The sequence below is a fragment of the Trifolium pratense genome, linkage group LG7 (assembly GCF_020283565.1).
Source record: "Trifolium pratense cultivar HEN17-A07 linkage group LG7, ARS_RC_1.1, whole genome shotgun sequence".
NCBI lineage: Eukaryota > Viridiplantae > Streptophyta > Magnoliopsida > Fabales > Fabaceae > Trifolium > Trifolium pratense.
The window spans coordinates 50,699,936-50,806,374 of NC_060065.1; the positions used below are offsets into that span (position 1 = coordinate 50,699,936).

The 106,439-nt window shown below is 32.6% G+C and overlaps 12 protein-coding genes and 1 pseudogene across 17 annotated transcripts; 4 read left to right on the forward strand and 9 right to left on the reverse strand.

The window, feature by feature from the left end:
* Positions 1 to 29,576: 29,576 nt before the first annotated feature.
* LOC123900157 (F-box protein At3g07870-like) lies at positions 29,577 to 31,288 on the reverse strand. The gene has a single exon (XM_045951484.1). The coding sequence runs from the start codon at positions 31,247 to 31,249 to the stop codon at positions 29,819 to 29,821; it is 1,431 nt and encodes a 476-aa protein (XP_045807440.1). The 5' UTR covers positions 31,250 to 31,288; the 3' UTR covers positions 29,577 to 29,818.
* A 12,057-nt stretch (positions 31,289 to 43,345) lies between these two features.
* On the reverse strand, positions 43,346 to 48,731 carry LOC123897499 (histone-lysine N-methyltransferase ATXR2-like). Its single transcript, XM_045948167.1, has 14 exons — positions 48,443 to 48,731; positions 48,287 to 48,362; positions 47,617 to 47,702; positions 47,181 to 47,524; positions 46,174 to 46,286; positions 46,034 to 46,065; positions 45,232 to 45,383; positions 45,036 to 45,123; positions 44,905 to 44,953; positions 44,741 to 44,795; positions 44,478 to 44,547; positions 44,246 to 44,392; positions 43,882 to 43,938; positions 43,346 to 43,731 (listed from the first exon to the last, which is right to left on the reverse strand). The coding sequence occupies exons 1-14, from the start codon at positions 48,524 to 48,526 to the stop codon at positions 43,621 to 43,623; spliced, it is 1,464 nt and encodes a 487-aa protein (XP_045804123.1). The 5' UTR covers positions 48,527 to 48,731; the 3' UTR covers positions 43,346 to 43,620.
* A 1,262-nt stretch (positions 48,732 to 49,993) lies between these two features.
* Positions 49,994 to 54,281, reverse strand: LOC123898982 (peroxisome biogenesis protein 22-like). Its single transcript, XM_045950036.1, has 8 exons — positions 53,915 to 54,281; positions 52,930 to 53,166; positions 52,737 to 52,784; positions 51,463 to 51,519; positions 51,272 to 51,373; positions 50,725 to 50,790; positions 50,465 to 50,566; positions 49,994 to 50,321 (listed from the first exon to the last, which is right to left on the reverse strand). Exons 1-8 carry the CDS (start codon positions 54,047 to 54,049, stop codon positions 50,217 to 50,219), a joined length of 852 nt encoding a protein of 283 aa, XP_045805992.1. The 5' UTR covers positions 54,050 to 54,281; the 3' UTR covers positions 49,994 to 50,216.
* A 1,950-nt stretch (positions 54,282 to 56,231) lies between these two features.
* On the reverse strand, positions 56,232 to 57,525 carry LOC123897892 (cyclin-U1-1-like). Its single transcript, XM_045948708.1, has 2 exons — positions 56,961 to 57,525; positions 56,232 to 56,703 (listed from the first exon to the last, which is right to left on the reverse strand). Exons 1-2 carry the CDS (start codon positions 57,380 to 57,382, stop codon positions 56,424 to 56,426), a joined length of 702 nt encoding a protein of 233 aa, XP_045804664.1. The 5' UTR covers positions 57,383 to 57,525; the 3' UTR covers positions 56,232 to 56,423.
* Positions 57,526 to 58,019: 494 nt separating this feature from the next.
* Positions 58,020 to 65,668, reverse strand: LOC123897891 (SPX and EXS domain-containing protein 1-like). Of its 3 annotated transcripts, none has more exons than XM_045948706.1 (14): positions 65,388 to 65,668; positions 65,139 to 65,275; positions 64,888 to 64,967; positions 64,467 to 64,505; positions 64,247 to 64,339; positions 64,051 to 64,167; positions 62,482 to 62,577; positions 61,467 to 61,580; positions 60,716 to 60,769; positions 60,369 to 60,416; positions 59,869 to 60,019; positions 59,332 to 59,497; positions 59,038 to 59,107; positions 58,020 to 58,412 (listed from the first exon to the last, which is right to left on the reverse strand). In XM_045948706.1, exons 2-14 carry the CDS (start codon positions 65,215 to 65,217, stop codon positions 58,161 to 58,163), a joined length of 1,359 nt encoding a protein of 452 aa, XP_045804662.1. In that variant the 5' UTR covers positions 65,218 to 65,275; positions 65,388 to 65,668; the 3' UTR covers positions 58,020 to 58,160. The 3 variants fall into 3 exon arrangements, with proteins under 3 accessions (XP_045804662.1, XP_045804660.1, XP_045804661.1); XM_045948704.1 differs by having other exon boundaries at positions 64,888 to 65,021; XM_045948705.1 differs by having other exon boundaries at positions 64,888 to 65,021; positions 65,512 to 65,645.
* Positions 65,669 to 68,107: 2,439 nt separating this feature from the next.
* On the forward strand, positions 68,108 to 72,446 carry LOC123899957 (putative zinc finger protein CONSTANS-LIKE 11). 3 transcript variants are annotated; one of them, XM_045951231.1, is made up of 6 exons: positions 68,108 to 68,635; positions 69,163 to 69,895; positions 70,598 to 70,828; positions 71,091 to 71,437; positions 71,554 to 71,725; positions 71,911 to 72,446. In XM_045951231.1, exons 2-5 carry the CDS (start codon positions 69,299 to 69,301, stop codon positions 71,675 to 71,677), a joined length of 1,299 nt encoding a protein of 432 aa, XP_045807187.1. In that variant the 5' UTR covers positions 68,108 to 68,635; positions 69,163 to 69,298; the 3' UTR covers positions 71,678 to 71,725; positions 71,911 to 72,446. The 3 variants fall into 3 exon arrangements, with proteins under 3 accessions (XP_045807187.1, XP_045807186.1, XP_045807188.1); XM_045951230.1 differs by having other exon boundaries at positions 68,108 to 69,895; XM_045951232.1 differs by having other exon boundaries at positions 68,108 to 69,895; positions 71,937 to 72,446.
* Positions 72,447 to 81,653: 9,207 nt separating this feature from the next.
* Positions 81,654 to 82,385, reverse strand: LOC123899671 (cysteine-rich repeat secretory protein 38-like). The gene has a single exon (XM_045950879.1). The coding sequence runs from the start codon at positions 82,383 to 82,385 to the stop codon at positions 81,660 to 81,662; it is 726 nt and encodes a 241-aa protein (XP_045806835.1). The 3' UTR covers positions 81,654 to 81,659.
* A 932-nt stretch (positions 82,386 to 83,317) lies between these two features.
* On the reverse strand, positions 83,318 to 84,078 carry LOC123896582 (annotated as a pseudogene).
* A 2,497-nt stretch (positions 84,079 to 86,575) lies between these two features.
* LOC123899157 (cysteine-rich repeat secretory protein 38-like) lies at positions 86,576 to 87,333 on the forward strand. The gene has a single exon (XM_045950222.1). It carries the CDS (start codon positions 86,602 to 86,604, stop codon positions 87,331 to 87,333), a length of 732 nt encoding a protein of 243 aa, XP_045806178.1. The 5' UTR covers positions 86,576 to 86,601.
* A 56-nt stretch (positions 87,334 to 87,389) lies between these two features.
* Positions 87,390 to 90,047, reverse strand: LOC123898061. 2 transcript variants are annotated; one of them, XM_045948911.1, is made up of 3 exons: positions 89,274 to 90,047; positions 88,073 to 88,603; positions 87,390 to 87,758 (listed from the first exon to the last, which is right to left on the reverse strand). In XM_045948911.1, exons 1-3 carry the CDS (start codon positions 90,027 to 90,029, stop codon positions 87,654 to 87,656), a joined length of 1,392 nt encoding a protein of 463 aa, XP_045804867.1. In that variant the 5' UTR covers positions 90,030 to 90,047; the 3' UTR covers positions 87,390 to 87,653. The 2 variants fall into 2 exon arrangements, with proteins under 2 accessions (XP_045804867.1, XP_045804866.1); XM_045948910.1 differs by having other exon boundaries at positions 87,392 to 87,764.
* A 1,539-nt stretch (positions 90,048 to 91,586) lies between these two features.
* On the forward strand, positions 91,587 to 92,492 carry LOC123898054 (cysteine-rich repeat secretory protein 38-like). Its single transcript, XM_045948901.1, has 2 exons — positions 91,587 to 92,376; positions 92,422 to 92,492. Exons 1-2 carry the CDS (start codon positions 91,640 to 91,642, stop codon positions 92,423 to 92,425), a joined length of 741 nt encoding a protein of 246 aa, XP_045804857.1. The 5' UTR covers positions 91,587 to 91,639; the 3' UTR covers positions 92,426 to 92,492.
* A 2,633-nt stretch (positions 92,493 to 95,125) lies between these two features.
* Positions 95,126 to 96,702, forward strand: LOC123899324 (uclacyanin 1-like). Its single transcript, XM_045950431.1, has 2 exons — positions 95,126 to 95,449; positions 96,033 to 96,702. The coding sequence occupies exons 1-2, from the start codon at positions 95,284 to 95,286 to the stop codon at positions 96,560 to 96,562; spliced, it is 696 nt and encodes a 231-aa protein (XP_045806387.1). The 5' UTR covers positions 95,126 to 95,283; the 3' UTR covers positions 96,563 to 96,702.
* Positions 96,703 to 96,746: 44 nt separating this feature from the next.
* On the reverse strand, positions 96,747 to 99,341 carry LOC123899323 (transcription factor bHLH115-like). The gene is made up of 6 exons (XM_045950430.1): positions 99,078 to 99,341; positions 98,470 to 98,529; positions 98,188 to 98,244; positions 97,903 to 97,977; positions 97,654 to 97,816; positions 96,747 to 97,430 (listed from the first exon to the last, which is right to left on the reverse strand). The coding sequence occupies exons 1-6, from the start codon at positions 99,263 to 99,265 to the stop codon at positions 97,176 to 97,178; spliced, it is 798 nt and encodes a 265-aa protein (XP_045806386.1). The 5' UTR covers positions 99,266 to 99,341; the 3' UTR covers positions 96,747 to 97,175.
* Between the last annotated feature and the right edge of the window lie 7,098 nt (positions 99,342 to 106,439).

The following is a 106,439-nucleotide window of genomic DNA, read 5'->3' on the forward strand; positions in this document are numbered from 1 at the left end:
ATACGATATTAACTTTCAATCCAATAGTGATTTCGTAAAATTCATATTCGGTAGATCATTTGTCCACGGTGGACCACTTATGAAGGTGGTCCACCGTAGCATTAGCCGTTCAATCAATTGTAATTTTTATTTACCGGTTTGGTGGTACATTATGTGCTTGCTGTAACTAGTAATAAATGTAGAATAGAGAGAAAATTACTAGTGTGATCAAAAGCAGAGTACTCATTTTTAAGATTTTTTTGTATCAACTCTTTGGTTTTCATTGGTTCCGGTAATACAGAAAAGGGAGTTGATGTTCCCTTGTTGAAGGATGGAAAACAATATTCTGCAAAACATGTAGCGCTCATCGTCAGTAAAGAAAGCACCGAACCACCGGGGGAAAAGTCAAGGAATAAGGGCATAGTTGATCCAAGCGCGGAGAAGGAAAGGAGTGCTCCTTTGGAAGGAGTGCAGGTGGGGGGCATTTTAGTCAAGTTAGGAGCCTAGAATGTGAAGTTAGCTCATCAGAAGACCCAAAAAGAGGGGGACATGACGAGTTCTAATTTGGCTGAGAAGTCGGTTGATAGTGTAAAGGACTGTAGAGTCTCAATGCGAAGCTACCGAACAAAGTCTGATGATGCAGAGTGGGTTCGCAATGGCGTCGTGGCTATTGTTTTTAATTGTGAGGCGATTCCTGTGGTGCAAAACAGAATTTTGGGTGCGGGTTTTAATGACCTGATCCTTATACCTATGGGCGTTGATAAGGTTTTCGTGCGCAACCTGGAGGGTGTCGATGCTTTGTCAACTATAATTGACGCCAAGGAGTTCTTTCAACTTGTTTTTTCGAATTGGATGCGATGGGAGAAGGATACGCAACCGTGTACAGGAGAGGGACGTGGGTCCGTTTGTACGGTGTTCCTATTCATGCTTGGAATGAACACTTTTTCTAGCTCTGTGTGCTTGAATGTGGGAGTTTCCTTCGAACAGATAGTTGTTCTGTTGAAAATGACAGACTTGACTTTGCTAGGGTTCTAATCGCGACGCCTAATTAGGAAATAATCAAAAGGGTTGAGACTATTCTGGTGGATGGTATTCGAGTGGAAGTTAAGATAGTGGAGGAATGAGGGTACGCTGTGGGAGAGGATTCTTGCCTTTTTGAGGAGTAGAGCGAGACGGAGACGGCTCAATCCGACTGCGGTGAGGGCCACATAGATCGAGAAGTGTGTCGCAACAGGATGCGCTACAGGATGAGGAGTGCGAAGATCTTCAAGGAAAGAGTGAGGAAGTGCATTTAGATAAGCCAGATGGTATCCTGTTCTTTGAAGGGGAACCCAAGGAGGAGGTTGAGTGGAGACCTGATACCTGTAGCCAAGTTAATAACAGTGTTGAGATTTCCTCTAATGTGATGCCGGGTTCTCAAGGAGGATATGGATCTCATGAAGTTAGGACAGTGGTGTTTTCCCAGATACCAGATGCTCAGGACCGTTCCACTCCTCGGTTGCTTCGTGGTAAACGTACTAATTCTTGCCCCCCGGAAGCGAGACGCTCTATCATCTCGCAGTAATATTCAATCATGACAATTGAGATTTTTCTTTTTGAAGACAATGGAATTTATTCGTATTCAATTAAGATTTCTAACAACTTATAAAATATTTCGTGGTATTCAAAAATATTTGTATTTTGATGAATTCTTTAGTTGATTGGATTTCGTAAAACTTTTTAATAAAAAATATAAATACTTTATTTATCCAACAATCTCACTAAAATCCTAGAGATAGTTTTTGCCGTCCGTGTATCACAGTCAAAGTATCAACTTTTGGTGTATGTTAATTTTTTGGCCTCTAGTTTTTTAGTTTTGGTAGTATCCTCCCTCTGGTTCTCATATTGGCAGTTTGGCTTGGTTTTTTTTGGTTACAAGGCTAATCAAAACAAAACAAAAAATAAAACAGAAAAAAGAAAAGGGAACTATTCTCTAAGGAAGAAAGTTCCAGTCGCGTCGCTTCGAAGAATGTCAAAGAAACCTTCTGGGGGGGACGCATGAATCGTGAGATCAGAATCTGAAGAGGCTCCAAGCTTGGCTAAGAAATCCGCACAATTGTTTCCCTCTCTGAGAGTGTGGCAAAGGGTAATGTTCCTTTGAGATATCAACTCTTTGATGTCTTGAATCAACACAGCATAAACATGATATTTGATATTGGGACCTTTAAGGAGGTTGATGCAGTGGAGAGAATCGGAGTAGCAAACTAACTCATCAATAGCCATATTTTTCGCCAAAGTGAGGCCCTGATAGATGGCAAATAACTCTGCGAGTAGAATGTCTGAGGATCCCTGAATGAAACCCGAGAAGCCTGACAAATAGTAGCCTGAGTCATTTCTGATAACTCCTCCATAGCCGGCTCTAACAGGTGATCCGAGGCAACTTCCGTCAACATTGAGGATAACACCGGAGTAGTTACTGTTGTTCCATTTAACATGGATCTCTTCCGAAGTGGTTGTTGAGCGGGATGAGAAACAAGAGGTGAGGTTGGCAATCATACTATGAATATTAAAAGAGAGACGATTGATAGACCATGTCTCGTTTTGTAAACACATCAAATTTCGATGTCTCCAGGCCCACCAAACGCCAGCAGAGAAAGCGAAAGCTTGAGAACCAGTGGAACCAAATTTGAGCCACTCGTGAGCATCCATAGGGATGAAGAAATCGGGGGTGATAAATCCAAGGTGGTGCCAAATGGGTCTAGAGAAATCACAATCCCAAACACAATGGAGAAAAGTTTCTTCATGAGTACCACATCGAGGACAAGTAGAGGATGGGTTCATCTTACGATGGTGGATTAACGAGAGGGTGGGGACCGAGTTGTGGCAGGCTAGCCAATAAAGGAATTTGATCTTCTCGGGTAAGTGAAGCTTCCAAATCCAAGTCCAAGAAAAAGGGAGGGAGGAGGTGTTAGCTGAATCTCTTTGGGACAGGAGCCAACTATAACCGCTTTTGGCTGTATAAGATCCATTCTTGTTATTGGACCAAATAAAAGCGTCTTCAATAGAGTCATTGAATCTGATCTGTAAATTATTGATGAGATCGAAGGCTGGCGGAGGAAGCTGGGTGTAGAGGATCTGGGAATGAGGGCTGTCAGAGGTGAGTACGTCTCTGACAGTGAGGTGCAAATCATGGATGTCAACATACGGGACAATGGTCCCAAGGTAACCTAAGGAGCTCCAGGGGCTGAACCAGAAGGAGGAAGATCCTGAACCTGCTCGCCAAGAGAAACCGTCTTTTAAGATATTTTTAGCACGGATTATAGAAGACCAAGTGGGGGAGGCATTGGAAAGACTATTGGTGTGAAGAATGGCTGAACCTATGGTGTATTTTTTAGAGAGAAGGTTGACCCATAACTTATTTGAAGACTGCACCATATCCCAAACGAGCTTTCCAAGGAGACAAATGTTGGCCTCCCTTGCTGGTCGGATTCCCAATCCACCTTGAATCTTTGGTCGGGCAATTTTGTCCCACCCCACCAAATGAATTCCCTTATTATTGGAGTCTCGCCAGATGAAGTTTCTTGTCGTTTGGTCGATGCTATCACATATACTTTGAGGAAGCCAAGAAACCTGCATGTAATAATTGGGGATGGAGGAAAGAACCGAAGAGGCGAGAGCCAATCTACCAGGCTTGTTTAAAAGACGATTCTTCCAAGAAGCGAGCCGAGATTGCATCTTATTGATGATGAAATGGAAGTCGCTACGCTTGGCTCTCCCTTTGAGGATAGGGAAGCCAAGATACTTGTCAAGAGAAGTAGTGCTCCTTATGCCAGAGATTGAAGTAAGCTTATTAATTTTAGCTGGAGGAGTACCTGTAGAGTAGAAAGCCCTGGATTTAGATAGATTAATCTTCAACCCTGAGGCATTGCTGAAACGCTCAAACAAATCGGTGATGAAGCGAATTTGAGAATTCTTGGCCTTAGTGAAAAGGAGGACGTCATCTGCAAAGAGGAGGTGAGACAAGCGAGGGCCGTTGTCGGAAATATGAATAGGGTGCCAAGCTCTTTGTTGAACGGCATCGTTGATGGCGACTGAGAGCTTTTCCATACAGAGGATAAAAAGATAAGGTGATAGAGGGTCGCCTTGTCTGAGACCATGAGCTGGCTTAAAAGGAGGCATTTTGTTACCATTCCAAAGGATAGAGTAAGTTGAGGAAGTAACACAATGCATGATAAGCCGAGTAGTGATATCCGGAAAGCCGAAATCTTCAAGGCAAGATTGAAGAAATTTCCAGTTAACATTATCAAAGGCTTTCTCAAGGTCAAGCTTGAAAGCAACATAACCTTTCTTCTTCTTTGATCGCCGCATGAAGTGAATGATTTCCTGTAAAACAATAGCATTATCAGCAGTACCTCTACCTGGTAGAAAACTGCTTTGGTAAGGGCCAATAATAGAATCAAGAAGAGGCCTAAGACGATGTACAAGAACTTTGGTGATGATCTTGTAGACAATGTTACACAAGCTTATCGGTCTGAAGTCTTTGAAAGTATTTGGGGGGTCAATTTTAGGAATGAGGGAGATCAAGGTTTCAGAAATGGCTGGATCGAAGTATCCTGATTGGAATGTGTGGTTTTTGTGTAATTGTTAATTACCTATTTTTGCTTTATTTCATTGTGTTTTCGGAATCTCCCTATATATATATATGAGTCAGGATCCGTTGACACCAACTAGTTTGACACCAAATGTTACACCTCTCAATAACGTTTTAACCGATATAAATTTTATAAAATCCACCGTTGGATTGAAAGTTTACATCATATAGATCATTTGTGTAAAATTTCAGACAAATCCAAAATCATTTGATATGCTATTGAGACACATAAAGATTAACGGCATTTAAAAAAATACAAAAACCGTTAATTTTGATGTATCTCAATAACATATCAAATGATTTTGGATTTATTTGAAATTTTACACAAATGATCTATATGATGTAAACTTTCAATCCAACGGTGGATTTTATAAAATTTATATCGGTTAAAACGTTATTGAGAGGTGTAACATTTGGTGTCAAACTAGTTGGTGTCAACGGATCCTGACTCTATATATATATAATATCTTTTCTTTTTTATGACAGAACATGTGTCGCAATGATCCATTGAATTATTGGTTTTACGTATTTAATTTTATTGATTATTGTTTTCTTTTGACTTAATTAGTCTATTGTTCCATTAAAGATATTTTAGGTTTCACAGTGGTCCCTTAAAAAAATTACGGTTCGGATTGATAGACAAATTAAGCTTTTTCTTTTTTATTAATATTGTTTCATTTGGAATTACAATAAGAAAATGTTGTGGCATGTGTGAAGTGAGTTAAGTCTCACATTGTTTACAAAAGTTGAGGCTAAACACTTTATAAATGTAAGGACCTATATGTTGGAATATTTTATATTGGGGTTTTCTAACTTAGACCCTAGTTAGGTCTAAGTTAGCAAGGTGCACCTTTTCAATTGGACCAAAATACCCATTCTTTTAATTTTTGAAAGAATAGAGCAACAGGGGCATTTCTGTAATTTTACATAAAAAAAAAATACTGACACGCGCCCCCACCTTCTTAAAAATTAATAGACGTGGATCCAGTGTCGCGCGCGTACGGAAGGACCATGGTTACAGACCGTTGATTTCCATCAGACAGCCAAGATGTGATCTCATTAAGGCTGTCTGATTGATCAGACAGCCCAGATCATCCTACCATCTTGTCTGCGCCACACTAGATTATAAGCTGGAGAGAGAAAATTTTACTTTTGAAAAAGGCAGCCACGTGTCAGCATATGAATGGGTCTGCGTGATTTTTTCCATTTTATGCTTTAAACTCGATTATTTCATCGTAAATTAATTTTTTATTTTTTAATTTTTATACCAAAATTCATAATTTTTTTTTCTCTACAAATAGAGACTTGGTTTGTTTGATTTGGACACCGAAAAAAAAAACGCAATTTTTCACTACTTTAAACTCGATTATTTCGTCGTAAATTAATTTTTTATTTTTTATTTTTTATACCAAAATTCATAATTTTTTTTTCCCTACAAATAGAGATTTGGTTCGTTCGATTTGGACACCGAAAAAAAAACGCAATTTTTCACTACCTTAAATGAGATAAAACGATAATTAAAAACTAATGTTTGCTTCTGAAACCATTTATCTGGTACAATGGTTTCAGAGAGTTGTAATCTGAAACCATTTTGCTGGTAGAATGGTTTCAGTAAGTTGATTATTAGTTATTTGCTTCTGAAACCATTTAGCTTGTAGAATGGTTGCACATAGTTGTATTCTGAAACCATTTTACTGGTAGAATGGTTTCAGTGAGTAATTTATTAATTGTGTTTGCTTTTGAAACCATTTATCTGGTACAATGGTTTCAGAGAGTTGTAATCTGAAACCATTTTGCTGGTAGAATGGTTTCAGTAAGTAGATTATTAGTTATTTGCTTCTGAAACCATTTACCTTGTAGAATGGTTGCACATAGTTGTATTCTGAAACCATTTTACTGGTAGAATGGTTTCAGTGAGTAATTTATTAATTGTGTTTGCTTCTGAAACCATTTATCTGGTAGAATGGTTTCAGAGAGTTGTAAACTGAAACCATTTTGCTGGTAAAATGGTTTCAGTAAGTTGATTATTAGTTATTTGATGAGATTAAGGTAGTGAAAAATTGAGTTTTTTTTTCTGTGTCCAAATCAAACGAACCAAGTCTCTATTTGTAGAGAAAAAAAAATTATGAATTTTGGTATAAAAAATAAAAAATAAAAAATTAATTTACGACGAAATAATCGAGTTTAAAGTAGTGAAAAATTGCGTTTTTTTTTCGGTGTCCAAATCAAACAAACCAAGTCTCTATTTGTAGAGAAAAAAAAATTATGAATTTTGGTATAAAAATTAAAAAATATAAAATTAATTTACGACGAAATAATCGAGTTTAAAGTATAAAATGAAAAAAAATTAACGCAGCCAATTAAAATGTGACACGTGGCCTTTCCTTTTTAAAAGCTTTCTCTCTCCGCGTGTGGCCTTCACCCACGCGCGCCTGTCGGCGCGTGTGATGCACGCGCTTGGCTTTTGTCAAATAACGCGCTGCCACGTGTCCTGGGGGGGAAAAAAGAAGTGGGGGGTGCGTGTACTGTTGCGTAAAATTACAGAAATGCCCCTGTTGCTCTATTCTTCCAAAAAAATAAAAAATGGGTATTTTTGTCCAACTCAAAAGGTGCACCTTGCTAATTTAGACCCAACTGGGTCTAAATTAGCAGCCCCCTTTTATATTATTCAATTATTATATTCCAATAATTATTATGTGGGCATATATATTTATATTAATTATATTAGCTATTTATCAATTAAGAGCCTAAATTGATTAAGTGGTCAAATAAAGTTAAAAGGCTATTAGATTTCTATTTGGAATTAATTAATTAATTAATTAATTAGATATGGGCTCAAATGAGTGGATGTCAGGATGACCCATTTCGGGATAATGGGAACCCTAATGGGTCATCACCCTATATAAGGCTATGGTCCCCAATACACCGTACGTAAGCAAACACTCTCTTCTCCCCATCTAAAGAGAATCAAGGCATCAGGGTACTGGTTGAGGAAAAGCCAATCTAGCCACCATTTCTTTGTGTTTCAGGATCACTGCTTAAAAGACTCATCTCCATGGATCCAGGTATTCCTAAAGATCAACTTGTCGATCCTATGATTTTATACATGCTTCTATGACTATTTTGTTTCCGCACTAAAGTATATGTCATAATATTGTTAAGCATGTATATTTGTTTAATCTTAATTTAAATTTAATGCTAACACTATAAACCTAACACGCCTTAAGATTTTTGGTAAGGATGTGATGTCTAACTCATTTGTAAAATTGTTTTAAAGCTCAATGTGGATGATCCTTTGACTCCTCCTCCTGACTCAACAATGGTAACAAAACCGATGGTTCGACGAAATCCAATGTGAACGATCCCCTGACTTTTCCTTAAACCCAAAAGAAAATAATAAAGGGAAAAGTAAAGAAAAAAACAACTATGAATTTTGAGCATATTCTAATGAGATGTTACGCACATGCATCTCTACCAAAATTCAATCCAATCCTTTGAGATCTTATAAATTCGTAAATTACTTTAAAATCTTAAAAATCTGGATTACAAATCTATTAAAATTCAAATAGAAAAGTTCTAATTGTAAAAAATCTTAAAAGCCAATACATTTCTACAAAATCATTTAAAATTTGTGAGAATTTTTTGTCAAAATAATCTTATGAAATTTTAATCCAATACACCCCTTAAATCTAATGGCTTAAAATTATTCACTTTAAAGGGTAATAAGTTAGAATACCAAAATGTAGGCCATATAATATTGTTATTTTTTATTCATGTTGTAATATTAAAAAAAGCTTAAATGCAGTTTTACCCCCTGTTTTGAAAAAATCGGAATTTTACCCCTATTTTAAAATCTGGAATTTTACCCCTCCAATATTATTATTTTTTGGATTTTGCACCCCCAAATTTTGCACAAAATCTGCTTTCGAGTCTCAACATAAAAGCTTTGCACATAACTCAATTTGAATCAATAATTCACAAAATTGATACCGAAATGACCGTAATCGAGTTAGCTTTCCACATAATCAAACCCCACTAAATTTGGAGTTACAGAGTTAGATTAATTACTGTTTTAGTGAAGATCTGTCCAATTACTAATTCTGCAGAAATCTACTTGTGACCTTCAAATTCAACATTGTCTACCGAACGCATCGTAACTCCAAATTCGACGAAATTGAAATGCAAACAAGGGTAATTTCGTTAGCTTTCCATACATGTAAATACTATTAAAAAATGAGCTACAGGATGAGAGGCATGACGAAAATACCAGTAGTAGTTTCATACGATAATTAATTTGGACCGACCTTCACTAAAACGGCAATTAATCTCTCTCTGTAACTCCACATTTAGTGGAGTTTGATTTTGTGAAAACTAACTCGATTGTGATCGTTTCGGTACCAGTTTGGTGAATTATTGATCCAAATCGAGTTCTGTGCGAATCTTTGAACTTGAGACTCAGAAGCAGATTTTTTGCAGAATTTTGGTGGGAGGGCAAAATCCAACAAATTATAAAATAGGGGGGTAAAACTGCATTTAAGCCTTAAAAAAACTAAAGGAAAAACCTTCACATTTCCGCCATATGGTTGAGGAAATTTTATAAAGCCGGGGTTCCGCCATTTGATTTGGAGTAATTGAGTAGGAAAGTAAAAAATTGGATAGTTTGGTATATTAGTTTCAAAATTTGGATAGTTTGACTTTAAATTTTCAAATAGGGAAAGATGGAAAGAAAAAAACGACTTGTGTAAAAAAAAAAATATCTATACCTATATATAAAGGGGTTATAAAATTTTTTGGTGTGGACTTAATTTTAATAATACCAACAATACCCTTAACTTTTTTTTTTAGCAGTAATTTTTTTTTTATTAACAAACTTACCATAACATAATTTTTTTATATAAATTTACATAATAAACATAGACTGCCGCGAAACGCGTCAGTCTGACCGCTAGTCATATATCATATATATTTAAGAAAGGAAGATTCCTATGAATTTACCTATCTACCCCTTTCTCTATTTATTCTATTTTTTGACACTTAATTAAATAAAAAGGCATAATTGTCAATTTACAACATTCCAAGTTAATAAAATATTTTTACCGGGACCTATATTTTTTTTGGGTACATAGACGAAATGACAAAGCGATCATAAACTCACACACACAAAGTAGAGTGACCAGGGTTTGAACCCCAGTATGAACGTACAACCTAGCAATTTCTACGCGTACCTAATTTTTTATAATTATATTTCTATGTAGACTAATATTTCTACTCATATATTGATACAAATCTCTAGAGTGGATTGTCTCCCGTGAGAAGTGTCTCATGTGATATCATGGCTTTCCATATTTTTTTTTAAAAAGTATAAAAAGAATAGAATGGACAATCTATTGGTCAAAGTTAAAACCGGAGAAAATCAAATGTAAAGTACACCGGAGGGAATTCTTTCCAATAAATCTCTACCTTTTTTTTTTAAATTTCTACGGTGACCTATAGTTCTACTCATATATTAATATGCATACATAATTTTTAAAATTTCTACGTGCCTACTTTTTTATAATTATCATACACATGTCCGACCTATTATAATTTACTCTATTAATATAATTTTTGAATAATCTTAATAGAAAAATTATACTCATATATTGATACAATTTTTTTTTTTAATTTTACGGGGACATATAGTTCTACATATGCATGCATAATTTTTAAAATTTCTACGTGTCTACTTTTTTTTATAATTATCATACACATGCCAACAATCTTGCACCGACGAATAATTTTTTGACGGACTAATTTCACATTATACAATGTTCGACCTATTATAATTTACTCAGTTAATATATTTTTTGAATTATCTTAATAGAAAAATTATAAATTGAAATTAAATTAGGTAACATAACATTAATCGTTATTTCTACTTATGGCAATATTGTTCTATCGTACAAAAATTGCGACAACGCCACGACTCCGTATGTACGGGTATTATACTAGTTCTTAAATAAAGTAATTGTTGTACAATTTGGACATGCATCGGGTTGTTTACAAATACTTGGCACTTCTATACCAACGCAATTTACGGAAAGATAAAATTGGACTTCAATTGATAAAATAAAATTGGCACTTCAATAACGTATACTACAAGTAGTGGATAAAATAAATATTGCTTATAAAAAAGATAGTGGATAAATATTATTTTTTAATTGAAAAAACAAAAACCTGATTGATTTGATTTAAGTTTAGCATTTTATATCTTAAAAAAAAGTTTGTTATTTTATTTTATCTTTTGTTGAGATCCGCAAACAACTCCTTTCTTTGTTGAGCTGTCATGTCTTCCGGAATGATCTCACTTGCCTTGAGATTTGCTATATCACCAAACCAAGGGAACTCAGAAATTGCCAACAATCTTCCAAGACTGTATTGAATATGTGAAAGCTTGTGATGAATGTCAACGAACAGGGGATCTCCAAGAGGGATGAGATGCCCCAACAAGCGATGATGGAGGTTGAGCCCTTCGATGTATGGGGTATTGACTTTATGGGTCCATTCCCACGATCCCACTCTAATCTTCACATTCTAGTTTGTGTTGACTATGTGACGAAGTGGGTGGAGGCATTGGCTTGTCAAGCAAATGATGCAGCTACAGTTGTGAAATTCCTCAAGAAGAATATTTTCACAAGGTTTGGTGTTCCAAGGATTCTCATTAGTGATGGTGGGAAACACTTCATCAACAAACACCTTGAAAATCTTCTCTCTAAGTACAATGTGAAGCACAAGGTAGCGACACCTTCCCATCCCCAAACATCGGGGCAAGTCGAGGTGTCTAACCGCCAACTCAAACAGATTTTAGAAAAAACTGTTTCATCAAGAGGTTTTTTATTTAAATAATATTAGAATTAAATTTGATATTTTTTCTGTTGAGTTTCTTGGGGCGGAAGCATCTTAAACTTTATAAATTCAATTCAACAAAACATACCTAGGTTTATTCTACATCAACACTGTTTCACAAGAATTTCTCAAATACGAAATGAAGTGTTTCTTTTGTATTCTCGCAACAACGTGGTAGTAGCAATCAGTATTCCAGTGAATCACAACCCCCCACACATCACAGATCGTCGAATTAGAAACCATCATTATCAACTATAATGGAGGAAGGAGAATTGTGCGGAAAAGTTTGAAGATCACAACAACAATGTGAACAAGTTTATTCTCATAATCATATTACACACTATTATTATTAATATTATTATTATTATTATTATTATTATTATTATATTACAAGTTTATTCTCTAATCATATTTTATTCATGTTTTTCAAAATTATTTTCAGTAACCGCAGAAAGAGCAGGCGCGTGGAAATGCCCAATCCGGTCATGTCTCTTTAGACATTCGGCATATTTTAAGTTTTGCACAAGTAATTTGTTTGTTGTTTTGTAAAAAATATTGTATACATTATGGTTTCTAATTATTTAGTAAGATTTATGACTTGAAGTGAAACCCAATGATGATTTTATATACTCTATGGAATATTTGAACTTTTAGTTGATTGAGATATCCACTTTTTTCGACACAATGCCCTATTTTTTGTGAAGTAATATAGGTAAGTTTAGTTTACGAGTAAAGTGAAACATAACATTAAACCACGTAAGTTATATTTCAAAATAGTGTAGAAGCAAAATAGTATAATACCACCGAGAAAAACGGAAAAATAATAGAATATGACTCGTTATTAATAAAAATAATTTTATGTTGAATATTCCCGTATTTTTATCAAAATTGTTGTTATTCACACCATTAAGCGGTGAGATAATATAAAAAACTAAAAAATGAGTCACATGAGTAATAACACATGCTTTCCCAATTTTCGGTAGCATTGTGATCTTGCGATAGTATAAATTTGAGATGAAATATATACTTTGTCAAAAAGTAATTGAATTTTTTTTTTTGCGATTATTCATTAAAATTCTATTATTTGATATACATCATATTTAAATGTATTAGGAGTTATAAATCCACGATCATTTTATATTTCAAAAATATATATAATTTTTATTCACACATGAGATGTATGACCAATGCGTCATATTTAGCAGATGAAAAATGAGAGAGAATAAATTCTCTTACAAATATATTGGTTGTGTCATGCATATTTTTTGTGCCATTCTTGGTGGTTGACATTCATTTTTTTTGTTACCATAATAGTGGTATGAAGGGTTCCACCACACAATGTGGGTTTACCGAATTTTCTCCGTACGCATGAGCCAGGAATCAAACCCCCGAATACATGCATAAGGGAACCAAGACCCTTACCTCTTGGACCAATTCATTGTTGGTGGTTGACAATCAATTGCCAATGATTTATATAATATTAAAAATTATTTTTGTTTAATTTAATTTTAATGATATATTAACTGTGTTTTTATTCTTTACTAAATTTATAATTTGTCATTAATTAAATTTCGCAAGACTTAATTTATAAATTAAGTTCGAAAAAGTAAATTTGTGAAGTATTTGTGTTCTTTGTTAAATTTTGTTTGTCTTCTGTTTCATTCCTTGGATTTTCTTGTCCTTAATTGCAGGCGCTGCCAGTTCAGGTGCTGTTTTTTTAAGCAAACCTCTAAAGCTCAGCGAATTCAGGTCGGAAGCGTTCCTGCTTCTCTTTGCCTGAACTTATTTTGTGGCGGAACGCGAAAACCTAAGAGACTATGTTCTTGGAGGTCCTGCTTTTTAATCTAAAGACAAGAGGAGTGTTAGCAACACACTCTTTAACAAACACACTCTAACACACTCTCTTCTATTGGTTAAAATTTATATGGGTCCCATAAAAGTTATATGGGTCCACATTTTTTTATGGGACCCATGTGAATTTCAACCAATAAAAGAGAGTGTGTTGGAGTGTGTTTGTTAAAGAGTGTGTTGCTAGCATTATTAGAGAGTAGAGACCCACCGTTGTTTATAAGCGGTTCTGTTTTTTATGTGTGAAGGTGTCATAGCTATAGTAATAAAGCAGAAAACTTTGACTCATCACATTAGGTTTAACTCCTCTAAAATTGGCTCATGACTCCCATGAAGCACAAATTAGAACAGACAAACAAACAATACTTTTTTTTAAAAAAAATTAAGAAAATAAAATATACACAAAAATTGAGTGGACATAAACCTAACACAGTGCGTCCACGCCAAAGCGCATAGGACAATAAAATATATCAACTTCTTATTAATCCTAAAAGACAAAATAGAAGTTCTAGAAAATCGAAGCGAATGAACCGATCGTCAACACGAAAACAGTCCATGTACCCACTACTCCCTGCAGCAAGTGATACATATATTAAAATATCAACCTCTGACGAAACAAATCTTGTTGAACATCCAAACAAACCCAGACCATTTGAAAGCCAGATTGAGGGATGGTTTGAAAGCAAGATTCAGCGTTCTTATTAATTGTCCTTTTGATGTTTTAAGGGTACGATTTGTCACTTATTCCATTTGTCAATTATTCATATCTTTTTAAAGAAAACTAATTAATGCTATATATTTGGAAAACTAAAGTTTGTCTTTTTTTTTTGTTGGTAACATACAATATTAAATTTTTGTTTATTTACATAATATATTAAATTTATTGGAAAGAGAAAGTGTGTGAAAAAATAAAAAATTTATTGATGAATTAAAACGAGGATATATATAATAGTAAGATAAAGTGTAAAAATACATTTTGTTAATTTAATCTTACTATTCTAAAAAGACACTTATTTGATGGGTGGATTCTAGGGTGAGGGAGCAATTAAGTCCCTCACCGATGTACCACACTATTTCACCGTTAGATTAAATGGTCCATTTTTTATTACCACACCAGATCTTATATAACCTTCTTCCAAAAAAATAAACAAAAATAAAATGTTGTATCTCCTCTTTGCAAAACTGCTGCAACCATCCATTTTTCTCAGAATTTTCCATCACGGTATAAATTGCTCCTCTTTGAAATAGTAAACATTATTGTATTTCTCTTTAAATGAAAAATGAACACAAATGAGAAAAGTAATTGGACTTTTTCAACCATGGAGATTGGACATCGATTATTAAAAAGGGAATGGTTGAATAATACCTTGGTGTTAGGGGTGGCAGTTAGATGTTTTTGAGGGTGAGATGGTGGTCTGGAGAACCACCGTGACAAGAAAATAATTGGGTTCGGTGTTTTAGAAGAAGCTGATGAACATGGAGGTTGGATGGCTAATAATTATGTGTGATACTAAAAAATGTTATCATGTAACCTAATTTAATCTAATGGTTAATTTTAATTGTACACTGGTGAGGGACTTAATTGCTCCCTCATCCTAGAATCCACCTATTTGATGTTATCAGATTTGGTTCATATTTTTAGGTGTAGATTTTTTCCGCAAACAATTAAGTAAAATTACATGTAAGGGTTAAGTTTGTCAATTTGCATCCGGTGGAGCGGATCCCTGCGGGGATTGCCCCAATCGGAGCCCCCACATGCACTTAGGGGCGGGGATCGGGGACGAAGCATCCGTCCCCGCGGATTCCCCGAATCCGTCCATATATACACTATATTATTATTATTATTATTATTATTATTATTATTATTATTATTATTATTATTATTATTATTATTATTATATATGAAATGTTATTTAAAAAATAAAAAAAGGTAACTGAGGAGTCATCATCCAATTTGGTTGAATATTTACCAATTACCAACAATTTTGAGATATTTTGGTTATGAACTTTTGTATGATTATGCATACTTTGCTATGGAATATTTTGGTTGTTAGGTTTTGTATGATTATTAGTAGCCAAATGTTTTTGCAATGTTTTAGGGTTATGAATGCGTTACGTGTTGTTTTTATTTTTTAAAAAAAGAAAGACGTAAAATATTTTTTTTTAAATAAGACAAAAAAAAATAATGTCATATTACTGTCATAATTTGACCGAAAATATAGAAATTTTGTTAATATTTGATATACGTGGATCTCCGCGGGAACCGTGGGGATCTGTGGGATGGAGACAAATATTCCCCCGTGGGGACGGGGATGGAGGCAAAATCTCCCCCGCATTCACTTTGGAGCGGGGAACAGGGAAGCTTCCCCGCACATTCCATGCCCCGTTGACATCCCTAGTAAGCAGGGGAGGCTTGCACATATGTGCAAGGTGTGCGACGACATCGGGCCTCAAAATTTTGAGGGTCTCAGCTCAAAATTTTGAGGTCCTATAATATTACTTATATATTATTTATACCTATAAAATATCAGATATTTATTAATAGATTAATTTTTAGGCCATAAACTAATAGTTATATATTGTTAATGTTCATATAATATCAAATGAGTATCAATAGATTAATTATCTATACTCGTAAATATAGTTTTAGTCCATTTTAATCTTTCCATAAAATTTAAACTTAGATTATGTGGTTCCTTTTTGACGTTATATACAAAGATAATTATTTTGTATTTCTTATCACATTTGATTTGATGCAATTGGTTTAAATCGTCAGGTTTTTTTTTAAAAAAATTAAATTTTTTATGTTAAGGGGCCACTTTTATATTTTGCACAGGACCTCCTAAAACTCAGAGACGCCCCTGGATCACCACCACATTGATATAAAAAAGGCCTTCATTTAGGGAGAAGATATATTTTATTATGGTTAAATCTCTATATATGCTATACTAAAACCTTGTCGTGATCAGCTTAACTTGGTAGGTAAGAAATATATATTTTATACGTAGGTTACTTGCTTAATAAGTAGTTAGTTAGTTTGTAGATTTGTTTATAGTTATGTAGATTACTTGTTTAATAAGTAATTAGTTTAGTGATGACTTGTTAGGAAATTTTTTTGACTAAACTTGTTAGGAGATTTAATTTGTTATTGTTGGGAGTTTGTCTTAAAACTATTTTGTAACAAACTTGTATATATTCATTGGCCTACATATATGTTGAGAATAATATGTCTAACTAATTTTTGAAGATTTTAGATTGAGATATTTTTTAGATTTATAATTAAAATAAAGATAATTTAAGAATTTATCATTTAAGATTTGTTTAGAATATTTAGAATATATATCTTTAGAATTTTTAGGATTAGTTTGTTATTTTCTTTTTTGAATCAAGATTAGTTTGTTATTTTTAAGAATATGATTTTTAAGTTTGTTATTTGTGTAGCTATAAATAAGTCATATAATAAAACAACAATATATATTATCATCAGAAGAGTTTCTTCACGAAGTTCCTCAATCCATCCATACTGTGATTGATATGATGAAGTTTTTTCATGGTTGTTTTCACTCCTGAGTGAAGCCAATAACAAACCGTTCTTCGTCGAATAATGGTCGTCACCAACAAATGGCTCGCCATAATCGCCACACGACTCAACGCTGGAAGCCGTCACTTTCACCTATTGAAGAGGATCCTGTCCACATGATCGAGGAACACAGCAACAATATTGATAGAAAATCACATTCGGTCAAAAATGTATCTGATCAGTCACCAACCAAGAAATCATCATCTTTTGGTTGTCTCTCACACCAATCACGGTAAGTGTGTGTGTGTGTTTTTTTTAACTTACTAATATTATTATTTCTACTAAGTTTATTCATTAAGTTTTTCTTTTGTTTGCTTTTCAGCAACAACATGAGAAGGGAAAAGCCCGGGTTGATCATATCATTTTCGGCATTCGGCATGTTTTGAGTTTTGCTCAAATTGTTTCTTTTGTATATTGTATGAACCGTACTTATCTAGTTGTTTAATAATATTTTTGACTGAAGTGAAACCCAATGATGATTTTATATACTCCATGTCTTGGGAACATTTGAATTTTTGGTTGATTGAGATATCCACTTTTTTCGACACAATGTCCTATTTTTTGTGAAGTAATGTAGGTAAGTTTAGTTTAGGAGTAAAGTGAAACTTAACATTAAACCAGGTAAGTTATATTTCAAAATAGTGTAGAAGCAAAATAATATAATACAACTGAGAAAAATGGAAAAATAATAGAATACGACTCGTTATCAATAAAAATAATTTTATGTTGAATATTCCAATATTTTTATCAAAATTGTTGTTATTCACACCATTAAGCGGTGAGATAATATAAAAAACTAAAAAATGAGTCACATGTGTAATAACACATGCTTTCCCAATTTTCGGTAGCATTGTGATCTTGCGATAGTATAAATTTCAGATGAAATATATACTTTGTCAAAAAATAATTGAATTTTTTTTTTTTGCGATTATTCATTAAAATTCTATTATTTGATATACATCATATTTAAATGTATTAGGAGTTATAAATCCACGATCATTTAATATTTCAAAAATATATATATAATTTTTATTCACACATGAGATGTATGACCAAGGAGTCATATTTAGCAGATGAAAAATGAGAGAGAATAAATTCTTTTACAAATATATTGGTTGTGTCATGCATATTTTTTTGTGCCGATTTTGGTGGTTGACAGTCATTTTTTTTTGTTACCATGATAGTCGTATGAAGGTTCCACCACACAATGTGCGTTCACCGAATTTTCTCCGTACACATGAGTCAGGAATCGAACCCCTGAATACATGCATAAGGGAATCAAGACCCTTACCTCTTGGACCAATTCATTGTTGGTGGTTGACAATCAATTGCCAATGATTTATATAATATTAAAAATTATTTTTATTTAATTTAAGTTTAATGATATATTGACTGTGTTTTTATTCTTTCCTTTTTTTGCTAATATAAATTTTGGGGGTGGAGGGTGCCTTAGTTCAAGCATGGAGGATCTTAGGGTTCAAAAAGAACTTGAAGATATTTATATTTATCTCTCTTGAAAGCCATCCTTGAAATCAAGACTTATCTTTTTACCACTTAACCTAAATTTATAATTTGTCATTAATTAAATTTCGTAAGACTTAAATTTATAAATTAAGTTCGAAAAAGTAAATTTGTGAAGTATTTGTGTTCTTTGTTAAATTTTGTTTCTCTTCTGTTTCATTCCTTGGATTTTCTTGTCCTTAATTGCAGGCGCTGCCAGTTCAGGTGCTGTTTTTTTTAGCAAACCTCTGAAGCTCATAGCTTTTGGTTGCATCTCATAAGGTCCTTGCTCAGCGAATTCAGGTCGGAAGCGTTCTTGTTTCTGTTTGCCTGAACTTATTTTGTGGCGGAACGCGAAAACCTAAGAGACTATGTTCTTGGAGGTCCTGCTTTTTAATCTAAAGACTAGAGGAGTGCTAGCAACACACTCTTTAACAAACACACTCTAACACACTCTCTTCTATTGGTTAAAATTTATATGGGTCCCATAAAAGTTATATGGGTCCACATTTTTTTATGGGACCCATGTGAATTTCAACCAATAAAAGAGAGTGTGTTGGAATGTGTTTGTTAAAGAGTGTGTTGCTAGCATTATTAGAGAGTAGAGACCCACCGTTGTTTATAAGCGGTTCTGTTTTTTATGTGTGAAGGTGTCATAGCTAGTAATAAAGTAGAAAACTTTGACTCATCACATTAGGTTTAACTCCTCTAAAATTGGCTCATGACTCCCATGAAGCACAAATTAGAACAGACAAACAAACAATACTTTTTTAAAAAAAAAAAATTAAGAAAATAAAATATACATAAAAATTGAGGGACATAAACCTAACACAGTGCGTCCACACCAAAGCGCGTAGGACAATAAAATATATCAACTTCTTATTAATCCTAAAAGACAAAATAGAAGTCCTAGAAAATCGAAGCGAGTGAACCGATTGTCAACACGAAAACAGTTCATGTACCTGCAGCAAGTGATACATATATTAAAATATCAACCTTTGACGAAACAAATCTTGTTGAACAACCAGAAGAAACATCCTCAACTTGAACATGTCTCTGTCTTCACAAACCCCAGGTGAAGTATATTTGTGTTTTTATTTCATAAACACACACATAAGTTCATTGTTCATTGTTCTGTTAATAACTACCTTTGACGAAACAAATCTTGTTGAACATCCAAACAAACCCATAACCATTTGAAAGCCAGATCGAGGGGTGGTTTGAAAGCAAGATTCAGCATTCTTATTAATTGTCCTTTTGATGTTTTAAGGGTACGATTTGTCACTTATTCCATTTGTCAATTATTCATATCTTTTTAAAGAAAACTAATTAATGCTATATATTTGGAAAACTAAGGTTTGTCTTTTTTTTGTTGGTAACATACAATATTAAATTTTTGTTTTTTTTACATAATATATTAAATTTATTTGAAAGAGAAAGTGTGTGAAAAAAAAGGAATTTATTGATGGATTAAAACGAGGGTATATATAATAGTAAGATAAGGTGTAAAAATACACTTTGTTAATTTAGTCTTACTATTCTAAAAAGACACTTATTTGATGTTATCAGATTTGGTTCATATTTTTAGGTGTAGATTTTTTCTGCAAAAAATTAAGTAAAATTACATGTAAGGGTTAGGGTTGTCAATTTGCATCCGGTGGAGCGGATCCCCGCGGGGATTGCCCCGTTCGAAGCTCCGAAAACAAAGATTTTATCCCTGTGGGGATGGGGATGGAGGCAAACCCCCCCCCCCCCCCCCCCCCCCCCCCCCCCCCCCCCCGCATGCACTTAGGGGCGGGGATCGGGGACGAATCATCCGTCCCCGCGAATTCCCCGAATCCGTCCATATATACACTATATTATTATTATTATTATTATTATTATTATTATTATTATTATTATTATTACTATTATTATTACTAGCGGGCCAGACAGGCACGCCTGTGTCAAACTTATGTCCAAAAAAAACAAAAGTCTTTTGTTACGGTGAGTTTGATAATAAAATACTTTTGCTGCAAATCTCATGTATTCTGTTTATAGAAGAAAGACAATAAAACCACCAAACACTTTATGCACCGAAGTTAGTTTTAATTTTGATATTTGAGAGCAGTTTTTTTTTTTTTTGGATTATTGATCAATGGAAGTTCTTGAAGGGTAAAATTGGCAATAAGAAAAGTCCAGCCCAAACTCATCTATCATTTTTATATATTAGTTGTCCGGTGTATGATAAAATGATCGAAAACTATTTTTCTATTATTTCGAAACAGATGGAGTAGTAATATTAGTTAGGACAAAACTATATGCATTTTTTTAGATGCAGTTTTTTCTGTTCCTCTCACAAAGAGGTAGTTATTTATATTTTTTAATTAAAAAAAGAAAAAGAAATTTTTTTTTAAATAAAAATAACTTCCCCCATGTATCTAGCACAGTAAGAACTGTGTATATGGAACTGTACATAAGTTTGATCCTATTAGTTATTCATAAAAATTCAAATTTAATTCATCCTTTAGTAAAAAAAATTAACCTTTTGCAAGAGAGATTTCTATAATGTATTAAAGATGACCGTTGAAAAAATTAAAAACATTTTAGCGCAAAAATAATAAAAATTCATATTTAATTCATCCATTTTTTAAAATAATTTATGTTTTATGTATCAACTAGTGGGCCAGGCGCGTTCCGCGCCTGCCTGTGTCTAACTTATGTCCAAAAAAAAATATGTCTTATGTTACGGTGAGTTTGATAATAAAATATTTTTGCTGAAAATCTCATGTATTCTCTTTATAGAATAAAGGAAATAAAACCACCAAACACTTTATGCACCGAAGTTAGTTTTAATTTTGATATTTAAGAGCAGTTTTTTTTTTTTTGGATTATTGATAAATGGAAGTTTTTGAAGGGTAAAATTGGTAATAAGAAAAGTCCAGCCCAAACTCATCTATCATTTTTATATATTAGTATAGATAAAGGAAATAAAACCACCAAACACTTTATGCACCGAAGTTAGTTTTAATTTTGATATTTGAGAGCAGTTTTTTTTTTTTGGATTATTGATCAATGAAAGTTTTTGAAGGGTAAAATTGGTAATAAGAAAAGTCCAGCCCAAACTCATCTATCATTTTTATATATTAGTATAGATTATTATTATTATTATTATTATTATTATTATTATTATTATTATTACTATTATTATTACTAGCGGGCCAGACATGCACGCCTGTGTCTAACTTATGTCCAAAAAAACAAAAGTCTTTTGTTACGGTGAGTTTGATAATAAAATATTTTTGCTGCAAATCTCATGTATTCTGTTTATAGAAGAAAGGCAATAAAACCACCAAACACTTTATGCACCGAAGTTAGTTTTAATTTTGATATTTGAGGGCAGTTTTTTTTTTTTTTGGATTATTGATCAATGGAAGTTCTTGAAGGGTAAAATTGGCAATAAGAAAAGTCCAGCCCAAACTCATCTATCATTTTTATATATTAGTTGTCCGGTGTATGATAAAATGATCGAAAACTATTTTTCTATTATTTTGAAACAGATGGAGTAGTAATATTAGTTAGGACAAAACTATATGCATTTTTTTAGATGCAGTTTTTTCTGTTCCTCTCACAAAGAGGTAGTTATTTATATTTTTTAATTAAAAAAAGAAAAAGAAATTTTTTTTAAATAAAAATAACTTCCCCCATGTATCTAGCACAGTAAGAACTGTGTATATGGAACTGTACATAAGTTTGATCCTATTAGTTATTCATAAAAATTCAAATTTAATTCATCCTTTAGTAAAAAAAATTAACCTTTTGCAAGAGAGATTTCTATAATGTATTAAAGATGACCGTTGAAAAAATTAAAAACATTTCAGCGCAAAAATAATAAAAATTCATATTTAATTCATCCATTTTTTAAAATAATTTATGTTTTATGTATCAACTAGTGGGCCAGGCGCGTTCCGCGCCTGCCTGTGTCTAACTTATGTCCAAAAAAAAATATGTCTTATGTTACGGTGAGTTTGATAATAAAATATTTTTGCTGCAAATCTCATGTATTCTCTTTATAGAATAAAGGAAATAAAACCACCAAACACTTTATGCACCGAAGTTAGTTTTAATTTTGATATTTAAGAGCAGTTTTTTTTTTTGGATTATTGATCAATGAAAGTTTTTGAAGGGTAAAATTGGTAATAAGAAAAGTCCAGCCCAAACTCATCTATCATTTTTATATATTAGTATAGATAAAGGAAATAAAACCACCAAACACTTTATGCACCGAAGTTAGTTTTAATTTTGATATTTGAGAGCAGTTTTTTTTTTTTTGGATTATTGATCAATGAAAGTTTTTGAAGGGTAAAATTGGTAATAAGAAAAGTCCAGCCCAAACTCATCTATCATTTTTATATATTAGTATAGATTATTATTATTATTATTATTATTATTATTATTATTATTATTATTATTATTATTATTATTACTAGCGGGCCAGACAGGCACGCCTGTGTCTAACTTATGTCCAAAAAAACAAAAGTCTTTTATTACGGTGAGTTTGATAATAAAATATTTTTGCTGCAAATCTCATGTATTCTGTTTATAGAAGAAAGGCAATAAAACCACCAAACACTTTATGCACCGAAGTTAGTTTTAATTTTGATAGTTTTAATTTTGATATTTGAGAGCAGTTTTTTTTTTTTTTTTTTGGATTATTGATCAATGGAAGTTCTTGAAGGGTAAAATTGGCAATAAGAAAAGTCCAGCCCAAACTCATCTATCATTTTTATATATTAGTTGTCCGGTGTATGATAAAATGATCGAAAACTATTTTTCTATTATTTTGAAACAGATGGAGTAGTAATATTAGTTAGGACAAAACTATATGCATTTTTTTAGATGCAGTTTTTTCTGTTCCTCTCACAAAGAGGTAGTTATTTATATTTTTTAATTAAAAAAAGAAAAAGAAAATTTTTTTTAAATAAAAATAACTTCCCCCATGTATCTAGCACAGTAAGAACTGTGTATATGGAACTGTACATAAGTTTGATCCTATTAGTTATTCATAAAAATTCAAATTTAATTCATCCTTTAGTAAAAAAAATTAACCTTTTGCAAGAGAGATTTCTATAATGTATTAAAGATGACCGTTGAAAAAATTAAAAACATTTCAGCGCAAAAATAATAAAAATTCATATTTAATTCATCCATTTTTTAAAATAATTTATGTTTTATGTATCAACTAGTGGGCCAGGCGCGTTCCGCGCCTGCCTGTGTCTAACTTATGTCCAAAAAAAAATATGTCTTATGTTACGGTGAGTTTGATAATAAAATATTTTTGCTGCAAATCTCATGTATTCTCTTTATAGAATAAAGGAAATAAAACCACCAAACACTTTATGCACCGAAGTTAGTTTTAATTTTGATATTTAAGAGCAGTTTTTTTTTTTGGATTATTGATCAATGGAAGTTTTTGAAGGGTAAAATTGGTAATAAGAAAAGTCCAGCCCAAACTCATCTATCATTTTTATATATTAGTATAGATAAAGGAAATAAAACCACCAAACACTTTATGCACCGAAGTTAGTTTTAATTTTGATATTTGAGAGCAGTTTTTTTTTTTTTTGGATTATTGATCAATGGATGTTTTTGAAGGGTAAAATTGGCAATAAGAAAAGTTCAGCCCAAACTCATCTATCATTTTTATATATTAGTATAGATTATTATTATTATATGTTAAATGTTATTTAAAAAAAAAAGTAACTGAGGAGTCATCATCCAATTTGGTTGAATATTTACCGATTACCAACAGTTTTGAGATATTTTGGTTATGAACTTTTGTATGATTATATATACTTTGCTATGAAATATTTTGGTTGTTAGGTTTTGTATGATTATTGGTAGCCAAATATTTTTGCAATGTTTTTGGGTTATGAATGCGTTATGTGTTGTTTTTATTTTTTAAAAAAGAAAGACGTAATTTTTTTTTAATAAGACAGAAAAAATAACGTCATAATACTGGAGACAAATATTCCCTTGTGAGGACGGGGATGGAGGCAAAATCTCCCCCGCATTCACTTTGGGGGCGGGGAACAGGGAAGCTTCCTCCGCACATTCCATGCCCCGTTGACATCCCAAGTAAGGGTAGAATATTTGAAATATTATTAAAAGTGATGAGGACAAATTAAGTAAGTTGGTAATAATTACCTTTAATATTAATTGTAGATTAGTAGTATTATTCTTTTTTTGAAGAAGCTAAATTAGCCCACTCAAATTGGCACCAGATAGAATCGAACCTCAGACCTCAAGAGTAGCACACTCCCAGGTCCCAAGCCAATACCAATGCACCAACCCAAGTGGGTTTAGTAGTATTATTCTTAAAATTGATGAAAGCCACTAGGTTTGGGTAATATGCTAGAGCCTAGCTTGAGATACTTTGTTTGATCATCGGCTCTATTGTAAACAAAAATAAAAATAAAAATTTGATGAGGACAATTACGTTACTTGGTACTAATTAATTTTAGAAGATTTGATTCATACATTTTTTTTACAAAATAACTTATTGAACGTTATTAGATTGAGTTTCTATTTTTATGTGTGGATATGTTCTTATTCTTCTTTTTTTTTTTTTTTATGTTATTAAATTTGGTTCCTATTTTCATGTGTAATATATTTTTTTTTTATGTTATTGAATTTGGTTCCTATTTTTATGTGTCGATAACTTATTTAATGTTATTAGATTTGGTTTTTATTTTTATGTGTAGATTGTTTTTAGCACAAAAAATTAGATCATTTAAGGATAAAAGATTTAAAATATTATTAATATGCAGGAGGTTTTAGGTTCGATCCTCTCTGCCTTCATTTAAAAAAACAATAGATAATTTAGTAGTATATATATTGTTAGTAAATTAGTCAAACAAAAAAATAATAGTCAAAACATTTAGGGAAATACTCACTCCGTTCCTTTTTACTTGTCGTTTTAGAAAAAAATATTTGTTTCAAATTACTTGTCATTTTAATAATTTAAAGTTATATTTTGTCTATTATACCCACACGTAAATTCCAAATATTTAGGAATAGTTGTTGAAACGGTAAAAGGTTTAATATATATTTGTAAAACAATTTTTTTTTTCTGTTCAATTTTTTTTTTCCTATTTAAATTTTTTTTTGGAACATTATATTAAATTTATTGGACAGAGAAAGTGTGTGCAAAAAAAAAAATTATTGATGAATTAAAATAAGGGTATAATAGGAAGATAATGTGCAAATATACACTTTCTTAATTTTTTTTTTTTTTTTTTTCTAAAACGACAAGTAAAAAGGAACGGAGGGAATAGTAACTAACTCTTACTCTTGTTAGTAGATTAGTCAAAAAATTTAGGGAAATAGTAACTAACTCCTATATTTTTAAAATTGATAATTTTTTTATACCAAACTTACATTTCTCTTGTTATTAAATAATCAAGTTAATTAACTCAACATATCTTTGATATCTTGTTACACAAGTTAACCCTATAGAGTCGTATACTATATAATAATAGCTATAATACACCAGTTTCTCTTCCACATCAATTCACAATCCTCGCAACAACAAAAAATCTCTTGAAGAGAATCACTCCCTACAGTATGAAGTGCTTCTCCCGCCGTCGTTCTCGTAAAGTGACAACATCAACTAATAACATTTCTTCTTCCGCTCAACTTCGTTTCAAAGTTGAATCAAAGCCTCAAATCCACCGCAAATCCAATTGGAAGCCTTCGTTACCTACAATAATGGAGGAGGAGGATTGGGTGGACAATTATGACGATCGAAAGAAAGATGCAGACAAGAAACCGATGAAATCTTTCGATTATTTCTCTCATCAATTGCAGTAAGTGTTTTTTTTTTAAAATTTTTCTTTTGTTTTAACTTATTAATGTTATTATTATTGTTACTTTTTAACAAACATTGAAATATGAGTAGTCGATATTTGTTTAATATAAAAAATAGTATTATTTTCAATAAAAGAATTATCTTTTTTGCATCTTTAGATTACTAACTAAATTTTTCTTTTATCTTTTTTCTGGAAATTCTTTTCAGTGACAGTAGCAAGAGCACAAACAAAGAAACGCCAAAGATGATAATTTCTTTTTCGGCATTCGGCATATTTTGAATTTTTCCCAAGTTGTATATTGTATATTGTATGAACCGTACTTATCTAGTTGTTTAATAATATTTTTGACTGAAGTGAAACCCAATGATGATTTTATATACTTGATGTCTTGGGAACATTTGAATTTTTGGTTGATTGAGATATCCACTTTTTTCGACACAATGTCCTATTTTTTGTGAAGTATATGTAGGTAAGTTTAGTTTAGGAGTAAGGGTGAAACTTAACATTAAACTTGGAAGGAACCAAACCGATCTCTAGAGTTATTATATCAAAAGAGTGTAGAAGCAAAAATAATATATTACCACTAGGGAAAATTGAAAAAAAAAAAATAAAAATAAAATACGGCTCATTATCAATAAAAGTATCTTTATGTTGAAGGGTCGGGTAACTTCATCACAAATGTTGTTATTCGCATCACTAAGCAGCGAGATAACATGAAAAAATAATTGAGTTGCGTATGTAATAACATATGTTATGTTTTCCCCATTATGTTCGGTAGCATTGCGCTCTTGCGATAGATAATGGAAGAGTTTTGGTAAGGGGAATTTCAGAATGAAAAGTTGAGCTAAACTTCTATTCTGTTCTACATTTCCAAACAAAATATAGGACATCACACACACACTTAGAATTAGTGGGTTGATCATGATTCTAAAGGTGAAAAATGTTATTACTTGACTAGAGTATTTCTGAGTGTTGATGATCTTCATGTCTAAATAAGTTTTATGAGTGAATTATGTTTTATTGTTTATGGAGTCAGTTTGTTCATAAATTTTAATGTGCATTTGTGTTCTTGTTTAATTTTATTTCTCTTTTTTTTTCATTCTTGGAGATAATTAATGGTTTAAATTTTGAGTTGTGATAACTACTACAAATTAGATTTATTTAACCTTTTAAAATATAAATAATTTTTTGAAATCAAGTTTGTAAAAATATTTTTGAATTCTTTTGTTGTGATATCTTTTTCTTTTCTTTTCATAATTTTTTTTTTTTTGGATACATAATTTATTTGTTTTTGAAAATTATGCATGTATAAAGTATGCATTAATGAAGTAGCAAAAGTTGGATTGGATGCTCTAGGGTTATGGTATCTTTTGAGCAAATGAAAGTCCAAGAGGAATATATTACTTTTAATGTTCTCAATGTTTTGCCAATTTATTTCAAGTTTTATGAATAGATTAGATGATTTACTCGATATGGATTTGTTGAATTATTTTTTATTACAATTATTATATAATCATATCTCCTCATAAGAAAAGATTGATACATAATCACTCGAGTCCAAAAATAGTCTTCCAGATGATGAAACACAGGTAATATCCGTACACATACGTACTTCTCTTTAATCTTTCTTAAAAGAAATTATTTGTGTTTTCTTTTTATTTAAAAGTCTTTCAACTATTCGTTGACTTTTTTATTTAAAAGTCTTCTAATATGAACACATTAGATGATTTTTGTTTTTGTTATTCACAATTTGAATGATGTTATTGGCAGTTTAAATTCACTTAAGAGAATTGAAGACTATAAATATGTGAAGCCTCAGACCTATTCACTCATGTAATCTAAACCGTGTTTACTAAAAGTGTGTGTTTTAGGGTTTAGAGTTTTGTGTTAATTGTGAGTCTTTCTTGTGTCACTTTGATGCAAGTTTAGGACTGTGTCTTGGTTGTTGATTGTAAACTACTCCTAAGCTTTGAAGCACAGAGTTAGTGTGTGTGTTTCACTTGAGAGCTTTTAAGCGAGAGTAAAATTTAGTTTCTTAGGAGTGTGTCTCCATCTTGATCGTTATAAAGTTGAGAACAATACAATACGTGTTGTTAGAGGGAATTTGGGACGGTGTCTCATTATCTAAGAGGTTCCTAAGTAGGATTGCACGGGTAGTGTCTAGGCGAGAAGTCAAGTACCGGGTGTTGGTCGAGGGCTTTGAACTAGAGCTATTATAGTTGATTCATTCCTGGATTGGTATCCCCCAGAATAGGTGACGTTGCACTGAACTGGGTTAACAAACGATCTGTGTTATTTATTATTCTGCTATTTATCGCTTTATTATATTCAACGTCTATCTTGCTACAACACATATTGTTATTGAAAATTAGAATTAGTGGGTTGATCATGATTCCAAAGGTATAATCCTTATTGATTGACACAAAATATAGGACAGCACACACACACTTAGAATTAGTGGGTTGATCATGATTCTAAAGGTGAAAAATGTTATTAATTGACTAGAGAATTTCTGAGTGTTGATGATCTTCATGTCTAAATAAGTTTTATGAGTGAATTATGTTTTATTGTTTATGGAGTCAGTTTGTTCATAAATTTTAATGTGTATTTGTGTTCTTGTTAAATTTTGTTTCTCTTCTTTTTCATTCTTGGAGATAATTAATGGTTGAAATTTTGAATTGTGATAACTACTACAAAATAGATTTATTTAACCTTTTAAAATATAAATAATTTTTTTAAATTAAAGTTTGTGAAAATATTTTTGAATTCTTTTGTTGTGATCTTTTTCTTTTCTTTTCATAATTTATTTGTTTTTGAAAATTATGCATGTATAAAGTATAAGTATGCATTAATGAGGTAGCAAAAGTTGGATTGGATGCTCTAGTGTTATGGTATCTTTTGAGCAAATGAAACTCCAAACGGAATATATTATTTTTAATGTTCTCAATGTTTTGCCAATTTATTGCAAGTTTTATGAATTATTTTTTATTGCTCTAGTGTTATGGTATCTTGTTGAATTATATTTTATTGCAATTATTATATAATCATATATCTCCTCATAAGAAAAGATTGATACATAATCACTCGAGTCCAAAAATAGTCTTCCATAACTCTAGACTGCATTTGGGAGGATACTAGAACTACTTGATGTCATAACTCGTCCCGAACTCTGGACTACTTTTTTTTTTTTTTTTTGTAACCAGAACCAATATATATGAGTAGTTTAAATAAATGAAGAGTGAATTGGTATATAAACCAAGGCAATAATATAATATATTAATCTCACATAAGTTATAACCATAGATTATAATCATCAATGAACATCTAATTTAAAAGTTTACAATATATATGATTTGTATCCCAAAACAAGGTCTCAAATTTTCCAAAAACACAACGATCCAAACTATAATTTGTGATTTAGCATAACCTCCTAGCTGGTATGGAAATTACTTCTTACTCTTCACCAAAAGCTTCACTATTAGAGGAGGAGAAGGAGGCTTCAAGATCTTTATTCTCTTCGCACAATTTTAACTTTGTGCACGCTTCTTAGGAGGCATGCTCATCACCGAATTCTTTACCGTAAGATGATAAAGAACATGTACTTGCCAAATCACAAACAAACTCTTGCACCAAGGACACAACTTCATTTTCTTCGCACAATTCTAACTTTGCACACCTTGAGTGGATATTTAGCACCTCAACATTGTCTCCTTTCACGACATCCTTCAATGAGATTAGACTTGGAATATGAGGAATTAGTTGAAAATACTTTGATTGATGAATCCCATGGATTCGAAAAACTTTGAATCCATACTTCCCAGGTTCATAAAATATAAAACAGTTAGATGAATGATAAGACAATAAGGCAGCACCCTCCTCAAAGTGTTTTACCGGCCAATATGAACCAATATGTGAAGAAAGATCATTGCTGAGAAAAGTATCAATGTTGTAAACCTTAGTCCATGATTCTCCAATACCATAATTTTTCATAATCCACATTGTAATACCATGTGGAGAAGAAGCATCACATATGTAAAGAAATCCCCTTAATTCTCCCATGCTTATACGACCTTTATCAAGAATTTCATTCTTTTCAAAAACGTGTGCAGAAGGGAATGATTGCAACCTTTCACTTTCAAAGTTGAAACACAATATTGATACTTGCCAACGACCAAACCTGATCCAATGAAGTGTGCCATTCACACTGGTGGCATGCGTAAGGCTTGAAATAAAAATTGGATGATCCACCTCAACATTTCTCCATGAAGGTGTTCCAAGAGTGTGTATCTGAAGGGTCAATCGCTGAAATGACGGGTTCATGTGACGTCTAACATTAATGACGCACAATTTTATAACCTTATATTCATTAGTTTTAGGTTGGAAACCAAAAGCAACTATTGGCTCGATTCTTAAACTAGATGGGGATAAACGGAATAAGTCGATACCCTTATATGAACTTGGCGGGGTTACAGTAGTAGGTTTAGGAAGTCTTATGAACTCCCCAGTGATTGGATTGCAAATGACTGAAGGGTTTCCCTTATATGGGTGACACAAACAAAGCAAGCCGTTGCAAGAATTTGCAATAAGAAACTTATAGTGAAGAGGGTTGTTGTCTCTCTTCTTGTTTTTAAATTTGGTATCACGAAGAGGAAGCTTGAATATAGGCGCAAGCTTGACATGATTGTTGCATCCAATCTGAAACTTCTGAGGGTCACACTCAAGAAGGTACATGGTTCTTGATACTAGACTATCATTAACATCACAGGGCCGAATCATGAAACAAGTTGGTGATTGTTGAAAGTGCAATTTAGCAAAACGTGGTTCTGAAATAAGCATTTTCCAATTTGTGCAGACACATCTACAAATGAGAAGAGTGTTGATGGGAAGTTGAAGCAGAATCTGGGTGGTGAGTGGTTCAGGAAGATTATCAAAATAAGGATAAATTGAATCGTCCTTTTCTCTTTTCATGGGTAACATCCTATTCTTGTGTGCTCTGTTCGTTCCTTTGTTGAAGATCTGCGAAAATGGCGACTGAGATATATCTATCAACACAACACACGAGTTCTGTCGGCAGAGTGGTCTTGCTGCCACGATACACTGAGATTCAACCTTTATCCTTTAGATAAAAGCTCTGGAATCCACCAGATTTCCGGAATTCACCAGAAAAAGTAACTAATCTAGAATCCACTAGACTTTCGGAATCCACCAGAAGGAATAATTTGGAATCCACCAAACTTGAGAAAAATCTCTGTATTTTTATTGAATCAAAAGTTTGCCTTTCAAGGCTACAATAGTTTAGTTTAAATAGTAGTGAAAAATAAAAATAACAAATCTTCTAAAAGATTGTAAAAATAAAAATAACAAACTTAGCTAAATAAAAAAAATAAATCTTGCTAAAATATAAAAAAAAAAAAAAAAAATTAGCTAAAATATAAAATTAAATCTTCACTAAATCTTTCTAGAATATAGTAAAATTAAATCTTCACTATTTTCCAAGTGAACCTTTCTTGCGCATCACTTGATCTTCAATTTGGCGCGGCCAACCTTCCTACATCAGTCTCCTCTACCTCAAAAGAACTCGACCCCGAGTTCTCATCTTGATAAAGGACCTCATCGACATGGTATTCATATATATTTGCTACATTGAAAACTTTAACACTTCTACATTTTTCAGCAACTGCTTTATTCTTCTGCCCAGTATCTTCTAACTTAGCCTTGACAGCTTCTTTAACATCCTTAGTAAGCTCCTCTTCACCTTGCGTCATCAACAAGAAGCTAGACTTCTTTTCCCTTTGGTTCTTTTCAAAGTGTAAAACAGGAGCCATAGCAATCTTATGTGTGCCCCATGTAAACATCATCACATTATCTCGTCCTCGATAAGTGATATCATTATCAAACTGCCAAGGTCTACCAAGTAAAACATGACAAACATCCATATCAAGAACATCACAAAGTACCTTTTCTCTGTAATGCTTTCCGATGGAGATAGGAACTTTGCAAGCTAGTGTAACTCGAACTTGCGGACCCTTGCTTACCCAACCGAGGGTGTATGGCTTCTGATGAGGTTCAGTGGATAACTTCAAATAGTATACTAGTTTCTGCGACACTAGATTTTCCGTGCTGCCAGTATCCACAATCAGATTACACACTTTGTTCTTGATAGAACAATGTGTTTTAAATAAATTTTTGCGCTGCCCTTCATCTTTGGATGCTAGTAAAGTTCTTTGCAACACAAAACTTACCCTCTCATCAGATTCTTCTTCAGCAAATTCAGCTTTTGCGTATTCATCTTTGTCAGCAAGATGCTCATCATCATCATCATCCCTTTCCTCTACTACTCCAGCAACCCTCCTTGATGGACACAGATTGAACCTGTGACCCTTCCCACCGCAACGATAACAAGTATCATCGGTAGGCTTCACGTAAGGGTTGTGTTGTTTTTGGACGAGGGTCTTGCCTTGTGGTGCATTGCCAGAATTGCCTGCTTTGTTAACAGGGTTTGAATCTTTGGTTGTTGCACTTTTCTCTTTGTCATCAACATTATTCTCTAGAGAATACCTTCTGAAATTTGAGGAATTTAAGGGGGATTTCTCTAATAATTCCGCCTTTAAAGCTAGGTTGGACGCTTAGCAACGGTCCAAACAGTTTGTAATCCCATCTTCTCTTGCAACGAACTTTTCAAACCACTAATATAACGAGCCACTTTCTGATTCTCGGACTCACCTAATTCATTACGTTCAGAAAAACGTAAGAATTCAGCCGTGTACTCGTTCACTGATCGCGTGCTCTGAACACATTCAATATACATCTTATACAGAATTTGTTCATAATCTTCAGGTAAAAATATCTCAAGCATCAACCGTTTCATCTTTCTCCAAGTTCGAATAGGGCGTTTCTTTTGCCTCTTCCTCTGAACAACAAGTTTATCCCACCAAACAGCCGCGGTACTTTTCAGCCTGATCGCCACCATCTTAACCTGCTTATTTTTCGGGACGTCCATGACGTCGAAAAACCTGTCAACATCAATCTACCAGTCCATAAATTCTTCCACCCCCATTGTTCCGTGAAATAAGGGAATATCAGCCTTCACACGATCATCATGGTGATTCCCACGTTCACCTCCCTCTTCGGGCACAACTTCCTCATCCTCAGAACTCGAGTCATCAGTAGTAGGGTTGTTGTTGTTGCGGTTGTTGTCGCTGTTTCTGTTGTTATTGTTTTTATTGTTGTTGTTGTTAGCGACGTCGACCCCCTTAGTCGTCAATGCCGTGAACTTATCTGACAGAATTTTGACCATTGTAGCTAACTCGTCAAAGTCTGCACTCGTTACCGGTTGATCTCCAATGGCTGATCAATTCACGAAAGAACAGGGGAAACCTGCTCTGATGCCAACTGACGCACTTGATCTTCAATCTGGCGCGACCAACCTTCTTACATCATGCTGCCACGATACACTGAGATTCAACCCTTATCGTTTCGATCCGTAATTTGTAGCCAACGATTAAGATGGATGTCCTATTTGAAAATCGGGAGGCAGTTCAATCCTTTTTTCTTTTCATGGTTAACCTAGGTTGTAAATCTCTATATATATATAGTACACGAGATTCTCATGGAGTTTTTTTTTTTATAATTTATTTAGAAAAGGGTTTTTTTTTATATTTATAATCTATTCAAACTCTGGACTACTAGGATCCCCTTCCCCTAAAAACCAGATGGTGAAATAAAAATAGTCTTCCAGACAGGTAATATCCGTACACATACTACTTCTGTTTAATCTTTCTTAAAAGAAATTATTTGTGTTTCACCCAATTCATTAACACTTTTCTTAAGTAAATACTAACTTGAGCGTTGGAGAGCTAACATTTTCGCTGGTATCTTCCCCTCCGTGTATGACGCTCTTCACCACCACAAGCAACGCCTCCAAAGGAGTTGTTTTGTTCTACCCGTTCAGAACAGGTACACGTTTACTATTATGGTTAAACTTATAGACCGGCTCTTCTAAAACCCTCATTAACTTGAGATTTTGGAGTTCTTGCATGTATTGTGGCCCCTATACGAGCTGTCCTCCACGCATCGAGCAATTTCTGTCATCTTCTTTAGCTCCACTTCGAAGTTATTGTTTTCAATTAGAATCTTACAGGTATAATTAACAACATAATAAAACTGTTTCAATTTTATTTGATAACACACTATAGTAGAATTGTTTTGTTGACCATTGTTATTGTTTCAGACAGACTGGGCCAATGTCCAATTTACGTGGCTCAAACGCTCTGGATCCAACTCAATACAATTCTCTCACAGAAGCTTCTCTCATATGCCAATCATAACGGGCGCGAAAGTTACTATACATCACCTGCAGCGGATGCACTCCTTATATATATATATATATATATATATATATATATATATATATATATATATATATATATATATATATATATATTTTATATTATAAGCTTGTATACACAAGCAAACTCTAAACCCTAATTTGTTTTCCCTGTTTTCCCTCCATTTTATCTTGCAATTTTTATTAAAAAATAATATAATTTTGTTTTGACTATGATTTGAACCCGCAACCCTTCAATGCAAGGCAATATTTCTAACCATTATGGCAAGTATATGAATTGTGATTAAAATTACGTGCAATAATTGATAAGCACCATCAATTTTAAAAGTATATCATATCAAAATTATTGTTGACTATATTATTCATCACGAAATATTTTTATGTCTTTCCTGATCAATATTTTTTTTCTACCGGATCATAAATTTAGAGAATAATTATCATGTGAGATTTGGAAAGTTATTATCACGTGTAATTTAGAAAGTTATTATCAAACTCAATTCTGCTAAATCATTTTTTTTTGCAATACAACCAAACACAACCATAGTCATGTCACTAATCACATTCATTATTTTGATTTTAACATTGTAGATTTAATATTAACTGATGATCAATTGATACAATATGCACTAGCAGACCAATTGTGATTTAAATTATGTCCACAAAGTGTTAAGCTCCATCAACTTTCATAGGAAAGATTTCATACGACAATTAAGCACCATCAATTTTCATTGCACAATTTAAACAATTAAAAACCGATAATCTCTTATATTATAAGCTTGCTGCTTGCCAACATAAGCTAACCCTAAACCAAATTTTTCCCCTCTCATTTTCTCTTTCTTTTTATTGCAGCTTTATATTAAAAAAATACAGATTGTCATCGAACCGGCATCCCTTACTTACAATAAAATCTTTCAACCGCTAAAACATGTGCTTCAATTATGAAAAAATTTAGGAATCCTAATATGTTAACCCTGTTTTCAATAAATTTGAACGGCGGAATTAATCACATTTTTTATTTATTTATGGACGTCTACTTAAGTTTATGTTCTTGATTATGTCTTTAATTTTTTTTTTAACCTTTAATTATCATCAATTTTTTAACCTTTAGTTATTAGCAATTTTTTTTTAATAAGTAAACAAAACGATGGGGTTCCAAAATTATTTAAAAAATATATAAAATATAAAATAAGCACATAAACAAATATAGAATAATTAGTCCATGAAATTCCCTATACTACTCTTATTGAAAATGCTCTTAGAATTTTTGTATTTTATTTTTTATTGTTACATATTACACCTAATTAGACTCATGCACCGCATGGGTCAAAGTTCTAGTATATATATATGCTCACGGAACAATTGGATTAATCTCAGCGGTCCTCATCATCCCAAATGCCAGCTATTGCCAGCTATCACAGACGGTTATAATTGTCTCCCCCTATATAAGGCAAGTTTTGGCACCATGGTATACAACTTCGATCAATTTTAACTTCACTCTCTCGATCACATACTGACTTGAGCATTGGAATGCCAACGCATTTTGCATGTGCATTCTCCACAATAATCCATTGTACTTGAACTTTATCACTACCGTAACTACCTCAAATCTCACCATCAAAATCTACTAGTTCTGTTTGCGGCAAAACAACTACCTATATAATGAATAAAACAAAGGTCATTTTTTCATCCATGTCTGCGTACATCGGATAAAAGATTTATAGATCACCAACATAATTTATGAGTCATTCTAGAGTTGCCCAAATTTTATTTATTTTTATTTATAGAAACTAGCGGGCCAGGCAGGCACGTTCCGCGCCTGCCTGTTTCTAACTTATGTCAAAAAAAAAAAAAATATGTCTTTTGTTAAGGTGAGTTTGATAATAGAATATTTTTGCTGCAAATCTCATGTATTCTGTTTATAGAAGAAAGGAAATAAAACCACCAAACACTTTATGCACCGAAGTTAGTTTTAATTTTGATATTTGAAAGCAAATTTTTTTTTTTTTGGATTATTGATCAATGGAAGTTTTTGAAGGGTAAAATTGACAATAAGAAAAGTTCAGCTCAAACTCATCTATCATTTTTATATAGTAGTTGTCCGGTGTATGATAATATGATCGAAAACTATTTTTCTATTATTTTGAAACAGATGGAGTAGTAATATTAGTTATTCATAAAAATTCAAATTTAATTCATCCTTCAATAAAAAAATTAATCTTTTGCAAGAGAGATTTCTATAATGTATTAAAGATGACCGTTGAAAAATTTAAAACATTTCAGCGCAAAAATAATAAAAATTCATAATTAATTCATCCATTTTTTAAAATAAGGCTTAAATGCAGTTTTGCCCCCCCTATTTTGATTAAATCGGAATTTTACCCCCCCTGTTTTAAAACGCGGACTTTTACCTCCCCTGTTTTATAATTTGTTGGATTTTGCCCCCCTAAAATTCTGCTTTCGAGTCACAACTTTAAAGCTTCGCACACAACTCAATTTTGATCAATAATTTACCAAAAGGATACCGAAATGACCGTAATCGAGTTATATTTCCACATAATCAAACCCCACTGAATTTGGAGTTACAAAGAGAGATTAATTACCGTTTTAGTGAAGGTATGTCCCCCAAAATTATGCAAAAAATCTGCTTTCGAGTCACAACTTCAAAGCTTCGCATACAACTCAATTTGGATCCATAATTCACCAAACGGCTACCGAAATGACCGTAATCGATTTATCTTTCCACATAATCAAACCCCACTGAATTTGGAGTTACAAAGAGAGATTAATTACCGTTTTAGTGAAGGTATGTCCCCAAAATTCTGCAAAAAATCTGCTTTCGAGTCACAACTTCAAAGCTTCGCATACAACTCAATTTGGATCCATAATTCACCAAATGGCTACCGAAATGACCGTAATCGAGTTAGCTTTCCACAGAATCAAACCCCACTAAATTTGGAGTTACAGAGAGAGATTAATTACCGTTTTAGTGAAGGTCTGTCCAATTACTAATTCTGCAGAAATCTACTTGTGATCTTCAAATTCAACATCGTCTACCGAACACATCGTAACTCCAAACTCGACGAAATTGAAATGCCAACAAGGGTAATTTCGTTAGATTTCCATACATGTAAATAGTATTAAAAAATGAGCTACAGGGTGAGAGGAATGACGAGAATACCAGTAGTTGTTTCATACGATAATTAATTTGAACAGACCTTCACTAAAACAGTAATTAATCTCTCTCTGTAACTCCAAATTTAGTGGAGTTTGATTCTGTGGAAAACTAACTCGATTGCGGTCGTTTCGGTACCAGTTTGGTGAATTATTGATCCAAATTGAGTTCTGTGCGTAGCTTTGAACTTGAGGCTCAAAAGCAGATTTTGTGCAAAATTTTGGTGGGGGGCAAAATCCAACAAATTATAAAACAGGGGGGGTAAAATTCCGCATTTTAAAATAGGGGGGGTAAAATTCCGCATTTTTCAAAATAGGGGGGGTAAAACTGCATTTAAGCCTTAAAATAATTTATCTTTTATGTATCAACTAGCGGGTCTGCCTGTGTCTAACTTATGTCAAAAAAAAATGTCTTATGTTACGTTGAGTATGATAATAAATTTTTTTTGCTGCAAATCTCATGTATTCTCTTTATAGAAGAAATGAAATAAAACCACCAAACACTTTAAGCATCGAAGTTAGTTTTAATTTTGATATTTGAGAGCAGTTTTTTTTTTTTGGATTATTGATCAATGCAAGTTTTTGAAGGGTAAAATTGGCAATAAGAAAAGTTCAGCCCAAACTCATCTATCATTTTTATATATTAGTATAGATTAAATGAGAGCTTAAAAGGCAAGACAAATAAATTACATGAAAATTAAACGAGAAATTGTAATCTTTAAAGTATTAGTTAACATCAACTTTTGAATATATATGAACCCAGACATGATCCAAAAGTAAACATGGTCCTTCTTAACCATGGTATTGGTCAATTGAATATATCTTGGCTCTGGTTGGTTACTTGGTACTAATTAATTTTAGAAGATTTGATTCATACATTTTTTTTTACAAAATAACTTATTGAACGTTATTAGATTGAGTTTCTATTTTTATGTGTGGATATGTTCTTATTCTTCTTTTTTTTTATGTTATTAAATTTGGTTCCTATTTTCATGTGTAATATATTTTTTTTTTATGTTATTGAATTTGGTTCCTATTTTTATGTGTCGATAACTTATTTAATGTTATTAGATTTGCTTTTTATTTTTATGTGTAGATTGTTTTTAGCACAAAAAATTAGATCATTTAAGGATAAAAGATTTAAAATATTATTAATATGCAGGAGGTTTTAGGTTCGATCCTCTCTGCCTTCGTTTAAAAAAACAATAGATAATTTAGTAGTATATATATTGTTAGTAAATTAGTCAAACAAAAAAATAATAGTCAAAACATTTAGGGAAATACTCACTCCGTTCCTTTTTACTTGTCGTTTTAGAAAAAAATATTTGTTTCAAATTACTTGTCATTTTAATAATTTAAGGTTATATTTTGTCTATTATACCCACACGTAAATTCCAAATATTTAGGAATAGTTGTTGAAACGGTAAAAGGTTTAATATATATTTGTAAAACAATTTTTTTTTTCTGTTCAATTTTTTTTTTCCTATTTAAATTTTTTTTTGGAACATTATATTAAATTTATTGGACAGAGAAAGTGTGTGCAAAAAAAAAAAATATTGATGAATTAAAATAGAGTCAGGATCCGTTGACACCAACTAGTTTGACACCAAATGTTACACCGCTCAATAACGTTTTAACCGATATAAATTTTATAAAATCCACCGTTGGATTGAAAGTTTAAATCATATAGATCATTTGTGTAAAATTTCAAATAAATCCAAAATCATTTGATATGTTATTGAGATACATCAAAATTAACGGTTTTTGTATTTTTTTAAATGCCGTTAATCTTTATGTGTCTCAATAGCATATCAAATGATTTTGGATTTGTCTGAAATTTTACACAAATGATCTATATGATGTAAACTTTCAATCCAACGGTGGATTTTATAAAATTTATATCGGTTAAAACGTTATTGAGAGGTGTAACATTTGGTGTCAAACTAGTTGGTGTCAACGGATCCTGACTCATTAAAATAAGGGTATAATAGGAAGATAAGGTGCAAATATACACTTTCTTAATTTTTTTTTTTTTTTTCTAAAACGACAAGTAAAAAGGAACGGAGGGAATAGTAACTAACTCTTACTCTTGTTAGTAGATTAGTCAAAAAAATTAGGGAAATAGTAACTAACTCCTATATTTTTAAAATTGATAATTTTTTTATACCAAACTTACATTTCTCTTGTTAAATAATCAAGTTAATTAACTCAACATATCTTTGATATCTTGTTACACAAGTTAACCCTATAGAGTCGTATACTATATAATAATAGCTATAATACACCAGTTTCTCACATCAATTCACAATCCTCGCAACAACAAAAAATCTCTTGAAGAGAATCACTCCCTACAGTATGAAGTGCTTCTCCCGCCGTCGTTCTCGTAAAGTGACAACATCAACTAATAACATTTCTTCTTCCGCTCAACTTCGTTTCAAAGTTGAATCAAAGCCTCAAATCCACCGCAAATCCAATTGGAAGCCTTCGTTACCTACAATAATGGAGGAGGAGGATTGGGTGGACAATTATGACGATCGAAAGAAAGATGCAGACAAGAAACCGATGAAATCTTTCGATTATTTCTCTCATCAATTGCAGTAAGTGTTTTTTTTTTAATTTTTCTTTTGTTTTAACTTATTAATGTTATTATTATTGTTACTTTTTAACAAACATTGAAATATGTGTAGTCGATATTTGTTTAATATAAAAAATAGTATTATTTTCAATAAAAGAATTATCTTTTTTGCATCTTTAGATTACTAACTAAATTTTTCTTTTATCTTTTTTCTGGAAATTCTTTTCAGTGACAGTAGCAAGAGCACAAACAAAGAAACGCCAAAGATGATAATTTCTTTTTCGGCATTCGGCATATTTTGAATTTTTCCCAAATTGTATATTGTATATTGTATGAACCGTACTTATCTAGTTGTTTAATAATATTTTTGACTGAAGTGAAACCCAATGATGATTTTATATACTTGATGTCTTGGGAACATTTGAATTTTTGGTTGATTGAGATATCCACTTTTTTCGACACAATGTCCTATTTTTTGTGAAGTAATGTAGGTAAGTTTAGTTTAGGAGTAAGGGTGAAACTTAACATTAAACTAGGAAGGAACCAAACCGATCTCTAGAGTTATTATATCAAAAGAGTGTAGAAGCAAAAATAATATATTACCACTAGGGAAAATTGAAAAAAAAAATAAAAATAAAATACGGCTCATTATCAATAAAAGTATCTTTATGTTGAAGGGTCGGGTAACTTCATCACAAATGTTGTTATTCGCATCACTAAGCAGCGAGATAACATGAAAAAATAATTGAGTTGCGTATGTAATAACATATGTTATGTTTTCCCATTATGTTCGGTAGCATTGCGCTCTTGCGATAGATAATGGAAGAGTTTTGGTAAGGGGAATTTCAGAATGAAAAGTTGAGCTAAACTTCTATTCTGTTCTACATTTCCAAACAAAATATAGGACATCACACACACACTTTGAATTAGTGGGTTGATCATGATTCTAAAGGTGAAAAATGTTATTACTTGACTAGAGTATTTCTGAGTGTTGATGATCTTCATGTCTAAATAAGTTTTATGAGTGAATTATGTTTTATTGTTGATGGAGTCAGTTTGTTGATAAATTTTAATGTGCATTTGTGTTCTTGTTTAATTTTATTTCTCTTCTTTTTCATTCTTGGAGATAATTAATGGTTTAAATTTTGAGTTGTGATAACTACTACAAATTAGATTTATTTAACCTTTTAAAATATAAATAATTTTTTGAAATCAAGTTTGTAAAAATATTTTTGAATTCTTTTGTTGTGATATCTTTTTCTTTTCTTTTCATAATTTATTTTTTTTGGATACATAATTTATTTGTTTTTGAAAATTATGCATGTATAAAGTATGCATTAATGAAGTAGCAAAAGTTGGATTGGATGCTCTAGGGTTATGGTATCTTTTGAGCAAATGAAAGTCCAAGAGGAATATATTACTTTTAATGTTCTCAATGTTTTGCCAATATATTACTTGTTGAATTATTTTTTATTACAATTATTATATAATCATATCTCCTCATAAGAAAAGATTGATACATAATCACTCGAGTCCAAAAATAGTCTTCCAGATGATGAAACACAGGTAATATCCGTACACATACGTACTTCTCTTTAATCTTTCTTAAAAGAAATTATTTGTGTTTTCTTTTTATTTAAAAGTCTTTCAACTATTCGTTGACTTTTTTATTTAAAAGTCTTCTAATATGAACACATTAGATGATTTTTCTTTTTGTTATTCACAATTTGAATGATGTTATTGGCAGTTTAAATTCACTCAAGAGAATTGAAGACTATAAATATGTGAAGCCTCAGACCTATTCACTCATGTAATCTAAACCGTGTTTACTAAAAGTGTGTGTTTTAGGGTTTAGAGTTTTGTGTTAATTGTGAGTCCTTCTTGTGTCACTTTGATGCAAGTTTAGGACTGTGTCTTGGTTGTTGATTGTAAACTACTCCTAAGCTTTGAAGCACAGAGTTAGTGTGTGTGTTTCACTTGAGAGCTTTTAAGCGAGAGTAAAATTTAGTTTCTTAGGAGTGTGTCTCCATCTTGATCGTTATAAAGTTGACAACAATACAATACGTGTTGTTAAAGGGAATTTGGGACAGTGTCTCATTATCTAAGAGGTTCCTAGGTAGGATTGCACGGGTAGTGTCTAGGCGAGAAGTCAAGTACCGGGTGTTGGTCGAGGGCTTTGAACTAGAGCTATTATAGTTGATTCATTCCTGGATTGGTATCCCCCAGAGTAGGTGACGTTGCACTGAACTGGGTTAACAAACGATCTGTGTTATTTATTATTCTGCTATTTATCGCTTTATTATATTCAGCACCTATCTTACTACAACACATGTTATAGCATCTCGTGTAGCATTGTGTCCACTGCGTGCCAGATTTTACTATTAATAAATTCGACACCAATAGTCCTTCGAACTCATTTATGATGGCTAACTCCTTTTAATAAAATATTGCAAAGGATGTAGAAATTCCAAATGGGTATAAATTTTGTTTGAAGGGCGAATTTACTCAAATTGTTTAACTTAATTTTGCAGCTCAGTTACTTTTTAACTTTGCTTCCATTTTTTTTCACTCTTTTTTGAGTTTTATTGTGTTGTACTAGTACGTGGGATTAAGTTGTTTATGTTGTTATTTTGTCTAAAAAAGAAGTTGTTTATGTTATTGACGAAATGATTTTGACACTAAAAAAAAATAATTGTTCCTTGCTTAATAAGTAATTTTTTTTTTTGAAAACTTGGTATCCAGCCTTAGGACCGACTAATCCAAAGGGACCAATCCCACCGCCCACTTGCGGAGGCCCCATTTAAAGTCAGAGTTTTTTTTTGCTCTGTATGGACTTAGCCCACCGAAATTGGCACCAGTGAGAATCGAACCTGAGACCTTGAGAGGAGCATACTCCAAGGGCCCAAGCAAACACCACTCGACCAACCCAAGTGGGTTTGCTTAATAAGTAGTTAGTTTGTTTAGTAGATTTGTTTAGATCTATTAAATGAATAGTCACAAACTATAGCTTTTCCATTTAACAAAAATACGCGTAAAGATGCTACAAAAACCAATGCTTGATTCCCTATTTTCATGCAAGGAAACAAAAAATTGGCGAAACCACATGGTAAAATTCACTGTTGAACCTTGCATTCCTCCTCTTTCCCTTGCATTTTAACTAAGTGATAGTTAAGAATTAAGAAATGCATCGCACTATCTTGTAAAACCGTTGGATTCTGTTATATATGAATGTTTGCATAGGGTCATAGCATAGCATTATGGTTCTTCTTCAATGCATTTTGGACACCTGCATCTAAAACCATAATCTGCAAGGGATGCTTGTCTCTCCTCAAATGAAAGGTCTTCATCAACATATGAAATTGTTATCTGAAAATTCCTTCTAAATGTTAATTACTTGAAACATTGCAATATAATCGTCGAATATATTAGTATTTCACTAAACATTTAAATCTCGGTATAAAAATTTCTCATTAGAATAAGAAAATGTTGGCTTATAAGATACTGGCATAAACAAACCTCTTCTCCCTTACAGATGGGCCTCAGTGCAATTATTGTTGCTTGACCATCTCTATCCTGCATGAAAAGAGATTGTAAAATCGTTATATTCATTGTTACGTTGCATACAAAAGAGATAAAGAGAAGCATAATTGGTTTTGATTTCTTTCTTTTTTTTCTCGTGTAAACACACATGTGGCAATATGGGAAGGAAAAAGAAACATTTTATCCGTTTCAAGTTAAACAAAAACGTGAATAAGAATATCAACCGCCAAAGAAAATAATCTAGTTAAACTTTTTTGCACATCAAATGAAGTCAAATAAGCGATCGACTCAAACTAAACCGAAATAGAAGCTAAAATAAAGATAGTTTTGGTCCACATACCTCGTCTCTTTTGAAAGCTTTGGCATTAGGACAACATGAATGATTCATACAGCTTTGCAAAGGAAAAAATGCAGTTCCTTCGCAACTAGTAGAATAATCTTCACCTAGAGCATCTAGAATTGGTTGTGTAATTTTCTCAGCTTCTTCCTGCAATTGATGTAAACAGAAAAGGTAAAAGAACTTATTCATTTGGGATAAAATGTTAAAAAAGCAAGGCGAACCGAATTCTAACCTTGTCAGGATTCTTCATATCATCGATGTATAAAAAGTAATCCTCCAAGGGAGAAGCAACAACCAAATCACTGACAAATATAATTAAGGGATTAATATACATTTCAAAATCCAAATAACCTATTATTCACATATTCAGTTTACTTCAATTGCTACAAGGCCTATATCAGTATATTTAACCATTATGCAAACGGAAGCAAACACAACAAAATATAGCGGTGGACGGAATAGAAGAAAAGAGAGTAACACAAAGTTGGATCTTACAGATTATTCAGCTCAAACATGCCAATGATATGTCCATAGATTTCAAGGGAGAATACTGGAATGAGTCAAGGGCTTGGAGCTAAACTTCCGACAAAAGTGATAACACAAAATCACTGAGCATACACACAATGAATACATCACTAAAATAACATATGTAAGGATACACGGCTCACATTCCTTGTCAAATATTGCTGTCTGAAGAAGTTGGAGAGACTGAAACATCAAATTGATAAGAAGGAAATTAGATGCAACATATTAAATCGGTAAATAAACATGTGAAGAAAATTAATCATACCTCGAATGCCAACTCTTTTATTTGCATCCTGAATGACGCTTCATCGGAAGAATCAATATCATCTGGTAATGCAATGCAGTCCCACCACCTACAGACACTTTGAGGTCACTACTCTGACATAGTTTAAATAAAATCGTATACGAATGCTCAACATCATATATAGTGTTACAAAAAAGTTAGTCAGTATAGCAAAAACCTTTTTTTGTATCCCATTGTTATAGGCCTCCAAGCTTCCAAAAGAAGGGAGAAATTAGGGTGGTCTGGAACACAGGATGCCACATTTTTCCCTTTCTCTGCAAGACAATTTGCTTTTAACTTGCGGTACCTTAATATGGTAGAAGAAATGACCTGGTGATAAAATACAACCAGGTTTCTAGTCAGATAAACCTAGTAGAGATAATATAGCAAGACCGATGAAAATAGCTTGTTACATTCTATATGTTAAATTAAAGGCAGCTTAGACAATGAAAAATGAATATGTTGGATAATTAAAGACAAAAGAACAATAGGATACTGAGGAAGAACTGAAATCTTATCAGTATTGTCAATCACGGAAAATAGTGGTTTGTTCAAATTTTGCTATGCTTGCTATAGCTCTGCTATAACCGCTATTTGACAACACTTGAGTATTATGAAAGTGAATATTTCTTCAGGATTGATTTATATGTTTAATTTACCGTGCCAGACTACAAGCATTTACGGGACAATAATTCTTATTGAACTCTGATGATAATAATGCCAGGTAAGGTTATCAGATATACTACTCCGGTTTTGAATATAAACAAATAAATAACAACTTTTTAGGTTCATTGAATAAAGTATGTATCCGGATCATTTTATGATCCAAATACATATTTTATTCAATGAACCTATAAAAATTATTTTTTTTGCTTATATTCAAAACCGGAGGGAGTACATGTATAAACAGTATGTGTAGCACATGATCATTTTCACACAGCATTACAGAAAATACATTCAGAGCAAAATGAAAACCTTACCTTTGCAGCAAGGAGAAATATATCATTTGTTTCTGCCAGAAAAATAAAAGACAAAATAAATAAGCAAGACATGAAACAAAATGTCCACGAAATTTTTTAAATTGTCGAAAATATCGATATCCGTAAAGAAGGAGACTTACCATTAGCGTGTTTCACGAATTTAAGTAGTGCCTCCCTACGTCTTGGATCACAACTCTCACCAGTACAGAGTAAAGAATGGGAGGATTCCCAATCAGCCTCTGCACATGACATGCTACATGTATTCATAACATTATCAGACAAGATTATTTCATAAAGTTTACACCCAAAATAATGAAGTGCAAGAACAAGTATCCTATTAACCACAGGAAACTGCAGTTAATATCAGCATTCATCTAGAAATTCTTTTGAAGTTTCCCTACCTACAATACAACAGGAATGAAGCTACCTTGAGTCTATTTTGTTATAATCTCATGCATGTGATAGAGACTGAGTCTATTTTGTTCTTATCAAAACAAAAAAACAAAAAAATCAAATGCTTTATGTATCATTCTCGTATATTCTTGTCTTTGAATAGACAAAGTGTCAAATTGCCAAGACCCAATAATCAGTTTCCGATTTGAATTAACTTCTCAAGAAGCATTTGCAGGAAAATAAATATAAAAACTCAAAAGAGTCATGAAATAACTGAGTTTTTCAAACAATAACATTTTGTGAGTTAAAGTTAGCTTATGCATCTCGAGTTTTTCAGAAGGATTCCGTTTAATTTCTTTATAAACATAAATAAGCTTATGAGGACTTTTTCATGAGTGAAGAACCATAAACATATGTCAACTGAACAACTGCGATAACTTAGATGCTAATATAGATTGTTTCATAAGTGAAGAACCATAAACATATTTCTTCAACCAACCTTAGATCTTGCTTGGATAAACAACTTAATTAAGCGCATTTAGCATAAGTGTCTATCATATAAGTGCTTATGTATAAGCTATTTCTAAAACAATAGATAGATAAAATAAAGTTAAGCTGTTCTCATATAAGCTATAAGTTGAGCTTATGGACATCTCATAAGCTATTTCCATAAGCTCGCGTAAACAATCTACACAAGTTCTTATGTCAGTAAATAAATTCACACAAGTCAGTCCAAACAGAACCTTAGACTTACCTGCAGTAGTAAGCTTCTCCACATCCACCATGGCACGGAACAGCTGGAGGCAAGGAGAACTTCTCAGAGTAAGGCAATTTCAATTGGCCATTCATCAATGATTCGACAACACCTTCAGGGAGAGGAACTTTAGTTTTGGAACTACCAGAACTGCATTGCCAAGTGCTCTCCTCTTCATCAGATGAATCCATTTGATGATAGTTTTTCGAAGACTTTGAAGAGCTGCCTTCATCACAATCATGACTCTCATTGGCCCTTAATTGTGTCAAGTAAAGCCTCCTACCAATTTGAGTTTCTATGGAACCGATAAAACGAAAGCAGAAGCTACAGACAAAACAATCAATCTGCAAAGTAAAGTAGAAAATAAGACAAAGAAACAAGTTCTAAAATGGCCGTCACACATAAGAACAAAAATTATGAAGACAAAAACAAAAACCTTGTTGAAAGAGTGTTGAGCCCCAACAAGCATTTGGTCCTTGAGAACAAGTTCATCCTCTTTGAAGTCCGTTGCAGCATAGAGACCTACAGTTCTCCAAATCAGAAAAGAAACATATACAGTTCTCCATTTGGATAAACAGTCTGGGAATTGGGAGTTAGGTCTAATTCAACTCTACAAAACCGGCTTGCAAAATGAGGATTGACTCTACTTATAAATTCATGTTTAGGACGTCTCACATCTGATGTGGAACTCTTAACAAAAAACTTAACAAAAGCACTTATCAAATAAATGTTGATGTATAAGTTATTTCTATAACAAAAGATAAAGCCTATGTTTGGTATCACGGTGGATGTATCAGAATCACGGTGACCCATGGTGATTTTGCAGAAGTTACGCTCTGTAGCTTTTGAAAAATCACCGTAGATGACTGTGATTCTGGCATACCCATCATGATACCAAACATACATTTTGTCATTTTCATATAAGCTATAAATCATTTTCACAAGCTATCCTAAGAGAGCTTATGGGCATGTCATAAGCTGTTTTCGTAAACTCTTCCTAACAAGCTCACAATTGTTTATCTGAGATAAGCTCAAATAACTTAATCCAAACATAATCATAGTACAAAATACAAAGTGAGAGAATGAATAAAATAAAAAAGAAGAACCTTTTCCAAAGTTGTCATCTTGTTTGACAGTGATGCTATTGCAGTGCGTTGAAGAGAAAATGTTGTGATAATATTCCTGGATGAAAAAGAAAGTGGAAAATGAATAGAAGAGATAAAAGGGTAGGTAGTGATTGATAAATGAAGAAAATATTATACCTGAATTTGGTTAGGTGAGGGAGGAGAAAGAAGTGCAGAGATTTGAGTGGCACAAGCCGATGTAATAGAGCAAATTGGTTCCATTGAAGAGTGAGTGTGTCAACGACACAACACTGGCAGAGCAGAGACACAAACGTGACGGCGCCAACACTAGTATTGAAATAAAGCCTCTGTTTCGACTTCACTGTATTTTTTTTTGGAAAGGTTTCTCTCCAGTGAAAATATCATTGCAGGGACTCAAGTGTGTATCCTTACCTTTCAATCCACCATTTTTTGTTTTTCCTCTCTCTCTCCTACCTAAATCAAAGGGTGAGATTTAACAGGATGGTAATGTCACATGAGACAATCTCCACCCATTTTTTTTGTTTTCTCACTGTGTTTGGATTTTATTTTATTTTTTCAATCATTTTTTTTACAGCACCAATCATAAAAAAAAAAATATTATTCAGAATAATTAGAACTTTGTGAAGTGATTTTTTTCTTTTTTTATATAGTTTTTAATTATTTTTTATAGTTTAATGGATCAATAATACAGTATAAAATAATTTTCTATTGATATTTAGTACCTAATCACAAACATTTTATGTCATTCTATTAATTTTAAAATAGTCTGGATCCGCGAAGGCAATCGCTCGGATGTTCCCCTAACCCAACCGGGGAACGGACCGGAGGGAACCGCAGCATGGGGATGTCCGCGTTTCGTCTTATAAAAGTAGGATCATGTGGATAAATTTTTATTTGATGTTAGTATAAAATTATATTTTCAATGTGTCTTCTTTAAATCTTATTCATAATTTCGATGCGCAGAATGAAAGAATTTTATTTTTTTTAATATTTCTTCTATTTCAATGAAAGACTTATTTGTTCACTTCACACAAAAAAAAAATTATTGTGTTTGGATCATTCAGCTCTTGGTATATATGATGAGGGTTGTGTTTGCGTGACCATTCTAGATTTGGAACATTTTAGCATGTATTGAGTATTAAAATGTATAATCCACTAATCAACAATAGGTTCACTCGTAAAAAAATGGTTGCAAGGTCAGGGATGCAGATTCGCTGCAGTCACCTCTCTATCTCAATCCGATGGTTGATGGAGCTTCGAATGCACTGAATCCATGCTATTATGAGTGCAGTCAGTGCACTCATGATAATTTTGACTGGTATTTTCAAGACATTTTTTTTATAGAATCTTTAACCAGTGCCCTTGAAACATTTGTTACCATGACAATTTTACATATATGTACCCTCCCTAACTAGGTAAAGACGCATTCACCTGGGATTGCACGAAAACATATCGTCATTGTCCTTCATGATGAATCATTGGATATCACTTTAATTCAATGGGAGTTTCTTGATCATATTCATTCCTTGATTATTGCACAAGAAAATAACTTTTACATTGGCAAGGACTCGTTGAATGATGATTATTAATATTGTCCATGATGATCTATTATGATGTGTAAAAGGATAAAATACAAACATCTAATATAAGTTGCTACCTTGTCAGTTCAAAATGTCTGAATCAAATGCACAAATTGCAAACAAATGGTAAACAAAGAAAACAATATTAACTTCTTTCATAAAGCCTCATACACATGCACAGAAACAGGTCTTTCACCAACTGAGGGTGAGTGAGAACCTTAAGAAAATCTAACCTAGTTTTCTCAACCATCTAGAAAAAACATATGGTGAAGGTTAAATCCAAGATGCAGACAGAAACCAAACTAGTAAACATTTATGAATAACAAGTGATTAGTGGTGTATTTTGGTTTTCATACGGATCCAAAGAAGAGTTCCAAGGATGGAGCACTGAACACATTAGCAGCAGTTCGTTCTGTTTTATACGGCGATATGTGGAGCTGATACTTGATAAACCTCTGCAACATGATTTTTTGTAAATTATTAGAAATAATATAGGGGGATATTGTAGCCTCGGAAAAGAAATAATGATATGTAACTAGTATTATATGAGAGCATAAATCTGACTAGATGAATGAAATCGAGATATATAGTAACATACAGCTAACTGAGAAACGATTTCATGATTCGTGTCAATGTGCCAATCTGGTTCCAACTGCCGAACAAATGACGAGCGTCCATTCTCAGTGCTGCTGAAGAGAACCTGCATATCGGACCAGAAATCAAAATAGACGACAAAGAGGTTTTTTCAAAGCACAAGTAAGCAGGAAGCGAGTATTTGCTACGAATCACAGTTTTTTGAGTATTTGCTGCAAAAAAATCTTGCGACATCTTGTTTGATGTGTGTTCACATTCACATACCTTGTCCTTGACCAAACCACCTGAAGTGAATACTCCCGCCTCTTCTAACGCTACAAGAACTCTTTTCTGCAGAAACAACACATAAAGTGTAAACAATTTAACAAAATCCATGACTAACAGGGTAACAAGAGGGATATTAGGCCTGCAATCTATTTTAGTTAAAATCCATGACTAACAGCTGTAAGAAATATATGATCTCTCTCAACTAGCTCAAATTAGCAATTGCGTAAATTAATAACTTAACAATATTTGTGTCCAAAGCTAGGAAAATATCATAAAATAATAATGAAATTCATATATCTAATGTTTCATTGACAATGATGACCAAAAAAGTTCCAAATTCTTAATCATAGGTTAAAATTTTTTGCTTAAAGCAACTACACCATACCTCAGTTCATTTTTACAGAATCATTTGGTCAAGAAAAAAAATTATAACACTGGAAAATAGTTAATTTGCAGCATATAACAAGAAGTAATGTGCTTCAATTCCACTAAGTTCATTCATTAGATAAGACACGGTGAGTGAATGATTTATGCTGGCACAGACCTCGCTTTCGTCATCCAGAACCCGTTCCATGAGATATAAATCACAGAACTTTGTAACTTCCAACAACACTTCAAGCACAGAGGATCTCACAGTTGCTTGATTCTGCCAAGAACAGAATGAACAGCATTGATATCTTTCTGTGTTGATGTCATAAAATAAAACAAAAGTATAAGAAAGGACAATTTCACCACCTGAAGCTCCTCTGGAGTACTTTCCTCAAGGATTACTCCAAGAAGACGACAGGTTACCTACATACAAACAACACATTGTCATAGAAGTCAAGAAACATAGGTCAAACCAACGTTTAACAACTAACAACACAAACTTGTAATGACAAAGGTTCCTCATGTCATCAAGTATTCCAATCCAGTGTATATAATACTATACATAACTGTTTTGCACAAAGATAAGCATATAACATATCTTATGACTTATTCAGTTTATCAAGGGAAAAATAATAGTATCAGTACCACCTATCAAGATGGACAAAATAAATTATATAAAAAATTAAAGCAATAAACGTTAACCTGAAAGAAACATAAAAATAGTTTGTATTTTGAAGCTGGCTTTATTAAAACCTTAACTTTTTAAGCTGCCTTTAAAGTGGTGGGGGCTATGGTTCAGCAATTGAGAGGTCGGGTGCAGGAGATCAAAGGCAAAAGACAATATATATTCAAAAAATAGGCACACATCAAAGTATAAGGCATACTTTGAGAGTACAAGCAGGAGAGTACAAAGGAGCTATGAATTTTGAATCTATGGCATCTAAAGAGAGTACAAGCAATCACCATGAGCTGGCTTGGTCCCCACCTATGGATCCTCGTGTTCAATTTAATTGTGATGGAGCTGTGACAAATTGTGGCCTAAATGCTGCCTGCAGTGGTGTTCTGCGGAGTTATGAGCTATTTTCATCAAGGTATTCAGTTGGCTGTGGCTTCACCAATGTTTGGATTGAGTCGGATTTGTTGACTGCTATCAACCTTATTCAACAAGGTTGCCTGACTACTCATTCGTGCCATGGACTGGTTTATGATATCAAGAAGAATGCATCTCAAATAGCTCTAATCGAATTCCCTCATGTCCTTAGAGAATCAAATCAAGTTGCAGACGTTTTGGCAAAGATGGGTTTAAATCAACCTTATCATCTGAGGGTGTACGATAGTTCTCCTGATTGTATTAGCCTAGCTTTACTAGCAGATTGATCAACCTTTTGTAGTTCTGTTGTCAGGTTCTTAACCCCTTTTATTCATCAAAAAAGATTTTAAAAGTGTCACCCAACATATGCCACACAATTCTAATCTATAAAGCCACAAACAAGTAATTTGAATTTTGATATGACATATTAATTTAACCTATAGTAGATTAAGAATTTAAACTCTAAGGTGATGGTGGACACCGGCTTATATTTCTTCCTAAACACAGATCACTAGCACATAAGAGTACAGGAGAGAATATGTTTAATTACCTTTCTTCCTTCACTCAACTTCTGCCTCACTATCTGCCCCAAGCTTGGCTGAAAAAGTTGTGGAAAAAGCAAACTTAGAATTGCCAATCACGCTAAAGCTATAAAAAAATAGAGCAGAAATTATTCGAAAAAGACTGAATTATGAATCATTAAACAAAGGAAAGTGGGAAACAAAAAAAGCATTATAGTATACCTTGACTGGCTGAAAGAACTCATCTACAACATTTTGTGCCCTTGATTCATCTGAAGGTAAACAAGCATCAGAAGGAACAACCGATGCATTTGAATGTGTGCCGGCTCCAGGATTACTAGATGTAGCACCTTGCCGTTTTCGTTGCCTCCCTTGAGAATCATTAGGAGATCTCAACAGCCTCCAAGTGAAAACAATTGCAACAGCAAGACCAGCAACCGCCCCAATAGTTCGTATATCCTAAAACCAATTACAGTATCAAAATGTTTGTATTATTTACACGAACAACATTTTGATACAATGTCTGTTTAAAAAGCTGTATATTGTCGACAAATCACAATCAATCATATATATGACTTAAGAAATAGTTACGATTGAAGTCAAACATTTTTTTCAAAGATCTAACAAGCATTATTGATTGACAGTGTAAAAATCCTTATTTACACATGCTCCAAAAAAAGACAAAACATTACCTTGATATATACCATCAAACTTAAACCATACCTATTATTTATAAATTTATAATGCAAATTAGGTCACTATTTTCCCCCATTTTTGACAATAACCCTGATACATAAAAACTCATTCTTTCTAGTTTCTATCCACACCCAAAATTAAATTAAGTACATTGGGAACTCTAGATTACCGGGGTCCCCTTCGCCTCGAACCAGAGGGTTAATACCAACCAAAAAAAAAAAAACCCAGTTCAATTTTCTCATTAAAAAACAAACTTTCATTCTTTGAATTAAGAATTATCCAACCCTTATTCCTAATCATTCAATAAACAATAAAGGGACAATAAAAATTTATCAAAAATATCAAAATTTCATACAGAACAGTGAAAATGGAACGAGAAACAGGAACAAATGATTACAAATTTGACAAACAAACAAACAATAATTAATAATCATATATTTATATCATATATCAGATCCAATTGAATGATGAATTATTGAAAAAGAAAAGGTAGAGAGAGAGAGGGGAATACGAGGTTGTTGAAGGAGAGAGAGAAGAGATCTCCGATCTTGAAAGTAACATAAGCTCCAAAGCGTTTGATAAGGTAAAAAAGGTCTAGTTTTGAGGCATCATCGTCACCACCACCACTACCACCAGAAGATGACATGTTACACCGTTGGAATCACAAGAATTTGAATTGAAATGAAATTAAAGAATTTTTGTTCAAAGATTCGAAGACAAAGAAAAGAAGAAAGATGATGTTTTGTTGTTTGTGTTGGTGTCTCCGTTTGCCGTCAACCACTGCTATGAGCTGTCGTTTGAGCTTCGAATGTTTTTTGTTCCAAATAACATGAATCAATTTACCACTATCGGATTATAAAATCTTATCTTATGTAGTATTTCCGAGGTTAAAAGACACAAAAGTAATTAAGTAACCATTTTTTTAACTTTAAAATATTCGTAAAAAAAAAGTTTTTTACTTTAATTAAAATTCCGTCAAAAAAAATTAATTAAAATAAACATATAGTATTTTTTAACCTAACTTTAACATAAACAGTTTTTATCAATAAAAAATTTAAAATAATCATCAATACGAAAGTGTGGAATTATTTTTTATTTTTTAATTTGAATTCAAGTGAAAAAGTTCAATCTAATAAAATGATATTTTTTATAAATTCATTTTGGTTAAAAAAAAAGGTTTGAAGTTGCGTACAATTAAAAAATAATGACTTCAGTTGGTCATATATAAATCGTCTAATCTTAATCGAATGGTTTAGATTTATTGAATTAATGCGGTTATACTACATAGAAGTCTTATAAATTCATTTTCCTTTTCTTTTAGTTCCTCTAATCCATTTTATAACAAGAAATATGTATCTATATAATTTTGTCTTACTTATTAAAAAAGTTCTAATTTTCAAAATATTCATTTTATACCTTTAACCGTGTTAAAGAAATTCATATGTCAAGATGATGTGGTTGATCTCATGTAAGGAAACATATGCATATAATTTGAGGGGTAAGAGATCGAAACACTTTAAGGATGTGGTCACAAATTCAATTTATCTTTTGTATGTAAAAAAATTAGTTGAAAAGAGAATACAGGAATTCATAAGGGAAATTATATCCGTACAAAAAAAACAAAATTTATTGTCAAGCATAATTTGTGTGTATTTTTGAAATATGTGTAAAATGTTGAAGATAAAAAGTATGAGAGATATAGACAAACATATACAAAATCACATATGTTGTCAATATTTTGATGTTTAAATAGCATAACTCAATTCATAATAGTTTCGGATAAGTAGTGAGTGAATTAAATAATATAGGGTCTTGTTAACAAGTGTTGTTGGACACTCTTTAAGGATTCCAATTAAAGAAACTATTTATTTAAAAAGTAAAACATTTTAATTTTCAATGCATTAACTTTATACATTTTCATAAAATTTTCTTAAAGACTTACTATTTAAAGTCTTAAAGAGTACCCTGAGAGAACACTCATTAGCATTTTCCATTACTCCCTCTATCCTGATTTATAAACAAAATTCTACTTTTGAGATTTATTCAATAATGGATGTATCTGGTCTATAATATAGGCCAAATACATTAGTTTTTCAATGAATTTGAAAAATTGACTTTTGCTTATAATTAAGGATGGAGTATGATGACTTGACCTCTACCATTCACTACTATATCACCCAAATTAGACTGTTTGCTTGAGCTCTAATGACATCTCTATATGCTATCAACATCTCTATATAAACAAAGAGTTCTATATGCTATCAACATCTCTATATAAACAAAGAGTTGGACATGCAGCCGTGTTAAAATTCTTAGGGGGAGTTTGCCATCCATTTGGGTCCCACAATGCTCGAGGGATTAGTATCCACAGTTGTGCATAAAGGATATCCGGTTTACACAAAAACAAAAAAAGAGAGTTGTGCTTACAACCTTTCTTCCTTTTGAGCATTTTCTTAAATATTTACTTTCTAATTAGGTAAAATACATGTAGGACTCATCATTTTATGTAAAATATTTTCTTACCAAGAGGAGTGTTAGGAACAATCTATTTTCAACACTCTCTATCACTCATTTTTTAATTGGTTGAAAGAGTAGTGCTAAGTGCTAACACTTTATTTTGAAGTTTGAGCATTCTCTCTAAACTCTCTAATTGGGTGAAACACATATAGATCTCTCTACTACTTTATGTTTGACATATTTTCAAAGTGATGGACCGACATTGATTTCAATCAATTAAAAAGTGAGCGTTGGAGAGTGTTGAAAATAGTAACTCGAGTATAAACGAATCAAAATTTAAAAATCGGTTTTGTAAAACACATGCAAAAATGTAAAGAAAAGAGAAGAATACAGTGGTGTTTTGTTACAACTTTATAGCCAAATTTGACAAAGTTTGTATGAGTCATATTCATATAAATAAGAAATTGGCCAATGAATAATTCAATAATTGCTTCGCCATGAAGTGAAAAAGGACTAAAGAGAACAAGGGACCCAAAAATTGACAACAGAAAGAAAAAAGGGGTTTATGTCAGTCCATAATCCACAATTGGAGGTGGGGAAGAGCTTTGCTTATCTTCAACTAATATTTCAGTCTCAATAGATTTAGGTGACAATGTCCTTTCAATCTTCAAGCCTGTGCCATTTACAAGCATCTCTTTTTCTAAGTGTAAACAGTAACTCTCGAAAACCCGAGTGCTTACCATAACTTTAAAATCCAACAGAAAGAGTAACTCTAATTCAAGTTTGTTCAGTTCAGCATTGCTTACTCCTCCTACTCGAGCATATACCGCATTGTTATAATGTCTACAGCTCGGAAAACCAAAGAAAATAATGCACAGAATCAGAACAAAGACAATAAAACAATAGCTACAAGAGAAGTAAAACTCAGGTTTCAAAAAAGTTGCAGCCACAACCTAGACCGCAACATCATTATATTTTTATATCTACACGGCTGTTACTGCGACCGTGATTTAAAACCATGAGTAAAACCAACCAAACTAAAACCAACTTCACTTCAATAAAAAGTAAGATATAGAAGTAAAATAGAGTTAGGGACTCACTCATCATCTAGCATCTTGGAAGCAACCATGACACTGGTAACTAGCAACCTGTGCACATTCAAGGATAAGACTAGAGAATCAGGGTGCTTGTGATTCAGCATGTCTATATACACATAGCCAACCACAAAACATGAAGGGCTACAATTAGTGTACTTGTATATCCTCTCCAAGTACTTAGGTATGCTTATGCCTGGCGCTCTTACGCCATGGAATGCATTCAAGCTCTTCCCTAATCTTACTGAGTCACAGCTCAGTTTATCTAGTTGCTGGTTCAGGTCATCCACAAGCTTTTCATTGCGAGCTACCAGCTTCTCTAAGGTGGAAGACAGGATCCATAGCACTCTTGGCAAGTTCAGCTCGGCAGGCCCTGTTATTGGCTGATTCTGCCGGCTGTGGTTGCTGTATTCACTTGCTGTTAACATTTAGGTCATCTTGGTGATTGTGGTTTCACCCAGGGGAGTTCAACTTGCAGATGCTCATATTTGCTACAATTTGAGTGGTTAAAGAGCTAATTCCATCTTTGCATGTTATCTGATTTGTGTGTGTGGCTCTGTTAGTAGCAAAGATTTTTCTTCTTCTTACAAATCTCAAGCCACTAAATATTCTTTAAAGGGACCCCACATATTTGTGGATTGTCTTGGAAAAATCCAAGCCATGCCTTAAAATACACAGTCTGGCAAGTGGCAACAAGCCAACAGCAACTTGTCTTGGTTGATTCGTATGCAAAACAAAATTGGAGCCCGGAGGTTTGTCTACTTACCTTGCAAATACTAGGCCCCTACAGGTCAAAAAGCAGGGGCAAAATCAATGTAATGCTGGTGTTGATTGGTTGGTGAAGGATGGGCCATGCAGGCACTGTTTCAACCATGAAACTATAAATACTACTATAACTAAGGTTTGTTTCAGATTAATATCAGATTATTTTTCATAATGAACATCTGAGGATTGGGATACTGTAGATGCAACTCGTTCATTCATAAACAATGTTATGAACCCTAAGGCCTACAAGGGATACATGCATAATATATTACAATTGTTATGGAATGGAACAAAATGTCGCTGAAAAGCTCTGTAATAATTGAATATAAGCCGTTCTGTTTGTGAATAAAGAATGACATTTTTATATGCAAGGGGAAGCAAATGGGACAAAGCTCCCCTATCGTCAAAATATTTGAAAAATGCATCATACTGTTCTCTAGCCTATACATTGTAGTTCATGGAATGAAGTAATTTCTCTTCCTCATTTGACATTTCACTCATTTGCATGTGTGATTTGTTATTCATCTTGTTCCACTCATTTTCAACACGAAAGAAGATCCACTGGAAGCGGCGGAAAATCTCCAAAGCAGCTATTGTGAACACTGTGAGGTAATTGTGGCGAAGATGGGCAGAAAGCTTGTATGTCCACGTGCAACGCAAAACCAAATTGCTTCCAATCACCCAAATGTAAACCTGCAATCACATTTATATGAAAACTGCTTCAGAACACTGATGAAACCAATCTGATTTTTTGTTTCAGTTCTCTACTGTTCTTTTTTCTTCTTTTGCCATGTTGGTTTTCACATATTCATCAAATCAGATAGAAACTGAGAATCTAATAAATAATATTTAGCAAGTGAACAGTTACAAATTGCTGATTTCACCATTGATTACACTATGGGATATGGCATCATGGACTATTTTGAAGGAAACTTAGATTGAATATAAATCCTACATTCACAGATGGTTTGTTGGGTCCTCGTCGTTTAACAAAGAACCCATGGCCTATTTAGAGTTTTAAAATTGGAATATTTTTCTTAACCTTGCTAATTTTTCTTTTATACTTAATATACTTGTCCCCCACACACCCAAAAAAAGCTTAAAAGCATGAAATCTCAAACGTGTTTGTATTTTGGCCTCTTAAATGCCATTTTTCAAACTCCCTACTTACCGTTCTATAAACTGTACAAGACACATTCATTAACAAAGTTAAAGTAGGAAGTCTTGCAAAATGTTTACCTTGAAATCAAAATAAATGACAAATTATAAGGGAAAAGGAACTGGTGAACTCTAGCTATTCTCATACAACTATACTTACCCATCTCCTTCCATGCAACATATAAGAGAACAGATTTGGTTTGCTGAACTTGAATATTCGAGTGAAGCCACTGGCAGAAGATGAAAGCAATATTTATCACACTAAGTCAAATGACAGTCATCAGATTGAAAAAAATTAAATACCAGCAAGAGACTCGATACTGGGAATGAAAGCAACTTCTTCAATTTTTACAAGTGTTTGGCTAAGATATAATCATATAAAATCATTCCCGACATTAGAAGCTTAGCTTAGTTTGAAATACCACTAAAGGTGTAAGGTAAACATTCCTCATACCTTAGGTCCCAATCTCGAGTCAAATCCCAGTAGAAAGAGTATGATGAGTTCACAACACTTGACAGAAGCCAAAGAGGCCTATAGAAGTTTGTCCACCTTTCAGGGAAAACATGATATTTAAGAGCAGAAAGAAAAATCACTGGCACTGCGGTTGAATATTTTAATGCTGAAACCATAACCAAAAAGAGCTTGTTAGAAATATATAATATAAAAACCATTCATGTGTCTTTCTCTGACAGCTTAAGCTTTTGGGTAATTGGTTTATTACATAAAGCCGTGTCCTTTAGACCAAACGGTCAATCCTTGTTCAATTCTTGTAATAAAAAAGTTGAATTAAAGCCAAACAGGGGGAAAAAGTTATATTAAACTACTGATGGTTGCTGCGTAACAGAAATTTGGTGAAAAATGGATTTGACTGTTGTTAATGTATAACATCAATTTCACAAACTTGCAAAATTTAGATGATGACTGATGCAATACAAGTTCTAAAAAGGAGACAGAAAAGGGGTATTAATTAGAGTAACAAAGAGCTCTTACCATTCAGAAGACTTGTTTTCTCTCCAGTATCTTTGTACTGCCGGAGACATTGGTTTAAGCGAAAAAGGTATGGCAAAACAAGAACTAAAGGAATTGCGACAGAGTGACTGCCACAAACAGAATCAGCTTCCAACCAAGCAATTGTAGCAACCTACAAAAAATTGAAGAAACAACTTTAGGGAAAATCTATGTATATAGATCCAAAAGTCTAATCATTATAAATAAGTTATAAAAGAACGAAGAACAATAAGCGCAATCAAAATTGTAGTTGAACTTGAATTACAAATCTCAACATTATAGAATCAACAGCTGATTTAGCTCTAGAAAACAATTTGCACGGGAACAAGGAAATTTGTTCAATGATTCCAATGAATGTTATATATTTGAAGTTGACCAAATTCATGGGATGATCAGAATAGGAAACTCAAAAGTTACACTAAAACATGCAAATATAAACTCCCTAACTGACAATAGAAGACATGGATTTATAAGAACCAAACCTGTCGGTGGACCATTCTACATACTGAGCGCTCCAAATCAGAAAAGACCTGCATAAAATTATAATAATAATCAAAATAAATATTGGTCTGCCTTAGTAGGAACTAAAATTTGGATTAGATCAACAAATCATGTCAAATCATGTCAATTCTAAATATTGGTATGCCAGTGTTGGACCTCTGTGTCAGTAATAAAGGTAACTAAATACGTGCAAAAGTATACCTATAGATCTATAAATAAACCTAATACTTAGGCTCAAAACCTAGTAAATAAAAGTATTAATGAAGATTAACATGGCAGAGGAAAAAGATTTTTTCAAGAGAAAGATAATATTGGAAAGAAAGCATACCTTAACCATGGAAGTTAAAATATCAGCCAAGAAAAAATCAGCAAATGATATTGCCTGTTTTTATGAAAATAGAAAAATGTCAGATCATATGCAAGCCTGGTTCCAACAAGATACCAAAAGAATAAGTTGATAAGGGATAGAAAAAAGCAAGAGTAAGGTTTCAAGTCTTAAGAATCCGAATAAGTAAAGAACAACAATAATTCCCTACTAAGTTTTAACACTGCAATAGTTCTGGGCGTCTTCAAAAAAAGCTCATAGAAAGGTCAACCTAATGCCTCTAAGTGTTTTACTTGTGCATGTAGTAAGTGTAGTTTACACAAACAATGTCATTGATTGATGGGACCTATCTTAAAAATGGCAGTGATAATAGGTCATTATTTTATGAATAATTTACTATTTATGATAAATAGTGAATAGTCTCGGCAGCTTCTCTCCTCCCTTCATTAGCATCTAAATTGAAATCATGAATCATCTCATCTAATGTGCTAACAACTGTTGCATACTTTTTAATGGATGCCAAATAAGAGAGGGAGTTGAATGGGTATTTCTGTTATCATTATGAAAATAAACATGGAGAAAACGCAAGTGAATATGATACACATGAATCAAGCATTCTATTTTCATGCTTATATATTTTCCTATCATGCATAGCCTAAATATAATTCAGACGTCAACAACAATTGACAGCTATTTCAAGAGAGTCACAGCAAAAACTAGAGAACACATTACATCCAAATAGAAGCAAGCTTGCCTGTAATGGAAAAACTATTCGCCAGAGTGTCCTTAAGAAGAAATATCTAGATGAAAAATAGAAGATATCAAAGGGGAATATCAAAACCATCACAATAGCAGCATACAAGAGCACCTGCAGCACATAATGCTTCCAATATAAGATATAGTAAAAGGCAGCACAAAATGAAATTAAAGAATCATTGATCATATATAAAGAAATGAACAAAAGTATTGCATTACATATTTATATTCTGCATTAAGATTAACCTGAAAGTTATACTGACTATAATTTCCATTTAAGACAAATAAATATAACCGGTGCTATGGCAACTGTAAATTTACATTTCGAAACCAAGCAGTTGGAATGATACAGACAACCTATCACTGCCTGGCAACCTATCACTGCCTATTTACCAATAGTGAATAATAAAGACTTTTTAAAGTAAAAATTGGGAGAACATTTAAATTAAAGTATCCAATCCGATGCTCAGTAAGACAAAAAAAAACAGTAAAAAGTTTTAGCCCTTCCTAACCCCACCATATAAGAAGAGATTCAATAGAATTAAAAATACCATGATTAGCAATAAATCCTATCCGCGGAAGTAGATATTTTCTGGTGCAACATAACCTAGGCACGTCTTAATTCCTTTGGTTCTTTTTTTCTTTACTCAACCTTCACCCCTCCCAGTCTAATGCAATAGCTTATTGATAAATAAATGCTCCAACTAACAATATACAGATCATAAATGATATGATCAGTGTTCATTGCTGGATATTTTTTGCAACCAATATGCAGGGGGTCCCTGAGATTTATAAAAGTGATTGTTGTTGGCTTGTTGCAATATTGTTTATCATTATCTAATTGTTAGTTTTTAATCAATATTATTAATAAAAACATTGCAATCAAATTGCAGTCAAATAACTACATCGCAAGCAATCATAAATACTGTTAAGAAATGACAATACTACGATACTAAATTGATAAAGTGATAACCAAGCAAACAAAACAGTAATTGTGGATGCATCTATTACACTGGTTGTGATGCAGCATATGCGACTTCCCCGTGAGAATAAAGATAAATGTATGCTGTCATACTGGTTGGAACAATAATTGTCATCCACATGGCGCACTGCAATAATCAACAACAACAATTAGGGGAAAAAAAACTAGTCAATCACTGGAGACGAATTATTAGAAAGTGGCGAACAAGGTGTAAAAAGAGAAAAGAATTAGAGAAATGGCTTGGAACTGAGAAGAAAGCCAGGAAAATTTGCCGGTTTAGCGATATAATAATAGTGAAGGCCTTTTGGCACAGCGGTTGGATTTTTTAACCTTATGCCTATTGACTAGGATATCATAGATTTGAGTAATAGAATCAGCCAATGGAAAATGTAAGGTAAGGCTGCATACAATAATAACCACAACAGTTGGACCCTTCCCTAGACTCTATTATGCTGGGAGCTTTATAGCCCCATACCGAAAAGCACAAAGACTTCTAAACAGTAGAGGTGTCATGTTGTGCCCATGTGGGGCACTTTCAATTGTACTTCACATTTGTTTTCCTTAATTTTTTTTTGAACCTTCATACCACTACATCTAAGGAAAGGCGGCATACAATATAACCACAACAGTTTGACCCTTCCCTAGACTCTATTATGCTGGGAGCTTTATAGCACTATACAAAAAAGCACAAAGACTTCTAAGCAGTAGAGGTGTCATGCTGTGCCCAAGGGGGGCACTTTCAATTGTACTTTACATTTGTTTTCCTTAAAAAAAAATTAACCGTCATACCACTACATAGAAAAATACCACAATAGTTATATAAATGATAGAATTTTAATATATTTAAAATGTCATAAGCTAATTTTTAAAATATTTGTTCCTTTTTCTATTTAAGATTTTTGTTCGAATATTAACTGTATACAAATTTTGAGGGTTGAATTATATCCATGTTATATCCTATAATTTTTAAATTTACCATATAGCATGTCCATGTGTCATATCATATATGTCTGGCATTAGTGCCTTCTAAGCATCACGCTGCCATTCAACAATATCTTAATAGTAATTGAAACCAAAGCACCCAAAACTAACAAAAAGATTATAGTGTAATAAATAAAAGCAAGATTACTTAGACCACATTTATTTAGTACATGGATTGATCCTTCCATTCCAACATAACATACTCCAGAAGAATCAGTGTTCCTTAGTTTGTGTTTTTATATAAAAAGAACTGGTATGATGCTTATGTTCTACACCATGATCATTTAAGGAAACCCTATTCCCTCCTAAGAGGCATGGGGATGTTCATTCCTTGCAAACAGGAATAAATCCATGTTTGTTTTGTTCTTTATTGGCCAGTACTAGTTTTAATTAAAATTTCATTCAATGCTTATTTGATGTGCTAAGCATTTCTTTAAAACTAAAATTTCTTTATTTTTTAATTAAAATTTCTTTATTGAGAAACCATAATATTGGAACAAAAATGGATGCTAACTTCCTATTTCCAGGCAATAACACTCCCTTTTTAATTTCTCTTATGGTTCTAAAGAAAACGATTTTATGTGCCAAATATGACATGAATTAAGGTGCTGAGTTGTACCTTCCATATTTCTCTGTGAGTCAGATGATTTTGATCAAGATCAAATATTTTTGCATAATTAGCTCCACCCTGAGCAAAAACCCATAAGTTGATTCCCCAAAGCCAAACCATCAAAGCCTGAAATATAAAAATGAGATGAAACACGATGATACATTAAAGAATGTAAAGAAACTAAAATAGTAGGGAGAAAACTAACCGCAAGAAGAAGAGGATTGAAATACAAAAATGCTTCATATAAAAACAAATCTCGCTTGTCAGCACTCATTCTCATTACTGAATCCCATCCAACCTGCAGTTTTCCCACATGGAATATAAGATTGAATAAACATGGTAAAATCCTTAAGAAGATATTATCTCAACATCAAACCACATAGAGTGAATGGTGAGAAATGCTGTAGAGGGAAAACATTACTGACCTTGCAACAAATGCATCCCCAAATAAGAAACAAAAGTACCTGGACATCCATCGCAATTAATTCTTGAAAAAGTGTAATAAAATAAAATAGAAGGAAAGAAAGCAAAATTCAAAGCACACAATTATAGGCATAAAGTACTAAAGTCATATTGCAGCTCATAATTACAATAACATATTGGAGTCTGAAGAAAAAATAACTGAATGACTGTTCTCACATAAGTTATGTCAACCGAGTGAGTACCAACCCCAAATGTTTCTCTCCAAAATAATCAAACATAAAGCATCTCCACAAGAATAAAAGAAATATTGCATTCCATCATTCAGACAACTTTTGCATTTATTCAAACGAAAGCATCAAACACATTATACAAGAGAAATAACAAGAACCTTCCAAAACCTTAAAAAGAAAGCAAAAAGGAAACCTTAAATCTCCACAACAAAATAGGCGAAGGCATCATAGCAGCAGCATTCATCGGCGTATTTCCACCCCTCATATCGTTCACTTCAACAGAATTCAATAAACTTTCATCAGCACCGTTTTCCCCCTCAAAATCGTCTAGAAACAACACAAATCATAAATTCTATCAACGAATCACCAAAAACCAATATAATCAAAACTAAAACAGAAACCAAATCCATTAATCAAGTTGCAAATGAAGTTAAAAATACGAACCAAGATCATAAACGTAAGTTCTACTACCAGACTTGCGTAAATGAGGACTATTAGCAGGAACAGCAAGACCTCCAAACATAGATGAAAAACACAATCAACTATTTCTCTTTTTCACCTCTTCCAATTCTTCTAACAATCTTCAACATGCAAATTTTTAATAATTAAATAATTAATTAACAAATTAACAAATCTGCAACATAATTAATTAACTAATTGATCAACGATATTAACAGGTAAATAGAGGATTACAATTGTCATGAAGATGAATGATTAATCGATGCGATTATAGTAAAATGAAACGCGAAATTGATGTGAAATGAGAAATGAATCGAGAATGAAAATGTGGATCCAGAAAAGTGGGAGAGAGATAAACCTAATCGAATTGAATTGAATCGAGGAGATGAATGAGTTATGCGAAGAATAGCGTAACGCGATGAGTGTGGATCTGTGTGTGGTTTGGCGGAAAAGGATTAAGATTGAGTAGAACGCACATATCAAAGTATCAAACGCGTTGTAACTGTCGGAAGAGAAGAGTAATGCAATGTGTTTAAACTAAGCGTATATATGGGTGACATGTAAGAATGATGATATAACTATATACTCCTATTTGTTTTTGTTTATTTTTTATTTATTTTTTATTATTATTGCGAGGATATTTATCCTCCAATTAAGCCGCTTGATCTTGCGAGAGATTTGAGTAGTATGCTAGAAGTCATGAGTTTGCTATTGTAAATTAAAAAATTATTTTCTCATTCTGCATCGTGTAATTTATTTTGATGGGATGATGGTTTTTTCTTAATGCAATGTATAGACTAATTAGTTCCACAAGGTATTGATTGTGTTTTAGAAAGAAAAAAAATCAAGTGAGATAAGATATTCTAAATGGGGTAAAATTAAGAGAAATGAATACAACTCAATTGACACTTGCTTAACATATTAAAGTGGTAGTATTAAAAGAATTTGTTAAAAGAAATTGTGGAATTTGTTAAAATCGAAGTTTGTGTCAACCACATCAAAGTTTTTGATGATGAAAATACATTTGTATTCATTAAAGATGAAAAATAAAGGTAATGTCTTGGATCATATTTATTGGGTTGGGAGGGGGGAGTTTCACCGAATTGAATCGGCACATTGAACAACCTTACAAGTGACTCTAACATATCATCATCCAATAGACATTAGGTTTATGGACCCTCTCATTTATAAAGTGTTTAAACTCAACTCTTCCAACCAATGTAAGATTTAACTCACTTCATAGATGTTAACAATATCAATAAGTTTAATGAGTTGGTATCTAAACCTTATGAATGCAGGGAACAATATTATAGATGGAGAACAAGCATTACTTTTATTAACTTTAGTATCCAATTTTTTTTTTTTTTTGTTGATGGAAACACATTCAATTCATTTTACTAATAACATTGCATACAAGAGGATTGTTTTCCTTTTCTCTGACCAACCACTGCATAATTAGCTTACATTCATAGAGTGACCCCTATATGAATGTAACTGATACAAGAAGATTGTTTTCCTTTGATAGATCCTGCATTTTGAAAGGTGAACGAAGGTTCAAATGATGGTTCTATCTTTGGTCTCAAGAGTCAAGAGGAGTTTTGGTTCTGTACGGTTGCCGGAGAAAGCACATAAGGTGGTTTGCGTGGCTGCAGATTAGGTGTTTGACGAAATGGGCTAGAGAGGGAATAAAGAGAAATTGAAAAGTAGTAGGTGCACAAGAGTGTGCTGTAAGATCTGATACACCTCCACTATCTAACGGTACAAATTGATTTAGATTATGGTTTATTTTATTCTTTGAATGAAAAACTTCATGAACCAATTTGAATTTTGGTGAATTTTCAAAAAGTTGGAACATTTGCAAATTAAATATAGTCAATGATGATCGAATCTAGAACTTCATACATTCTACTCAAACCTTTCAGGTCTTACCACCAGATCAAATCTAGTGGCTTAAAAAACAAATATTACTAGATGTAAGAAAAATAAAAGCAATATTTTGTTTTGAGAAAAATAAATGGAACAATTTAGTCTCTATATTAATTAGAAAATATTATTTTAGATTGGATAATTTGTTTTGTGACTCTAATTATAAAGAGACAATCTAGTCTTTGCCAATAATTAAAATAAAATATGATAAATTGGTCTCTACAACAGGAAAAAATACCTTATATATCTTTTTTGATCAATAGCTCATTTTAGGACCAACTGAAAATTGGTCTTTTGAATGCAAAAGAAGAAAAAGAAAAAAAAATGGACAATTGGTCGTAGAAGATATTATTTAGAAATTTTTTCTTGTGTAAGGATCGATTTTTATCCTTTTTATTTTTTCTATACTGTATCATAGTGAATAAGTGAGATAATCGGGGTTTGAACCTTGGCCCGCTACGTATATAATACAATGTCTTTGTCAACTGAGTTAAACTCACGAGACGGATCAATTTGTCCTTTAATAGTTATTGTTATGACTTAATTGTTCATTTTAAAATTTTGAGACCTAATTACAAATTATTTAAAATTTAGGGACACAATAATTTTTTGGTTAAAAATTACCATCAAATTCAAAAGCCTATTTACAATTTTTTTGGGGTCATAGAACAATTTTAAAATGGACAAAATTTATGCAATTTTTTATAAGTGTTTTTCATATGATTCTTAACTTAACTATCCATAATTTTTTAAAGTTTGTTATATAAAAAAAAAGAAGGTATTTTTGAGTTAAGAATATTCTTTTTGTCATAAAAATAATTTTTTTTTGAACCAACAAAAATAAAAAAAGTTAAGAACCAAATAAAAAACACAATTTGGTTAAATTTCCAAATAGATAATTAAAAAAAAAAGTTGTTAGTAATTTTTTATTTTTTTTGGGTAAAACCTTAAATAAATTGTTTTAATTTGTACGGTATCTATCTATTTTTTTATTTGTCTTATCTATGCTGCTATAACTATATCTTTATATATGTGTAGTTAGTTAAAATAAATTGTACAGTAGTAAGATTTGTTACAGTAATTTCAGTGTCCGATTAACTTTCCTGAAATATATGCAATGACCATAGTTTCCTACCACAAACGTTGCCACGCACAACATCCTCATCCATCTTCAGAGTCAGAATTGCACACTTAAGATGACACCTGTCTAAGCAAACTTAGGAGAACCATGAAAAAATAACTGCCACAAATTTATTTTTTTTGTTTTTGAATAATAATAACTTTCACCATGCAACTACTATATGTGAAGTGTATAGTTATATCACTAATGTCACACTCAACCTACCTTGCTACTTTCTATAATCTGCTGACTTATTCTTCACCACCTTTGTTGTGTTGTGCTGTGTTAGCCAACATTATTAATTCAGTACTGAATCTTCATTTTATTTTGTTGATTCCTTTCTCATTAATGGAATTTGTCTTTCTTGATCTTGGATGATTTTGCTGTACCAGCAACGTTTAATTGGGGGTGGGGGGATTCTACATTCTTGGTTTTGGTAAGATCGTTAAACCTCTTTTTTTTTTCTTCAAATCTTATATATCTTGTATGATTTGGAGACAAACATATAATGAGAAGGGTAGTGTACTATGAAGCACAGACACGGACACGATACTGACAATGACATGTAGACACGGATAAAATTTAAGAAAATGACATAATTCAATGTATCATAAGTGTCGTGTTGGTGTCAGACACCGAGGTGTGTTTTGACAATGGGACACACTTAATCCGAGGAGTGTTTGTGTTTCATAGGTAGTGTGTATCATTGATGCACTTATATGATAAGCCCTCATTGTCATTGTTGAAATGTTCTGAATACATGTGTAGCTTATTTTTGTTTGTGTTTAATAACTATGAATTGAAACATTGATAGTATAACAAAGTTTATGATTATATCATGGTGTAAGTGCATAGTGGTTAAACTCATTATGTTTACATTTAATTTCAAATGAAAAAGGGTGTTATTCTTATTTGTGTCATGATGCTTTGATTTCGTTGGTTGCTTTACTTGAAATGGCTAAGGATAAGGAGCAAAGCTGTTCACATAACAAAAGTTGTACCATTCCGCCCCGTTCTATTCCATTCCAGGTAGCTGTGTTAAGAGTTTTGTTTAGTTATAGCATGAATAATATCAGTGATATTTATTATAGGAGCATTTATGGAAGCTCTATGTGAGTTTTGTCGGGTTGTAAGAGCTATGGTTTACTGCAAGCCAGATTCTGCTCGTCTTTGCTTCCATTGCGATGGGATTGTACACTCTGCAAATTCTTTGTCTCGCAGGCATCCCCGCTCACTCCTCTGTGATAAGTGTCATTTCGACTCAGCAATCGTGCGCTGCGTCGAAAATAAACTATCTCTTTGTCAAGTTTGTGATTGGAATACTAATGACTGTTTTGTATTGGGACATAAACATGTGCTACTCACTTTCTATACTGGTTGTCCCTCTTTGGCAGAGTTAACTAAAATTTGGCCACATTTGGTTGATGCAAATTCATCAAATGCTTCTTGGGAATCGCCAAGTACTAGTACTTTGCCTAAAATTGAAAGCAACACCGGTTGTGATCAGCATTTGGAGCAGCAACCTGAAAAGATTGGCTTCGTTGGTTTAGCGAACGAGAAGCTGGATGAAGAACAACCGTGTGTCAAATATGAACCTTGGATTGAGAAATCTCCTATCCTTCAATCAAATTCAAACTGCACACAATACTGCAAAGATCAAGCATTTTCATTTAATCAAGACTCAAACCAACCAAAGGTATTGATTTCCTTATACTCTTTTTTATTTTGGTTGGTGACATATCTGCGTGGTTTTTTTTTAAGTTTTAAAGCTTTTTTTAGGTCTAGACCCTTGGTACAATCTGAGCTGAGCCGGGTGGACGCACATAAGGCGGCAAATTTTTCCAGTGTGCCTATGTTTTCCATTCACAAGACTCGAACATGAGACTTTGCTTAAGGAGAACCATGCTAATTGCTTCTTGGACCCATATAAGTTTTAAATTTAAGATAGCACATATAATTAGTGTGTTGTCACTCCGTCATTTCAAAATATTTATCATTCCATGTACTACTTGCAAACATAATCATCTCCACAGTAATACTCTCACTCATTTACCAACATGGTGTGACACAATTGACAGATAACCGAGTATCTTAAGTATGTGGTTATGGGATCGATCTTTGGCCGGTGCATATGGAAGAGCACCTGTTGTCATAGGTCAGCCCCTCATATAGATTTCCGTACCTCAAAGATTAGTCTCTAGTTCCTGGTTTGGAGATACCTTGGACAAAATAAAAATCATCTGTACTCATTCAATTTTAGTAAAAAGACTAAATATAGCTAGCCAGAGACAAGAATATAGTTAAATACCATATATGTTTATTAGTTTAGTTGGTATATGCTAACTGTTGTGCTGAACCAAAGCTGATACCGGATTTTTCATCTTCTTTATTTCATTAGCTTCAAGGATGCCTTGATGTCAAGGATCTTGTAATTCATGAGGGGACTAGTCTCTGTGAAGGTCTCAATGTGGATGATGTTCAATTAAACTTTGAAAATGCTGATGAAATATTTGACTGCTCTCAAAGTGCCACAAAATTCAACCATGAAGATGGAGGAATAGAATGTCTATTAATGGATAAAAACATTCCAGTCACAAAATGTAGCAGTCTCATTGGGACTGCAGTAGAGGTTACCGGTTATAACACAATTTTTTTAGAGTTTAATTTTTATACACTGTCAGTGCAATAAGTTTTATAATGTCAGTAAACCACAAGTCACAATCAATCATATATGTGATTTTAGAAGTAGTTATGATTGATTGACAGTGTAAAAAATCTTAACACTGACAGTGTATATGAATTAACTTTGTTTATCATTCTCCTCTCTAAATCTCTTTAGTGAGGTAAAGTAATGTATGAAACTAATTGTCACTCATATGATCTATTATTAGGCTTCTTCATCAGTTCAACAAGATTGTGTGATTTTTCCATCATCAGGGGCTGGTGGATCAACAAGTGCGATGCAGGCCATCAACAATAATGCAAATTGTGCACTTATGACTCCTAGCTGCAACAGAAGCATGCCTCTAGGATTTCCTCAGAGTCAAATTCATTCAGGCATACCAATTCAATTACCTAACATTAATGGTGAAAGCAATGTTACAGAACTTCTAGATTGTAGTTTACCTCCAGTCTTTCATCCTGGTGAATCCACATGGGAATCAAATTTGGAGGGTACATGCCCTCAAGCAAGGGATAAAGCCAAAATGAGATACCAAGAGAAAAAGAAAACCCGAACGTAAGTACTTTTAACTGTGTATATATACTATCTTCGCCCCTAAATATAGGACTCTGTTGGCCAAATTACGAGAATTAGTAGTATTAGATTAGACTTTGCTGGTTTCTTATGTGCAGGTTTGGTAAGCAAATAAGATATGCGTCTCGCAAAGCTAGGGCTGATACAAGAAAACGTGTGAAAGGTAGATTTGTTAAAGCAGGCGAAGCATATGATTATGATCCTAAATTGAGTGACATCTAAACATTATCAACAGTCACAAAATTTTCCTTGCAAGATATGATTTTGATGGTAAGCTAAGCTACTAGTCCTTAACATTGTGAATACATTCTTTTGTTGTCCATTCGTAATCAACCAATAAGATAAGAGTTTAATTCATTGTATAAAATTAATTGAAGATAGCACACATATTCTATTCTGAATGTCAAGGTAATATTTTACAAAATGATCTCGTCTATCCACTATATTATTTGCAGACCTATATACTCTTTCCTACTTGCAGAGAAGATGGGAGTCAACGACGATCCTCCCTGGACTTTAACAGGTTAGAATGTGTGACTCTCTGAGCTAATGAGGAAGAAAAAGGTGAACTGGTGTTTGATAAAGCAACTATAGTCGACTCCTTTTCTGCTTTTAGTTTGGCCATTCCTCAGGAAAGATAAACCTTAGACCTTAAAAAACAATACCTTCTCATTATCTTAAGATATTGTCCAAGAACAGAGAACCTTACATTGGATTAGTGAGCAATGTCAACTGTGGATTGAGATACTGTTGTTCTTGAGTTACTCGCTCGAAGGTGTCACTTTCCCCCTGCAGCAACTGTATGCATTTTTTGACAACCTTTTATACTGCCTCAATTATTTCATTTATTATTAGAAATAGTTTATTCGTAATCGTACAAACATTTCTTAAATTTTAAATTTTAGTTACTATGCATTTATACTTCATCAATTATTTCATTTATTTGATTGCTCCACTTTACTCATAATTGTATAAACATTGTTTCATTTCCTTTAAGGAAACTTCGTTTTGACATTTGAAATTTTGGTTAATGTTTGCTTGATTTGCATAAATTAAATGCAGAAATTGTGAGACAATAGTAGTCCATAATTTTACTATTATTCATATATATAATTGAGAATAAATTCGTAAGAATTTGGTCAACTAAGCAGAAAAGAAGAGTGAAAAAAACAGGGAAAAAGAGGATAAAAGGAACTAATTAGTCAATTGTCATCTAAAACTTCAAATATTCAACACAGATGAATTTCTACGAAGTTTGTTAACACTATAATATTCCATTATTTTTAAGGATGATAACCTAATTATCCATATTTGAGAGACACTATTAAGAATTGTAGCAGAAACTCAATACTTTAATTAAGCATGAAATTTATGATATAATAAATTGTTACAGTATGAGATGCTAAGAACTACCCTTACACATATATGTAAGATATTTTTATTTTGTCTTAGATTTGTTAGCATAGTAAAATTATAATCTATTGATTCTAGAAATTAGTATCTCATGCTTTGAAATTGGTTTTGAATATGATAACAATACAAATTCAATTTGAATCAACTAAATCTTCCTTCCAAAATTTAAAGAAATCTAAAACATTGAACATTGAACATATATACATTGATACAGATTGAACCTAACTCCACCTCAAAACCATGGTTTAAAGGGCAGGGTTGTTCAATCCTATATAAGCCCTCACACCGGGTTGATGACTTCCGATGTGGGACTCCAACCAAGTTGGGTTCATGATGCCCAACTTGTACATGAAAATTGGTAACAAATTCACCCCCTGAACAACCGGCATCTCGACGGTTCATTCTTCCCCTTTCTTTTATAGGGTTCATTCTTCCCGTTCAGTCCGGACGCCCCATGATCGAACCAGGCTCTTATACCAATTGATATGCATTAAACCTAACTCCACCTCAAAACCATGGCCATGGTTCAAAGGGGAGGATTGTTCAATCCTGTATAGCCCTCACACCAGGTTCATGACTTCCAATAGTTGGGTTCATGAAGCCCAACTTGCACATGGAAATCGGCAACATACGTCTTCTATCTATTGAACCTAGTTGTATTAGCAATTATTTTTTTTAAATCATGATATTGAAAGTAAGTTTAGCACTCCCCAGTTTTCAACAAATCCACCAATGTATACCTAAGACTGTGTTCACTGAACTTTCTATTCATCAACCAAGAGAAAACTAAACAAACCCATTATAGAAGACTGTCTAAAGAGAAAAGGTGGAATTTATAGAAACATGGAAGTACTGTTATGAGTTCTTGGGTGCTGTTATTAGGCCGGTTTCCTTTGTTCCAGCTTATGTTGGTTGGAAGTATCATCTCTAATGCAGCTCCAATAAAATATCTTCTTGCAAGGTTCTGATACGTGTCGCAAAGAAAGCACCTAATATGCATAAGAGCTGAAAATTTGACCTAATGAATCCTTTTGTCACGTTTTCTCCATAAATATCCATCATCAGCTTGGCAATACAGTGAAGCATTTAATCTGCACAGCTCACAACATTTATATCATGGTGTAAGTGCATCGTTGTTAAACTCATTCTATTTAGTTTAATTTCAAATAAAAATGTGTTATTATTATTATTATTATTATTATTATTATTATTATTATTATTTATTATTATTTTTCTTTCATAATGCTGTGATTTCTTTGGCTGTTTTTACTTGAAATGGCAAAGGATAAGGAGCAAAGATTGGTGTTGGAGATAACAAAAGCTGAATTCCGTCTAATTCATCAGTTAGCTGTATTAAGAGTTTATTTTAGCTGTATTAAGAGTTTAGTTTAGTTTTGCTTATCTTATGAAAAAGAGATCAAATTTAATGCAGCTACAGTGATGTTCATGTACTTGCATAACCATTTAATAATCAATAATGATAGTGATATCTCCTGCAACGGATAATGTCCATGCTTATTTGTTTACATTTTTTCTAGCTGATTTTTCTTTTCCACTTTATCAGGGTTTTACACTTGAAGATGCAACAGGATTGACAGTTAAAGGAGACCTTGATATTCATCCAGTTTTTGCTACATCTCTTCCTACTTCACATCCAATCCAAGTTTATCACCTCAAAGAGTACTGGAAATGTCAGAGACCTGAGACCCGGAAAGCCAGTGCTCTTGCTAAACATGCTATGAGTTCTTTCTACTTCAAATCACTTTGCAGAACGAATGGCAGTTCGAAAAACATGGGTGCAAGAGGCTACAATCAAGTTTAGTAGTACGATTCTTTGTTGTGTTGGTAACTGGTAAGGGTGCTGCCTGTATTTCATCTGCCATAGGAACATACCAGTCTAGAGAAACATGGCCTTTACTTTAGTCTTGCTTGAAGAAAAGTGAACTGTTGTCAGAACTTCATTGAGAAGAAAAACATAACCTTCCTGAGGTTGTATTGTGGAAGTTTTGGGGTAAAACTGCGAATAAGTCCCAAGGGACACTGTCCAAATTTTGTTTAAGATTTAAGTGTGGCTTTTGTGACTACTCTTAATTTAATAAGGTAGAAGCCATGCCAATATAATTTGACTACTCTTTTGAGAGATAGGATTGGTTTCTTTTTGAGTCGTTTTGACAATCAACATGCTTTTATACCATTTGTGTTTGACACGACTTCCTAGCACCAGAGGTTGTGGAATTCTACAAAAGTTCAAAGGGTCGTGCATATCAATGTTGTATCTCTTAGGTCTATGGATGTATTTTTTAGGAGGATTGATTTTGTCATCCAGAGAGGGTCATGCATATCAATGTTGTATCTCTTAAGTCTATAGATGTATTTTTTAAGAGAATTGTTGTCGCTTTCCTTTCATTCATATGTAAGTATCTTGAATATAAATAAATTTCTTTCTATTAGTTCTTGATAAAATTAATTGGATAGATGTGAGATCGTTAAATAGAGAAGCCAGTGAGACAAAAGAGAACTTCAGCTTTTGAAAATTTTCATGTTATAACAAAGAATGTTAATAAAGATACATTGGCTGTCTAGCTATGATTTATCACCAATGATGATTGTTGAAATAAAATAGAAAGACTATTGGTATTGGACCAAGGTTCCATATAGGCATTGCATGCATTTAGCTGAGTAGAAGCAAGCTATGTGAATGAATCATGCATTTAGACTAGTTATCACCTAGCTATTTTGGTTTTCATTAAGCTCTTCCTTTTTGAACAAGTTATCAATAAGACTGATTTTCATGTATATTTTGATTACCATGAGTCTGGTGTCTTCATTGGGACGTTTCCCTTAAGATATAAATAGGAACCTTTATTGTTTCTGCAAACTACATCCTATATTTGAAATCCTCTTGGACAAGGCCGGCTCAACCATTAGACCAGTAAAGCCTTACACATAGAGTGACAAATTTTATAATGTTGGGAGTGAAAATATCATCATATATTTTTAGAATATTAAACATACTAAGGGATAATTGTAATTTATTAAGAACAACAGTACTTTGAATTCAGTGGCGGATCCACTGGCTGGGCACTTGCTCGAACTCTGGTAAAAAAAAATTAGTATTTTAGTGGTTAGTTTAGGGCACAAAACTGAGATTTTTAGGGGTTAATTTAGGACAAAAATAAGTTTTTTTTTTTTTTTTTAAACTGAGATTTTTCGGTGCAAAACTGAGATATTATCCCGACTTTATAAATTTTCTGGCTCCGCCATTGTTTGAATTGTTTTATATTAAATTTGTCTTTATTCATTATGGACAAGTATATATGCGAAAGTATTCTCACGAGTTGCTATCTCACGACTTTGTTATAGATATCACCATTATAAAGGTGAAATTTTAACCACTAGATTATTTGGGAAAAAAAAATATCACCTTTATATATATGTCAGGTAGCAAGGAATAGAGAATTTAGGTTGAATGTTATAAGACTTCCATACGCCACTACTTGGCAGATATATTTGGTGCAGTTGGTAGATGCAAATATAACTTAATCTAATTAACAATTAAACATACTTGAATTAATTAACACAGATGCAGGCAGACGCATACTAATGATACAAATACTATTCAGTTATGAGTAAATTTCAATTTAAGCTTAGTTAGTTTCAATTATTTTTTGTTATCTTGGTGAATTTTCTTTATCAATTGTTGTGTATTGCATTAGAATTTAAAGTGTATATATACATAGCTTTTTGTGGCAGGAGATGAAAAAACTAATGTATTTGAGCCAACAAAATTTGCAAGTAGTAGTTGATAAGGGGACAGACTTGGATCGGCTGCTCTAATAAAAGTACACGGTTTGTCGCTGTTTTAAATTTTGGTCGTTGATCTATAATTTGTACACAATTTAAAATTTCAATCGTTCATTTTAAATTAGACGGTCCTAATTAATTACCGTGTTAATGCAGTTACTACGTGGAATCCTATTCCCATAAGGACTATACAGTTTGTAGCCGTAACTAAGCTCCGCTTTAGCGCTCGACATTTAACTTAAAACATGTTCATCATGTGGCAGAGCGAAGCGCACCTACGTGGCCTAGCATCACTTTAGATACTCCAAACACAATTAAAAGATACAACTAGCTTTAGTTAAAGATAGAAAAATGTTTTTTTTTTTACGGTAATATAGTAAAAGTGAATTTTTCGATACACATAAAATGATTTTGGAATTTGTGTAATTCATTATTTCAAAATTTAGTTTTTTTAACCGTAAAAATATTTCAAACACAGTTGGAAGAACTAAGAAGCATACCGATACAAAACTTAGGTGCATGCAGTTTCACATAAAATTCACATTTTGTAGATATAACAAACTTTAAAAAAATTGTGACTTTGAGAAATCCTTGGTAGATACGAGTATTTTTTGTGAAGAATCACACGAAAAACATCTGAGCAAATGCAGCTAATTTTATACCCTTACAAGGAGGAATTAATCCTTGCAAATTTGTAAGAATCTGGTAAGCTAAGCAGGAAAGAAAAGTGAAAAAATGAAAGAAAATAAGAAATAAGGATAAATTAGAAACTTATTAGCGAATTGTTATATATAAACTTCCAAGACTCAACACATAATTGAATTGCTATGAAGTTTATCTATAATTATATTCTATTATTTCAAGAACTACCCTTACATGCACATATATGTAAGATATTTTATTGTCATAGGTTTTCTAGCATAGTAAAATACTAAAATTATAATCTATTGGTTCTAGAAATTTGTTTCTCGTGCTTTATAATTATAGTTTTGAGTATAAATCAACTAAATCTTCCAAAAGTTAAAGAAATCTAAAACATTGAACATCTTCTATCTACTAATTAAATCTAGTTGTACATATAAACAACTTTTTTTGAATCATGCATGATATTAAAAGAAGATTTAGTAATTAACAATTCCACCATACATTAGATGGTGTACACCAAATTCTCTAGCTAGCTATCAACTAAGAGAAAAGTAAACACCTATTACATAATCTAAAGAGAAAATTAATAAACCAATCTATTACATAGGATAATCTAAAGAAACATGGAAGTAATGTTATGAGTTCTTGAACACTTGATGAGGGTGCTATTATTAGGCAAGTTTCCGTTATCCCAACTTATGTTTGCCGGAAGTACCATCTCTACTGAGGCTCCAATCAAATATCTTCTGGTAAGATTTTGACATGTATTGCAAAGAAAACACCTAATGTGCCTAAGAGCTAAAAAATTTGCTTCATGAACCTTTTTGTCGCATTTTCTGCATAAATATGCATCATCGGCTTGACAATATAACGAAGCTTGTAATCCACATAGCTCACAACATTTAGAATCTCTTGTTTTTGAAGGTGAAACACTCTCTTTCGATGGTGGAAAGAAATTGTGTTCTTTTGGTTCTACTCCTTTGCACATATTGATGAGAATTTGAGAAGCTCTATTATTTGATAAATTAATGAAGCTTTGATAGTTTCTTGAATTCTTTGGTGTATCTAATTGGTAGATGAATAAAGGCCTTTTATAACAATAACAAATAGTTTGATTAATGTTCCTTAGACAAATTCTTGTGGACAAGGACATGGATGACCACACCACACCTAGAAGTAATCACGTGTCTTTATTTTACCCATGATTTGTCTCTTTCAATAGTGCCATAAGGTTAATTTAGTCATTGAAAAAAGAAAAAAAAAAAAGAATAAGTGACTCCACTAGTTTTGTTTTGACAAAATAAAAGGTTTGATTTGAATTTGATTATTATTATTTGTTTTTTTCAAATTTCATTATAGATGCTTGAAGGGTTATTATGAGCCATAATTTATGAGTTGTTGAGTGGTTATTAGGAAGACAAATTGAGGTTCATAAGATGAAAGGTTTATTGTATGGTGTAGAATTATTACCTTTAAATTTGTGACCCACCTAAGCCCATTTGGTTGCACATAAGGCCACTTGAAAAATGGAAATATATTATTGACTTATTGATATTGGTTGGAAAGTTCTACAAATTTTATACCATAATTTTGTCTTGGACGGTTGGACCCATAAACTAATAATAATAGTGTACAATTTATAGCCATAAGATGTCTTTGTCCACAAAATTGTTTATGAGGTTGACAGTTAAATACACATGTGTGGTTGAAATATGAAGAGCATCATATATCCCATTACATGCATGCCACGAATTCATATGATTTGATTCCAAATATACTACACAATTGGTTTGTGGCCAAAGGAAAAACTATGATTGAGTTTTGGGTTGTGACTTTAAAAATATCTTCAAGTGCATGAATTGTATGTATGTGGTTGATCTGATGTAAACTTGTTGGGCCTAAATTGTGCTAATTTGTAAGTCAATAACATGTTCTTTTTAACAAAAAAATTGGTTGTAAAATTATTAAACAAAAATATTAAAAATGACTACAATAAATTAAAATGAAACAAGTATTATTATATGTTAAAAAATTTCACATTTATTGCGAGATAACTTGACCGTGTGTTTAAAAGTGAGGAAAATCCTCACCATATAAGTCGGTTTTGGTAGGTTGAGTTAAGCTCAATCTAAGATGGTATCAAAGTCTTCTCTACGATCCAGGGCCGTCTGTTACCAGAGCCTCTCCATGATCTGCTGACCGCCATCAGTTGCGAGATGGTCTGAATGTGTATTTATAAGTGAGGACAAATCAATTTTATAAGGTTGAGTTAGGCTAATCTAAGATGATTATTATTATTATTATTATTATTATTATTATTATTATTATTATTATTATTATTATGTAGTAATAATTTGCAAATGGATAAATATGGTTGTGTTGTGCAAAGTAACAAAATAGCAAATAATGAATAAAATAAGCTTCAAGGTGCTTAGGTCTGTTTACTTTGAGGAAATGTATCCTCTTCTCATTTTTAGATGTAATATGAGTAAAAGTAGCCTTCTATAAACCATCATATGTTCATTTTTCAACCACATATGTTGCTAGTGAATATGTCTCGTGTTTTGGAAATAATGAAACAACTTTTAAATTATTTTATCTATTTCTTTCTTCTTCTTTTTTGTACAATTATAACGTTTTTAAATTTTAGATCATCTAAATTTTTTGTTTGAATTGAATAATGCTAGCAACACACTCTTTAATAAACACACTTCAACACACTCTCTTTAATTGGTTGAAATTCACATGGGTCCCATAAAAAATGTGGACCCATATAATTTTTATGGGACCCATATAAATTTTAACCAATAGAAGAGAGTGTGTTAGATATGTTTGTTAAAGAGTGTGTTGCTAGCACTATATCTCTGTAAATTTAAAAACAATTATTTTTAGTTATAACTGTTATATGTGACCTTGTGGAAAAATAATATTATACGGGTCCAATAAAATCACGTCATGCTAGTTTCAAAAAATGTTATACGGGTTCAATAAAACCACGTCAAAAAATCTAATTAGAAATTCAATTCATGTCAAAAAATCTAATTAGAAATTCAATTCATATCAATAAATCAATCCAAAATGAGGGTTGCAAAAAAAAAATGCAGTACCACAGAATCACAAATAGACTAGAACCTTAGCTATGAAAGTCGAGTCTAACTGAAGAAGTTAATCTTCCATAACTTAAAGTATTAGGATTCGAATTTCAGCTGAAAGAAGTGTCCACTATTACTAGTATTGCGTCAAATAGAATAACTTTTTGTGGAGAAAGGCAAGAACATAAACTTAAACTCTTTAAAATTACATAAATCCCTCGATCAATAAATAATAACTTCAAAAAAATTGTTAAACTTTCTTGGTTAGCAGTTTGAATTGCAGTCACTAATGTTTCATGGTTTGTTTGCAGTCTTGGGACTGTTTTCATTGATATGTTTCATTTTTTTTTTGAGTTTTTTTTGCCGTCTTACGAATTTTTCGCACATCCTATTTTGACTCATCCACTACTTAAGTAACGAATGACTAAAAATGAGAAATTTTATGAAAAAATATGGTCCGCTGCTTAGGTACCGAATGCTGTTTGAGAAAATAGTAGGACGATAAATTTTTTATTTTTTTAAAATGAGGAATGAGAGAAGAATTTATGTATTCTCAACGGTTGTTTCAAGGGGCAGTATTCATGGGCTTTTGTTGGAAGTTGTCACTTGGCAGCAGACCATTCAACTCTCATATGTTGGCATGCATATATAATGACCATTCATTTTCCTTCCTTTCTTTTACATGACAAGGACCAAAATTGAACCAAAATTTGTATTTGCTTGGACAAGAAGCTTTAAGGGCGGGTGTAGTAGACCCATAAATAATCTATTTTATTTTAATTATTAGATGAAAAAACTGACGTGACAGCTTAGTCACATAAGTGATTTGCCCCATTAGCGTTGACTTGGTTAAAATTGACCTTTTGCGAAAGGGGATAAGGATAGAGGGTAAGAACTAAGAAGTGCTGTTTTGAAATATAAGGGGTCAAAATCGTAACTTTCTAAAATTTAGGAGGTCAAAAGTGCAATTTAGTCTATAGAAAATTTTAGTGATGATTAAATCAAAAGAATTACAAAACGCCTATAATTTAAGAAAACTATAGTTCACATATTAATTAATAAAACACTTGTACCATAACTCTTAAATTTGTGACTTTAGCAATCAAATTTTAAATTAAACAAATCAATACAAATTTTTTACCAAAAGAAAAACAATACAAATTTTACTCCACAATATTGACATGTACAAAACATGTACATGTGCCAATTCAAACAATACTTAAATTTATTTATCCTTAGGTTAATTAAGTTTACTCCTCAACAAACGGGTAAATTTCATATCGAATGTTACAACTTCCACCAACAACTCTGCCTCCTTTTTTTCCATTTGGTATTAGTTCACTAATTGCATCATCAAGGCATTTCTTACAATCAACACTAGAAAGGTCTCTAGTGCATTGACTTAACCCATAAACTCTATGTGATTCTCCAATCTTCAATTCTCCACTAGCATAAAATTTATGATCCATAGAAGCTTCATTAGCAAGTAAGCTCAATAAGTCCTTACTCATGTTGTTGAATTTGGTAGGATTAGCAACATTTTCTACATTTAATAAAGAGAACTTGTTTGCATTATCAATTTTGCCAAAGAAATTAGTGTTCAAGTACTTGATCATGCAATTGTCGTACCATACAATAGCACCCTTATTATATGGACAAAGATTGAGAACTTCTTTACTTGCTTGTGAAACACAAGTTTTACATTCTAAGTTTGATACATCGCCCCGACAAAGAGCTAGTCCATACACTTTTTGGTTTTGGTATTTGGCCGGTCCCACTGATCCAATGCCGAAACCTGTTGAAGTCGTCTTATAGATAAGCGAGCTCATGAGTGTTTTCAAGTTTGATTTATATGTGCTTTGGGCAGTGAAATTACTCGAGTTTGAACAAAAATGAAAAAGTGGGTCGATTCCAAAAGATGTTTGCATAAGGAAAGCAAATGTAATTGAGAAGAGAATAAGGTTTGAGGAAGCCATTTTTTGGATGGTCATAAAGAACAATTATATATTTTTGAAGGTTTGATATGAGATTGTGGGGAATGAGAGTATTTATAGAAAAATTCGTTCGTTTTGTCTTTAAGAAAAAGTTAAGGTTACTATAAATAGATTATAAATAAATAAAAAAAGATTAAGGTTGACATTTTCTATTGACCAATTAGGAAGCACCATGTCAATATTGAACTGTGCCTTTTCAATTTTGCTATGAGAGTTTGGTATAAATAAATCCGTAGGATCGGTGTGATAATTTGTTATGCCAAAGCACCCTTTTCATTTGCTCTTCAATTTCCAGTCTTTGGCAAATCAAGGGAAAGGGTGAAAAGATTTATTAATATATTTTGCAGTTCAACAAAAAAAAATTGGATCGACTTATTTGAACTTATTTACGGACAAAATTTTTGTAAGACTATTTAAAAGAACTTATGAAAATCATGCCTCCAAAAAAATCTAAAGAGAACAAAGCGAAAAAAAAAATTCATCTAAAGCGCTTTGGAGTGAGTTTTTTTCTTGAGCTTCGACGAAGTTTAGATAGGTTCTGAATAACTTCCTCCTCCATCTCTGCATAAAAACCCAACTACTTAACAAGCTTCCAAATTTTCCTAGCTTCTTAACGATCCTCATCCGAGTTATCTTCTGAGCTTAAACCAACGATATCATTTTTGTTATGTTTTGTTTTTGTTCTTTTCGATCCCACTTATGAAAATAGCTTGTAGCCTATAATTTAAGAAAAAGTCAGTTGACTTATTAATTTATAAAACACTTGTACCAGACTCTTTAATTTGTGACTTATCAAGCTTGAAACAATGACATTATCAATTAAACAAATCGATGCAAATTTTATTCCACAATATTGACATGTACAAATATGTACATGTGCCAATTCAAATAATACTTAAATTTATTTATCTAGCTTAATTAAGTTTACACCTTAACAAACGGGTAAACTTCATATCGAATGTTACAACTTCCACCAACAACTCTGCCTCCTTTTTTTCCATCACAACAATATGGAAGTTCACTAATTGCATCATCAAGACATTTCTTACAATCCACACTAGAAAGGTCTCTAGTGCATTGAGTTAACCCATAAATTTTCTCTGATTCTCCAATCTTCAATTCTCCATTAGCATAAAATTTATGATCCATAGAAGCTTCATAAGCAAGTATGCTCAATAAGCTCTTAGTCATGTTGTTGAATTTGATAGGATCATCAACATTTTGTACATTTAATAAAGAGAACTTGCTTGTATTATCAATCTTACCAAAGAAATCAATGTTTAAGTATTTGACCATGCAATTGTCGTACCATATGGTCGCGCCTTTATTGTATGGGCAGCGACGTTGGATTTCTTTACTTGCTTGTGAAACACAAGTTTTACATTCTAAGTTTGATACATCGCCACGACAAAGAGCTAGTCCATATACTTGTTGGTTTTGGTATTGGGCCAGGCCCACTAACTCATTGTCGAAACCCGTTGAAGGCGTCTCATAGATAAGTGAGTTGATGAGTGTTTTTAAGCTTGATTTATATGGACTTTGGGCAGTGAAATTACCGGAGTTTGAACAAAAATGAAAAAGTGGGTCCGTTCCAAAAGATGTTTGCATAAGGAAAGCAAAAGTAAATGTGAAGAGAATAAGGTTTGAGGAATGCATATTTTGGATGAAGGTCATAAAGAACATTAATATATTTTTGATGGTTTAATTGATATGAGATTGTGGGAGTAAGAGTATTTATAGAGAAAAATCTGGTATTGTCTTTAAGAAAAGATGAAGGTTATTATCAACCAAATTTTTTTTATTAAAGATGAAATTTTCTATTGACCAGTTAGGAAGCACCATGTCCACATTTTACTGTGCCATATTCAGTATATGTTTGGTTGAGCTTTTAGACACCCAAAAGCACGTTGGTAGTATTTAAACGTGAGTTAGACTTGTTAGAAAGTTGTTTGGCATTTTTATGTATAATCAATTATAGCATCTAGACGCGAGTTTAGTTGAAGTAAGAATTCTTAGCTTCTGCATTTGCTAAAATTGCTTTTCAAATTACATGTTTCTTAATTTTGTGTCTTTCCAATAATGTCCCTTGCTTTGTGTTATTATTTATTATTATATATCCTTGTCAAATTGATAAATATACACAAAAGTATTTCTTATACAGAAACAAGCTTATATTAGTATTATTTTATTTTTATTATAGTTACCAATCATGCCTATATTATTTGTTTTCCACTCACAAAACCATGGTTATATTATTTTTCAAATATTTGCTATTATATATTTTATTAAATTGTAAGTTCATAATATAATTTGACAGAAAATAGTTTCTAAATATAATATGCATTTTATTTTTTATAATTTTTTAATTATTTATTTATAATTTTTTAAATGTGGTTTTTTTTTCCAACTATTGTTTATTGTTAGTTAAATTTAAAACCCATTTTGGTAATTAGTCACTCCAAAATCAATTTTGATTTAAACTATCCAAACAATATAACTTAGTGAAAATCACTTTTACTAAATGTATCCAAACATAAATCAATTCAGTTCAACTCACTTTTAACAAAAATCAATTCTCTCAAACTCAATTCTGTCAAACTCAATTCTCTTCGCCGCCAAACCAAACACACACTCAGTCTCTAAAGAAAGACAAATTCAAGCATAGCTTTCTTCCTCTTGATAATTTTAAAAGTATAGTTTCTTCTTTCTGGACATTTTAAATGATTTGCTAGTTTATAATTTTCTTTTAAGTGGTCATTTTCCTGAATTAAATATTCTAATCAGTTTGAATTTTTTTTAATATCTATTTTCTTTATAATCATATTAACTTTTTTCCTTGAGCTTCATTGTAACTTTGTTAGGTTGTGGATTGCTTCTTCATCCATCTTTCCATAAAAGTCCAACTTTTTACCAATTTCCCATATTTTTCTTCCTTTTAGATTCTTACGAAAACTTAAATTCACGGTTGTTTGTGTTTTATTCTGTTTAGTTTTGGATTTCACTTTTTTTCTCAATACATGGAGAATTTCTTTTGTCACCCTATTCATTTTCTCGTGTGCCCGACGAATTTATCAAAATATTCATATCCGCTACTTAGGTAGCAGATACTCTCCAAAGACACCCTATCAAGTTTTTTTTTTTATAACGTCTTCTACTTAAGTAGCAGAAGAGTAAAAATAGAAATGCGTAGGACGCACGTGAAGTAGATAGAACGGCAAAAGAAAATCTTTAATACATGACCCAATTGGGCCTCCACTTAAGCCTGCTGACCTATCACTTTGGCCCAAATAGAAGGTCTCTGGGACAAAACCTGAACTTGCCTACCATATTTTTCTTAGAATTTCTTTTTCCACTCTATACATTTTCACACGCGCTCTACGGATTTATCAAAATGCATTCATCCGCTAGGTAGGTAGTGATACACCCTTAAAACACCTTACCGAAAAACTTTTTATAACGTCCACTACTTAAGTAGCAGACGAGATTTACAAAATTTCTAAAAAATTCTCATTTTTATAACGTCTGTTACTTAAGTAACGGAAGGATAAAACTAAAAATGTGTAGGGCAGGCGAGAAGTAGGTAAGACGAAAAAAAAATACTCTTTTTTGGTACATAATTGCCTACAATTATAATGTTCCTACAATTATTATTTTTTTGGTTAGAATGTCTTAGAATTTCTAATTACCTCATCCGAAAACACTCTAAATTTATTTTAAAATATCCTATTAATCTTTTATATCTATCTTTTCTTTTAAAATTAGTTCTTTAAGTTAAAAAAAAATTAGTATCATTACTATGTTTTCAAATTTTCCTTTAACTCTGTTAGACAGATCTTATATTGCAGCACAAATCATTTGTTATGTCCAAAAAGAAAGAAATCATATTTCGAAAATTATTAAATGAAAGATATAACCATGCTTGAATTTGTCACAGTCTTTTGTTTTTTGTTTTTGTTTTTTTGCTTTTGACACATTCATGAATTTGTCACTCTTACCAAATTAGAAACCAAATCTATGACAAAATGGTGAAGGCACAGTCCAATGTTGACAAGGTACTGCTTAACTGGCCAATATAAATTGATCAATAGAAAATATCAACATTCTTAATCTTAATTTCCTCTATAAATACTCTAATAACTCCCATAATCTCATATCAAACCATCACAAAATATACTAATTAACATTCATCCAAAAAAACATGTCTTCCTCTAATCTCTTCACAACTATTCTCATCTCATTAACCTTGGCTCTAATTACTCAAACATCTTTTGCACTCAATGACCCTCTTTCCCACATTTGTTCAAACTCCGAGAATTTCACAGCCTATAGCCCATATGAATCAAACTTGAAAACACTCATCAACTCGCTTATATACAAAACCCCTTCAACCGGTTTTGGTATTGGATCAGTGGGCCTGGTCCAAAACCAACAAGCATATGGGCTCGTTCTTTGTCGTGGCGATGTATCAACCTCAGAGTGTAAAACTTGTGTCTCAGACGCAACCAAAGAAATCCAAAGTCGTTGTCCATACAATAAAGGCGCGATCATATGGTACGATAATTGCATGTTCAAGTACTTGGACAACGATTTCATTGGCAAAATTGATAATACAAACAAGTTCACTTTATTGAATGTACAAAGTGTTAATGATCCTATCAAATTCAACAACATAACTAAGGACTTATTGAGCTTACTTGCTAATGAAGCTTCTATGGATAAGAAATTTTATGCTAGTGGAGACTTGAAGATTGGAGAATCAGAGAGAGTTTATGGGTTAACTCAATGCACTAGAGACCTTTCTAGTGTTGATTGTAAGAAGTGTCTTGATGATGCAATTAGTGAACTAATACCATATGGGAAAAAAGGAGGCAGAATTCTTAGTGGAAGTTGTAACATTCAATATGAAGTTTACAAATTTGTTAAGGAGTAAAAAACTTAATTAGATGTTAAGCTAGGATTAAATAAATTCAGTATATTGTTTAAATAAATACTTGTACATGTTTGTATTGCACACACCAATATTGTCGAATAAAATTTGAATCGGTTTGTTTAATTTAAGGCACAAGTTTATTGCTCAACTCATTTTTATATTACTGTATCCAAACATAATTCACTTTACAATCAAAAATAGAATCGATAAGTTCCTCTGCTGATTTCTAGTATATATAAAACTTGGAATGACTTCTAGCAATGCTCTTCAAGAATCTGCTTAACCATATTGAAACATATTTAATATATACATCTGTTTTGTTAATGCATATATATCAATTCTTCATAATTGCACTCTCTAATTGCAATTTCCATTAGGTGACCAGAGTTAGAGTTCAACACATCACAACATTGCCTTCTTGGATTCTGCAACTGAAGACAAAAGTATAGTTTATAAAATTAGCATAATATTCATTACCAAAGTAAAAACATTATCCTTCTGTCAAAAAAAAAGTAAAAACAGTCTCCTAAATGTAAAAAATCATATCCGATGAAATATCAACATGATTTTAAATTGCGGTCCACAACTGCAATTGTAGCCATAATATAAAAGATTTTGAAGTCTCAGCAACCGCATTTTTTTCATATATTTTACTACAATATAAAAGTTCGCAGCATAACCACAACTGCGACAACAATTTAAAACCATGAATATCGGTGTCTAAAAAAAAACACGTTACCTGTTTGCTGTCAAGGTCTAACTTATTTGTAACAACTTTGATCACTTCCAGATTCTTCGATGATGTCTTATCATTTGAACAATTATGAAAAGATTTCGTATAGCTGCTAACAATGCCATCTTTACCAGAAGATACATTGTCTAGATAGAAAATTTTAGGTCTTTTACAAGGGTCATGATGAATTTCTCTTGTACTAAAAGTATATACTCCGGCCAAAACATGATTTTCCTTCCATGGCTTGAATGTTTCTTGCACTCGAAGAACATCCGGTAAAAGCACGTTGTTTTGGAATACTTGAACAGCATAGCCCCATGAAACTGAAATTGTCCGCGAAAACTGTCTTTCGTAGCAAACTGTTTGTTGAAGAATCCTTTGAGAATCAACATTTGCAGCTTTAAATAAATGTTGCAGTGATTTTGATGTTGTCATGTTAGGAAAGATTGCATCAGTGATATCTGGATGATGTAAGGATAACAATGGACTTAATGGATGTGCTGCCAATAGACCAAAGATGTTTCCCCTCATATCAACCTAATCCAATTTCATAATCACATTAATAGAGGATTAATTAGGAGCAAAGAAAATAAAATCAGTAAATTAGTAGCCGCCGACTTGGATTCCCTGATTGGTCAGGGAATCCTAAATTCAGGCAGTCAAACAAATCTAAAAACATCGAAATAAGATTAAATAAATGATTGACAATTAAAAAAAAAAAAAAAATCAATATTTGGACCTTCGAACTTTTTTAAGGTCTGAGATCACCAGTGCAGTCACTTTTGACAATTGCAAATCCATTTCCCTAAAAATTATGAAGGTCGGATTTATTGAAATTAACAAAATCCAAAATGGCGTCGAAAATTGAAAATTCTATATGACATCAATCTTAGGAAACAATTTGTATGAACTAAGTTCAAAGCTGGCAGCACAATTGGTGAACTGAGGAACACCGAAAAAGTACTAACTAAGAGGTCCTGTTCAAATAAGATCGTACTACTGTGTCCTTGATTTCTAAGGAGACATAACATAAACTTGGATGATGTCGCACAACTATGCGATCAGAGCGTGATTAACGGCTAGGATGATATTTATGACAGATTATGCTTATGATTTTGGGGACTAATTAGTCTCGGAAATCACCAATTTAGTCCCTAACAATTTAGTTCCTAAATCACCAATTAAGGAAATCAAAGTATTTTGTTACCTGATGAAAACCTGGTTCATATGTTAATCCAACACCAAGTTCTGATATGCAAGAGAACACTCTAGCATCACTTCCATAAAGATGAGAATATCTTTCAATACATGAATCAAAAACCTTAGCTAAAACATTTGCTAAAGAAGCACTTAAAACAAAACCGCCTCCACCAAAAGCCATTCCAAAACCAAAAGTTTGCGACCCTTCATAATTCTCAGAATAAGCACCAACATAGTACCAAAGCCTATGATCATATTTAGAAAGTGTCTTAACAAGATTCTCAGGAAAGAAAATTGTGTCATCATCACCAAACACATACCACCTAACATTAGAATGATTCAATTCAACAGTTTCTTTCACAACTCGCGCCACGCGAATCGCTGATCTTAAACCGCCGTGTCTATATGTGTAGTTAAACTTTGAAGTATCTTGAGAGACACAAAGTGGAGGAACATTAATGTTGTTGTCATTTTCTTCATGTGGAAGATTATCTACAAAAACACAACCTTTGAATTTTTGGTTCCACCAAAGTTTGGCATAATTTTGTCTCTTAGGCCATGAATTTTCACTTGAAGCAATTCCAAATACAAGATGGTTAACATTGGTTGGATAAGATTTTGTAGCTTGTGGTGAAAAGGAACCAATGTCTAGTGTTACTATCTTTGATGTGGTAAAGAATAATATGGAAATAAATATGAAGAGAGAAATTGCACATAATGAAGATGAGAGTAAAATTAAGTTGGTTTTGATTAATGATTTCATGATTAACAAAGTGGGTCAATGAAGTTTATGCAATGTTGCATATACAAGGTTGAATTATAAATGTATATATATAAATATGTATATAATAATTATTAATTATTAAGTGTAAAGTGACATAGCACAAACTGCGGCTAAAGAAAAGCTAAGATAGTGGAAATGAACTTGAAACTTTATGTGAGAAAATGGCACTGCATAGGTATTGAAGTCAACTCATCTACATTGGGAAATGCCACCATAGGCATCCTTAATTCTTACTCTTCCTCATTTGCTCATGTACTTGGGTTAGAAATTTTATCATTTAAAATGTTTTTTAAAATGTTTATCTTCCTTTAAAATATTTTTTTATCATTTAAAAATGAAGTACATTTTGTGTTGGATTATGAGGGGCAGTTCGGGAGATCATCTATATTGAGCTTAAGATCAACTATATAAGTGAGTTGGAGTGAGTTGGACAACACACTTTTATCCAAAATCTTATGGTATTAGATTTATGAGTCTTCATACTTATAAAGTGTCCAACCTCCACTTTTCTAAGCAATGTGAAACTTAACTCACCTCACACTTGTCATAACAATCTCCCTTTCAAGTGTGAGTCATCCAATTCTTTATGCTCCCCCTCGAGCGGAAGCTAAGCTTTTCAACCACAGGCACTTGTATCGTCATTGATGTGCTCAATGGGACTCATCATCCGACCACTCTTTGTTAGAAAGACTTTCGATACAAGGAGTCGATCGAACCATCAACTTAATGTCTCAACACAAACCTCTGCAATGATTATTAAGATGGAAATTTTCTCCTCTGCAACCCACCTTTCCTCCTCTGCTCTGAGAACCGTGTGAACAGAGAGTGGGCAGAAGGGAAACCTTCAAGACTCCGAAAGTGTGCTAACATAATACTTACATACTAACGAAATCTTTGTATTGCCAACTTTATTAATTCCTTGTTAGTTAGATTTGAACTGAAGCTTATTGTTAAATTCTTGCAAAGTAATTAGAACATTTTTCTTGTTCGATAATCTCCACTCTTTCTTAGAAAATAACGAGAACTAATTCAGTCGGTCACATTTTCAATTTCCGATTAACACTTTCTTTTTTATTCTTCTCAATAGAAAAAGTTTTATTTTTACCAACCATGTGTGAATCCAATAGTCTTATTAATCAGAAGAATAAATCTTTTATTATTAATCCTTTTGCACATCATTTTTCAAGAATAAAAAACGATCATTTTCAATCAAGTTTGAATTTGTTTTATTATTAGAATCTTCTACTTCATTTGTTTGCTTATTATTTTTTTTTTGGTTTATCAGGCGAAGTTTAGTTTGAATATTATAAAAGGAGTGACTAATCCACCATTGTAAATTACAAATTTAAAGCCAAATCTAGAAATGGACAACTTTACCTTCGGAAAATGTCAAGCCTTAATAATAGTCAAAGAATAATGTCACCTTCATGATGCTGCCCAACTTGCAAATAATAGTCAAAGAATAATGTCACCTTCACAAACTTATCCTCATAGACAAAGGAAATTATCTACACAATTTTCTCTATAAATAATCTAACTCTCACTCTCCACAATCCCAAATATCTCTTAATTAATCACCTTAATCCAAAATGGCTTCCTCAAGACACTTTCCAATTATTCTCTTCTCATTTACCTTAGTTTTTCTCATCCAAACATCTTTTGGAGCCGATCCACTTTTCCATTTTTGTTCAAACTCGGGTAACTTCACGGCCAATAGCACATATGAATCAAAGTTAAAAACACTCGTAAATTCACTTATTTACAAAACACCATCAACAGGTTTTGGCACTGGATCAGTGGGACTGGTCCAGTACCAAAACGAACAAGCATATGGACTTGCTCTTTGCCGTGGTGATGTCTCAACTTCAGAGTGCAAAACTTGTGTCTCCGAAGCATCCCAAGAAATCCAAAGTCGATGCCCATTCAACAAAGGCGCAATCATATGGTACGACTATTGCTTATTTAAATACTCGGATTCAGATTTCATTGGTAAGATTGACAACTCCAATAAATTCTATATGTGGAATTTGAATGTTGTTAATGACACTACCACTTTTAATTACAAGACTAAAGATTTATTGAGCCAACTTGCACACAAAGCTACTATGAATCCTAAATTGTATGCAACGGGAGAGGCAAAGCTTGAGAATTCAAAGACACTTTATGGTTTAACTCAATGCACTAGAGACCTTTCTAGTGATGATTGCAAGAATTGTCTTGATGTTGCAATTAATGAACTTCCAAATTGTTGTGATGGAAAAGAAGGAGGTAGAGTTGTTGGGGGAAGCTGCAACTTTAGATATGAGATATACCCGTTTGTCAAAGAGTAATTAATTAATCCTAGAATCTTATATATTTGTTGATCTCCTTGGTAATAAAGATATATAAACCTTATAGCACTACTAGCGTGCATGAATAAATAAACTTTGTTATTTTCTTTCACATTGATCTAGATTAATTTACACTTCTATCTCTGCTCTTTTTTATCGTGAAAATTTAATTATGTGATGCAGTCGCAAACGGTCAAGTTAGGAAAAGAACAGGAGAAATCTGTTCTGATACCAACTGACGCAGTCGGAAGCGGTCACGTTAGGAAAAGAACTGGAGAAATCAGGCTCTGATACCAACTGACGCAGTACGGAAGCGGGAAGGAATAGCAAGCGTTAATCCTGTTAGATAAAAGCTCTGGAATTCACCAGATTTCCGGAATCCACCAGAAAGAATAATTTGCAATTCACCAAACTTGAGAAAATTCTCTATATTTTATTGAATGAAAAAGTTTTGTTTTCAAGCCTACAATAGTTTAGCTTAAATAGTAGTAAAAAATAAAAATAACAAATCTATCTAAAATATAATAAAACTAAATTTAATTAAAATAATAAATAAATCCTTCTACACATTATGGTATTTTTTAGGCTTAATTAGTAAAATGGTCCCTTAAAGACATTTTTGGTTTTACATAGGTCCCTTAAAGAAAAAAAAAGGTCTGAATAGGTCCCTTAAAGACATCTCTGTTAATCAGTTTGGTCCTATTTAGACCTCTTTTTAGGGACCAAACTGATTAACGGAGATGTCTTTAAGGGACCTATTCAGACTTTTTTTTCTTTAAGGGACCTATTTGAACCTTTTTTTCTTTAAGGGACAAATCTAAAACCAAAAATGTTTTTAAGGGACCATTTTACTAATTAAGCCTATTTTTTAAAAGTGGTATGAGATAAATTATGAATAATAGAAATAATTGATTGCGGAAATGGTGTCACCACGGTGAAGAAAAATCTTAACCCACTATCTATTATATAATTGCTACACACATGTGTCAAAAAAAAAATTGCTACACACAAATGTGTGGCGCACTAATCAACTTGCAATATAGTGGAAATTAGATACTTCCTCCGGACATAATTATAAGAAAAAAAAACTTTTTAGATTCATTAAAAATATAATGTATCCAGTTTATATTATTGACCAGATATATTACTTTTTCAATGAACCTAAAAAATGATTTTTTGCTTATAATTGTGTCTAGAGGGAATAATATATAGCATAGTGATTTTGAGACAATAATAGTGCAAATTCGAAGGTTTACATGCACTACAACAAATTTAATGGAAATAACAAGTTGATTAATGAGCACTATTGGGGATTTGATTAATGAGCACTATTGGGGATTTGATGTGATTGTCAATTGAGCTAGGTAAATGGGCTAGGCTATGGTCCCGTTTGGGCTAAATTTTTTTTTTTTTTTACAATTATATTTGGTGTTTTCTGTTCATTTTTGTACGCGCTGCTCATTTCTATTTTTATCCTTTTACTTTTTAAGTAGTGAATATTATAAAAATGAAAAATTTATGGAAAAGAAAAATATCACCCGCTATTTAATTAGTTGACATCCCTTATACATGAAATTTTCAAGATTTTACGCGTCTATTCTTTATATTTTTTTATAAAAAAGTTATTTCATATTATTTCTTTTAATAAATTAAAAGAGTAATTTTGACATTTAATAACGTAAATATTCATGTTAGAGATTTTAATTTAACAAAAAACACAATTTTAGCTTCTTTAAAATTATCATTCTTCCTTAAAAAATTAGGAAGGAAACATGAGGGAGGGGGTGGAGTGTATTTATGTTTCCTCCTTCTTTTTTTCCTTTTACCCCTCAAAATCCACCCCCACCCCACCACCCATGTTTCTTCTTTATACTTCTTTTACCCCTCAAAAATGAACTTCCTTTTATTGGGTTTGAATTCTAAATTCTTTATTTCTCCACACTTATAATGTGTAGGTTTAACCACAAAATTACCGAAAGAAAAAAATAACAATTCCTCTCATTTTTTATAATGTTCCTTTTATTCTATATTATACTAGATTTCTACTTGAAAGCACCAAAAGAGTTAAATATTCTGGCACGTTGGGTTAGTTGCATACATGAATTAGGTGTGCACCACAAGGGAAACCTCAAAGTGATTGCTATGCACATCTCTCAAATATTCAACAAATCATAAGAATTTTTTTTATTGCCACCTGTCCTGTGCTGCCAGATTTTGATTATGAATTTTTTGGTCTAATGATATACGTTACACATTTTTAAATTATATTATAAATATAATTCAGTTGATAAGGATTCAACTCAGATCTCACAAGAATTTAATTTTCAATCTCATGACTGATGTAAAAACTTTGACGTACGTAAATATATTTGTCAATATTGTATCAACTTTGAAACTTTCTTTAACTTTACTTAAAAATGAACTCCCTAAACCTTTTCACCTTAAAAAAATGTATTCAAATTATAAAATGTGGACATGGCCAAATTTGAGTAGTTGTGAATCCAACAACTATCACCTGAAAAATTCTACACCTGTGAGGAATCAACCACAACTACCCCAAATGCCTCTCCCTCTTTCTCTCTTTGCCTATAAAATTAGGTAATGATAAAGAAACAGTTGCAAGAGTCAAGACAGACAAAGAAAAAGTGCATGCATTTCAACTTATATATATAATCCTTCTTATTTACTTAACCATACCAACTCCAACATTGCATGATTAAACCATAACCAAACCAAATCTTTTTTTTTTTATTTATTGAACCAAACCAAATCTTTATTCCACATTCCTTTATTTTTGTCAATATAAATAGATATCTAACTCAAGTCAATTATCAAAATCAATCATATCTATCTAATAAACTTTGATCATCTTTTGCATTTCATATTCATCATATTTAGAAAACATGGGTGTACTTGAAATTATTCTAAGAGTGTCTTTTGTGGCTATGTTTATCAAATTGGCCATGGCTACAAATCACATTGTTGGAGGACCAAATGGTGGATGGGATACAAGCTCAGACCTTCAAACATGGGCATCATCCCAACAATTTTCAGTTGGAGACAATCTCAGTAAGTCACTAGATCAATTTCTAACTAACAAATTTACATTACCTGTAAAGCCCGTTTGAATTGACTTAAGCCGTTTTCCGCTTAATTTCATAAGCTTTTTAAGATAGCCTATGAAAATAGCTTATAACAGATATGAAAACAGTTTGACTTTATTTTATCTTTTGTTATAAAAATAACTTATACATGAGTAGTATTTATACAATAAATGTTTATGCTATAAGCAAGCACTTAATTAAGTTGTTTATCAAAACATGGCCTAGGTTGAAACATAGCGCACTTGTGATCAATTTCTAAGGATCTGATTGGATAAACTAATTTGAGCTTATCTAATAATATAAGCACGCGTGAGACTATTTCCAGCTTATATTCATACGCTCGCCAAGATATGAAAATAATTTGACTTTATTTCAATTTTTGTTATAGAAATAGCGTATGCATAAGCGCTTATATAATAAACGCTTATGCTATAAACTGTTGACCGAAACATGACCGAAGTAACACATTACATTACCTTTAAGTTGAAAAATATAGTGCATCATTTTATATGAAAGTTGTTCTAATTTGATGACAATGATATATGCAGTTTTCAATTATCCACCAAACCATGATGTGGTTGAAGTTACAAAACCAGATTATGATTCTTGCCAGCAAATAAATCCAATTCAATCTTACAATGATGGTGCCACAACAATCACTCTCACATCACAAGGCAAAAGATACTTCATTTGTGGTACAATAGGACATTGCAACCAAGGAATGAAAGTTGAAATAGACACACTTGCCACTCAAATCTCTCCTGCCTCTCCAGCTCCAGCAGCAGAATCTCCTTCAATATCAGATTCTCCAATCATTTCCATCATTCCCTCTGCAGCTCCTGAAGAATCTATTTCTTCACCTGCAGAATCTCCTGACACAAAAAGTCCATTGTTTGAACCAAATATGGAAAGTCCTACGTTCTCTCCGGTGATTCCTTCAACTGAATTTCTAGCTCCCTCCTCTCCTCTAGCACAACATTCGCAGGATGTTTCTGCTTCGTCAGCCGAGAAAGGAAATCTACAAGCCTTCATTTCAATAGTGTTGAGTTTTGTAGTGGTATTTATTGCCTTCTTCTAAGGATGAGAAAAATCTCGCTCGACTCAAACCTATTGAGCATATTTCGCGTGCAAATTTGTTTTTTCGTGTGTCTCTCTTTGTATCTGTGGTGTGATTATTATTGTTTACAATTTCAGTGTTATTCCAATCTTCTTTTTAAACTCACTTTTATTTATTTTCAAACATGAGACATACATTCCAATCATCACATAAAGCATTTTCTGAATTTAGTTTAAGATTGTATTGTAGCAGCACAAATTTATCATATCAATCAGTTCCAAGCACACTTTAAGTCTTGTGAATTTAAAAAACAAACAATAGGGACAAAGAAAAGCACACATACAATAACCACTAATGTCATTTGAACAACAATTCGTGACACATAAATTCGTCAACTTTTTAGAGGGTCAACATAGTTCACACATGGTTAATCACATTCAACATCATGATTAATGAAGTTCAATGAATGGTTCACGAGTTGCGACACCTGATATATCTATTAACTAAATCTAATACTTCATTAACCACGTGTGTGAACCGTACCATTTAAAAAGTTGTCGAATTTTTGTGTCACAAATTGATGTTAGAATAACATTTTTGTACAATAAAGAAGTGGATGCTGCTGCTAACCACTTTAAGCAACCGGAGGTCGAAGCAGATGATCCTGTGATGTATCAACTGTAGCAGGTGACATAAACTGCCACATTGAAATTCCAGGATAACCAATGAAAGGCATCAGCTTGTGGTTAGCACTAGCAGTTTGTCCTTTAACAGCCATGGCATTAGAGAGGAAGCTGGACTGTACACTTGTTAATTTCACTTGCTGTTCCAACTTTTCTTTGTCTAGCTTCAGCTTATTTTTCTCATCGCGAAGCTCATTCTTCTCAGCCTGCAAAGAAAACATAAATTCAGATCGACATTTCATACTTGCTCGCATGAATTACCACTTACCATGAGAAATACAAAGTATAGCAACCTAAGTTTACGAAATAACTTGTTTCGGACTGGACCAGGGCCCATCCGAACTAGACCTTTGCGCCATAGGCAAAACGTAGATAACTGAATTGTGTTTATTAAGATGATAAATACTATAATAAGATAAGAAAAATCACCTTAAGTTCTTTAACTTTTTCGCGCAATTCATCATTCCTTTCCTTCAGCCTCTCAGCTTCATTTCTTAATTGTGTAACCACACGAACCGCATCATTTAATAAGGTAACTTTGTCTGTTTTGGGCAGTGTATCAGGCTCTAAGACAGAACTCAATTCCAGAAACCTTTAAATCATGTCAAAGTTGAAAACATGAGATTTTATTTTAGAAGCTTAAACTCAATCAGAAACTTGCAAAATAGTAATATATACTTGTCATTCAGTTTATCCCTGCGCAATTTCTCGCGACATGCCTTGGAGCCAGATGCATATGATTCTGTCCTTAACCTAAAGTAACAGTGGCATATTAGTGAAAAATAATGAAAAGAGAGACTTTGACACCACATATTCACTTAATTTTTTATATAAATAGTATCTGTCACCTATCTTATATATCATTTATTTGGCTTATTTCTAATCGATGCGATACTAACCACTTACGGTTGAATTCCAACAATATATAATATATCTTTTACAAAGGCAAAGAAGAAATATTACCGCTTTGAAGGGCCATTTTCCAGTACAGTTGAATCCAGTGAGTATTCCATTTCCAAGCTGCAAATATAAAGTAATAATCATGACAAAGGTGGGAATAATCAATCATTAAGTCTATGTTTGGCTTTTAAGCTTTTGCCTCTACATGTGATTTTCAGCCTCAAATTTATTGTTCAACATTAAAAACTTAAATCACTTTATTCAACTCATTTTTAGTCATGATCAATATTACAAAATCAATTCATTCAAAATTAACTTTTACATAGACACGGAAAGAGATATTACCGCTTATTTGAAGGACCACTTTCCAGTACAGTTGAGTCCAGTGAGTATTCCATTTCCAAGCTGCAAATATAAAGTAATAATCACTTCAAAGCTGGGAATAATCAATCTTGTCGAGCCAAAATTGATTCAAAAAGTGAAGAAAAAAAAATGATTTCGACATGTTTGTATATATCTTCAAGTACAATAAATTTTGTTAGCAAAATTGTTTCTAACTTGAAGTTAGAATTTAAATTTTTTGTCTTGGTAACCTCAACTTTATTATTCAACTCACTTTTACATAAATATATTTAAACATATATTGATCAATATTACAAAATGAATCAATTCAAAATCAGCTTTGCTTCAGTGATGATTGACGTTGAATTTGGGAGGGAGGATCATGGTTCGACCCCCCGCAATTGTGATGACCCCCCGCAATTGTGATTGAGAGGAGACTGGAACGACTTGATGCAAAACTAACCCCAAACCAGATTAGGCGGTCCAATGGGCCGGATACTGGTGGTAAAAACCAAAATAGATTTTTGTCACGCACTCACGCAGAACCAAACACATGCTCGTAGCTTCTTAATTAGTACACACAAGAAAGGTGACGAAGAATAGAAAGCTACCTGATATTGGATGAAGGAGGCTTGATGATATGAGTCTGAGGTTGAGACTGAGACTGAGGCATATTCCAGGTGAAAACAGAAGCAGCAGCGGAGTGATCAGAAGCCATGAAATCAGCTGCAGCAACAGAAATATCATAGCCATAATCATAAAGCCAACAAGAAGAACCACCTGTGGAATCCATGTCCATATTGTTGTGAGTGAAGAGTGTGTAACTATGCTACTGAATTATTATCATTTATCAGTATCAATTGATGTATAGTTAGGGATCTGGATTTGCTGCAGTGCATTTTGCACGCAGTTTTACGCGGTTTTGGATCTCGGCCGTTAGATTAAAATCAGACGGTCCAGATTATATATTACTAAAATCAACTGTTTGTAATCTGAACCATTCATTTATGATCGGACGGCTGAGATCCAAAACCGCGTGAAACTGCGTGAAACTTTTACAGCAGGATATCCTGTTCCGTATAGTTAGTAATAGTGATGAAATTGCGTAAGAATATAATAATAATACTATATCTTATGTAACATATATAACATAAAATAATGCAATATATATTCATTTGTTTATTTGTCACTAAGTTTGTAATTAAGAGTAAAGAGAAAGTCATTGAGAATTTGTGACGGAAGAAAGCAACAGAAAGATTGAAATTGAAAGTGTTGTAGCAAAATTGTGATGTATGCTATGGTTATTTGGCAGTTGCATTACGTTGAAACAGTGTAAGGGATCAAAGTATATATGTCATGTCTTTGGTTTGGTATAGTTCCTTTCACACATTTTATACCCGTTCAAAGAAATGTGTTATTGGAACACAGGTTTTTTTTCAGCACTTGGTTTGAAAGTTAGTTCTGGCATCAAGTGGTTCCAGACCCTCCGGATCGCAGATGCGGGAATCGAACCGTGGCCCTCCCTAACAACTTCAGCGACAATCACCACTGGACCAACTAACAATTGATTATTAGAGCACAATTTTGCCAACACTATAAACAACACTCATACTCCTCAACCAATGAAGGGACCTTTTAACATGGACAAAATTGTGAAAACTCACAAAATTTAATAGTACTAGCTAGGGATATGGGCTGATTGGGTTGGCTTTAATATAAACTAGATAGGTTATTCCGAATTGAGTCGAGTAAAATAATCACTCATTACAGTATTAGACTGGACTGGATAGGGTAAACCCATTAACTTTTGGGTAGGGTTGGGTGGATAATGAGTTATCTAATTTTTTAAAAAAAATTTAATATTAAGTTTGTCATTATATATTTTTAGAATAAAATATTTAAAAATTTGTTATATAATATTGTTAAAATATAAGTGAAACTATTCTGCAGTTTTTTGTAAAACTTATTAAATAAATAAATTTGATTATAATTATGAATAATAACTTATCCAATTTTTTATGTATCCATCATAAATAATGGTCCCGTGCATATTTTTTAATAAAAAATTAAAAATTTGATTAGGAATATTTTGGATAATTTAGTGAATTTGATCGTAACTAACATTATTATTATTATTATTATTATTATTATTATTATATCGTTTATGTTTTTTTATGAAAAATGTTGTTTATGTTTCTATTTCTATATTCTTATAATCTATTTTATTCTTATTTTTAAGCATATAATTTTTCTATTGTATTCATCTTTTATTTTTTTTATTTTTTTTCAAATATTTTTAGTGAAATTGTTGAGTTCATCGTATTCATCTCTTTTGTTGCTATTTTTATGAGTATAAATTGTTTTGTTTTGATCAAACTATAATATGTTTTGTTTCTATTTTTAAGCCTAACATTTTATTTTATTTTTGTATTTATTTTATATTTTTTCTATATTTTTTGGTATATATCTTATAATATTCTTTCTAAATTTTTTTTTTTGTGAAATTACAATGACAGATATAAAACTTGCAACGTGGTTAAAAACAATAAAAATAAATTAGTAACTTTAGTGGTAATCGATTTTAATATATTAGTAACAGATGATCAAATAGCGAATCATCATATTTTTTCATAAAATAACTCAACCTTTTATCTATGGTTCTAATTATTAAAAGGAATTAAAAATGAAACAAAATGAGAGCATTTAACTAATAGTACATTTAATCATTAACTCAATAGCAAATGCACCAAAGAAAGTTTTATAAATTTTTTTGAGAAAAAAGTTTTATATATATTTTTTTTTAAGCAAAAAAGTTTTATATATTTATCCACCGTAAAACTCCTCTTAAAATAGTAGTAACGTTGTGTTTGTAGGACTCTAGGGGTCCAGAAGCTCTGTTTTTATTTGGAAGGTGACTAATATTGGTTAGGTGGGACAGCTCTAATGACGTTTCTGGTAATCACGTTATTGAAATTGACATCTTAATCCCCTTTTTTATTTAAAAAAACATCCTAATCCTTATAGATTAGTAAATTCGTAATACTATATTTAAGTTCTTTGGGGTGCATTATAAATTCCAACAAGCTGCCCCTTTGGGATGGCTTGATTCATGCCTTTATTATATTTGACGTGACAGGATATCGTCACCAAATGTTTTGAAAATTAAATCAGACTTTTTTTTCTTTTTTTAGATGAAGAATTCTGGTAATTTCTGGAATTCAACGAAAGATAAATAAAATTTAATTAAAAATTGTTGATTTTTCTTGAACAAATTTATCTTAAAAGAAATTTATTAACCATTTTAGTTTCATCATTTGATTAATTCAACGAGATGTTAAGCAAGTGACTTTAATTTAAGGTCATGTTTGTGTAAGTTGAATAAACAAAATCAGGCAACTCACGAATAGGATAACGAGGAGGAGGAGGAGGAGGAGGTAGTGGTGGTGACGGAGGAGGTGCAGTAGGAACAACAGTCACAGGAGGTTGTTGAGTAGTCGTTGGGGAAGAAGGGACATATGTATCTGGAGTAGAACTAGTACCATCCCTGCAATTCTCAAAATTACAATCACTAGAAATATCATCATCAATGCCAAAAGGATCAATATTAGTTAGTTCAGACATGCTAGGAGTATTCGAATCAGAGGAAAGAGAGAAAAAAGGTATGTGCTCAAGAAACACAACATGACGAGAAACATACAATTTTTTACTTGAAGAATCATAACAACGATAACCCTTTTGACCTTCACCATAACCAAGAAAAACACATATTGTTGAACGAGGAGACAATTTATTACGTTCTACTTGTGGACGAAGAACGAAACAAGTAGAACCAAAGACTTTCAAAGAAGAATAATCAGGAGTGGAACCATACAACTTTTCAAAGGGAGACAAACCTGAGGTGATTGATGACGGAATTCTATTAATAGCATGAACAGCAGTGCGAATTGCTTCCCCCCAAAACTCACATGGAACTGAAGCGGACAACAAAAGTGAACGAGCAGTTTCAACAATATGACGATGTTTCCTTTCAGCAACACCATTTTGTTGAGGAGTATCAGTACAAGAAGTTTGATGAATAGTACCATCATAAGCAAGTAACTCAGAGAATTTATTAGAAGTATACTCACCACCTAAATCACAACGGAAACACTTTATGACAGCATTATGTTGGGTTTTAACCATAGCACGAAACATATGATAAATATCAAAGAACTCAGAACGATTTTTCATAAGATAAACCCAACAATAACGAGTATGGTCATCAATAAAGGAGACATAATATCTTGACCCACCTTTGGTAAGAATCGCTGATGGACCCCACACATCAGAATGAACCAAATCAAAAGGTGCTTTGGACACAGAAACACTTTTGTTAAAAGGCAAGGCAGAAAATTTGGCAAGTTTGCAACCACAACAATCAGAAATATCATTAATTTGTAATTTTCCTAAAGCTCCAGTAGAGGCTAAATATTTTAATCTAGATGCTGAAACATGACCAAGACGAGAATGCCACAAATAAAATTTAGAAGATGATAAATTCAAACGAAAAGATGATAAATCAATAGTGGAAGTAGAAGTTGAGGTTGCGGTATCTGGAACTTTCAGCTCATCCAAAACATAAAGTCCCCCATGTCTACAACCAGTTCCAATCAACCTCCCAGATTGTGTATCCTGCACATAACAATGAGTGGAAGAAAACATAACCGAGTAACCAGAATCACACAATTGACTAACAGAAACAAGACTCAATGTGAGATTAGGAATATAATAAACATCAGAAAGAAACAAATTAGACGTGGACACTGACCTAACTCCTGCTACTGGCATAGGAGTACCATCAGCAGTCATAACTGACATGGATGATTTAGAATTTAAAGATAAAAAAGACTTATGATCATATGACATATGATGTGATGCTCCAGAATCAAGGATCCATATGGAAGAAATACTTGAACAATTAGAAGGGGTCAAACCTTTAATAGGGGAGACAGACGTTGCATGTGGCTGGGTCGCGAGAAATTTTTGAAACTGTTCAGCAAGATCAAACACTCTTGAAGTAGTCTCATGTGGATATACATGATCAATACCAATACCAATAGGGAGAGGAGCGGCCAAAGGAGACACAACCATACTATCAAACAATCAAATGAACCAACACAATTACCTCAGCCGTAAAAAAAATAATCCAATCAATCACCCACAATGCCAAAACAACAGAGCCAACCAATAGAAATTCAATAAGCAATATACCAACCAACCAATTAGACTTCAAATTGCTAAATATTGCAAACGAAATCAAATAAAGGCCAAGACCAATTGTTCCGTAACCAGCTTTCTAAACAACAATTAATCAAATCACAAATAGCATTATACCAAGACTTCCGTAACCAGCTTTCTAAACAATTATTAATCAAATCACAAATAGCATTACTCTTGAAAAATCAAAACCTGAAGATAGCATGATTAAATCTTAAACCAAATTGCTGATCTCCTTCAAAATTGGCGTTCGAAGTACGTAGAAGCGGTGCTTTTGAAAAAAGTGTGCAATCCAATAACAATAACAATTCACTACTATCCAAAATAGCAACAAGCCAAAGCCAACAATACACCCTGTAATTTATCTTCAACAAATTGTTAATGGATTAACCAAGCTCTTTGATACCATGTTAACAAGATTGAACATGTAGAAACATAGAGAAAGACCCTTGAATTTAGGGTTTCAATAGAATGTAACAAAACTTAGAAACATAAGAGTTACAATATAGTATATAAACTAAAGATTTGAAAAGACTACACTACCCTAACCTCTGTTCACAGTTTATTTGAGCCATCTTCCTATAAAGAAGCTATTCTAGATCCCCTTTGGCAGAAGGCTATCGATGAGGAACTTGCTGCTTTGCACAAGACAGATACTTGGGACATAGTACCTCTTCCACCAGGAAAACGTGCTATTGGGTCTCGTTGGGTATACAAGATTAAAACCAAGTCTGATGGGTCGGTTGAGCGCTACAAAGCTCGTTTGGTGGCTAAGGGATTCTCTCAACAATATGGTATAGATTATGAAGAAACATTTGCTCCTGTGGCCAAGATGACTACTATCCGTACTATTATTGTTGTTGCATCTGTTCGTCAGTGGCATATTTGTCAAATGGATGTTAAAAATGCTTTTCTAAATGGTGATCTTCAGGAGGAAGTTTATATGGTACCTCCAGCAGGTGTTTCTCATAATCAGGGGGAAGTGTGTAAGTTGAAGAAAGCATTATATGGTCTAAAACAAGCTCCCCGAGCTTGGTTTGAGAAGTTCTCTACTGTGATTATATCTCTTGGATTCAGCTCTAGTGATTATGATTCTGCTTTATTTGTTAGGACAACTTCTCATGGTCGTATTATACTCTCCTTATATGTCGATGATATGATTATTACAGGTGATGATGTTGATGGAATTAATGAATTGAAAATACAGTTAGCAAAAATATTTGAGATGAAGGATTTGGGTCCTCTTCGCTATTTCTTGGGAATTGAAGTTGCATACTCTCCTCGGGGTTATCTTCTATCTCAATCCAAGTATATTTCCAACATTCTTGAGCAAGCTCGCCTCTCTGATACTCGAGCAGTAGATAGTCCGCTAGAGTTGAATGTGAAATATGTTCCATCAGATGGCGTTCCTCTATCAAATCCCACTTTGTATCGTACTCTGGTTGGAAGTTTGGTGTATCTCACTATTACTAGACCTGATATTGCTTATGCGGTGCATGTTGTGAGTCAGTTTGTTGTTTCTCCCACTACTGTGCATTGGGCAGCCGTGCTTCGCATTCTTCGTTATCTTCGGGGAACTCAGTTTCAAAGCCTTTTGTTTCCATCATCTTTTCCCTTAGAGTTGCGTGCTTACTCTGATGCAGATTGGGCTGGTGATCCTACTGACCGTAAGTCTACCACAGGGTTTTGTATCTTTCTTAGAGATTCTCTCATTTCTTGGAAGAGCAAAAAGCAGGACATTGTCTCCCGCTCTTCTACTGAAGCTGAATATCGTGCTATGGCTTCCACGACAACTGAAATTGTTTGGCTGCGTTGGTTACTTTCTGATATGGGTGTTGCTCTTTCTGAACCAACTCCTATGTATTGTGACAACAAAAGTGCCATTCAAATTGCCCACAACTCGGTATTTCATGAACGCACTAAGCACATTGAAATTGATTGTCATTTCACTCGTCATCATCTTCAGCATGGCACCATAACTTTGCCTTTTATTTCTTCATCCTTGCAAATTGCTGATTTGTTCACGAAGACGCATTCTATTAAACGTTTTCGTTTCTTGATTGACAAACTCTCGTTGCTTCCTATCACTGCATCTTGAGTTTGTGGGGGGATGTTAGAGAATAATAATTATATTATTATTATGTAAGGGTAGTGTAGTCTTTTCAAATCTTTAGTTTATATACTATATTGTAACTCTTATGTTTCTAAGTTTTGTTACATTCTATTGAAACCCTAAATTCAAGGATCTTTCTCTATGTTTCTACATGTTCAATCTTGTTAACAATGTTAACATATGTCTTGTTGAGAACTCTTACATCGGATATAAGATGGTTTGAACAAGGATTTATAAGTAAGAGACAATCATCACCTTACTAATTTTATAGGGTTGAGTTAAACTCAATACTCAATTTTAAGATGTCTCGAGGACATATGTTAAGGTATTTAAAATTAAAAAATTACATTTAATAATATAAATGATTTTAATATTTAAAAATAATAATGCAAAATTTTTAAAATACTACATTTACATTTCTATAATTTTATACTTTAAACTTTTGGATTATGATTGAATTCAATTCATGGATAACAATGTTGAGTTAATTAATTAAGAATTAATAGCAACATAGTACATGATCTAACTAATTCTATCCAACTGGCCTTTTAAAACAATGTCCTGAACACCTGTGATTATTTAAAAGAATAAGATCCATAGATTA

What these genes read in the sequence shown, in the direction of transcription:
- LOC123900157 (XM_045951484.1), bottom strand. Translation starts at nt 31,249, where the DNA reads ATGTTACCCATGAAAAGAGAAAAGGACGATTCAATTTATCCTTATTTT.
- LOC123897499 (XM_045948167.1), bottom strand. Translation starts at nt 48,526, where the DNA reads ATGGAACCAATTTGCTCTATTACATCGGCTTGTGCCACTCAAATCTCT. An exon ending in CCTCACCTAACCAAATTCAG is followed by an intron (nt 48,363 to 48,442) that starts GTATAATATTTT and finishes TTTTTCATCCAG; the next exon opens with GAATATTATCACAACATTTT. An exon ending in CCATCTGTAAGGGAGAAGAG is followed by an intron (nt 43,732 to 43,881) that starts GTTTGTTTATGC and finishes AGGAATTTTCAG; the next exon opens with ATAACAATTTCATATGTTGA.
- LOC123898982 (XM_045950036.1), bottom strand. Translation starts at nt 54,049, where the DNA reads ATGTCATCTTCTGGTGGTAGTGGTGGTGGTGACGATGATGCCTCAAAA. An exon ending in CTCTCTCCTTCAACAACCTC is followed by an intron (nt 53,167 to 53,914) that starts GTATTCCCCTCT and finishes AATTGGTTTTAG; the next exon opens with GATATACGAACTATTGGGGC. An exon ending in GTGGTTTGGTCAAGGACAAG is followed by an intron (nt 50,567 to 50,724) that starts GTATGTGAATGT and finishes TCCGATATGCAG; the next exon opens with GTTCTCTTCAGCAGCACTGA.
- LOC123897892 (XM_045948708.1), bottom strand. Translation starts at nt 57,382, where the DNA reads ATGTTAACAGCAAGTGAATACAGCAACCACAGCCGGCAGAATCAGCCA. An exon ending in TCCAAGATGCTAGATGATGA is followed by an intron (nt 56,704 to 56,960) that starts GTGAGTCCCTAA and finishes TCCGAGCTGTAG; the next exon opens with ACATTATAACAATGCGGTAT.
- LOC123897891 (XM_045948704.1), bottom strand. Translation starts at nt 65,217, where the DNA reads ATGTTTGGAGGTCTTGCTGTTCCTGCTAATAGTCCTCATTTACGCAAG. An exon ending in CATATGCTGCATCACAACCA is followed by an intron (nt 61,581 to 62,481) that starts GTGTAATAGATG and finishes TATGTGCTGCAG; the next exon opens with GTGCTCTTGTATGCTGCTAT. An exon ending in TGTTGCATGGAAGGAGATGG is followed by an intron (nt 58,413 to 59,037) that starts GTAAGTATAGTT and finishes ATGTGATTGCAG; the next exon opens with GTTTACATTTGGGTGATTGG.
- LOC123899957 (XM_045951230.1), top strand. Translation starts at nt 69,299, where the DNA reads ATGGAAGCTCTATGTGAGTTTTGTCGGGTTGTAAGAGCTATGGTTTAC. An exon ending in AAGACTCAAACCAACCAAAG is followed by an intron (nt 69,896 to 70,597) that starts GTATTGATTTCC and finishes TTATTTCATTAG; the next exon opens with CTTCAAGGATGCCTTGATGT. An exon ending in TCATTGGGACTGCAGTAGAG is followed by an intron (nt 70,829 to 71,090) that starts GTTACCGGTTAT and finishes ATCTATTATTAG; the next exon opens with GCTTCTTCATCAGTTCAACA.
- LOC123899671 (XM_045950879.1), bottom strand. Translation starts at nt 82,385, where the DNA reads ATGGCTTCCTCAAACCTTATTCTCTTCTCAATTACATTTGCTTTCCTT.
- LOC123899157 (XM_045950222.1), top strand. Translation starts at nt 86,602, where the DNA reads ATGTCTTCCTCTAATCTCTTCACAACTATTCTCATCTCATTAACCTTG.
- LOC123898061 (XM_045948910.1), bottom strand. Translation starts at nt 90,029, where the DNA reads ATGAAATCATTAATCAAAACCAACTTAATTTTACTCTCATCTTCATTA. An exon ending in ATGAACCAGGTTTTCATCAG is followed by an intron (nt 88,604 to 89,273) that starts GTAACAAAATAC and finishes AAATTGGATTAG; the next exon opens with GTTGATATGAGGGGAAACAT. An exon ending in TAGACCTTGACAGCAAACAG is followed by an intron (nt 87,765 to 88,072) that starts GTAACGTGTTTT and finishes TTTTGTCTTCAG; the next exon opens with TTGCAGAATCCAAGAAGGCA.
- LOC123898054 (XM_045948901.1), top strand. Translation starts at nt 91,640, where the DNA reads ATGGCTTCCTCAAGACACTTTCCAATTATTCTCTTCTCATTTACCTTA.
- LOC123899324 (XM_045950431.1), top strand. Translation starts at nt 95,284, where the DNA reads ATGGGTGTACTTGAAATTATTCTAAGAGTGTCTTTTGTGGCTATGTTT. An exon ending in TTCAGTTGGAGACAATCTCA is followed by an intron (nt 95,450 to 96,032) that starts GTAAGTCACTAG and finishes TGATATATGCAG; the next exon opens with TTTTCAATTATCCACCAAAC.
- LOC123899323 (XM_045950430.1), bottom strand. Translation starts at nt 99,265, where the DNA reads ATGGACATGGATTCCACAGGTGGTTCTTCTTGTTGGCTTTATGATTAT. An exon ending in AGGGATAAACTGAATGACAA is followed by an intron (nt 97,817 to 97,902) that starts GTATATATTACT and finishes CATGATTTAAAG; the next exon opens with GTTTCTGGAATTGAGTTCTG. An exon ending in AAAAAGTTAAAGAACTTAAG is followed by an intron (nt 97,431 to 97,653) that starts GTGATTTTTCTT and finishes TTTTCTTTGCAG; the next exon opens with GCTGAGAAGAATGAGCTTCG.